Genomic DNA, 142,356 nt, shown 5'->3' with positions numbered 1-142,356 from the left:
TTTCTTTTCTCACTTTCTTTTCTCACTTCCTTTTCTGACTTTCTTTTCTCACTTTCTTTTCTCACTTTCTTTTCTCTCTTTTCTCACTTTCTTTTCACATTTTTTTTTCTCACTTTCTTTTCTCCTTTTCTTTTCTCACTTTTTTTTCTCACTTTCTTTTCTCCCTTTCTTTTCTCACTTTCTTTTCTCCCTTTTTCTCACTTTTCTCACTTTCTTTTCTCACTTTCTTTTCTCACTTTCTTTTCTCTCTTTTCTCATTTTTTCCTCCCTTTTTTCTCACTTTCTTTTCTCACTTTTTTTTTCTCACTTTCTTTTCTCCTTTTCTTTTCTCACTTTTTTTTCTCACTTTCTTTTCTCCCTTTCTTTTCTCACTTTCTTTTCTCCCTTTTTCTCACTTTTCTCACTTTCTTTTCTCACTTTCTTTTCTCACTTTCTTTTCTCTCTTTTCTCATTTTTTCCTCACTTTTTTCTCACTTTCTTTTCTCACTTTCTTTTCTCACTTTCTTTTCTCACTTTCTTTTCTCACTTTTTTTTTCTCACTTTCTTTTCTCCCTTTCTTTTCTCACTTTCTTTTCTCCCTTTTTTCTCACTTTTCTCACTTTCTTTTCTCACTTTCTTTTCTCACTTTCTTTTCTCTCTTTTCTCATTTTTTCCTCACTTTTTTCTCACTTTCTTTTCTCACTTTCTTTTCTCACTTTCTTTTCTCACTTTCTTTTCTCACTTTCTTTTCTCATTTTCTTTTATCACTTTCTATTCTCACTTTCTTTTCTCACTTTCTTTTCTCACTTTCTTTTCTCTCCTTTCTCACTTTCTTTTCACATTTTTTTTTCTCATTTTTTCCTCCCTTTTTTCTCACTTTCTTTTCTCACTTTCTATTCTCACTTTCTTTTCTCACTTTCTTTTCTCACTTTTTTTTCTCACTTTCTTTTCTCCCTTTCTTTTCTCACTTTCTTTTCTCCCTTTTTTCGCACTTTTCTCACTTTCTTTTCTCACTTTCTTTTCTTACTCACTTTTATCACTTTCTTTTCTCACTTTCTTTTCTCACTTTCTTTTCTCACTTTCTTTTCTCACTTTCTTTTCTCACTTTCTTTTCTCACTTTCTTTTCTCCCTTTTTTCTCACTTTTCTCACTTTCTTTTCTCACTTTCTTTTCTTACTCACTTTTATTACTTTCTTTTCTCACTTTCTTTTCTCACTTTCTTTTCTCACTTTCTTTTCTCACTTTCTTTTCTCACTTTCTTTTCTGACTTTCTTTTCTCACTTTTTTTTCTCACTTTCTTTTCTCACTTTCTTTTCTGTCTTTTCTCACTTTCTTTTCTCATTTTTTCCTCACTTTTTTCTCACTTTCTTTTCTCACTTTCTTTTCTCACTTTCTTTTCTCACTTTCTTTTCTCACTTTCTTTTCTCACTTCCTTTTCTGACTTTCTTTTCTCACTTTCTTTTCTCACTTTCTTTTCTCTCCTTTCTCACTTTCTTTTCACAATTTTTTCTCATTTTTTTCTCCCTTTTTTCTCACTTTCTTTTCTCACTTTTTTTTCTCACTTTCTTTTCTCCCTTTCTTTTCTCACTTTCTTTTCTCCCTTTTTTCTCACTTTTCTCACTTTCTTTTCTCCCTTTCTTTTCTCACTTTCTTTTCTCCCTTTTTTCTCACTTTTCTCACTTTCTTTTCTCACTTTCTTTTCTTACTCATTTTTATCACTTTCTTTTCTCACTTTCTTTTCTCACTTTCTTTTCTCACTTTCTCTTCTCACTTTCTTTTCTCACTTTCTTTTCTCACTTTCTTTTCTCCCTTTTTTCTCACTTTTCTCACTTTCTTTTCTCACTTTCTTTTCTTATTCACTTTTATTACTTTCTTTTCTCACTTTCTTTTCTCACTTTCTTTTCTCATTTTCTTTTCTCACTTTCTTTTCTCACTTTCTTTTCTAACTTTCTTTTCTCACTTTCTTTTCTCACTTTTTTTTCTCACTTTCTTTTCTGACTTTCTTTTCTCACTTTCTTTTCTCACTTTCTTTTCTCACTTTCTTTTCTGTCTTTTATCACTTTCTTTTCACATTTTTTTTTCTCATTTTTTTCTCCCTTTTTTCTCACTTTCTTTTCTCACTTTTTTTTCTCACTTTCTTTTCTCCTTTTCTTTTCTCACTTTTTTTTCTCACTTTCTTTTCTCCCTTTCTTTTCTCACTTTCTTTTCTCCCTTTTTTCTCACTTTCTTTTCTCACTTTCTTTTCTCACTTTCTTTTCTCACTTTCTTTTCTCACTTTCTTTTCTCACTTTCTTTTCTGACTTTCTTTTCTCACTTTCTTTTCTCACTTTCTTTTCTCACTTTCTTTTCTGTCTTTTCTCACTTTCTTTTCACATTTTTTTCTCACTTTTTTCTCACTTTCTTTTCTCACTTTCTTTTCTCACTTTCTTTTCTCACTTTCTTTTCTCACTTTTCTTTTCTCACTTCCTTTTCTGACTTTCTTTTCTCACTTTCTTTTCTCACTTTCTTTTCTCTCCTTTCTCACTTTCTTTTCACATTTTTTTTCTCATTTTTTTCTCCCTTTCATCTCACTTTCTTTTCTCACTTTTTTTCTCACTTTCTTTTCTCCTTTTCTTTTCTCACTTTTTTTTCTCACTTTCTTTTCTCCCTTTCTTTTCTCACTTTCTTTTCTCCCTTTTTTCTCACTTTTCTCACTTTCTTTTCTCCCTTTCTTTTCTCACTTTTTTTTCTCCCTTTTTTCTCACTTTTCTCACTTTCTTTTCTCACTTTCTTTTCTTACTCAATTTTATCACTTTCTTTTCTCACTTTCTTTTCTCACTTTCTTTTCTCACTTTCTTTTCTCACTTTCTTTTCTCACTTTCTTTTCTCACTTTCTTTTCTCCCTTTTTTCTCACTTTTCTCACTTTCTTTTCTCACTTTCTTTTCTTACTCACTTTTATTACTTTCTTTTCTCACTTTCTTTTCTCACTTTCTTTTCTCACTTTCTTTTCTTACTCACTTTTATTACTTTCTTTTCTCACTTTCTTTTCTCACTTTCTTTTCTCACTTTCTTTTCTCACTTTCTTTTCTCACTTTCTTTTCTGACTTTCTTTTCTCACTTTCTTTTCTCACTTTCTTTTCTCACTTTCTTTTCTGTCTTTTCTCACTTTCTGTTCTCATTTTTTCCTCACTTTTTTCTCACTTTCTTTTCTCACTTTCTTTTCTCACTTTCTTTTCTCACTTTCTTTTCTCACTTTCTTTTCTCACTTCCTTTTCTGACTTTCTTTTCTCACTTTCTTTTCTCACTTTCTTTTCTCTCCTTTCTCACATTCTTTTCACATTTTTTTTTCTCATTTTTTCCTCCCTTTTTCTCACTTTCTTTTCTCACTTTTTTTTCTCACTTTCTTTTCTCCTTTTCTTTTCTCACTTTTTTTTCTCACTTTCTTTTCTCCCGTTCTTTTCTCACTCTCTTTTCTCACTTTCTTTTCTCACTTTCTTTTCTGACTTTCTTTTCTCACTTTCTTTTCTCACTTTCTTTTCTCACTTTCTTTTCTCATTTTCTTTTATCACTTTCTTTTCTCACTTTCTTTTCTCACTTTCTTTTCTCTCCTTTCTCACTTTCTTTTCACATTTTCTTTTATCACTTTCTTTTCTCACTTTCTTTTCTCACTTTCTTTTCTCTCCTTTCTCACTTTCTTTTCTCACTTTCTTTTCTGACTTTCTTTTCTCACTTTCTTTTCTCTCCTTTCTCACTTTCTTTTCTCATTTTCTTTTATCACTTTCTTTTCTCACTTTCTTTTCTCACTTTCTTTTCTCTCCTTTCTCACTTTCTTTTCACATTTTCTTTTATCACTTTTTTTTCTCACTTTCTTTTCTCACTTTCTTTTCTCTCCTTTCTCACTTTCTTTTCTCACTTTCTTTTCTCACTTTCTTTTCTCACTTTCTTTTCTCTCCTTTCTCACTTTCTTTTCTCATTTTCTTTTATCACTTTCTTTTCTCACTTTCTTTTCTCACTTTCTTTTCTCTCCTTTCTCACTTTCTTTTCTCACTTTCTTTTCTGACTTTCTTTTCTCACTTTCTTTTCTCACTTTCTTTTCTCACTTTCTTTTCTCACTTTCTTTTCTCTCCTTTCTCACTTTCTTTTCACATTTTCTTTTATCACTTTCTTTTCTCACTTTCTTTTCTCACTTTCTTTTCTCTCCTTTCTCACTTTCTTTTCTCACTTTCTTTTCTCACTTTCTTTTCTCACTTTCTTTTCTCATTTTCTTTTATCACTTTCTTTTCTCACTTTCTTTTCTCACTTTCTTTTCTCTCCTTTCTCACTTTCTTTTCACATTTTCTTTTATCACTTTCTTTTCTCACTTTCTTTTCTCACTTTCTTTTCTCTCCTTTCTCACTTTCTTTTCTCACTTTCTTTTCTGACTTTCTTTTCTCACTTTCTTTTCTCACTTTCTTTTCTCACTTTCTTTTCTCACTTTCTTTTCTCTCCTTTCTCACTTTCTTTTCACATTTTCTTTTATCACTTTCTTTTCTCACTTTCTTTTCTCACTTTCTTTTCTCTCCTTTCTCACTTTCTTTTCTCACTTTCTTTTCTCACTTTCTTTTCTCTCCTTTCTCACTTTCTTTTCACATTTTCTTTTATCACTTTCTTTTCTCACTTTCTTTTCTCACTTTCTTTTCTCTCCTTTCTCACTTTCTTTTCTCACTTTCTTTTCTCACTTTCTTTTCTCACTTTCTTTTCTCACTTTCTTTTCTCCCTTTTTTCTCACTTTTCTCACTTTCTTTTCTCACTTTCTTTTCTTACTCACTTTTATTACTTTCTTTTCTCACTTTCTTTTCTCACTTTCTTTTCTCACTTTCTTTTCTTACTCACTTTTATTACTTTCTTTTCTCACTTTCTTTTCTCACTTTCTTTTCTCACTTTCTTTTCTCACTTTCTTTTCTCACTTTCTTTTCTGACTTTCTTTTCTCACTTTCTTTTCTCACTTTCTTTTCTCAATTTCTTTTCTGTCTTTTCTCACTTTCTGTTCTCATTTTTTCCTCACTTTTTTCTCACTTTCTTTTCTCACTTTCTTTTCTCACTTTCTTTTCTCACTTTCTTTTCTCACTTTCTTTTCTCACTTTCTTTTCTGTCTTTTCTCACTTTCTGTTCTCATTTTTTCCTCACTTTTTTCTCATTTTCTTTTATCACTTTCTTTTCTCACTTTCTTTTCTCACTTTCTTTTCTCTCCTTTCTCACTTTCTTTTCACATTTTCTTTTATCACTTTCTTTTCTCACTTTCTTTTCTCACTTTCTTTTCTCTCCTTTCTCACTTTCTTTTCTCACTTTCTTTTCTCACTTTCTTTTCTCACTTTCTTTTCTCACTTTCTTTTCTCCCTTTTTTCTCACTTTTCTCACTTTCTTTTCTCACTTTCTTTTCTTACTCACTTTTATTACTTTCTTTTCTCACTTTCTTTTCTCACTTTCTTTTCTCACTTTCTTTTCTTACTCACTTTTATTACTTTCTTTTCTCACTTTCTTTTCTCACTTTCTTTTCTCACTTTCTTTTCTCACTTTCTTTTCTCACTTTCTTTTCTGACTTTCTTTTCTCACTTTCTTTTCTCACTTTCTTTTCTCACTTTCTTTTCTGTCTTTTCTCACTTTCTGTTCTCATTTTTTCCTCACTTTTTTCTCACTTTCTTTTCTCACTTTCTTTTCTCACTTTCTTTTCTCACTTTCTTTTCTCACTTTCTTTTCTCACTTTCTTTTCTGTCTTTTCTCACTTTCTGTTCTCATTTTTTCCTCACTTTTTTCTCATTTTCTTTTATCACTTTCTTTTCTCACTTTCTTTTCTCACTTTCTTTTCTCTCCTTTCTCACTTTCTTTTCACATTTTCTTTTATCACTTTCTTTTCTCACTTTCTTTTCTCACTTTCTTTTCTCTCCTTTCTCACTTTCTTTTCTCACTTTCTTTTCTCACTTTCTTTTCTCTCCTTTCTCACTTTCTTTTCACATTTTCTTTTATCACTTTCTTTTCTCACTTTCTTTTCTCACTTTCTTTTCTCTCCTTTCTCACTTTCTTTTCTCACTTTCTTTTCTCACTTTCTTTTCTCACTTTCTTTTCTCACTTTCTTTTCTCCCTTTTTTCTCACTTTTCTCACTTTCTTTTCTCACTTTCTTTTCTTACTCACTTTTATTACTTTCTTTTCTCACTTTCTTTTCTCACTTTCTTTTCTCACTTTCTTTTCTTACTCACTTTTATTACTTTCTTTTCTCACTTTCTTTTCTCACTTTCTTTTCTCACTTTCTTTTCTCACTTTCTTTTCTCACTTTCTTTTCTCACTTTCTTTTCTCACTCACTTTTATTACTTTCTTTTCTCACTTTCTTTTCTCACTTTCTTTTCTCACTTTCTTTTCTCACTTTCTTTTCTCACTTTCTTTTCTCACTTTCTTTTCTCACTTTCTTTTCTCATTTTCTTTTATCACTTTCTTTTCTCACTTTCTTTTCTCACTTTCTTTTCTCTCCTTTCTCACTTTCTTTTCACATTTTCTTTTATCACTTTCTTTTCTCACTTTCTTTTCTCACTTTCTTTTCTCTCCTTTCTCACTTTCTTTTCTCACTTTCTTTTCTCACTTTCTTTTCTCACTTTCTTTTCTCACTTTCTTTTCTCCCTTTTTTCTCACTTTTCTCACTTTCTTTTCTCACTTTCTTTTCTTACTCACTTTTATTACTTTCTTTTCTCACTTTCTTTTCTCACTTTCTTTTCTCACTTTCTTTTCTTACTCACTTTTATTACTTTCTTTTCTCACTTTCTTTTCTCACTTTCTTTTCTCACTTTCTTTTCTCACTTTCTTTTCTCACTTTCTTTTCTGACTTTCTTTTCTCACTTTCTTTTCTCACTTTCTTTTCTCACTTTCTTTTCTGTCTTTTCTCACTTTCTGTTCTCATTTTTTCCTCACTTTTTTCTCACTTTCTTTTCTCACTTTCTTTTCTCACTTTCTTTTCTCACTTTCTTTTCTCACTTTCTTTTCTCACTTTCTTTTCTGTCTTTTCTCACTTTCTGTTCTCATTTTTTCCTCACTTTTTTCTCATTTTCTTTTATCACTTTCTTTTCTCACTTTCTTTTCTCACTTTCTTTTCTCTCCTTTCTCACTTTCTTTTCACATTTTCTTTTATCACTTTCTTTTCTCACTTTCTTTTCTCACTTTCTTTTCTCTCCTTTCTCACTTTCTTTTCTCACTTTCTTTTCTCACTTTCTTTTCTCTCCTTTCTCACTTTCTTTTCACATTTTCTTTTATCACTTTCTTTTCTCACTTTCTTTTCTCACTTTCTTTTCTCTCCTTTCTCACTTTCTTTTCTCACTTTCTTTTCTCACTTTCTTTTCTCACTTTCTTTTCTCACTTTCTTTTCTCCCTTTTTTCTCACTTTTCTCACTTTCTTTTCTCACTTTCTTTTCTTACTCACTTTTATTACTTTCTTTTCTCACTTTCTTTTCTCACTTTCTTTTCTCACTTTCTTTTCTTACTCACTTTTATTACTTTCTTTTCTCACTTTCTTTTCTCACTTTCTTTTCTCACTTTCTTTTCTCACTTTCTTTTCTCACTTTCTTTTCTGACTTTCTTTTCTCACTTTCTTTTCTCACTTTCTTTTCTCACTTTCTTTTCTGTCTTTTCTCACTTTCTGTTCTCATTTTTTCCTCACTTTTTTCTCACTTTCTTTTCTCACTTTCTTTTCTCACTTTCTTTTCTCACTTTCTTTTCTCACTTTCTTTTCTCACTTTCTTTTCTGTCTTTTCTCACTTTCTGTTCTCATTTTTTCCTCACTTTTTTCTCATTTTCTTTTATCACTTTCTTTTCTCACTTTCTTTTCTCACTTTCTTTTCTCTCCTTTCTCACTTTCTTTTCACATTTTCTTTTATCACTTTCTTTTCTCACTTTCTTTTCTCACTTTCTTTTCTCTCCTTTCTCACTTTCTTTTCTCACTTTCTTTTCTCACTTTCTTTTCTTACTCACTTTTATTACTTTCTTTTCTCACTTTCTTTTCTCACTTTCTTTTCTCACTTTCTTTTCTCACTTTCTTTTCTCACTTTCTTTTCTCACTTTCTTTTCTCACTCACTTTTATTACTTTCTTTTCTCACTTTCTTTTCTCACTTTCTTTTCTCACTTTCTTTTCTCACTTTCTTTTCTCACTTTCTTTTCTCACTTTCTTTTCTCACTTTCTTTTCTCATTTTCTTTTATCACTTTCTTTTCTCACTTTCTTTTCTCACTTTCTTTTCTCTCCTTTCTCACTTTCTTTTCACATTTTCTTTTATCACTTTCTTTTCTCACTTTCTTTTCTCACTTTCTTTTCTCTCCTTTCTCACTTTCTTTTCTCACTTTCTTTTCTCACTTTCTTTTCTCACTTTCTTTTCTCACTTTCTTTTCTCCCTTTTTTCTCACTTTTCTCACTTTCTTTTCTCACTTTCTTTTCTTACTCACTTTTATTACTTTCTTTTCTCACTTTCTTTTCTCACTTTCTTTTCTCACTTTCTTTTCTTACTCACTTTTATTACTTTCTTTTCTCACTTTCTTTTCTCACTTTCTTTTCTCACTTTCTTTTCTCACTTTCTTTTCTCACTTTCTTTTCTGACTTTCTTTTCTCACTTTCTTTTCTCACTTTCTTTTCTCACTTTCTTTTCTGTCTTTTCTCACTTTCTGTTCTCATTTTTTCCTCACTTTTTTCTCACTTTCTTTTCTCACTTTCTTTTCTCACTTTCTTTTCTCACTTTCTTTTCTCACTTTCTTTTCTCACTTTCTTTTCTGTCTTTTCTCACTTTCTGTTCTCATTTTTTCCTCACTTTTTTCTCATTTTCTTTTATCACTTTCTTTTCTCACTTTCTTTTCTCACTTTCTTTTCTCTCCTTTCTCACTTTCTTTTCACATTTTCTTTTATCACTTTCTTTTCTCACTTTCTTTTCTCACTTTCTATTCTCTCCTTTCTCACTTTCTTTTCTCACTTTCTTTTCTCACTTTCTTTTCTCTCCTTTCTCACTTTCTTTTCACATTTTCTTTTATCACTTTCTTTTCTCACTTTCTTTTCTCACTTTCTTTTCTCTCCTTTCTCACTTTCTTTTCTCACTTTCTTTTCTCACTTTCTTTTCTCACTTTCTTTTCTCACTTTCTTTTCTCCCTTTTTTCTCACTTTTCTCACTTTCTTTTCTCACTTTCTTTTCTTACTCACTTTTATTACTTTCTTTTCTCACTTTCTTTTCTCACTTTCTTTTCTCACTTTCTTTTCTTACTCACTTTTATTACTCTCTTTTCTCACTTTCTTTTCTCACTTTCTTTTCTCACTTTCTTTTCTCACTTTCTTTTCTCACTTTCTTTTCTCACTATCTTTTCTCACTTTCTTTTCTCATTTTCTTTTATCACTTTCTTTTCTCACTTTCTTTTCTCACTTTCTTTTCTCTCCTTTCTCACTTTCTTTTCACATTTTCTTTTATCACTTTCTTTTCTCACTTTCTTTTCTCACTTTCTTTTCTCTCCTTTCTCACTTTCTTTTCTCACTTTCTTTTCTCACTTTCTTTTCTCACTTTCTTTTCTCACTTTCTTTTCTCCCTTTTTTCTCACTTTTCTCACTTTCTTTTCTCACTTTCTTTTCTTACTCACTTTTATTACTTTCTTTTCTCACTTTCTTTTCTCACTTTCTTTTCTCACTTTCTTTTCTTACTCACTTTTATTACTTTCTTTTCTCACTTTCTTTTCTCACTTTCTTTTCTCACTTTCTTTTCTCACTTTCTTTTCTCACTTTCTTTTCTGACTTTCTTTTCTCACTTTCTTTTCTCACTTTCTTTTCTCACTTTCTTTTCTGTCTTTTCTCACTTTCTGTTCTCATTTTTTCCTCACTTTTTTCTCACTTTCTTTTCTCACTTTCTTTTCTCACTTTCTTTTCTCACTTTCTTTTCTCTCCTTTCTCACTTTCTTTTCACATTTTCTTTTATCACTTTCTTTTCTCACTTTCTTTTCTCACTTTCTTTTCTCTCCTTTCTCACTTTCTTTTCTCACTTTCTTTTCTCACTTTCTTTTCTCTCCTTTCTCACTTTCTTTTCACATTTTCTTTTATCACTTTCTTTTCTCACTTTCTTTTCTCACTTTCTTTTCTCTCCTTTCTCACTTTCTTTTCTCACTTTCTTTTCTCACTTTCTTTTCTCACTTTCTTTTCTCACTTTCTTTTCTCCCTTTTTTCTCACTTTTCTCACTTTCTTTTCTCACTTTCTTTTCTTACTCACTTTTATTACTTTCTTTTCTCACTTTCTTTTCTCACTTTCTTTTCTCACTTTCTTTTCTCACTTTCTTTTCTCACTTTCTTTTCTGTCTTTTCTCACTTTCTATTCTCATTTTTTCCTCACTTTTTTCTCATTTTCTTTTATCACTTTCTTTTCTCACTTTCTTTTCTCACTTTCTTTTCTCTCCTTTCTCACTTTCTTTTCACATTTTCTTTTATCACTTTCTTTTCTCACTTTCTTTTCTCACTTTCTTTTCTCTCCTTTCTCACTTTCTTTTCTCACTTTCTTTTCTCACTTTCTTTTCTCTCCTTTCTCACTTTCTTTTCACATTTTCTTTTATCACTTTCTTTTCTCACTTTCTTTTCTCACTTTCTTTTCTCTCCTTTCTCACTTTCTTTTCTCACTTTCTTTTCTCACTTTCTTTTCTCACTTTCTTTTCTCACTTTCTTTTCTCCCTTTTTTCTCACTTTTCTCACTTTCTTTTCTCACTTTCTTTTCTTACTCACTTTTATTACTTTCTTTTCTCACTTTCTTTTCTCACTTTCTTTTCTCACTTTCTTTTCTTACTCACTTTTATTACTTTCTTTTCTCACTTTCTTTTCTCACTTTCTTTTCTCACTTTCTTTTCTCACTTTCTTTTCTCACTTTCTTTTCTCACTTTCTTTTCTCACTTTCTTTTCTCATTTTCTTTTATCACTTTCTTTTCTCACTTTCTTTTCTCACTTTCTTTTCTCTCCTTTCTCACTTTCTTTTCACATTTTCTTTTATCACTTTCTTTTCTCACTTTCTTTTCTCACTTTCTTTTCTCTCCTTTCTCACTTTCTTTTCTCACTTTCTTTTCTCACTTTCTTTTCTCTCCTTTCTCACTTTCTTTTCACATTTTCTTTTATCAATTTCTTTTCTCACTTTCTTTTCTCACTTTCTTTTCTCTCCTTTCTCACTTTCTTTTCTCACTTTCTTTTCTCACTTTCTTTTCTCACTTTCTTTTCTCACTTTCTTTTCTCCCTTTTTTCTCACTTTTCTCACTTTCTTTTCTCACTTTCTTTTCTTACTCACTTTTATTACTTTCTTTTCTCACTTTCTTTTCTCACTTTCTTTTCTCACTTTCTTTTCTTACTCACTTTTATTACTTTCTTTTCTCACTTTCTTTTCTCACTTTCTTTTCTCACTTTCTTTTCTCACTTTCTTTTCTCACTTTCTTTTCTGACTTTCTTTTCTCACTTTCTTTTCTCACTTTCTTTTCTCACTTTCTTTTCTGTCTTTTCTCACTTTCTGTTCTCATTTTTTCCTCACTTTTTTCTCACTTTCTTTTCTCACTTCTTTTCTCACTTTCTTTTATCACTTTCTTTTCTCACTTTCTTTTCTCACTTTCTTTTCTCTCCTTTCTCACTTTCTTTTCACATTTTCTTTTATCACTTTCTTTTCTCACTTTCTTTTCTCACTTTCTTTTCTCTCCTTTCTCACTTTCTTTCCTCACTTTCTTTTCTCACTTTCTTTTCTCTCCTTTCTCACTTTCTTTTCACATTTTCTTTTATCACTTTCTTTTCTCACTTTCTTTTCTCACTTTCTTTTCTCTCCTTTCTCACTTCTTTTCTCACTTTCTTTTCTCACTTTCTTTTCTCACTTTCTTTTCTCACTTTCTTTTCTCCCTTTTTTCTCACTTTTCTCACTTTCTTTTCTCACTTTCTTTTCTTACTCACTTTTATTACTTTCTTTTCTCACTTTCTTTTCTCACTTTCTTTTCTCACTTTCTTTTCTCACTTTCTTTTCTCACTTTCTTTTCTGACTTTCTTTTCTCACTTTCTTTTCTCACTTTCTTTTCTCACTTTCTTTTCTGTCTTTTCTCACTTTCTGTTCTCATTTTTTCCTCACTTTTTTCTCACTTTCTTTTCTCACTTTCTTTTCTCACTTTCTTTTCTCACTTTCTTTTCTCACTTTCTTTTCTCACTTCCTTTTCTGACTTTCTTTCTCACTTTCTTTTCTCACTTTCTTTTCTCTCCTTTCTCACATTCTTTTCACATTTTTTTTTCTCATTTTTTCCTCCCTTTTTCTCACTTTCTTTTCTCACTTTTTTTTCTCACTTTCTTTTCTCCTTTTCTTTTCTCACTTTTTTTTCTCACTTTCTTTTCTCCCGTTCTTTTCTCACTCTCTTTTCTCACTTTCTTTTCTCACTTTCTTTTCTGACTTTCTTTTCTCACTTTCTTTTCTCACTTTCTTTTCTCACTTTCTTTTCTCATTTTCTTTTATCACTTTCTTTTCTCACTTTCTTTTCTCACTTTCTTTTCTCTCCTTTCTCACTTTCTTTTCACATTTTCTTTTATCACTTTCTTTTCTCACTTTCTTTTCTCACTTTCTTTTCTCTCCTTTCTCACTTTCTTTTCTCACTTTCTTTTCTGACTTTCTTTTCTCACTTTCTTTTCTCTCCTTTCTCACTTTCTTTTCTCATTTTCTTTTATCACTTTCTTTTCTCACTTTCTTTTCTCACTTTCTTTTCTCTCCTTTCTCACTTTCTTTTCACATTTTCTTTTATCACTTTCTTTTCTCACTTTCTTTTCTCACTTTCTTTTCTCTCCTTTCTCACTTTCTTTTCTCACTTTCTTTTCTCACTTTCTTTTCTCACTTTCTTTTCTCTCCTTTCTCACTTTCTTTTCTCATTTTCTTTTATCACTTTCTTTTCTCACTTTCTTTTCTCACTTTCTTTTCTCTCCTTTCTCACTTTCTTTTCTCACTTTCTTTTCTGACTTTCTTTTCTCACTTTCTTTTCTCACTTTCTTTTCTCACTTTCTTTTCTCACTTTCTTTTCTCTCCTTTCTCACTTTCTTTTCACATTTTCTTTTATCACTTTCTTTTCTCACTTTCTTTTCTCACTTTCTTTTCTCTCCTTTCTCACTTTCTTTTCTCACTTTCTTTTCTCACTTTCTTTTCTCACTTTCTTTTCTCATTTTCTTTTATCACTTTCTTTTCTCACTTTCTTTTCTCACTTTCTTTTCTCTCCTTTCTCACTTTCTTTTCACATTTTCTTTTATCACTTTCTTTTCTCACTTTCTTTTCTCACTTTCTTTTCTCTCCTTTCTCACTTTCTTTTCTCACTTTCTTTTCTGACTTTCTTTTCTCACTTTCTTTTCTCACTTTCTTTTCTCACTTTCTTTTCTCACTTTCTTTTCTCTCCTTTCTCACTTTCTTTTCACATTTTCTTTTATCACTTTCTTTTCTCACTTTCTTTTCTCACTTTCTTTTCTCTCCTTTCTCACTTTCTTTTCTCACTTTCTTTTCTCACTTTCTTTTCTCACTTTCTTTTCTCATTTTCTTTTATCACTTTCTTTTCTCACTTTCTTTTCTCACTTTCTTTTCTCTCCTTTCTCACTTTCTTTTCACATTTTCTTTTATCACTTTCTTTTCTCACTTTCTTTTCTCACTTTCTTTTCTCTCCTTTCTCACTTTCTTTTCTCACTTTCTTTTCTCACTTTCTTTTCTCTCCTTTCTCACTTTCTTTTCTCACTTTCTTTTCTGACTTTCTTTTCTCACTTTCTTTTCTCACTTTCTTTTCTCACTTTCTTTTCTCACTTTCTTTTCTCTCCTTTCTCACTTTCTTTTCACATTTTCTTTTATCACTTTCTTTTCTCACTTTCTTTTCTCACTTTCTTTTCTCTCCTTTCTCACTTTCTTTTCTCACTTTCTTTTCTCACTTTCTTTTCTCTCCTTTCTCACTTTCTTTTCTCACTTTCTTTTCTGACTTTCTTTTCTCACTTTCTTTTCTCACTTTCTTTTCTCACTTTCTTTTCTCACTTTCTTTTCTCTCCTTTCTCACTTTCTTTTCACATTTTCTTTTATCACTTTCTTTTCTCACTTTCTTTTCTCACTTTCTTTTCTCTCCTTTCTCACTTTCTTTTCTCACTTTCTTTTCTCACTTTCTTTTCTCACTTTCTTTTCTCATTTTCTTTTATCACTTTCTTTTCTCACTTTCTTTTCTCACTTTCTTTTCTCTCCTTTCTCACTTTCTTTTCACATTTTCTTTTATCACTTTCTTTTCTCACTTTCTTTTCTCACTTTCTTTTCTCTCCTTTCTCACTTTCTTTTCTCACTTTCTTTTCTGACTTTCTTTTCTCACTTTCTTTTCTCACTTTCTTTTCTCACTTTCTTTTCTCACTTTCTTTTCTCTCCTTTCTCACTTTCTTTTCACATTTTCTTTTATCACTTTCTTTTCTCACTTTCTTTTCTCACTTTCTTTTCTCTCCTTTCTCACTTTCTTTTCTCACTTTCTTTTCTCACTTTCTTTTCTCACTTTCTTTTCTCATTTTCTTTTATCACTTTCTTTTCTCACTTTCTTTTCTCACTTTCTTTTCTCTCCTTTCTCACTTTCTTTTCACATTTTCTTTTATCACTTTCTTTTCTCACTTTCTTTTCTCACTTTCTTTTCTCTCCTTTCTCACTTTCTTTTCTCACTTTCTTTTCTGACTTTCTTTTCTCACTTTCTTTTCTCTCCTTTCTCACTTTCTTTTCTCATTTTCTTTTATCACTTTCTTTTCTCACTTTCTTTTCTCACTTTCTTTTCTCTCCTTTCTCACTTTCTTTTCACATTTTCTTTTATCACTTTCTTTTCTCACTTTCTTTTCTCACTTTCTTTTCTCTCCTTTCTCACTTTCTTTTCTCACTTTCTTTTCTCACTTTCTTTTCTCACTTTCTTTTCTCTCCTTTCTCACTTTCTTTTCTCATTTTCTTTTATCACTTTCTTTTCTCACTTTCTTTTCTCACTTTCTTTTCTCTCCTTTCTCACTTTCTTTTCTCACTTTCTTTTCTGACTTTCTTTTCTCACTTTCTTTTCTCACTTTCTTTTCTCACTTTCTTTTCTGTCTTTTCTCACTTTCTGTTCTCATTTTTTCCTCACTTTTTTCTCACTTTCTTTTCTCACTTTCTTTTCTCACTTTCTTTTCTCACTTTCTTTTCTCACTTTCTTTTCTCACTTCCTTTTCTGACTTTCTTTTCTCACTTTCTTTTCTCACTTTCTTTTCTCTCCTTTCTCACATTCTTTTCACATTTTTTTTTCTCATTTTTTCCTCCCTTTTTCTCACTTTCTTTTCTCACTTTTTTTTCTCACTTTCTTTTCTCCTTTTCTTTTCTCACTTTTTTTTCTCACTTTCTTTTCTCCCGTTTTTTCTCACTCTCTTTTCTCACTTTCTTTTCTCACTTTCTTTTCTGACTTTCTTTTCTCACTTTCTTTTCTCACTTTCTTTTCTCACTTTCTTTTCTCATTTTCTTTTATCACTTTCTTTTCTCACTTTTTTTCTCACTTTCTTTTCTCCTTTTCTTTTCTCACTTTTTTTCTCACTTTCTTTTCTCCCTTTCTTTTCTCACTTTCTTTTCTCCCTTTTTTCTCACTTTTCTCACTTTCTTTTCTCCCTTTCTTTTCTCACTTTTTTTTCTCCCTTTTTTCTCACTTTTCTCACTTTCTTTTCTCACTTTCTTTTCTTACTCAATTTTATCACTTTCTTTTCTCACTTTCTTTTCTCACTTTCTTTTCTCACTTTCTTTTCTCACTTTCTTTTCTCACTTTCTTTTCTCACTTTCTTTTCTCCCTTTTTTCTCACTTTTCTCACTTTCTTTTCTCACTTTCTTTTCTTACTCACTTTTATTACTTTCTTTTCTCACTTTCTTTTCTCACTTTCTTTTCTCACTTTCTTTTCTTACTCACTTTTATTACTTTCTTTTCTCACTTTCTTTTCTCACTTTCTTTTCTCACTTTCTTTTCTCACTTTCTTTTCTCACTTTCTTTTCTGACTTTCTTTTCTCACTTTCTTTTCTCACTTTCTTTTCTCACTTTCTTTTCTGTCTTTTCTCACTTTCTGTTCTCATTTTTTCCTCACTTTTTTCTCACTTTCTTTTCTCACTTTCTTTTCTCACTTTCTTTTCTCACTTTCTTTTCTCACTTTCTTTTCTCACTTCCTTTTCTGACTTTCTTTTCTCACTTTCTTTTCTCACTTTCTTTTCTCTCCTTTCTCACATTCTTTTCACATTTTTTTTTCTCATTTTTTCCTCCCTTTTTCTCACTTTCTTTTCTCACTTTTTTTTCTCACTTTCTTTTCTCCTTTTCTTTTCTCACTTTTTTTTCTCACTTTCTTTTCTCCCGTTCTTTTCTCACTCTCTTTTCTCACTTTCTTTTCTCACTTTCTTTTCTGACTTTCTTTTCTCACTTTCTTTTCTCACTTTCTTTTCTCACTTTCTTTTCTCATTTTCTTTTATCACTTTCTTTTCTCACTTTCTTTTCTCACTTTCTTTTCTCTCCTTTCTCACTTTCTTTTCACATTTTTTTTCTCATTTTTTCCTCCCTTTTTTCTCACTTTCTTTTCTCACTTTCTATTCTCACTTTCTTTTCTCACTTTCTTTTCTCACTTTTTTTCTCACTTTCTTTTCTCCCTTTCTTTTCTCACTTTCTTTTCTCCCTTTTTTCTCACTTTTCTCACTTTCTTTTCTCACTTTCTTTTCTTACTCACTTTTATCACTTTCTTTTCTCACTTTCTTTTCTCACTTTCTTTTCTCACTTTCTTTTCTCACTTTCTTTTCTCACTTTCTTTTCTCACTTTCTTTTCTGACTTTCTGTTCTCACTTTCTTTTCTCACTTTCTTTTCTCTCTTTTCTCACTTTCTTTTCTCATTTTTTCCTGACTTTTTTCTTTCTCACTTTCTTTTCTCACTTACTTTTCTCACTTTCTTTTCTCACTTTCTTTTCTCACTTCCTTTTCTGACTTTCTTTTCTCACTTTCTTTTCTCACTTTTTTTCTGACTTTCTTTTCTCACTTTCTTTTCTCACTTTTTTCGCACTTTTCTCACTTTCTTCTCTCACTTTCTTTTCTCACTTTCTTTTCTCACTTTCTTTTCTCACTTTTTTCGCACTTTTCTCACTTTCTTCTCTCACTTTCTCTCTTTCTTTTCTCACTTTCTTTTCTCACTTACTTTTATCACTTTCTTTTCTCACTTTCTTTTCTCACTTTCTTTTCTCACTTTCTTTTCTCACTTTCTTTTCTCACTTTCTTTTCTCTCCTTTCTCACTTTCGTTTCACATTTTTTTTCTCATTTTTTCCTCCCTTTTTTCTCACTTTCTTTTCTCACTTTTTTTTCTCACTTTCTTTTCTCACTTTCTTTTCTCACTTTTTGTTCTCACTTTCTTTTCTCACTTTCTTTTCTCCCTTTTTTCTCACTTTTCTCACTTTCTTTTCTCACTTTCTTTTCTTACTCACTTTTATCACTTTCTTTTCTCACTTTCTTTTCTCACTTTCTTTTCTCACTTTCTTTTCTCACTTTCTTTTCTGACTTTCTTTTCTCACTTTCTTTTCTCACTTTCTTTTCTCACTTTCTTTTCTCTTTTTTCTCACTTTCTTTTCTCATTTTTTCCTCGCTTTTTTCACACTATCTTTTCTCACTTTCTTTTCTCACTTTCTTTTCCCACTTTTTTTTCTCACTTTCTTTTCTCACTTTCTTTTGTCACTTTCTTTTCTCACTTTCTTTTCTCACTTTCTTTTCTCACTTTCTTTTCTCACTTTCTTTTCTCACTTTCTTTTCTCACTTTCTTTTCTGACTTTCTTTTCTGACTTTCTTTCCTCACTTTCTTTTCTCACTTTCTTTTCTCTCTTTTCTCACTTTCTTTTCTCATTTTTTCCTGACTTTTTTCTCACTTTCTTTTCTCACTTACTTTTCTCACTTTCTTTTCTCACTTTCTTTTCTCACTTCCTTTTCTGACTTTCTTTTCTCACTTTCTTTTCTCACTTTTTTTCTGACTTTCTTTTCTCACTTTCTTTTCTCACTTTTTTCGCACTTTTCTCACTTTCTTCTCTCACTTTCTTTTCTCACTTTCTTTTCTCACTTTCTTTTCTCACTTTTTTCGCACTTTTCTCACTTTCTTCTCTCACTTTCTCTCTTTCTTTTCTCACTTTCTTTTCTCACTTACTTTTATCACTTTCTTTTCTCACTTTCTTTTCTCACTTTCTTTTCTCACTTTCTTTTCTCACTTTCTTTTCTCACTTTCTTTTCTCTCCTTTCTCACTTTCGTTTCACATTTTTTTTCTCATTTTTTCCTCCCTTTTTTCTCACTTTCTTTTCTCACTTTTTTTTCTCACTTTCTTTTCTCACTTTCTTTTCTCACTTTTTGTTCTCACTTTCTTTTCTCACTTTCTTTTCTCCCTTTTTTCTCACTTTTCTCACTTTCTTTTTTCACTTTCTTTTCTTACTCACTTTTATCACTTTCTTTTCTCACTTTCTTTTCTCACTTTCTTTTCTCACTTTCTTTTCTCACTTTCTTTTCTGACTTTCTTTTCTCACTTTCTTTTCTCACTTTCTTTTCTCACTTTCTTTTCTCTTTTTTCTCACTTTCTTTTCTCATTTTTTCCTCGCTTTTTTCTCACTATCTTTTCTCACTTTCTTTTCTCACTTTCTTTTCCCACTTTTTTTTCTCACTTTCTTTTCTCACTTTCTTTTCTCACTCACTTTTCTCACTTTCTTCTCTCACTTTCTTTTCTCACTTTCTTTTCTCACTTTCTTTTCTCACTTTCTTTTCTCTTTTTCTTTTCTCACTTTATTTTCTCACTTTCTTTTCTAACTTTCTTTTCTCACTTTGTTTTCTCACTGTCTTTTCTCACTCTCTTTTCTCACTTTCTTTTCTCACTTTCTTTTCTCACTTTCTTTTCTCACTTTCTTTTCTCACTTTATTTTCTCACTTTCTTTCTCACTTTCTTTTCTCACTTTCTTTTCTCACTCTCTTTTCTCACTTTCTTTTCTCACTTTTTTTCTCACTTTCTTTTCTCACTTTCTTTTCTCACTTTTTTCTCACTTTTTTTTCTCACTTACTTTTCTCACTTTTTTTCTCACTTTCTTTTCTCAATTTTTTTCTCAATTTTCTCACTTTCTTTGTCACTTTCTTTTCTCACTTTCTTTTCTCACTTGCTTTTCTCACTTTCTTTTCTCTTTTTTCTCACTTTCTTTTCTCATTTTTTACTCGCTTTTTTCTCACTATCTTTTCTCACTTTCTTTTCTCACTTTCTTTTCCCACTTTCTTTTCTCACTTTCTTTTCTCACTTCCTTTTCTGACTTTCTTTTCTCACTTTCTTCTCTCACTTTCTTTTCTCACTTTCTTTTCTCACTTTCTTTTCTCTTTTTCTTTTCTCACTTTCTTTTCTCACTTTCTTTTCTCACTATCTTTTCTCACTTTCTTTTCTCACTTTCTTTTCCCACTTTCTTTTCTCACTTTCTTTTCTCACTTCCTTTTCTGACTTTCTTTTCTCACTTTCTTCTCTCACTTTCTTTTCTCACTTTCTTTTCTCACTTTCTTTTCTCTTTTTCTTTTCTCACTTTCTTTTCTCACTTTCTTTTCTCACTGTCTTTTCTCACTTTCTTTTCTCACTTTCTTTTCTCACTTTCTTTTCTCACTTTCTTTTCTCACTTTCTTTTCTCTTTTTCTTTTCTCACTTTATTTTCTCACTTTCTTTTCTAACTTTCTTTTCTCACTTTGTTTTCTCACTGTCTTTTCTCACTCTCTTTTCTCACTTTCTTTTCTCACTTTCTTTTCTCACTTTCTTTTCTCACTTTCTTTTCTCACTTTATTTTCTCACTTTCTTTCTCACTTTCTTTTCTCACTTTCTTTTCTCACACTCTTTTCTCACTTTCTTTTCTCACTTTTTTTCTCACTTTCTTTTCTCACTTTCTTTTCTCACTTTTTTCTCACTTTTTTTTCTCACTTACTTTTCTTACTTTTTTTCTCACTTTCTTCTCTCAATTTTTTTCTCACTTTTCTCACTTTCTTTGTCACTTTCTTTTCTCACTTTCTTTTCTCACTTTCTTCTCTCACTTTCTCTCTTTCTTTTCTCACTTTCTTTTCTCACTTTCTTTCTCACTTACTTTTATCACTTTCTTTTCTCACTTTCTTTTCTCACTTTCTTTTCTCACTTTCTTTTCTGACTTTCTTTTCTCTCTTTCTGTTCTCACTTTCATTTCTCACTTTCTTTTCTCTCTTTTCTCACTTTCTTTTCTCATTTCTTCCTCACTTTTTTCTCACTTTCTTTTCTCAATTTCTCTTCTCACTTTCTTTTCTCACTTTCTTTTCTCACTTTCTTTTCTCACTTCCTTTTCTGACTTTCTTTTCTCACTTTCTTTTCTCACTTTTTTTCTGACAGTCTTTTCTCACTTTCTTTTCTCACTTTCTTTTCTCACTTTTTTTTCACACTTTTCTTTCTCACCTACTTTTCTCACTTTTTTTCTCACTTTCTTTTCTCACTTTCTTTTCTCACTTTTTTCGCACTTTTCTCACTTCCTTCTCTCACTTTCTCTCTTTCTTTTCTCACTTTCTTTTCTCACTTACTTTTATCACTTTCTTTTCTCACTTTCTTTTCTCACTTTCTTTTCTCACTTTCTTTTCTCACTTTCTTTTCTCACTTTCTTTTCTCACTTTCTTTTCTCTCCTTTCTCACTTTGTTTTCACATTTTTTTTCTCATTTTTTCCTCCTTTTTTCTCACTTTCTTTTCTCACTTTCTTTTCTCACTTTCTTTTCTCACTTTTTTTTCTCACTTTCTGTTCTCACTTTCTTTTCTCACTTTCTTTTCTCCCTTTTTTCTCACTTTTCTCACTTTCTTTTCTCACTTTCTTTTCTTACTCACTTTTATCACTTTCTTTTCTCACTTTCTTTTCTCACTTTCTTTTCTCACTTTCTTTTCTCACTTTCTTTTCTCACTTTCTTTTCTCACTTTCTTTTCTCACTTTCTTTTCTCTCTTTTCTCACTTTCTTTTCTCATTTTTTCCTCACTTTTTTCTCACTTTCTTTTCTCACTTTCTTTTCTCACTTTCTTTTCTCACTTTCTTTTCTCACTTTCTTTTCTCACTTCCTTTTCTGACTTTTTTTCTCACTTTCTTCTCTCACTTTCTTTTCTCACTTTCTTTTCTCACTTTCTTTTCTCTTTTTCTTTTCTCACTTTATTTTCTCACTTTCTTTTCTAACTTTCTTTTCTCACTTTCTTTTCTCACTGTTTTTTCTCACTTTCTTTTCTCACTTTCTTTTCTCACTTTCTTTTCTCACTTGCTTTTCTCACTTTCTTTCTCACTTTCTTTTCTCACCTTCTTTTCTCACTCTCTTTTCTCACTTTCTTTTCTCACTCTTTTCCTCACTTTCTTTTCTCACTTTTTTTTCTCACTTACTTTTCTCACTTTTTTCTCGCTTTCTTTTCTCACTTTCTTTTCTCATTTTCTTTTCTGACTTTCTTTTCTCACTTTTTTTCTCTTTTTCTTTTCTCAATTTCTTTTCTCACTTTCTTTTCTCTTTTTCTTTTCTCACTTTATTTTCTCACTTTATTTTCTAACTTTCTTTTCTCACTTTGTTTTCTCACGGTCTTTTCTCACTCTCTTTTCTCACTTTCTTTTCTCACTTTCTTTTCTCACTTTCTTTTGTCACTTTCTTTTCTCACTTTATTTTCTCACTTTCTTTCTCACTTTCTTTTCTCACTTTCTTTTCTCACTCTCTTTTCTCACTTTCTTTTCTCACTTTTTTCTCACATCCTTTTCTCACTTTCTTTTCTCACTTTTTTCTCACTTTTTTTCTCACTTACTTTTCTCACTTTTTTTCTCACTTTCTTTTCTCAATTTTTTTCTCACTTTTCTCACTTTCTTTGTCACTTTCTTTTCTCTCTTTCTTTTCTCACTTTCTTCTCTCACTTTCTCTCTTTCTTTTCTCACTTTCTTTTCTCACTTTCTTTTCTCACTTACTTTTATCACTTTCTTTTCTAACTTTCTTTTCTCACTTTCTCTTCTCACTTTCTTTTCGCACTTTCTTTTCTCACTTTCTTTTCTCGCTTTCTTTTCTCACTTTCTTTTCTCACTTTCTTTTCTTACTTTCTTTTCTCACTTTCTTTTCTCATTTTCTTTTCTCATTTTTTCCTCCCTTTTTTCTCACTTTCTTTTCTCACTTTCTTTTGTCACTTTCTTTTCTCACTTGCTTTTCTCACTTTCTTTTCTCATTTTCTTTTCTCACTTTCTTTTCTCATTTTCTTTTCTCACTTTCTTTTCTCACTTTCTTTTCTCACTTCCTTTTCTCACTTTCTTTTCTCACTTTCTTTTCTCTTTTTCTTTTCTCTTTTTCTTTTCTCACTTTCTTTTCTCGTTTTTTCTAACTTTCTTTTCTAATTTTCTTTTCTCCCTTTTTTTCTCACTTTCCTCACTTTCTTTTCTCACTCACTTTTATCACTTACTTTTCTCACTTTCTTTTCTCACTTTCTTTTCTCACTTTCTTTTCTCACTTTCTTTTCTCTCTTTCTTTTCTCACTTTCTTTTCTCACCTTCTTTTCTCACTTACTTTTATCACTTTCTTTTCTAACTTTCTTTTCTCACTTTCTCTTCTCACTTTCTTTTCGCACTTTCTTTTCTCACTTTCATTTCTCGCTTTCTTTTCTCACTTTCTTTTCTCACTTTCTTTTCTCACTTTCTTTTCTCAATTTCTTTTCTCTCTTTTCTCACTTTCTTTTCTCATTTTCTTTTCTCATTTTTTCCTCCCTTTTTTCTCACTTTCTTTGCTCACTTTCTTTTCTCACTTTCTTTTCTCACTTTCTTTTGTCACTTTCTTTTCTCACTTGCTTTTCTCACTTTCTTTTCTCATTTTCTTTTCTCACTTTCTTTTCTCACTTTCTTTTCTCACTTTCTTTTCTCACTTCCTTTTCTCACTTTCTTTTCTCACTTTCTTTTCTTTTTTTCTTTTCTCTTTTTCTTTTCTCACTTTCTTTTCTCGTTTTTTCTAACTTTCTTTTCTAATTTTCTTTTCTCCCTTTTTTTCTCACTTTCCTCACTTTCTTTTCTCACTCACTTTTATCACTTACTTTTCTCACTTTCTTTTCTCACTTTCTTTTCTCACTTTCTTTTCTCACTTTCTTTTCTCTCTTTCTTTTCTCACTTTCTTTTCTCACCTTCTTTTCTCACTTACTTTTATCACTTTCTTTTCTAACTTTCTTTTCTCACTTTCTCTTCTCACTTTCTTTTCGCACTTTCTTTTCTCACTTTCTTTTCTCGCTTTCTTTTCTCACTTTCTTTTCTCACTTTCTTTTCTCACTTTCTTTTCTCAATTTCTTTTCTCTCTTTTCTCACTTTCTTTTCTCATTTTCTTTTCTCATTTTTTCCTCCCTTTTTTCTCACTTTCTTTGCTCACTTTCTTTTCTCACTTTCTTTTCTCACTTTCTTTTGTCACTTTCTTTTCTCACTTGCTTTTCTCACTTTCTTTTCTCATTTTCTTTTCTCACTTTCTTTTCTCATTTTCTTTTCTCACTTTCTTTTCTCACTTTCTTTTCTCACTTCCTTTTCTCACTTTCTTTTCTCACTTTCTTTTCTCTTTTTCTTTTCTCTTTTTCTTTTCTCACTTTCTTTTCTCGTTTTTTCTAACTTTCTTTTCTAACTTTCTTTTCTCCCTTATTTTCTCACTTTCCTCACTTTCTTTTCTCACTCACTTTTATCACTTACTTTTCTCACTTTCTTTTCTCACTTTCTTTTCTCACTTTCTTTTCTCACTTTCTTTTCTCACTTTCTTTTCTCATTTTCTTTTCTCACTTTTTTTTCTCATTTTCTTTTCTCACTTTCTTTTCTCACTTTCTTTTCTCACTTCCTTTCCTCACTTTCTTTTCTCACTTTCTTTTCTCTTTTTCTTTTCTCTTTTTCTTTTCTCACTTTCTTTTCTCGTTTTTTCTAACTTTCTTTTCTAACTTTCTTTTCTCCCTTTTTTTCTCACTTTCCTCACTTTCTTTATTCACTCACTTTTATCACTTACTTTTCTCACTTTCTTTTCTCACTTTCTTTTCTCACTTTCTTTTCTCACTTTCTTTTCTCACTTTCTTTTCTCTTTTTCTTTTCTCACTTTCTTTTCTCACTTTCTTTTCTCACTTTCTTTTCTCACTTTCTTCTCTCACTTTCTTTTCTCACTTTCTTTTTTCACTTTCTTTTCTCACTTTCTTTTCTCACTTTCTTTTCTCACTTTCTTGCTCACTTTCTTTTCTCACTTTCTTTTCCCACTTTCCTTTCTCACTCTCTTTTCTCACTTGCTTTCTCACTTTCTTTTCTTACTTTTTTTCTCACTTTCTTTCTCACTTTCTTGCTCACTTTCTTTTCTCACTTTCTTTTCCCACTTTCCTTTCTCACTCTCTTTTCTCACTTTTTTTTCTCACTTTCTTTTCTCACTTTCTTTTCTCACTTTTTTTTCTCACTTTTTTTCTCACTTTCTTTTCTCTCTTTTCTCACCTTCTTTTCTCATTTTCTTTTCTCATTTTTTCCTCCCTTTTTTCTCACTTTCTTTTCTCACTTTCTTTTCTCACTTTCTTTTGTCACTTTCTTTTCTCACTTTCTTTCCTCACTTTCTTTTCTCACTTTCTTTTCTCACTTTCTTTTCTCACTTTATTTTCTCACCTTCCTCTCTCACTTTCTCTCTTTCTTTTCTCACTTTCTTTTCTCACTTTCTTTTCTCACTCACTTTAATCACTTTCTTTTCTAACTTTCTTTTCTCACTTTCTCTTCTCACTTTCTTTTCTCACTTGCTTTTCTCACTTTCTTTTCTCACTTTCTTTTCTCAATTTCTTTTCTCACTTTCTTTTCTCACTTTCTTTTCTCTCTTTTCTCTCTTTCTTTTCTCATTTTCATTTCTCATTTTTCCTCCCTTTTTTCTCACTTTCTTTTCTCACTTTCTTTTCTCACTTTCTTTTCTCACTTTCTTTTCTCACTTTCTTTTCTCACTTTCTTTTCTCACTTTCTTTTCTCACTTTTTTTCTCACTTTCTTTTCTAACTTTCTTTTCTCACTTTCTTTTCTCACTTTCTTTTCTCACTTTCTTTTCTCACTGTCTTTTCTCACTTCCTTTACTCACTTTCTTTTCTCTTTTTCTTTTCTCTTTTTCTTTTCTCACTTTCTTTTTTCACTTTCTTTTCTCGTTTTTTTCTAACTTTCTTTTCTCAGTTTCTTTTTTAAGTTTTCTTTTCTCCCTTTTTTCTCACTTTTCTCCTTTTCTTTTCTCACTCACTTTTATCACTTTCTTTTCTCACTTTCTTTTCTCAATTTCTTTTCTCACTTTCCTTTCTCTTTTTCTTTTCTCACTTTCTTTTCTCACTTTCTTTTCTAACATTCTTTTCTCACTTTCTTTTCTCACTGCCTTTTCTCACTTTCTTTTCTCACTTTCTTTTCTCACTTTATTTTCTCACTTTCTGTTCTCACTTTCTTTTCTCTCTTTTCTCACTTTCTTTTCTCATTTTCTTTTCTCATTTTTTCCTCCCTTTATTCTCACTTTCTTTTCTCACTTTCTTTTCTCACTTTCTTTTCTCACTTTGTTTTGTCACTTTCTTTTCTCACTTTCTTTTCTCACTTTCTTTTCTCATTTTCTTTTCTCATTTTCTTTTCTCACTTTCTTTTCTCACTTTCTTTTCTCACTTTCTTTTCTCACTTCCTTTTCTCACTTTTTTTTCTCACTTTCTTTTCTCACTCACTTTTATCACTTTCTTTTCTCACTTTCTTTCTCAATTTCTTTTCTCACTTTCCTTTCTCTTTTTCTTTTCTCACTTTCTTTTCTCACTTTCTTTTCTAACATTCTTTTCTCACTTTCTTTTCTCACTGCCTTTTCTCACTTTCTTTTCTCACTTTCTTTTCTCACTTTATTTTCTCACTTTCTGTTCTCACTTTCTTTTCTCTCTTTTCTCACTTTCTTTTCTCATTTTCTTTTCTCATTTTTTCCTCCCTTTTTTCTCACTTTCTTTTCTCACTTTCTTTTCTCACTTTCTTTTCTCACTTTCTTTTCTCACTTTCTTTTCTCACTTTCTTTTCTCACTTTCTTTTCTCACTTTGTTTTGTCACTTTCTTTTCTCACTTTCTTTTCTCACTTTCTTTTCTCATTTTCTTTTCTCACTTTCTTTTCTCACTTTCTTTTCTCACTTTCTTTTCTCACTTTCTTTTCTCACTTCCTTTTCTCACTTTTTTTTCACTTTCTTTTCTCTTTTTCTTTTCTCTTTTTCTTTTCTCAATTTCTTTTCTCACTTTCTTTTCTCGTTTTTTCTAACTTTCTTTTCTCAGTTTCTTTTCTCACTTTCTTTTCAAACTTTCTTTTCTCCCTTTTTTCTCACTGTCCTCACTTTCTTTTCTCACTCACTTTTATCACTTACTTTTCTCACTTTCTTTTCTCACTTTCTTTTCTCACTTTCTTTTCTCACTTTCTTTTCTCACTTTCATTTCTCTTTTTCTTTTCTCACTTTCTTTTCTCACTTTCTTTTCTCACTTTCTTTTCTCACTTTCTCTCACTTTCTTTTCTCACTTTCTTTTTTCACTTTCTTTTCTCACTTTCTTTTCTCACTTTCTTTTCTCACTTTCTTTCTCACTTTCTTTTCTCACTTTCTTTTCCCACTTTCTTTTCTCATTCTCTTTTCTCACTTTCTTTTCTCACTTTTTTTCTCACTTTCTTTTGTCACTTTCTTTCTCACTTTCTTTTCTCACTTTCTTTTCTCACTCTCTTTTCTCACTTTCTTTTCTCACTTGTCTTTCTCACTTTCTTTTCTCACTTTCTTTTCTCACTTTCTTTTCTCACTTTCTTTTCTCTCTTTTCTCACTTTCTTTTCTCATTTTCTTTTCTCATTTTTTCCTCCCTTTTTTCTCACTTTCTTTTCTCACTTTCTTTTCTCACTTTCTTTTCTCACTTTCTTTTGTTACTTTCTTTTCTCACTTTCTTTCCTCACTTTCTTTTCTCACTTTCTTTTCTCACTTTCTTTTCTCACTTTCTTTTCTCACCTTCCTCTCTCACTTTCTCTCTTTCTTTTCTCACTTTCTTTTCTCACTTTCTTTTCTCACTCACTTTTATCACTTTTTTTTCTAACTTTCTTTTTTCACTTGCTTTTCTCACTTTCTTTTCTCACTTTCTTTTCTCAATTTCTTTTCTCACTTTCTTTTCTCACTTTCTTTTCTCTCTTTTCTCTCTTTCTTTTCTCATTTTCATTTCTCATTTTTTACTCCCTTTTTTCTCACTTTCTTTTCTCACTTTCTTTTCTCACTTTCTTTTCTCACTTTCTTTTCTCTTTTTCTTTTCTCTTTTTCTTTTCCCACTTTCTTTTCTCACTCTCTTTTCTCACTTTCTTTTCTCACTTTCTTTTCTCACTTTCTTTTCTCAGTTTCTTTCTCACTTTCTTTTCTCACTTTCTTTTCTCACTCTCTTTTCTCACTTTCTTTTCTCACTTTTTTTTCTCACTTTCTTTTCTCACTTTCTTTTCTCACTTTTTTTCTCACTTTCTTTTCTCTCTTTTCTCACTTTCTTTTCTCATTTTCGTTTCTCATTTTTTCCTCTCTTTTTTCTCACTTTCTTTTCTCACTTTCTTTTCTCACTTTCTTTTCTCACTTTCTTTTGTCACTTTCTTTTCAAACTTTCTTTTCTCCCTTTTTTTCTCACTGTCCTCACTTTCTTTTCTCACTCACTTTTATCACTTACTTTTCTCACTTTCTTTTCTCACTTTCTTTTCTCACTTTCTTTTCTCACTTTCTTTTCTCACTTTCATTTCTCTTTTTCTTTTCTCACTTTCTTTTCTCACTTTCTTTTCTCACTTTCTTTTCTCACTTTCTTCTCTCACTTTCTTTTCTCACTTTCTTTTTTCACTTTCTTTTCTCACTTTCTTTTCTCACTTTCTTTTCTCACTTTCTTTCTCACTTTCTTTTCTCACTTTCTTTTCCCACTTTCTTTTCTCATTCTCTTTTCTCACTTTCTTTTCTCACTTTTTTTCTCACTTTCTTTTGTCACTTTCTTTCTCACTTTCTTTTCTCACTTTCTTTTCTCACTCTCTTTTCTCACTTTCTTTTCTCACTTGTCTTTCTCACTTTCTTTTCTCACTTTCTTTTCTCACTTTTTTTCTCACTTTCTTTTCTCACTTTCTTTTCTCTCTTTTCTCACTTTCTTTTCTCATTTTCGTTTCTCATTTTTTCCTCTCTTTTTTCTCACTTTCTTTTCTCACTTTCTTTTCTCACTTTCTTTTCTCACTTTCTTTTGTCACTTTCTTTTCAAACTTTCTTTTCTCCCTTTTTTTCTCACTGTCCTCACTTTCTTTTCTCACTCACTTTTATCACTTACTTTTCTCACTTTCTTTTCTCACTTTCTTTTCTCACTTTCTTTTCTCACTTTCTTTTCTCACTTTCATTTCTCTTTTTCTTTTCTCACTTTCTTTTCTCACTTTCTTTTCTCACTTTCTTTTCTCACTATCATTTCTCACTTTTTTTCTCATTTTCTTTTCTCACTTTCTTTTCTCACTTTCTTTCTCACTTTCTTTTCTCACTTTCTTTTCCCACTTTCTTTTCTCATTCTCTTTTCTCACTTTCTTTTCTCACTTTTTTTCTCACTTTCTTTTGTCACTTTCTTTCTCACTTTCTTTTCTCACTTTCTTTTCTCACTCTCTTTTCTCACTTTCTTTTCTCACTTGTCTTTCTCACTTTCTTTTCTCACTTTCTTTTCTCACTTTTTTTCTCACTTTCTTTTCTCACTTTCTTTTCTCTCTTTTCTCACTTTCTTTTCTCATTTTCGTTTCTCATTTTTTCCTCTCTTTTTTCTCACTTTCTTTTCTCACTTTCTTTTCTCACTTTCTTTTCTCACTTTCTTTTGTCACTTTCTTTTCAAACTTTCTTTTCTCCCTTTTTTTCTCACTGTCCTCACTTTCTTTTCTCACTCACTTTTATCACTTACTTTTCTCACTTTCTTTTCTCACTTTCTTTTCTCACTTTCTTTTCTCACTTTCTTTTCTCACTTTCATTTCTCTTTTTCTTTTCTCACTTTCTTTTCTCACTTTCTTTTCTCACTTTCTTTTCTCACTTTCTTCTCTCACTTTCTTTTCTCACTTTCTTTTTTCACTTTCTTTTCTCACTTTCTTTTCTCACTTTCTTTTCTCACTTTCTTTCTCACTTTCTTTTCTCACTTTCTTTTCCCACTTTCTTTTCTCATTCTCTTTTCTCACTTTCTTTTCTCACTTTTTTTCTCACTTTCTTTTGTCACTTTCTTTCTCACTTTCTTTTCTCACTTTCTTTTCTCACTCTCTTTTCTCACTTTCTTTTCTCACTTGTCTTTCTCACTTTCTTTTCTCACTTTCTTTTCTCACTTTTTTTCTCACTTTCTTTTCTCACTTTCTTTTCTCTCTTTTCTCACTTTCTTTTCTCATTTTCTTTTCTCATTTTTTCCTCCCTTTTTTCTCACTTTCTTTTCTCACTTTCTTTTCTCACTTTCTTTTCTCACTTTCTTTTGTTACTTTCTTTTCTCACTTTCTTTCCTCACTTTCTTTTCTCACTTTCTTTTCTCACTTTCTTTTCTCACTTTCTTTTCTCACCTTCCTCTCTCACTTTCTCTCTTTCTTTTCTCACTTTCTTTTCTCACTTTCTTTTCTCACTCACTTTTATCACTTTTTTTTCTAACTTTCTTTTTTCACTTGCTTTTCTCACTTTCTTTTCTCACTTTCTTTTCTCAATTTCTTTTCTCACTTTCTTTTCTCACTTTCTTTTCTCTCTTTTCTCTCTTTCTTTTCTCATTTTCATTTCTCATTTTTTACTCCCTTTTTTCTCACTTTCTTTTCTCACTTTCTTTTCTCACTTTCTTTTCTCACTTTCTTTTCTCTTTTTCTTTTCTCTTTTTCTTTTCCCACTTTCTTTTCTCACTCTCTTTTCTCACTTTCTTTTCTCACTTTCTTTTCTCACTTTCTTTTCTCAGTTTCTTTCTCACTTTCTTTTCTCACTTTCTTTTCTCACTCTCTTTTCTCACTTTCTTTTCTCACTTTTTTTTCTCACTTTCTTTTCTCACTTTCTTTTCTCACTTTTTTTCTCACTTTCTTTTCTCTCTTTTCTCACTTTCTTTTCTCATTTTCGTTTCTCATTTTTTCCTCTCTTTTTTCTCACTTTCTTTTCTCACTTTCTTTTCTCACTTTCTTTTCTCACTTTCTTTTGTCACTTTCTTTTCTCACATTCTTTCCTCACTTTCTTTTCTCACTTTCTTTTCTCACTTTCTTTTCTCACTTTCTTTTCTCACTTTCTTTTCTCACCTTCCTCTCTCACTTTCTCTCTTTCTTTTCTCACTTTCTTTTCTCACTTTCTTTTCTCACTCACTTTTATCACTTTCTTTTCTAACTTTCTTTTCTCACTTGCTTTTCTCACTTTCTTTTCTCACTTTCTTTTCTCAATTTCTTTTCTCACTTTCTTTTCTCACTTTCTTTTCTCTCTTTTCTCTCTTTCTTTTCTCATTTTCATTTCTCATTTTTTCCTCCCTTTTTTCTCACTTTCTTTTCTCACTTTCTTTTCTCACTTTCTTTTCTCACTTTCTTTTCTCACTTTCTTTTCTCACTTTCTTTTCTCACTTCCTTTTCTCACTTTCTTTTTTCACTTTCTTTTCTCACTTTCTTTTCTCACTTTCTTTTCTCACTTTCTTTTCTCACTTTCTTTTCTCACTTTCTTTTCTCAATTTCTTTTCTCACTTCCTTTACTCGCTTTCTTTTCTCGTTTTCTTTTCTCTTTTTCTGTTCTCACTTTCTTTTTTCACTTTCTTTTCTCGTTTTTTTCTAACTTTCTTTTCTCAGTTTCTTTTTCAAGTTTTCTTTTCTCCCTTGTTTCTCACTTTTCTCACTTTCTTTTCTCTCTCACTTTTATCACTTTCTTTTCTCACTTTCTTTTCTCACATTCTTTTCTCACTTTCTTTTCTCACTTTCCTTTCTCTTTTTCTTTTCTCACTTTCTTTTCTCACTTTCTTTTCTAAAATTCTTTTCTCACTTTCTTTTCTCACTGTTTTTTCTCACTTTCTTTTCTCACTTTCTTTTCTCACTTTAGTTTCTCACTTTCTTTTCTCACTTTCTTTTTTCACTTTCTTTTCTCACTTTCTTTTCTCACTTTCTTTTCTCACTTTCTTTTCTCACTTTCTTTTCTCACTTTCTTTTCTCACTTCCTTTACTCACTTTCTTTTCTCTTTTTCTTTTCTCTTTTTCTTTTCTCACTTTCTTTTTTCACTTTCTTTTCTCGTTTTTTTCTAACTTTCTTTTCTCAGTTTCTTTTTCAAGTTTTCTTTTCTCCCTTTTTTCTCACTTTTCTCACTTTCTTTTCTCACTTTCTTTTCTCACTTTCTTTTCTCACTTTCCTTTCTCTTTTTCTTTTCTCACTTTCTTTTCTCACTTTCTTTTCTAACATTCTTTTCTCACTTTCTTTTCTCACTGTCTTTTCTCACTTTCTTTTCTCACTTTCTTTTCTCACTTTATTTTCTCACTTTCTTTTCTCACTTACTTTTTTCACGTTCTTTTCTCACTTTCTTTTCTCACTTTCTTTTCTCACTTTCCTTTCTCTTTTTCTTTTCTCACTTTCTTTTCTCACTTTCTTTTCTAACATTCTTTTCTCACTTTCTTTTCTCACTGTCTTTTCTCACTTTCTTTTCTCACTTTCTTTTCTCACTTTATTTTCTCACTTTCTTTTCTCACTTACTTTTTTCACTTCCTTTACTCACTTTCTTTTCTCTTTTTCTTTTCTCTTTTTCTTTTCTCACTTTCTTTTTTCACTTTCTTTTCTCGTTTTTTTCTAACTTTCTTTTCTGAGTTTCTTTTTCAAGTTTTCTTTCCTCCCTTTTTTCTCACTTTCTTTTCTCACTTTCTTTTCTCACTTTCTTTTCTCACTTTCTTTTCTCACTTTCTTTTCTCACTTTCTTTTCTCACTTTCTTTTCTCACTTTCTTTTTTCACTTTCTTTTCTTACTTTCTTTTCTCACTTTCTTTTCTCACTTTCTTTTCTCACTTTCTTCTCTCACTTTCTTTTCTCACTTCCTTTACTCACTTTCTTTTCTCTTTTTCTTTTCTCTTTTTCTTTTCTCACTTTCTTTTTTCACTTTCTTTTCTCGTTTTTTTCTAATTTTCTTTTCTCAGTTTCTTTTTCAAGTTTTCTTTTCTCCCTTTTTTCTCACTTTTCTCACTTTCTTTTCTCACTTTCTTTTCTCACTTTCTTTTCTCACTTTCTTTTCTCACTTTCTTTTCTCACTTCCTTTACTCACTTTCTTATCTCTTTTTCTTTTCTCTTTTTCTTTTCTCACTTTCTTTTTTCACTTTCTTTTCTCGTTTTTTTCTAACTTTCTTTTCTCAGTTTCTTTTTCAAGTTTTCTTTTCTCCCTTTTTTCTCACTTTTCTCACTTTCTTTTCTCACTTTCTTTTCTCACTTTCTTTTTTCACTTTCCTTTCTCTTTTTCTTTTCTCACTTTCTTTTCTCACTTTCTTTTCTAACATTCTTTTCTCACTTTCTTTTCTCACTGTCTTTTCTCACTTTCTTTTCTCACTTTCTTTTCTCACTTTACTTTCTCACTTTCTTTTCTCACTTACTTTTTTCACTTTCTTTTCTCACTTTCTTTTCTCACTTTCTTTTCTCTTTTTATTTCCTCACTTTCTTTTCTCACTTTTTTTCCCACTTCCTTTCCTCACTTTCTTTTCTCTTTTTCTTTTCTCTTTTTCTTTTCTCACTTTCTTTTTTCACTTTCTTTTCTCGTTTTTTTCTAACTTTCTTTTCTCAGTTTCTTTTTCAAGTTTTCTTTCCTCCCTTTTTTCTCACTTTCTTTTCTCACTTTCTTTTCTCACTTTCTTTTCTCACTTTCTTTTCTCACTTTCTTTTCTCACTTTCTTTTCTCACTTTCTTTTCTCACTTTCTTTTCTCACTTTCTTTTCTCACTTTCTTTTCTCACTTTCTTTTCTCACTTTCTTCTCTCACTTTTTTTCTCACTTCCTTTACTCACTTTCTTTTCTCTTTTTCTTTTCTCTTTTTCTTTTCTCACTTTCTTTTTTCACTTTCTTTTCTCGCTTTTTTCTAATTTTCTTTTCTCAGTTTCTTTTTCAAGTTTTCTTTTCTCCCTTTTTTCTCACTTTTCTCACTTTCTTTTCTCACTCACTTTTATCACTTTCTTTTCTCACTTTCTTTTCTTACTTTCTTTTCTCACTTTCCTTTCTCTTTTTCTTTTCTCACTTTCTTTTCTCACTTTCTTTTCTAACATTCTTTTCTCACTTCCTTTTCTCACTGTCTTTTTTCACTTTCTTTTCTCACTTTCTTTTCTCACTTTATTTTCTCACTTTCTTTTCTCACTTTCTTTTCTCTTTTTCTTTTCTCACTTTCTTTTCTCACTTTCTTTTTTCAATTTTTTTTCTCACTTTCTTTTCTCACCTTCTTTTCTCACTTTCTTCTCTCACTTTCTCTCTTTGTTTTCTCACTTTCTTTTCTCACTTTCTTTTCTCACTTACTTTTATCACTTTCTTTTCTAACTTTCTTTTCTCACTTTCTCTTCTCACTTTCTTTTCGCATTTTCTTTTCTCACTTTCTTTTCTCGCTTTCTTTTCTCACTTTCTTTTCTCACTTTCTTTTCTCACTTTCTTTTCTCACTTTCTTTTCTCTCTTTTCTCACTTTCTTTTCTCATTTTCTTTTCTCATTTTTTCCTCCCTTTTTTCTCACTTTCTTTTCTCACTTCCTTTTCTCACTTTCTTTTCTCACTTTCTTTTGTCACCTTCTTTTCTCACTTTCTTTTCTCACTTTCTTTTCTCATTTTCTTTTCTCACTTTCTTTTCTCACTTTCTTTTCTCACTTTCTTTTCTCACTTTCTTTTCTCACTTCCTTTCCTCACTTTCTTTTCTCTTTCTCTTTTCTCTTTTCCTTTTCTCTTTTTCTTTTCTCACTTTCTTTTCTCACTTTCTTTTCTCGTTTTTTCTAACTTTCGTTTCTCAGTTTTTTTTCTCACTTTCTTTTCAAATTTTCTTTTCTCCCTTTTTTTCTCACTTTCCTCACTTTCTTTTCTCACTCACTTTTATCACTTACTTTTCTCACTTTCTTTTCTCACTTTCTTTTCTCACTTTATTTTCTCACTTTCTTTTCTCACTTTCTTTTCTCACTTTCTTTTCTCACTTTCTTTCTCACTTTCTTTTCTCACTTTCTTTTCTCACTTTCTTTTCCCACTTTCTTTTCTCACTCTCTTTTCTTACTTTCTTTTCTCACCTTCTTTTCTCACTTTCTTTTCTCACTTTCTTTTCTCACTTTCTTTCTCACTTTCTTTTCTCACTTTCTTTTCTCACTTTCTTTTCTCACTCACTTTCCTCACTTTCTTTTCTCACCTTCTTTTCTCACTTTCTTTTCTCACTTTCTTTTCTCACTTTCTTTCTCACTTTCTTTTCTCACTTTCTTTTCTCACTTTCTTTTCTCACTCACTTTCCTCACTTTCTTTTCTCACTCAGTTTTATCACTTACTTTTCTCACTTTCTTTTCTCACTTTCTTTTCTCTTTTTTTCTCACTTTCTTTTCAAATTTTCTTTTCTCCCTTTTTTTCTGACTTTCCTCACTTTCTTTTCTCACTCACTTTTATCACTTACTTTTCTCACTTTCTTTTCTCACTTTCTTTTCTCACTTTCTTTTCTCTTTTTTTCTCACTTTTTTTTCTCACTTTCTTTTCTCACTTTCTTTTCTCACTTTCTTTTCTCACTTTCTTTTCTCACTTTCTTTCTCACTTTCTTTTCTCAATTTCTTTTCTCACTTTCTTTTCCCACTTTCTTTTCTCACTCTCTGTTCTCACTTTCTTTTCTCACCTTCTTTTCTCACTTTCTTTTCTCACTTTCTTTTCTCACTTTCTTTTCTCACTTTCTTTCTCACTTTCTTTTCTCACTTTTTTTTCTCACTTTCTTTTCCCACTTTCTTTTCTCACTCTCTTTTCTCACTTTCTTTTCTCACCTTCTTTTCTCACTTTCTTTTCTCACTTTCTTTTCTCACTTTCTTTCTCACTTTCTTTTCTCACTTTCTTTCTCACTTTCTTTTCTCACTCACTTTCCTCACTTTCTTTTCTCACTCACTTTTTATCACTTACTTTTCTCACTTTCTTTTCTCACTTTCTTTTCTCTTTTTTTCTCACTTTCTTTTCAAATTTTCTTTTCTCCCTTTTTTTCTGACTTTCCTCACTTTCTTTTCTCACTCACTTTTATCACTTACTTTTCTCACTTTCTTTTCTCACTTTCTTTTCTCACTTTCTTTTCTCTTTTTTTCTCACTTTTTTTTCTCACTTTCTTTTCTCACTTTCTTTTCTCACTTTCTTTTCTCACTTTCTTTTCTCACTTTCTTTCTCACTTTCTTTTCTCAATTTCTTTTCTCACTTTCTTTTCCCACTTTCTTTTCTCACTCTCTTTTCTCACTTTCTTTTCTCACCTTCTTTTCTCACTTTCTTTTCTCACTTTCTTTTCTCACTTTCTTTTCTCACTTTCTTTCTCACTTTCTTTTCTCACTTTTTTTTCTCACTTTCTTTTCCCACTTTCTTTTCTCATTCTCTTTTCTCACTTTCTTTTCTCACCTTCTTTTCTCACTTTCTTTTCTCACTTTCTTTTCTCACTTTCTTTCTCACTTTCTTTTCTCACTTTCTTTTCTCACTTTCTTTTCTCACTCACTTTCCTCACCTTCTTTTCTCACTCACTTTTTATCACTTACTTTTCTCACTTTCTTTTCTCACTTTCTTTTCTCTTTTTTTTCTCACTTTCTTTTCTCACTTTCTTTTCTCACTTTCTTTTCTCACTTTCTTTTCTCACTTTCTTTTCTCACTTTCTTTCTCACTTTCTTTTCTCACTTTCTTTTCTCACTTTCTTTTCCCACTTTCTTTTCTCACTCTCTTTTCTCACTTTCTTTTCTCGCCTTCTTTTCTCACTTTCTTTTCTCATTTTCTTTCCTCACTTTCTTTCTCACTTTCTTTTCTCACTTTCTTTTCTCACTTTCTTTTCTCACTCTCTTTTCTCACTTTCTTTTCTCACTTTTTTTTCTCACTTTCTTTTTTCACTATTTTTTCTCACTTTCTTTTCTCACTTTCTTTTCTCTCTTCTCTCACTTTCTTTTCTCATTTTTTCCTCCCTTTTTTCTCACTTTTTTTTCTCAGTTTCTTTTCTCACTTTCTTTTCTCACTTTCTTTTGTCACTTTCTTTTGTCACTTTCTTTTCTCACTTTCTTTTCTCACTTTCTTTTCTCACTTTCTTTTCTCACTTTCTTTTCTCACTTTCTTTTCTCACTTTCTTTTCTAACTTTCCTCTCTCACTTTCTCTCTTTCTTTTCTCACTTTCTTTTCTCACTTTCTTTTCTCGCTCACTTTTATCACTTTCTTTTCTAACTTTCTTTTCTCACCTTCTCATCTCACTTTCTTTTCTCACTTGCTTTTCTCACTTTCTTTTCTCACTTTCTTTTCTCAATTTCTTTTCTCACTTTCTTTTCTCACTTTCTTTTCTCTCTTTTCTCACTTTCTTTTCTCATTTTCTTATCTCATTTTTTCCTCCCTTTTTTCTCCCTTTCTTTTCTCACTTTCTTTTCTCACTTTCTTTTGTCACTTTCTTTTCTCACTTTCTTTTCTCACTTTCTTTTCTCACTTTCTTTTCTCACTTTCTTTTCTCATTTTTTTTCTCACTTTCTTTTCTCACTTTCTTTTCTCACTTTCTTTTCTCATTTTCTTTTCTCACTTCCTTTACTCACTTTCTTTTCTCTTTTTCTTTTCTCACTTTCTTTTCTCACTTTCTTTTCTAACTTTCTTTTCTCACTTTCTTTTCTCACTGTCTTTTCTCACTTTCTTTTCTCACTTTCTTTTCTCACTTTATTTTCTCACTTTCTTTTGTCACTTTCTTTTCTCACTTTCTTTTCTCACTTTCTTTTCTCACTTTCTTTTCTCACTTTCTTTTCTCACTTTCCTCTCTCACTTTCCATTTTCTTTTCTCACTTTCTTTTCTCACTTTCCTCTCTCACTTTCTCTCTTTCTTTTCTCACTTTCTTTTCTCACTTTTTTTCTCACTTTCCTCTCTCACTTTCTCTCTTTCTTTTCTCACTTTCTTTTCTCACTTTTTTTTCTCATTTTCTTTTCTCACTTTCTTTTCTCACTTTCTTTTCTCACTTTCTTTTCTCACTTCCTTTCCTCACTTTCTTTTCTCACTTTCTTTTCTCTTTTTCTTTTCTCTTTTTCTTTTCTCACTTTCTTTTCTCACTTTCTTTTCTCGTTTTTTCTAACTTTCGTTTCTCAGTTTTTTTTTCACTTTCTTTTCAAATTTTATTTTCTCCCTTTTTTTCTCACTTTCCTCACTTTCTTTTCTCACTCACTTTTATCACTTACTTTTCTCACTTTCTTTTCTCAATTACTTTTCTCACTTTCTTTTCTCACTTTCTTTTCTCTTTTTTTTCTCACTTTCTTTTCTCACTTTCTTTTCTCACTTTCTTTTCTTACTTTCTTTTCTCACTTTCTTTTCTCACTTTCTTTCCTCACTTTCTTTCTCACTTTCTTTTCTCACTTTCTTTTCTCACTTTCTTTTCCCACTTTCTTTTCTCACTCTCTTTTCTCACTTTCTTTTCTCACCTTCTTTTCTCACTTTCTTTTCTCACCTTCTTTTCTCACTTTCTTTTCTCACTTTTTTTTCTCATTTTCTTTTCTCACTTTCTTTTCTCACTTTCTTTTCTCACTTTTTTTCTCACTTCCTTTCCTCACTTTCTTTTCTCACTTTCTTTTCTCTTTTTCTTTTCTCTTTTTCTTTTCTCACTTTCTTTTCTCACTTTCTTTTCTCGTTTTTTCTAACTTTCGTTTCTCAGTTTTTTTTTCACTTTCTTTTCAAATTTTCTTTTCTCCCTTTTTTTCTCACTTTCCTCACTTTCTTTTCTCACTCACTTTTATCACTTACTTTTCTCACTTTCTTTTCTCAATTACTTTTCTAACTTTCTTTTCTCACTTTCTTTTCTCTTTTTTTCTCACTTTCTTTTCTCACTTTTTTCTCACTTTTCTCACTTTCTTTTCTCACTTTCTTTTCTTACTCACTTTTATTACTTTCTTTTCTCACTTTCTCTTCTCACTTTCTTTTCTTACTCACTTTCATCACTTTCTTTTCTCATTTTCTTATCTCATTTTTTCCTCCCTTTTTTCTCCCTTTCTTTTCTCACTTTCTTTTCTCACTTTCTTTTGTCACTTTCTTTTCTCACTTTCTTTTCTCACTTTCTTTTCTCACTTTCTTTTCTCACTTTCTTTTCTCATTTTTTTTTCTCACTTTCTTTTCTCACTTTCTTTTCTCACTTTCTTTTCTCATTTTCTTTTCTCACTTCCTTTACTCACTTTCTTTTCTCTTTTTCTTTTCTCACTTTCTTTTCTCACTTTCTTTTCTAACTTTCTTTTCTCACTTTCTTTTCTCACTGTCTTTTCTCACTTTCTTTTCTCACTTTCTTTTCTCACTTTATTTTCTCACTTTTTTTTGTCACTTTCTTTTCTCACTTTCTTTTCTCACTTTCTTTTCTCACTTTCTTTTCTCACTTTCTTTTCTCACTTTCCTCTCTCACTTTCCATTTTCTTTTCTCACTTTCTTTTCTCACTTTCCTCTCTCACTTTCTCTCTTTCTTTTCTCACTTTCTTTTCTCACTTTTTTTTCTCACTTTCCTCTCTCACTTTCTCTCTTTCTTTTCTCACTTTCTTTTCTCACTTTTTTTCTCATTTTCTTTTCTCACTTTCTTTTCTCACTTTCTTTTCTCACTTTCTTTTCTCACTTTCTTTTCTCACTTTCTTTTCTCACTTTCCTCTCTCACTTTCCATTTTCTTTTCTCACTTTCTTTTCTCACTTTCCTCTCTCACTTTCTCTCTTTCTTTTCTCACTTTCTTTTCTCACTTTTTTTTTCTCACTTTCCTCTCTCACTTTCTCTCTTTCTTTTCTCACTTTCTTTTCTCACTTTTTTTCTCATTTTCTTTTCTCACTTTCTTTTCTCACTTTCTTTTCTCACTTTCTTTTCTCACTTCCTTTCCTCACTTTCTTTTCTCACTTTCTTTTCTCTTTTTCTTTTCTCTTTTTCTTTTCTCACTTTCTTTTCTCACTTTCTTTTCTCGTTTTTTCTAACTTTCGTTTCTCAGTTTTTTTTTCACTTTCTTTTCAAATTTTCTTTTCTCCCTTTTTTTCTCACTTTCCTCACTTTCTTTTCTCACTCACTTTTATCACTTACTTTTCTCACTTTCTTTTCTCAATTACTTTTCTCACTTTCTTTTCTCACTTTCTTTTCTCTTTTTTTTCTCACTTTCTTTTCTCACTTTCTTTTCTCACTTTCTTTTCTTACTTTCTTTTCTCACTTTCTTTTCTCACTTTCTTTCCTCACTTTCTTTCTCACTTTCTTTTCTCACTTTCTTTTCTCACTTTCTTTTCCCACTTTCTTTTCTCACTCTCTTTTCTCACTTTCTTTTCTCACCTTCTTTTCTCACTTTCTTTTCTCACTTTCTTTTCTCACTTTCTTTTCTCACTTTTTTTTCTCATTTTCTTTTCTCACTTTCTTTTCTCACTTTCTTTTCTCACTTTTTTTCTCACTTCCTTTCCTCACTTTCTTTTCTCACTTTCTTTTCTCTTTTTCTTTTCTCTTTTTCTTTTCTCACTTTCTTTTCTCACTTTCTTTTCTCGTTTTTTCTAACTTTCGTTTCTCAGTTTTTTTTCACTTTCTTTTCAAATTTTCTTTTCTCCCTTTTTTTCTCACTTTCCTCACTTTCTTTTCTCACTCACTTTTATCACTTACTTTTCTCACTTTCTTTTCTCAATTACTTTTCTCACTTTCTTTTCTCACTTTCTTTTCTCTTTTTTTTCTCACTTTCTTTTCTCACTTTCTTTTCTCACTTTCTTTTCTTACTTTCTTTTCTCACTTTCTTTTCTCACTTTCTTTTCTCACTTTCTTTCCTCACTTTCTTTCTCACTTTCTTTTCTCACTTTCTTTTCTCACTTTCTTTTCCCACTTTCTTTTCTCACTCTCTTTTCTCACTTTCTTTTCTCACCTTCTTTTCTCACTTTCTTTTCTCACTTTCTTTTCTCACTTTCTTTCTCACTTTCTTTTCTCACTTTCTTTTCTCACTTTCTTTTCTCACTCTCTTTTCTCACTTTCTTTTCTCACTTTTTTTCTCACTTTCTTTTCTCACTTTCTTTTTTCACTTTTTTTTCTCACTTTCTTTTCTCACTTTCTTTTCTCACTTTCTTTTCCCACTTTCTTTTCTCACTCTCTTTTCTCACTTTCTTTTCTCACCTTCTTTTCTCACTTTCTTTTCTCACTTTCTTTTCTCACTTTCTTTCTCACTTTCTTTTCTCACTTTCTTTTCTCACTTTCTTTTCTCACTCTCTTTTCTCACTTTCTTTTCTCACTTTTTTTCTCACTTTCTTTTCTCACTTTCTTTTCTCAATTACTTTTCTCACTTTCTTTTCTCACTTTCTTTTCTCTTTTTTTTCTCACTTTCTTTTCTCACTTTCTTTTCTCACTTTCTTTTCTTACTTTCTTTTCTCACTTTCTTTTCTCACTTTCTTTTCTCACTTTCTTTCCTCACTTTCTTTCTCACTTTCTTTTCTCACTTTCTTTTCTCACTTTCTTTTCCCACTTTCTTTTCTCACTCTCTTTTCTCACTTTCTTTTCTCACCTTCTTTTCTCACTTTCTTTTCTCACTTTCTTTTCTCACTTTCTTTCTCACTTTCTTTTCTCACTTTCTTTTCTCACTTTCTTTTCTCACTCTCTTTTCTCACTTTCTTTTCTCACTTTTTTTCTCACTTTCTTTTCTCACTTTCTTTTTTCACTTTTTTTTCTCACTTTCTTTTCTTACTTTCTTTTCTCACTTTCTTTTCTCACTTTCTTTCCTCACTTTCTTTCTCACTTTCTTTTCTCACTTTCTTTCTCACTTTCTTTTCTCACTTTCTTTTCTCACTTTCTTTTCCCAATTTCTTTTCTCACTCTCTTTTCTCACTTTCTTTTCTCACCTTCTTTTCTCACTTTCTTTTCTCACTTTCTTTTCTCACTTTCTTTCTCATTTTCTTTTCTCACTTTCTTTTCTCACTTTCTTTTCTCACTCTCTTTTCTCACTTTCTTTTCTCACTTTCTTTTCTCACTTTCTTTTCTCTTTTTTTTCTCACTTTCTTTTCTCACTTTCTTTTCTCACTTTCTTTTCTTACTTTCTTTTCTCACTTTCTTTTCTCACTTTCTTTCCTCACTTTCTTTCTCACTTTCTTTTCTCACTTTCTTTTCTCACTTTCTTTTCCCACTTTCTTTTCTCACTCTCTTTTCTCACTTTCTTTTCTCACCTTCTTTTCTCACTTTCTTTTCTCACTTTCTTTTCTCACTTTCTTTCTCACTTTCTTTTCTCACTTTCTTTTCTCACTTTCTTTTCTCACTCTCTTTTCTCACTTTTTTTTCTCACTTTCTTTTCTCACTTTCTTTTTTCACTTTTTTTCTCACTTTCTTTTCTCACTTTCTTTTCTCACTTTTTTTCTCACTTTCTTTTCTCACTTTCTTTTTTCACTTTTTTTCTCACTTTCTTTTCTCAGTTTCTTTTCTCACTTTCTTTTGTCACTTTCTTTTGTCACTTTCTTTTCTCACTTTCTTTTCTCACTTTCTTTTCTCACTTTCTTTTCTCACTTTCTTTTCTCACGTTCTTTTCTCACTTTCTTTTCTAACTTTCCTCTCTCACTTTCTCTCTTTCTTTTCTCACTTTCTTTTCTCACTTTCTTTTCTCGCTCACTTTTATCACTTTCTTTTCAAACTTTCTTTTCTCACTTTCTCATCTCACTTTCTTTTCTCACTTGCTTTTCTCACTTTCTTTTCTCACTTTCTTTTCTCAATTTCTTTTCTCACTTTCTTTTCTCACTTTTTTTTCTCTCTTTTCTCACTTTCTTTTCTCATTTTCTTATCTCATTTTTTCCTCCCTTTTTTCTCCCTTTTTTTATCACTTTCTTTTCTCACTTTCTTTTGTCACTTTCTTTTCTCACTTTCTTTTCTCACTTTCTTTTCTCACTTTCTTTTCTCACTTTCTTTTCTCGCTTTCTTTTCTCACTTTCTTTTCTCACTTTCTTTTCTCACTTCCTTTACTCACTTTCTTTTCTATTTTTCTTTTCTCACTTTCTTTTCTCACTTTCTTTTCTAACTTTCTTTTCTCACTTTCTTTTCTCACTGTCTTTTCTCACTTTCTTTTCTCACTTTCTTTTCTCACTTTATTTTCTCACTTTCTTTTGTCACTTTCTTTTCTCACTTTCTTTTCTCACTTTCTTTTCTCACTTTCTTTTCTCACTTTCTTTTCTCACTTTCCTCTCTCACTTTATCTCTTTTTTTTCTCACTTTCTTTTTTCACTTTCCTCTCTCACTTTCTCTCTTTCTTTTCTCACTTTCTTTTCTCACTTTCTTTTCTCACTCATTTTTATCAATTTCTTTTCTAACTTTCTTTTCTCACTTTCTCATCTCACTTTCTTTTCTCACTTGCTTTTCTCAATTTCTTTTCTCACTTTCTTTTTTCAATTTCTTTTCTCACTTTCTTTTCTCACTTTCTTTTCTCTCTTTTCTCACTTTCTTTTCTCATTTTCTTATCTCATTTTTTCCTCCCTTTTTTCTCCCTTTCTTTTCTCACTTTCTTTTCTCAGTTTCTTTTCTCACTTTCTTTTGTCACTTTCTTTTCTCACTTTCTTTTCTCACTTTCTTTTCTCACTTTCTTTTCTCACTTTCTTTTCTCACTTTCTTTTCTCACTTTCTTTTCTCACTTCCTTTACTCACTTTCTTTTCTCTTTTCTTTTTCTCTTTTTCTTTTCTCACTTTCTTTTTTCACTTTCTTTTCTCGTTTTTTTCTAACTTTCTTTTCTCAGTTTCTTTTTTCACTTTCTTTCAAGTTTTCTTTTCTCTCTTTTTTTCTCACTTTTCTCACTTTCTTTTCTCATTCACTTTTATAACTTTCTTTTCTCACTTTCTTTTCTCTTTTTTTTTCTCACTTTCTCTTCTGTATTTTCTCACTTTCTTTTCTCATTTTTTCCTCCCTTTTTTCTCACTTTCTTTTCTCAGTTTCTTTTCTCACTTTCTTTTCTCACTTTCTTTTGTCACTTTCTTTTGTCACTTTCTTTTCTCACTTTCTTTTCTCACTTTCTTTTCTCACTTTCTTTTCTCACGTTCTTTTCTAACTTTCCTCTCTCACTTTCTCTCTTTCTTTTCTCACTTTCTCATCTCACTTTCTTTTCTCACTTGCTTTTCTCACTTTCTTTTCTCACTTTCTTTTCTCAATTTCTTTTCTCACTTTCTTTTCTCACTTTCTTTTCTCTCTTTTCTCACTTTCTTTTCTCTTTTTCTTATCTCATTTTTTCCTCCCTTTTTTCTCCCTTTCTTTTCTCACTTTCTTTTCTCACTTTCTTTTGTCACTTTCTTTTCTCACTTTCTTTTCTCACTTTCTTTTCTCACTTTCTTTTCTCTCTTTCTTTTCTCAGTTTCTTTTCTCACTTTCTTTTCTCACTTCCTTTACTCACTTTCTTTTCTCTTTTCCTTTTCTCTTTTTCTTTTCTCACTTTCTTTTTTCACTTTCTTTTCTCGTTTTTTTCTAACTTTCTTTTCTCAGTTTCTTTTTTCACTTTCTTTCAAGTTTTCTTTTCTCTCTTTTTTTCTCACTTTTCTCACTTTCTTTTCTCATTCACTTTTATAACTTTCTTTTCTCACTTTCTTTTCTCTTTTTTTTCTCACTTTCTCTTCTGTATTTTCTCACTTTCTTTTCTCATTTTTTCCTCCCTTTTTTCTCACTTTCTTTTCTCAGTTTCTTTTCTCACTTTCTTTTCCCACTTTCTTTTGTCACTTTCTTTTGTCACTTTCTTTTCTCACTTTCTTTTCTCACTTTCTTTTCTCACTTTCTTTTCTCACTTTCTTTTCTAACTTTCCTCTCTCACTTTCTCTCTTTCTTTTCTCACTTTCTTTTCTCACTTTCTTTTCTCGCTCACTTTTACCACTTTCTTTTCTAACTTTCTTTTCTCACTTTCTCATCTCACTTTCTTTTCTCACTTGCTTTTCTCAATTTCTTTTCTCACTTTTTTTTCTCAATTTCTTTTCTCACTTTCTTTTCTCACTTTCTTTTCTCTCTTTTCTCACTTTCTTTTCTCATTTTCTTATCTCATTTTTTCCTCCCTTTTTTCTCCCTTTCTTTTCTCACTTTCTTTTCTCACTTTCTTTTGTCACTTTCTTTTCTCACTTTCTTTTCTCACTTTCTTTTCTCCCTTTCTTTTCTCACTTTCTTTTCTCACTTTCTTTTCTCACTTTCTTTTCTCACTTTCTTTTCTCACTTCTTTTACTCACTTTCTTTTCTCTTTTCCTTTTCTCTTTTTCTTTTCTCACTTTCTTTTTTCACTTTCTTTTCTCGTTTTTTTCTAACTTTCTTTTCTCAGTTTCTTTTTTCATTTTCTTTTCAAGTTTTCTTTTCTCTCTTTTTTTCTCACTTTTATCACTTTCTTTTCTGACTCACTTTTATAACTTTCTTTTCTCACTTTCTTTTCTCACTTTCCTTTCTGTTTTTCTTTTCTCACTTTCTTTTCTCACTGTCTTTTCTCACCTTCTTTTCTCACTTTCTTTTCTCACTTTATTTTCTCACTTTCTTTTCTCACTTTCTTTTCTCTTTTTCTTTTCTCACTTTCTTTTCTCACTTTCTTTTCTCACTTTCTTTTCTCACTTTCTTTTCTCACTTTCTTTTCTCACTTTCTTTTCTCTCTTTTCTCACTTTCTTTTCTCACTTTCTTATCTCATTTTTTCCTCCCTTTTTTCTCCCTTTCTTTTCTCACTTTCTTTTCTCACTTTCTTTTGTCACTTTCTTTTCTCACTTTCTTTTCTCACTTTCTTTTCTCACTTTCTTTTCTCACTTTCTTTTCTCACTTTCTTTTCTCACTTTCTTTTCTCACTTTCTTTTCTCACTTCTTTTACTCACTTTCTTTTCTCTTTTCCTTTTCTCTTTTTCTTTTCTCACTTTCTTTTTTCACTTTCTTTTCTCGTTTTTTTCTAACTTTCTTTTCTCAGTTTCTTTTTTCATTTTCTTTTCAAGTTTTCTTTTCTCTCTTTTTTTCTCACTTTTCTCACTTTCTTTTCTCACTCACTTTTATAACTTTCTTTTCTCACTTTCTTTTCTCACTTTCTTTTCTCACTTTCTTTTCTCACTTTCCTTTCTGTTTTTCTTTTCTCACTTTCTTTTCTCACTTTCTTTTCTAACTTTCTTTTCTCACTTTCTTTTCTCACTGTCTTTTCTCACCTTCTTTTCTCACTTTCTTTTCTCACTTTATTTTCTCACTTTCTTTTCTCACTTTCTTTTCTCTTTTTCTTTTCTCACTCTCTTTTCTCACTTTCTTTTCTCACTTTCTTTTCTCACTTTCTTTTCTCACTTTCTTTTCTCACTTTCTTTTCTCACTTTCTTTTCTCACTTCCTTTACTCACTTTCTTTTCTCTTTTTCTTTTCTCTTTTTCTTTTCTCACTTTCTTTTTTCACTTTCTTTTCTCGTTTTTTTCTAACTTTCTTTTCTCAGTTTCTTTTTTCATTTTCTTTTCAGCTTTTCTTTTCTCCCTTTTTTTCCGACTTTCCTCAATCTCTTTTCTCACTCACTTTTTTCACTTACTTTTCTCACTTTCTTTTCTCACTTTCTTTTCACACTTTCTTTTCTCACTTTCTTTTCTCACTTTCTTTTCTCACTTTCTTTTCTCACTTTCTTTTCTCTTTTTCTTTTCTCACTTTCTTTTCTCACTTTCTTTTCTCACTCTCTTTTCTCACTTTCTTTTCTCACTTTCTTTTCTCACCTTCTTTTCTCACTTTCTTTTCTCACTTTCTTTTCTCACTTTCTTTCTCAGTTTCTTTTCTCACTTTCTTATCTCACTTTATTTTCTCACTCTCTTTTCTCACTTTCTTTTCTCACTTTTTTTCTCACTTTCTTTTCTCACTTTCTTTTCTCACTTTTTTTCTTACTTTCTTTTCTCACTTCCTTTACTCACTTTCTTTTCTCTTTTTCTTTTCTCTTTTTCTTTTCTCACTTTCTTTTTTCACTTTCTTTTCTCGTTTTTTTCTAACTTTCTTTTCTCAGTTTCTTTTTTCATTTTCTTTTCAGCTTTTCTTTTCTCCCTTTTTTCCGACTTTCCTCAATCTCTTTTCTCACTCACTTTTATCACTTACTTTTCTCACTTTCTTTTCTCACTTTCTTTTCTCACTTCCTTTACTCACTTTCTTTTCTCTTTTTCTTTTCTCTTTTTCTTTTCTCACTTTCTTTTTTCACTTTCTTTTCTCGTTTTTTTCTAACTTTCTTTTCTCAGTTTCTTTTTTCATTTTCTTTTCAGCTTTTCTTTTCTCCCTTTTTTTCCGACTTTCCTCAATCTCTTTTCTCACTCACTTTTATCACTTACTTTTCTCACTTTCTTTTCTCACTTTCTTTTCACACTTTCTTTTCTCACTTTCTTTTCTCACTTTCTTTTCTCACTTTCTTTTCTCACTTTCTTTTCTCTTTTTCTTTTCTCACTTTCTTTTCTCACTTTCTTTTCTCACTCTCTTTTCTCACTTTCTTTTCTCACTTTCTTTTCTCACCTTCTTTTCTCACTTTCTTTTCTCACTTTCTTTTCTCACTTTCTTTCTCACTTTCTTTTCTCACTTTCTTATCTCACTTTATTTTCTCACTCTCTTTTCTCACTTTCTTTTCTCACTTTTTTTTCTCACTTTCTTTTCTCACTTTCTTTTCTCACTTTTTTCTTACTTTCTTTTCTCAGTTTCTTTTCTCACTTTCTTTTCTCATTTTCTTTTCTCATTTTTTCCTCCCTTTTTTCTCACTTTCTTTTCTCACTTTCTTTTCTCACTTTCTTTTCTCACTTTCTTTTCTCACTTTCTTTTCTCACTTCCCTCTCTAGCTTTCTCTCTTTCTTTTCTCACTTTCTTTTCTCACTTTCTTTTCTCACTTTCTTTTCTCACTCAATTTTATCACTTTCTTTTCTAACTATCCTTTCTCACTTTCTCTTCTCACTTTCTTTTCTCACTCGCTTTTCTCACTTTCTTTTCTCACTGTCTTTTCTCAATTTCTTTTCTCGTTTTCTTTTCTCACTTTCTTTTCTCTCTTTTCTCACTTTCTTTTCTCATTTTCTTTTCTCATTTTTTCCTCCCTTTTTTCTCACTTTCTTTTCTCACTTTCTTTTCTCACTTTTTTTCTCACTTTCTTTTCTCTCTTTTCTCACTTTCTTTTCTCATTTTCTTTTCTCATTTTTTCTTCCCTTTATTCTCACTTTCTTTTCTCATTTTCTTTTCTCACTTTCTTTTCTCACTTTCTTTCCTCACTTTCTTTTGTCACTTTCTTTTCTCACTCTCTTTTCTCACTTTCTTTTCTCACTTTCTTTTCTCACTTTCTTTTCTCACTTTCTTTTCTCACTTCCCTCTCTCACTTTTTCTCTTTCTTTTCTCACTTTCTTTTCCCACTTTCTTTTCTCACTCTCTTTTCTCACTTTCTTTTCTCACTTTCTTTTCTCCTTTTCTTTTCTCACTTTCTTTTCTCACTTTCTTTTCTCACTTTCTTTTCTCACTTTCTTTCTCACTTTCTTTTCTCACTTTCTTTTCTCACTTCCCTCTCTCACTTTTTCTCTTTATTTTCTCACTTTCTTTTCTCACTTTCTTTTCCCACTTTCTTTTCTCACTCTCTTTTCTCACTTTCTTTTCTCACTTTCTTTTCTCCTTTTCTTTTCTCACTTTCTTTTCTCACTTTCTTTTCTCACTTTCTTTTCTCACTTTTTTTCTTACTTTTTTTCTCACTTTCTTTTCTCACTTTCTTTTCTCTTTTTCTTTTCTCATTTTTTCCTCCCTTTTTTCTCACTTTCTTTTCTCACTTTCTTTTCTCACTTTCTTTTGTCACTTTCTTTTCTCACTTTTTTTTCTCACTTTCTTTTCTCACTTTCTTTTCTCACTTTCTTTTCTCACTTTCTTTTCTCACTTCCCTCTCTAGCTTTCTCTCTTTCTTTTCTCACTTTCTTTTCTCACTTTCTTTTCTCACTTTCTTTTCTCACTCACTTTTATCACTTTCTTTTCTAACTATCTTTTCTCACTTTCTCTTCTCACTTTCTTTTCTCACTCGCTTTTCTCACTTTCTTTTCTCACTGTCTTTTCTCAATTTCTTTTCTCGTTTTCTTTTCTCACTTTCTTTTCTCTCTTTTCTCACTTTCTTTTCTCATTTTCTTTTCTCATTTTTTCCTCCCTTTTTTCTCACTTTCTTTTCTCACTTTCTTTTCTCACTTTTTTTCTCACTTTCTGTTCTCTCTTTTCCCACTTTCTTTTCTCATTTTCTTTTCTCATTTTTTCCTCCCTTTTTTCTCACTTTCTTTTCTCATTTTCTTTTCTCACTTTCTTTTCTCACTTTCTTTTGTCACTTTCTATTCTCACTCTCTTTTCTCACTTTCTTTTCTCACTTTCTTTTCTCACTTTCTTTTCTCACTTTCTTTTCTCACTTTCTTTTCTCACTTCCCTCTCTCACTTTCTCTCTTTCTTTTCTCACTTTCTTTTCTCACTTTCTTTTCTCACTCACTTCTATCACTTTCTTTTCTAACTTTCTTTTCTCACTTTCTCTTCTCACTTTCTTTTCTCACCTGCTTTTTTCACTTTCTTTTCTCACTTTCTTTTCTCACTTTCTTTTCTCTCTTTTCTCACTTTCTTTTCTCATTTTCTTTTCTCATTTTTCCTCCTTTTTTTCTCACTTTCTTTTCTCACTTTCTTTTCTCACTTTCTTTTGTCACTTTCTTTTCTCACTTTCTTTTCTCACTTTCTTTTCTCACTTTTTTTTCTCACTTTCTTTTCTCACTTTCTTTTCTCACTTTCTTTTCTCACTTTCTTTTCTCACTTCCTTTACTCACTTTCTTTTCTCTTTTTCTTTTCTCTTTTTCTTTTCTCACTTTCTTTTTTCACTTTCTTTTCTCGTTTTTTTCTAACTTTCTTTTCTCAGTTTCTTTTTTCACTATTTTTTCAAGTTGTCTTTTCTCCCTTTTTTTCTCACTTTTCTCACTTTCTTTTCTCACTCACTTTTATCACTTTCTTTTCTCACTTTCTTTTCTCACTTTCTTTTCTCACTTTCTTTTCTCACTTTCCTTTCTCTTTTTGTTTTCTCACTTTCTTTTCTCACTTTCTTTTCTAACTTTCTTTTCTCACTTCCTTTACTCACTTTCTTTTCTCTTTTTCTTTTCTCACTTTCTTTTGTCACTTTCTTTTCTCACTTTCTTTTCTCATTTTCTTTTCTCACTTTCTTTTCTCACTTTCATTCCTCACTTTCTTTTCTCACTTTCTTTTCTCACTTTCTTTTCTCACTTCCTTTACTCACTTTCTTTTCTCTTTTTCTTTTTTCTTTTTCTTTTCTCACTTTCTTTTTTCACTTTCTTTTCTCGTTTTTTTCTAACTTTCTTTTCTCAGTTTCTTTTTTCACCATTTTTTCAAGTTTTTTTCTCCCTTTTTTTCTCACTTTTCTCACCTTCTTTTCTCACTCATTTTTATCACTTTCTTTTCTCACTTTCTTTTCTCACTTTCTTTTCTCACTTTCTTTTCTCACTTTCCTTTCTCTTTTTCTTTTCTCACTTTCTTTTCTCACTTTCTTTTCTAACTTTCTTTTCTCACTTCCTTTACTCACTTTCTTTTCTCACTTTCTTTTCTCACTTTCTTTTGTCACTTTCTTTTCTCACTTTCTTTTCTCACTTCCTTTTCTCACTTTCTTTTCTCACTTTCTTTTCTCACTTTCATTTCTCACTTCCTTTACTCAATTTCTTTTCTCTTTTTCTTTTCTCTTTTTCTTTTCTCACTTTCTTTTTTCGCTTTCTTTTCTCGTTTTTTCTAAATTTCTTTTCTCATTTTCTTTTTTCACTATTTTTTCAAGTTTTCTTTTCTCCCTTTTTTTCTCACTTTTCTCACTTTCTTTTCTCACTCACTTTTATCACTTTCTTTTCTCAATTTCTTTTCTCACTTTCTTTTCTCACTTTCCTTTCTCTTTTTCTTTTCTCACTTTCTTTTCTCACTTTCTTTTCTAACTTTCTTTTCTCACTTCCTTTACTCACTTTCTTTTCTCTTTTTCTTTTCTCACTTTTTTTTCTCACTTTCTTTTCTAACTTTCTTTTCTCACTTTCTTTTCTCACTGTCTTTTTCTCACTTTCTTTTCTCACTTTCTTTTCTCACTTTATTTTCTCACATTTTTTTTGTCACTTTCTTTTCTCACTTTCTTTTCTCACTTTCTTTTCTCACTTTCTTTTCTCACTTTCTTTTCTCACTTTCTTTTCTCACTTTCTTTTCTCACTTTCCTCTCTCACTTTCTCTCTTTCTTTTCTCACTTTCTTTTCTCACTTTCTTTTCTCACTTTTTTTCTCACTCACTTTTATCACTTTCTTTTCTAACTTTCTTTTCTCACTTTCTCATCTCACTTTCTTTTCTCACTTGCTTTTCTTACTTTCTTTTCCTACTTTCTTTTCTCAATTTCTTTTCTCACTTTCTTTTCTCACTTTCTTTTCTCTCTTTTCTCACTTTCTTTTCTCATTTTTTCCTCTCTTTTTTCTCCCTTTCTTTTCTCACTTTCTTTCGTCACTTTCTTTTCTCACTTTCTTTTCTCACTTTCTTTTCTCAATTTCTTTTCTCACTTTCTTTTCTCACTTTCTTTTCTCACTTTCTTTTCTCACTTCCTTTACTCACTTTCTTTTCTCTTTTCCTTTTCTCTTTTTCTTTTCTCACTTTCTTTTTTCACTTTCTTTTCTCGTTTTTTTCTAACTTTCTTTTCTCAGTTTCTTTTTTCACTTTCTTTTCAAGTTTTCTTTTCTCCCTTTTTTCTCACTTTTTTCACTTTCTTTTCTCACTCACTTTTATAACTTTCTTTTCTCACTTTCTTTTCTCACTTTCTTTTCTCGCTTTCCTTTCTCTTTTTCTTTTCTCACTTTCTTTTCTCACTTTCTTTTCTAACTTTCTTTTCTCACTTTCTTTTCTCACTGTCTTTTCTCACTTTCTTTTCTCACTTTTTTTTCTCACTTTATTTTCTCACTTTCTTTTCTCACTTTCTTTTCTCTATTTCTTTTCTCACTTTCTTTTCTCACTTTCTTTTCTCACTTTCTTTTCTCACTTTCTTTTTTCACTTTCTTTTCTCACTTTCTTTTCTCAATTCCTTTACTCACTTTCTTTTCTCTTTTTCTTTCCTCCTTTTCTTTTCTCACTTTCTTTTTTCACTTTCTTTTCTCGTTTTTTTCTAACTTTCTTCTCTCAGTTTTTTTTTTCACTTTCTTTTCAGGTTTTCTTTTCTCCCTTTTTTTCTGACTTTCCTCACTTTCTTGTCTCACTCACTTTTATCACTTACTTTTCTCACTTTCTTTTCTCACTTTCTTTTCTCACTTTCTTTTCTCAGTTTCTTTTCTCACTTTCTTTTCTCTTTTTCTTTTCTCACCTTCTTTTCTCACATTCTTTTCTCACTTTCTTTTCTCACTTTCTTTTCTCACTTTCTTTTCTCACTTTCTTTCTCACTTTCTTTTCTCACTTTCTTTTCTCACTCTCTTTTCTCACTTTCTTTTCTCACTTTCTTTTCTCACTTTCTTTTCTCACTTTCTTTTCTCACTTTCTTTTCTCACTTTCTTTCTCACTTTCTTTTCTCACTTTCTTTTCTCAATTTCTTTTCTCACTCTCTTTTCTCACTTTCTTTTCTCACTTTTTTTTCTCACTTTCTTTTCTCACTTTCTTTTCTCACTTTTTTTTTCTTACTTTCTTTTCTCACTTTCTTTTCTCACCTTCTTTTCTCATTTTTTTCTCATATTTTCCTCCCTTTTTTCTCACTTTCTTTTCTCACTTTCTTTTGTCACTTTCTTTTCTCACTTTCTTTTCTCACTTTCTTTTATCACTTTCTTTTCTCACTTTCTTTTCTCACTTTCTTTTCTCACTTCCCTCTCTCATTTTCTCTCTTTCTTTTCTCACTTTCTTTTCTCACTTTCTTTTCTCACTCACTTTTATCACTTTCTTTTCTAACTTTCTTTTCTCACTTTCTCTTCTCACTTTCTTTTCTCACTTGCTTTTTTCACTTTCTTTTCTCACTTTCTTTTCTCAATTTCTTTTTTAGTTTTCTTTTCTCACTTTCTTTTCTTTCTTTTCTCACTTTCTTTTCTCATTTTCTTTTCTCATTTTTTCCTCCCTTTTTTCTCACTTTCTTTTCTCACCTTCTTTTCTCACTTTTTTTCTCACTTTCTTTTCTCTCTTTTCTCACTTTCTTTTCTCATTTTCTTTTCTCATTTTTTCCTCCCGTTTTTCTCACTTTCTTTTCTCATTTTCTTTTCTCACTTTCTTTTCTCACTTTCTTTTGTCACTTTCTTTTCTCACTTTCTTTTCTCACTTTCTTTTCTCACTTTCTTTTCTCACTTTCTTTTCTCACTTTCTTTTCTCACTTCCCTCTCTCACTTTCTCTCTTTCTTTTCTCACTTTCTTTTCTCACTCACTTTTATCACTTTCTTTTCTAACTTTCTTTTCTCACTTTCTTTTCTCACTTGCTTTTCTCACTTTCTTTTCTCAATTTCTTTTCTCAATTTCTTTTCTCACTTTCTTTTCTCACTTTCTTTTCTCTCTTTTCTCACTTTCTTTTCTCATTTTCTTTTCTCATTTTTTCCTCCCTTTTTATCACTTTCTTTTCTCACTTTCTTTTCTCACTTTCTTTTGTCACTTTCTTTTCTCACTTTCTTTTCTCACTTTCTTTTCTCACTTTCTTTTCTCACTTTCTTTTCTCACTTTCTTTTCTCACTTTCTTTTCTCACTTTCTTTTCTCACTTTCTTTTCTCACTTTATTTTCTCACTTCCTTTACTCACTTTCTTTTCTCTTTTTCTTTTCTCTTTTTCTTTTCTCACTTTCTTTTTTCACTTTCTTTTCTCGTTTTTTTTCTAACTTTCTTTTCTCAGTTTCATTTCTAACTTTCTTTTCTCACTTTCTTTTCTCACTGTCTTTTCTCACTTTCTTTTCTCACTTCCTTTTCTCACTTCCTTTACCCACTTTCTTTTCTCTTTTTCTTTTCTCTTTTTCTTTTCTCACTTTCTTTTTTCACTTTCTTTTCTCGTTTTTTTCTAACTTTCTTTTCTCAGTTTCTTTTTTCACTTTCTTTTCTCACTTTCTTTTCTCACTTTCTTTTCTCACTTTCTTTTCTCACTTCCTTTACTCACTTTCTTTTCTCTTTTTCTTTTCCCTTTTTCTTTTCTCACTTTCTTTTTTCACTTTCTTTTCTCGTTTTTTTCTAACTTTCTTTTCTCAGTTTCTTTTTTCACTATTTTTTCAAATTTTCTTTTCTCCCTTTTTTTCTCACTTTTCTCACTTTCTTTTCTCACTCACTTTTATCACTTTCTTTTCTCACTTTCTTTTCTCACTTTCTTTTCTCACTTTCCTTTCTCTTTTTCTTTTCTCACTTTCTTTTCTCACTTTCTTTTCTAACTTTCTTTTCTCACTTTCTTTTCTCACTGTCTTTTCTCACTTTCTTTTCTCACTTCCTTTTCTCACTTCCTTTACTCACTTTCTTTTCTCTTTTTCTTTTCTCTTTTTCTTTTCTCACTTTCTTTTTTCACTTTCTTTTCTCGTTTTTTTCTAACTTTCTTTTCTCAGTTTCTTTTTTCACTTTCTTTTCAAGTTTTCTTTTCTCACTTTCTTTTCTCACTTTCCTTTCTCTTTTTCTTTTCTCACTTTCTTTTCTCACTTTCTTTTCTAACTTTCTTTTCTCACTTTCTTTTCTCACTGTCTTTTCTCACTTTCTTTTCTCACTTCCTTTTCTCACTTCCTTTACTCACTTTCTTTTCTCTTTTTCTTTTCTCTTTTTCTTTTCTCACTTTCTTTTTTCACTTTCTTTTCTCGTTTTTTTTCTAACTTTCTTTTCTCATTTTCATTTCTAACTTTCTTTTCTCACTTTCTTTTCTCACTGTCTTTTCTCACTTTCTTTTCTCACTTCCTTTTCTCACTTCCTTTACCCACTTTCTTTTCTCTTTTTCTTTTCTCTTTTTCTTTTCTCACTTTCTTTTTTCACTTTCTTTTCTCGTTTTTTTCTAACTTTCTTTTCTCAGTTTCTTTTTTCACTTTCTTTTCTCACTTTCTTTTCTCACTTTCTTTTCTCACTTTCTTTTCTCACTTCCTTTACTCACTTTCTTTTCTCTTTTTCTTTTCCCTTTTTCTTTTCTCACTTTCTTTTTTCACTTTCTTTTCTCGTTTTTTTCTAACTTTCTTTTCTCAGTTTCTTTTTTCACTATTTTTTCAAATTTTCTTTTCTCCCTTTTTTTCTCACTTTTCTCACTTTCTTTTCTCACTCACTTTTATCACTTTCTTTTCTCACTTTCTTTTCTCACTTTCTTTTCTCACTTTCCTTTCTCTTTTTCTTTTCTCACTTTCTTTTCTCACTTTCTTTTCTAACTTTCTTTTCTCACTTTCTTTTCTCACTGTCTTTTCTCACTTTCTTTTCTCACTTCCTTTTCTCACTTCCTTTACTCACTTTCTTTTCTCTTTTTCTTTTCTCTTTTTCTTTTCTCACTTTCTTTTTTCACTTTCTTTTCTCGTTTTTTTCTAACTTTCTTTTCTCAGTTTCTTTTTTCACTTTCTTTTCAAGTTTTCTTTTCTCCCTTTTTTTGTCACTTTTCTCACTTTCTTTTCTCACTCACTTTGATCATTTTTTTTCTCACTTTCTTTTCTCACTTTCTTTTCTCACTTTCTTTTCTTACTTTCTTTTCTCACTTTTTTTCTCACTGTCTTTTCTCACTTTCTTTTCTCACTTTCTTTTCTCACTTTATTTTCTCACTTTTTTTCTCACTTTCTTTTCTCACTTTCTTTTCTCACTTTCTTTCTCACTTTCTTTTCTCACTTTCTTTTCTCACTTTCTTTTCTCTCTGTTTTCTCACTTTCTTTTCTCACTTTTTTTCTCACTTTCTTTTCTCACTTTGTTTTCTCACTTTTTGTCTCACTTTTTTTCTCACTTACTTTTCTCACTTTTTTTCTCACTTTCTTTTCTCACTTCTTCTCACTTTTTTCACTTTCTTGTGTCACTTACTTTTCTCACTTTCTTCTCCCACTTTCTCTTTGTCTTTTCTCACTTTCTTTTCTCACGTTCTTTTCTGACTCACTTTTATCACTTTTTTTTCCAACTTTCTTCTCTCACTTTCTCTTCTCACTTTCTTTTCTCACTTTGTTTTCTCACTTTTTTTCTCACTTGCTCTTCTCACTTTCTTTTCTCACTTACTTTTCTCACTTTCTTTTCTCACTTTCTTTTCTCTCTTTTCTAACTTTCTTTTCTCATTTTTTCCTCCCTTTTTTCTCACTTTCTTTTCTCACTTTCTTTTTTCACTTTATTTTCTCACTTTCTTTTCTCACTTTCTTTTCTCACTTTCTTTTCTCACTTTCTTTTCTCACTTTCTTTTCTCACTTTCTTTTCTCACTTCCTTTTCTCACTTTCTTTTCTCACTTTCCTTTCTCGTTTTTTTCTAACTTTCTTTTCTCAGTTTCTTTTCTCACTTTCTTTTCAAACTTTCTTTTCTCCCTTTCTTTCTCACTTTTCTCACTTTCTTTTCACTCACTTTTATCACTTTCTTTTCCAACTTTCTTTTCTCACTTTCTTTTCGCACTTTCTTTTCTCATTTTCTTCTCTCATTTTCTCCTCCCTTTTTTCTCACTTTCTTTTCTCACTTGCTTTTCTCACTTTCTTTTCTCACTTTCTTTTCTCACTTTCTTTTCTCATTTTCTTTTCTCAGTTTCTTTTCTCACTTTCTTTCTCACTTCCTTTTCTCGCTTTCTTTTCTCATTTTTTCGTCCCTTTTTTCTAACTTTCTTTTCTTACTTTCTTTTCTTACTTTCTTTTCTTACTTTCTTTTCTCACTTTCTTTTCTCACTATCATTTCTCACTTTTTTCTCATTTTCTTTTCTCACTTTCTTTCTCGTTTCCTTTTCTCGCTTTCTTTTCTCATTTTTTCCTCCCTTTTTTCTAAGTTTCTTTTCTCACATTCTTTTCTCACTTTTTTTCTCACTTTCTTTTCACACTTTCTTTTCTCAATTTCTTTTCTCTTTTTCTTTTCTCTTTTTCTTTTCTCTTTTTCTTTTCTCACTTTCTTTTCTCGTTTTTTTCTCACTTTCTTTTCTCACTTTCTTTCTCACTTCCTTTTCTCGCTTTTTCTCATTTTTCCTCCTTTTTTTCTTACTTTCTTTTCTTACTTTCTTTTCTCACTTTCTTTTCTCACTATCATTTCTCACTTTTTTTCTCATTTTCTTTTCTCACTTTCTTTCTCGTTTCCTTTTCTCGCTTTCTTTTCTCATTTTTTTCCTCCCTTTTTTCTAAGTTTCTTTTCTCAATTTCTTTTCTCACTTTTTTTCTCACTTTCTTTTCTCACTTTCTTTTCTCTCTTTTCTCACTTTCTTTTCTCATTTTTTCCTCCCTTTTTTCTCACTTTCTTTTCTCACTTTCTTTTCTCACTGTCTTTTCTCACTTTCTTTTGTCACTTTCTTTTCTCACTTTATTTTCTCACTTTCTTTTCTCACTTTCTTTTCTCACTTTCTTTTCTCACTTTCTTTTCTCACTTTCTTTTCTCACTTCCTTTTCTCACCTTTTTTTCTCACTTTCGTTTCTCGTTTTTTTCTAACTTTCTTTTCTCAGTTTCTTTTCTCACTTTCTTTTCAAACTTTCTTTTCTACCTTTTTTTCTCACTTTTCTCACTTTCTTTTCTCACTTTCTTTTCTCACTCACTTTTATCACTTTCTTTTCTCACTTTCTTTTCTCACTTTCTTTTTTCACTTTCTTTTCTAACTTTCTTTTCTCACTTTCTTTTCGCACTTTCTTTTGTCATTTTCTTCTCTCATTTTCTCCTCCCTTTTTTCTCACTTTCTTTTCTCACTTGCTTTTCTCACTTTCTTTTCTCACTTTCTTTTCTCACTTTCTTTTCTCATTTTCTTTTCTCAGTTTCTTTTCTCACTTTCTTTCTCACTTCCTTTTCTCGCTTTCTTTTCTCATTTTTTCGTCCCTTTTTTCTAACTTTCTTTTCTTACTTTCTTTTCTTACTTTCTTTTCTTACTTTCTTTTCTCGCTTTCTTTTCTCACTATCATTTCTCACTTTTTTTCTCATTTTCTTATCTCACTTTCTTTCTCGTTTCCTTTTCTCGCTTTCTTTTCTCATTTTTTCCTCCCTTTTTTCTAAGTTTCTTTTCTCATATTCTTTTCTCACTTTTTTTCTCACTTTCTTTTCACACTTTCTTTTCTCACTTTCTTTTCTCTTTTTCTTTTCTGTTTTTCTTTTCTCTTTTCCTTTTCCCACTTTCTTTTCTCGTTTTTTTCTCACTTTCTTTTCTCACTTTCTTTCTCACTTCCTTTTCTGGCTTTTTCTCATTTTTCCTCCTTTTTTTCTTACTTTCTTTTCTTACATTCTTTTCTCACTTTCTTTTCTCACTATCAATTCTCACTTTTTTCCTCATTTTCTTTTCTCACTTTCTTTCTCGTTTCCTTTTCTCGCTTTCTTTTCTCATTTTTTTCCTCCCTTTTTTCTCACTTTCGTTTCTCACTTTCTTCTCTCACTTTCTTTTCTCATTTTCTTTTCTCATTTTTTCCTCCCTTTTTTCTCACTTTCTTTTCTCACTTTCTTTTCTCTCTTTCTTTTCTCAATTTCTTTTCTCACCCTCTTTTCTCACTTTCTTTTCTCACCTTCTTTTCTCACCTTCTTTCCTCTTTTTCTTTTCTCACTTTCTTTTCTCACTTTCTTTTCTTACTTTCTTTTCTCACTTTCTTTCTACACTATCTTTTCTCACTTTCTTATCTCACTTTCTTATCTCACTTTCTTATCTCACTTTCTTATCTCACTTTCTTTTCTCACACTCTTTTCTCACTTTTTTTCTCACTTTCTTTTCTCACTTTCTTTTCTCAGTTTCTTTTCTCACTTTCTTTTCTTACTTTCTTTTCTCACTTTCTTTCTACACTATCTTTTCTCACTTTCTTATCTCACTTTCTTATCTCACTTTCTTATCTCACTTTCTTATCTCACTTTCTTTTCTCACACTCTTTTCTCACTTTTTTTCTCACTTTCTTTTCTCACTTTCTTTTCTCACTATCATTTCTCACTTTCTTTTCTCACTTTCTTTTCTCACTTTCTTTTCTCACTTTCTTTTCTCACTTTCTTTTCTCAGTTTCTTTTCTCACTTTCTTTTCTTACTTTCTTTTCTCACTTTCTTTCTACACTATCTTTTCTCACTTTCTTATCTCACTTTCTTATCTCACTTTCTTATCTCACTTTCTTATCTCACTTTCTTTTCTCACACTCTTTTCTCACTTTTTTTCTCACTTTCTTTTCTCACTTTCTTTTCTCACTATCATTTCTCACTTTTTTTCTCATTTTCTTTTCTCACTTTCTTTCTCACTTCCTTTTCTCGCTTTTTTTTCTCATTTTTTTCCTCCCTTTTTTCTAAGTTTCTTTTCTCACTTTCTTTTCTCACTTTTTTTTCTCACTTTCTTTTCTCACTTTCTTTTCTCATTTTCTTTCCTCACTTAATTTTCTCGCTTTCTTTTCTCACTTTCGTTTTTCACTTTCTTTTCTCACTTTCTTTTCTCACTTTCTTTTCTCACTTTCTTTTCTCACTTTCTTTTCTCAGTTTCTTTTCTTACTTTCTTTTCTCACTTTCTTTCTACACTATCTTTTCTCACTTTCTTATCTCACTTTCTTATCTCACTTTCTTATCTCACTTTCTTTTCTCACACTCTTTTCTCACTTTTTTTCTCACTTTCTTTTCTCACTTTCTTTTCTCACTATCATTTCTCACTTTTTTTTTCATTTTCTTTTCTCACTTTCTTTCTCACTTCCTTTTCTCGCTTTCTTTTCTCATTTTTTTCCTCCCTTTTTTCTAAGTTTCTTTTCTCACTTTCTTTTCTCACTTTTTTTTCTCACTTTCTTTTCTCACTTTCTTTTCTCATTTTCTTTCCTCACTTAATTTTCTCGCTTTCTTTTCTCACTTTCGTTTTTCACTTTCTTTTCTCACTTTCTTTTCTCACTTAATTTTCTCGCTTTCTTTTCTCACTTTCGTTTTTCACTTTCTTTTCTCACTTTCTTTTCTCACTTTCTTTTCTCACTTTCTTTTCTCACTTTCTTTTCTCACTTTCTTTTCTCACTTTCTTTTCTCAGTTTCTTTTCTCACTTTCTTTTCTTACTTTCTTTTCTCACTTTCTTTCTACACTATCTTTTCTCACTTTCTTATCTCACTTTCTTATCTCACTTTCTTATCTCACTTTCTTATCTCACTTTCTTTTCTCACACTCTTTTCTCACTTTTTTTCTCACTTTCTTTTCTCACTTTCTTTTCTCACTATCATTTCTCACTTTTTTTCTCATTTTCTTTTCTCACTTTCTTTCTCACTTCCTTTTCTCGCTTTCTTTTCTCATTTTTTTCCTCCCTTTTTTCTAAGTTTCTTTTCTCACTTTCTTTTCTCACTTTTTTTTCTCACTTTCTTTTCTCACTTTCTTTTCTCATTTTCTTTCCTCACTTAATTTTCTCGCTTTCTTTTCTCACTTTCGTTTTTCACTTTCTTTTCTCACTTTCTTTTCTCACTTTCTTTTCTCACTTTCTTTTCTCACTTTCTTTTCTCACTTTCTTTTCTCAGTTTCTTTTCTTACTTTCTTTTCTCACTTTCTTTCTACACTATCTTTTCTCACTTTCTTATCTCACTTTCTTATCTCACTTTCTTATCTCACTTTCTTATCTCACTTTCTTTTCTCACACTCTTTTCTCACTTTTTTTCTCACTTTCTTTTCTCACTTTCTTTTCTCACTATCATTTCTCACTTTTTTTCTCATTTTCTTTTCTCACTTTCTTTCTCACTTCCTTTTCTCGCTTTCTTTTCTCATTTTTTTCCTCCCTTTTTTCTAAGTTTCTTTTCTCACTTTCTTTTCTCACTTTTTTTTCTCACTTTCTTTTCTCACTTTCTTTTCTCACTTTCTTTTCTCACTTTCTTTTCTCACTTTCTTTTCTCACTTTCTTTTCTCAGTTTCTTTTCTCACTTTCTTTTCTTACTTTCTTTTCTCACTTTCTTTCTACACTATCTTTTCTCACTTTTTTATCTCACTTTCTTATCTCACTTTCTTATCTCACTTTCTTATCTCACTTTCTTTTCTCACACTCTTTTCTCACTTTTTTTCTCACTTTCTTTTCTCACTTTCTTTTCTCACTATCATTTCTCACTTTTTTTCTCATTTTCTTTTCTCACTTTCTTTCTCACTTCCTTTTCTCGCTTTCTTTTCTCATTTTTTTCCTCCCTTTTTTCTAAGTTTCTTTTCTCACTTTCTTTTCTCACTTTTTTTTCTCACTTTCTTTTCTCACTTTCTTTTCTCATTTTCTTTCCTCACTTAATTTTCTCGCTTTCTTTTCTCATTTTTTTCCTCCCTTTTTTCTAAGTTTCTTTTCTCACTTTCTTTTCTCACTTTTTTTCTCACTTTCTTTTCTCACTTTCTTTTCTCACTTTCTTTTCTCAGTTTCTTTTCTTACTTTCTTTTCTCACTTTCTTTCTACACTATCTTTTCTCACTTTCTTATCTCACTTTCTTATCTCACTTTCTTATCTCACTTTCTTATCTCACTTTCTTTTCTCACACTCTTTTCTCACTTTTTTTCTCACTTTCTTTTCTCACTTTCTTTTCTCACTATCATTTCTCACTTTTTTTCTCATTTTCTTTTCTCACTTTCTTTCTCACTTCCTTTTCTCGCTTTCTTTTCTCATTTTTTTCCTCCCTTTTTTCTAAGTTTCTTTTCTCACTTTCTTTTCTCACTTTTTTTTCTCACTTTCTTTTCTCACTTTCTTTTCTCACTTTCTTTTCTCACTTTCTTTTCTCACTTTCTTTTCTCACTTTCTTTTCTCAGTTTCTTTTCTCACTTTCTTTTCTTACTTTCTTTTCTCACTTTCTTTCTACACTATCTTTTCTCACTTTCTTATCTCACTTTCTTATCTCACTTTCTTATCTCACTTTCTTATCTCACTTTCTTTTCTCACACTCTTTTCTCACTTTTTTTCTCACTTTCTTTTCTCACTTTCTTTTCTCACTATCATTTCTCACTTTTTTTCTCATTTTCTTTTCTCACTTTCTTTCTCACTTCCTTTTCTCGCTTTCTTTTCTCATTTTTTTCCTCCCTTTTTTCTAAGTTTCTTTTCTCACTTTCTTTTCTCACTTTTTTTTCTCACTTTCTTTTCTCACTTTCTTTTCTCATTTTCTTTCCTCACTTAATTTTCTCGCTTTCTTTCTCACTTTCGTTTTTCACTTTCTTTTCTCACTTTCTTTTCTCACTTTCTTTTCTCACTTTCTTTTCTCACTTTCTTTTCTCACTTTCTTTTCTCAGTTTCTTTTCTTACTTTCTTTTCTCACTTTCTTTCTACACTATCTTTTCTCACTTTCTTATCTCACTTTCTTATCTCACTTTCTTATCTCACTTTCTTATCTCACTTTCTTTTCTCACACTCTTTTCTCACTTTTTTTCTCACTTTCTTTTCTCACTTTCTTTTCTCACTATCATTTCTCACTTTTTTTCTCATTTTCTTTTCTCACTTTCTTTCTCACTTCCTTTTCTCGCTTTCTTTTCTCATTTTTTTCCTCCCTTTTTTCTAAGTTTCTTTTCTCACTTTCTTTTCTCACTTTTTTTTCTCACTTTCTTTTCTCACTTTCTTTTCTCATTTTCTTTTCTCACTTAATTTTCTCGCTTTCTTTTCTCACTTTCGTTTTTCACTTTCTTTTCTCACTTTCTTTTCTCACTTTCTTTTCTCACTTTCTTTTCTCACTTTCTTTTCTCAGTTTCTTTTCTCACTTTCTTTTCTTACTTTCTTTTCTCACTTTCTTTCTACACTATCTTTTCTCACTTTCTTATCTCACTTTCTTATCTCACTTTCTTATCTCACTTTCTTATCTCACTTTCTTTTCTCACACTCTTTTCTCACTTTTTTTCTCACTTTCTTTTCTCACTTTCTTTTCTCACTATCATTTCTCACTTTTTTTCTCATTTTCTTTTCTCACTTTCTTTCTCACTTCTTTTTCTCGCTTTCTTTTCTCATTTTTTTCCTCCCTTTTTTCTAAGTTTCTTTTCTCACTTTCTTTTCTCACTTTTTTCTCTCACTTTCTTTTCACACTTTCTTTTCTCACTTTCTTTTCTCTTTTTCTTTTCTCTTTTTCTTTTCTCTTTTTCTTTTCTCTTTTTCTTTTCTCACTTTCTTTTCTCGTTTTTTTCTCACTTTCTTTTCTCACTTTCTTTTCTCACTTTCTTTCTCACTTCCTTTTCTCGCTTTTTCTCATTTTTCCTCCCTTTTTTCTAACTTTCTTTTCTCACTTTCTTTTATCACTTTCTTTTCTCACTTTCTTTTCTCACTTTCTTTTTTCACTTTCTTTTCTCACTTTCTTTTCTCAATTTCGTTTCTCACTTTCTTCTCTCACTTTCTTTTCTCATTTTCTTTTCTCATTTTTTCCTCCCTTTTTTCTCACTTTCTTTTCTCACTTTCTTCTCTCTCTTTCTTTTCTCACTTTCTTTTCTCACTTTCTTTTCTCACTTTCCTTTCTCACCTTCTTTTCTCACCTTCTTTCCTCTTTTTCTTTTCTCTATTTCTTTTCTCACTTTCTTTTCTCACTTTCTTTTCTCATTTTCTTTTCTCACTTAATTTTCTCGCTTTCTTTTCTCACTTTCGTTTCTCACTTTCTTTTCTCACTTTCTTTTCTCACTTTTTTTTCTCACTTTCTTTTCTCACTTTCTTTTCTCACTTTCTTTTCTCAGTTTCTTTTCTCACTTTCTTTTCTTACTTTCTTTTCTCACTTTTTTTTCTCCACTTTCTTTTCTCACTTTCTTATCTCACTTTCTTATCTCACTTTCTTATCTCACTTTCTTATCTCACTTTCTTTTCTCACATTCTTTTCCCACTTTCTTTTCTCACTTTCTTTTCTCACTTTCTTTTCTCACTTTCTTTTCTCACATTCGTTTCTCTTTTTGTTTTCTCTTTTTTCTCTCACTCTCTTTTCTCGTTTTTTTCTCATGTTCTTTTCTCACTTTCTTCTCTCTCTTTCTTTTCTCATTTTCTTTTCTCACTTTCTTTTCTCACTTTCTTTTCTCACCTTCTTTTCTCACCTTCTTTCCTCTTTTTCTTTTCTCACTTTCTTTTCTCACTTTCTTTTCTCACTTTCTTTTCTCATTTTCTTTTCTCACTTAATTTTCTCGCTTTCTTTTCTCACTTTCGTTTCTCACTTTCTTTTCTCACTTTCTTTTCTCACTTTCTTTTCTCACTTTCTTTTCTCACTTTCTTTTCTCACATTCTTTTCTCAGTTTCTTTTCTCACTTTCTTTTCTTACTTTCTTTTCTCACTTTTTTTTCTACACTTTCTTTTCTCACTTTCTTATCTCACTTTCTTATCTCACTTTCTTATCTCACTTTCTTATCTCACTTTCTTTTCTCACATTCTTTTCTCACTTTCTTTTCTCACATTCTTTTCTCACTTTCTTTTCTCACTTTCTGTTCTCACTTTCTTTTCTCACTATCATTTCTCACTTTTTTCCTCATTTTCTTTTCTCACTTTCTTTCTCAATTCCTTTTCTCGCTTTCTTTTCTCATTTTTTTCCTCCCTTTTTTCTAAATTTCTTTTCTCACTTTCTTTTCTCACTTTTTTTTCTCACTTTCTTTTCACACTTTCTTTTCTCACTTTCTTTTCTCTTTTTCTTTTCTTTTTTTCTTTTCTCTTTTTCTTTTCTCACTTTCTTTTCTCGTTTTTTTCTCACTTTCTTTTCTCACTTTCTTTTCTCACTTTCTTTCTCACTTCCTTTTCTCGCTTTTTCTCGTTTTTCCTCCCTTTTTTCTAACTTTATTTTCTCACTTTCTTTTACCACTTTCTTTTCTCACTTTCTTTTCTCACTTTCTTTTTTCACTTTCTTTTCTCACTTTCTTTTCTCACTTACGTTTCTCACTTTCTTCTCTCACTTTCTTTTCTCATTTTCTTTTCTCATTTTTTCCTCCCTTTCTTCTCACTTTCTTTTCTCACTTTCTTCTCTCTCTTTCTTTTATCACTTTCTTTTCTCACTTTCTTTTCTCACTTTCTTTTCTCACCTTCTTTTTTCACCTTCTTTCCTCTTTTTCTTTTCTCACTTTCTTTTCTCACTTTCTTTTCTCACTTTCTTTTCTCATTTTCTTTTCCCACTAAATTTTCTCGCTTTCTTTTCTCACTTTCGTTTCTCACTTTCTTTTCTCACTTTCTTTTCTCACTTTCTTTTCTCACTTTCTTTTCTCACTTTCTTTTCTCACTTTCTTTTCTCAGTTTCTTTTCTCACTTTCTTTTCTTACTTTCTTTTCTTACTTTCTTTTCTCACTTTTTTCTACACTTTCTTTTCTCACTTTCTTATCTCAATTTCTTATCTCACTTTCTTATCTCACTTTCTTATCTCACTTTCTTTTCTCATATTCTTTTCTCACTTTCTTTTCTCACTTTCTTTTCTCACTTTCTTTTCTCACTTTCTTTTCTCTTTTTCTTTTCTCTTTTTTTTCTCACTCTCTTTTCTCGTTTTTTTCTCATGTTTTTTTCTCACTTTCATTTCTCAATTTCTTTTCCCACTTTTTTTTCTCACTTTCTTTTCTCACTTTCTTTCTCACTTTCTTTTCTCATTTTCTTTTCATACTTTCTTTTCGCACTTTATTTTTTCACTTTCCTTTCTCACTTTCTTTTCTCACTTTCTTTTCTCACTTTCTTTTCTCACTTTCTTTTCTCACTTTCTTTTCTCACTTTCTTTTCTCATTTTCTTTTCTCACTTTCTTTTCTCACTTTTTTTCCTCACTTTCTGCTCCCACTTTCTTCTCCCACTTTCTTCTCCCACTTTCTTTTCTCACTATCTTTTCTCACTTTTTCTCACTTTCTCTTTTCACTTTCTTTTCTCGCTTTCTTTTCTCACTTTCTTTTCTCACTTTCTTTTCTTCTTTTCTCGCTTTCTATAAGCAGGAATTTAAGATTGCGTCGTATCTGACGACCTCATCTACTGTAATAGATTGTTAATATTCACCTCCAATTATGTTGGAGGTAGATTGGCCAAGTCCTTCACTTGGACACGTTTGGACTTTTCATCTCCAGCTTTCGCGCTCCCAGTTGGTCGGGACTTGCAGCACATGTAATCCCTCGGGGCTTTCAGCTGTAAGTGCCGCAGCTCTTTTGAAACTTGGGATTTATAGGTAATTTGGGAGTATAAAATGTGATCTCGAAAGATGCGATTTTTTTCGAAAAATTGGGATTTAATTCTCGTTCCGCTCTTCGCCTGTTTTATCGCACCTTAAACCTGTAGATTAATGTTTTATATGAGTTGTGCTCTGCCAACATGTAGAAGTTCGTTATCTGTACAAGTCTTAGTGGTACTTAAATTTGCAAGATAGCTCAGCCAATTAAGTCTTTAATCAAAAAATTGGCGTTACTTGGCGTAATATACTAAACTAAACACATCGGTAACGTAACGTAATACCTCTGGCTGTTGAAGGATGGGCATGGCTTACAGCCCGAGCTGGTACGAAAAAATCTCAATTTTAAACCTATTCTTTTAAATTATTTTCTTGCGATGCTTTTGCGGGCCTGCTAGTAGGTTTTAAATTGCAAACAATTCAAGTGCATGATCAGTATTCTATTGATCCTATTAAAAACTCTCTGTTCACATACGGCCACCATCAAATCATGCATCAAAGTTCACGTTTGGCTAGCGTGCAAATCTTTAACGAGCGTGTCTTTTAGTGCATGTGGTATACCCGGCGAATGCAAAGTAAGCCGATAGGCAAGCAAGCCGACAGAAAAGCAAGCCGACTTTCTTTTCTCTTTTTCTTTTCTCTTTTTCTTTTCTCTTTTTCTTTTCTCACTTTCTTTTCTCGTTTTTTTCTCACTTTCTTTTCTCACTTTCTTTTCTCACTTTCTTTCTCACTTCCTTTTCTCGCTTTTTCTCGTTTTTCCTCCCTTTTTTCTAACTTTCTTTTCTCACTTTCTTTTACCACTTTCTTTTCTCACTTTCTTTTCTCACTTTCTTTTTTCACTTTCTTTTCTCACTTTCTTTTCTCACTTTCGTTTCTCACTTTCTTCTCTCACTTTCTTTTCTCATTTTCTTTTCTCATTTTTTCCTCCCTTTTTTCTCACTTTCTTTTCTCATTTTATTCTCTCTCTTTCTTTTCTCACTTTCTTTTCTCACTTTCTTTTCTCACTTTCTTTTCTCACCTACTTTTCTCACCTTCTTTCCTCTTTTTCTTTTCTCACTTTCTTTTCTCACTTTCTTTTCTCACTTTCTTTTCTCATTTTTTTCCCACTAAATTTTCTCGCTTCCTTTTCTCACTTTCGTTTCTCACTTTCTTTTCTCACTTTCTTTTCTCACTTTCTTTTCTCACTTTCTTTTCTCACTTTCTTTTCTCACTTTCTTTTCTCACTTTCTTTTCTCAGTTTCTTTTCTCACTTTCTTTTCTTACTTTCTTTTCTCACTTTTTTTTCTACACTTTCTTTTCTCACTTTCTTATCTCAATTTCTTATCTCACTTTCTTATCTCACTTTCTTATCTCACTTTCTTTTCTCATATCATTTCTCACTTTCTTTTCTAACATTCTTTTCTCATTTTCTTTTCTCACTTTCTTTTCTCACTTTCTTTTCTCTTTTTCTTTTCTCTTTTTTTTCTAACTCTCTTTTCTCGTTTTTTTCTCATGTTCTTTTCTCACTTTCATTTCTCAATTTCTTTTCCCACTTTCTTTTCTCACTTTCTTTTCTCACTTTCTTTCTCACTTTCTTTTCTCATTTTCTTTTCATACTTTCTTTTCGCACTTTATTTTTTCACTTTCCTTTCTCACTTTCTTTTCTCACTTTCTTTTCTCACTTTCTTTTCTCATTTTTTTTCTCACTTTCTTTTCTCACTTTATTTTCTCATTTTCTTTTCTCACTTTCTTTTCTCACTTTTTTTCCTCACTTTCTGCTCCCACTTTCTTCTCCCACTTTCTTCTCCCACTTTCTTTTCTCACTATCTTTTCTCACTTTTTCTCACTTTCTCTTTTCACTTTCTTTTCTCACTTTCTTTTCTCACTTTCTTTTCTCACTTTCTTTTCTTCTTTTCTCGCTTTCTTTAAGCAGGAATTTAAGATTGCGTCGTATCTGACGACCTCATCTACTGTAATAGATTGTTAATATTCACCTCCAATTATGTTGGAGGTAGATTGGCCAAGTCCTTCACTTGGACACGTTTGGACTTTTCATCTCCAGCTTTCGCGCTCCCAGTTGGCGGGACTTGCAGCACATGTAATCCCCTCGGGGCTTTCAGCTGTAAGTGCCGCAGCTCTTTTGAAACTTGGGATTTATAGGTAATTTGGGAGTATAAAATGTGATCTCGAAAGATGCGATTTTTTTTTCGAAAAATTGGGATTTAATTCTCATCCGCTCTTCGCCTGTTTTATCGCACCTTAAACATGTAGATTAATGTTTTATATGAGTTGTGCTCTGCCAACATGTAGAAGTTCGTTATCTGTACAAGTCTTAGTGGTACTTAAATTTGCAAGATAGCTCAGCCAATTAAGTCTTTAATCAAAAAATTGGTGTTACTTGGCGTAATATACTAAACCAAACACATCGGTAACGTAACGTAATACCTCTGGCTGTTGAAGGATGGGCATGGCTTACAGCCGAGCTGGTACGAAAAAATCTCAATTTTAAACCTATTCTTTTAAATTATTTTCTTGCGATGCTTTTGCGGGCCTGCTAGTAGGTTTTAAATTGCAAACAATTCAAGTGCATGATCAGTATTCTATGGATCCTATTAAAAACTCTCTGTTCACATACGGCCACCATCAAATCATGCATCAAAGTTCACGTTTGGCTAGCGTGCAAATCTTTAACGAGCGTGTCTTTTAGTGCATGTGGTATACCCGGCGAATGCAAAGTAAGCCGATAGGCAAGCAAGCCGACAGAAAAGCAAGTCGAAAGTTATGTAAAAGTTATGTAATCTATCAGAAATAATACATTGTCAGCCGTTACAATCAATACTGCGCGTAGTATTATAGTGCATAATGTATTCCAATGCACCAAAGAAACAAAAATGCGTCAATTTTTAGACATCTAGTGGGTACGGGCCTCAGCAGACCGCTGTCCATGGCCATGCCTCTCATCCGCTGTGGGATGTATACGGAAATAGCGGGCCGGTTATCGCGGCGAAGCCGCGACGCGCGCGAAGCGCGCCCACCGGCCCGCCAGGGGCAACTTAAAATACGGGTATCCGAAAATTTTTTGGCTTACTTGACCTCATTTTTAAAATTCGGCTTGCTTGCCTATCGGCTTGCTTGACCGCCACCGGTATACCCATTTCGTCATCCATGAACGACGGTACAAATTGAAGGTACCTGCAGGTCTCTCAAAAATGAATGGAGGTACGGTTTGATTAATGGGCGAGGTAGATGACAAAGTTGAGCTAGATTTGGGTTGAACTGGGTTAAATGCTCAACCAATCTCATGAATCAACGTCTCTTTTTCAAAGTTCCGGTCGGTAGAATTGATGAAGTTCTAGACATGAGAGGCCAAATAACCGTCTGTGCTGTTTTGTAGACCAGCCATTCTATTTCTGGTTTCGTATTATTAAACTTTGGTAAAAAAAATATGGGTGATGTGTCTGAATCTAATGTTTTGTGACAATCAAAAACAATTTTAAAGTGATCCTGTTCACTTTTGTACCATCAATTAAAATGTCATCAGCGAAACAATACGCAACTGTTAGTCCTGTAGGAATGGAAAGCTAAACTTAAGCGTTTTTTCGGAAAAGAACCAAATTAATACTGACCTTGAATTATTCCCAACACAAAAGCGAATTCTAAATTTGAAACTGTACAAATATAATAATGGTGAAATAATTTAAACTGATGAGAACGTTGAATAAGTAAATATGGACTCTGATAAAGATTATATCATAGACTGAACATCCAAACCCTCACCCACGTAATATTGGATTAGAAACCCAAATTAGGGGCCTAGGTTATCAAAGTCATGATTGACCTTCTGAAAACATTTCCCAAAAAGGCACTTTTCATACGAAGATTTGGAAAATTTGGTAAAAATAGGACTAATCTATCATAACCAAACATAGATAAGCAGTATATAAACGGCTCAATTTTAGCCAATTTTTTTCTAACCAAAAGCAGTCTGAAAATAATTATATTGTCGTGATAATACGAATTGCGGAGTAAATTTTATTAGACGAGTGAGTTAACAGATTTCTGTCGTGGTGCTGAAAATTGTAATAATTGTTTGAACTAGTATACTGTGGTAACTATACTTTTCGTTAAAACAACTTAGCAAATTTTCAATTACTTTCTCTTTTTAGAGCTTTTCTTATAACTTAGTAGAGCTTAAACTGTTATCTAGTAGGTATTTGCTAAACGCCTCGATAATTGGCTCTCATAGGCCTGGCATTTGTAACTAGTTGTTCTGAAGGAACCATAGCCTGTAATAATTAGGACTGGGTAAGACTTAATCGTTTCTTTCGTTTTTCTGTTAATCAACAGCGTAATTTTACAACTTTAGTAACTTCACAATACATCTCTAAGGATCTGAAATCAAACTCAATCTAGCTTCATTCTATTGGATTTAATTTAGTTTGGTGACTAGTAAAGTAGTGATCAACCAATCAATAATGAGGGTAAGTTAGTTAACGAACTGGAGGACAACAACGAATTCCGGACAACATCAAGACGATTGATTTCTGAGAGTATTAATCGGCCAAGCTCCTTCTAGTAGACCGCATAGTGAAGCCACTCTGAAGGTAGGCCTGCCTGCTCGTAGAGGACTTGGCAATTTAAGTTACCCCATGTAGTATGGAATGGTGAACCAAGTAGACAATTAAAAAGGTCTGCAGCAACCTGAAGTACCTGATGGACAATGTCTTGACGTTCTATCAAGTTGGTTAATACTCGTCTGGTTGGGTTGTGGAGTGAACACCGACGAGCTCTTCACGTCATCTACTATTTGTTTTAAGTATATTGGTTGATCGATTATTTAGAAACTGAATTGAGGACCTGGTAAAATTCTCAATCTTAGAGTCACCAATTTATTTCATTTGGTAAAACACTTCTTAGAAGCTAAAATATCATATAACATAGAGAAGCAATACAGACATATTCTAATATCATCAGTATTATTGGCAATTGACTACAGTTCTATAGCGCTTGAAAAGACTTTCTTTAGGACTTTAACGGAGGGCCTGGCATAACCCTTTAGTCTAGTTATGAGTAGAAGGTTTGTGAAGTTACTATCCAGTCCAGTAGTTTTCTCTAAAGATAGATTCTAGGAACAATTGTGGAATTGTGAATAGGGTAAAACCTCTACCCTAAATATTCAGATTCTATATTGGCAACCACAGAGGGACTCTTCTGATTAGAAGGCGGTTTTGGTTTTGCATTTTACAAAAAAACGAAAAGTTAGAATTTGAGAGAACCGATGAGTTAGATCTTTGGAATACGTTCCAAAGGTAAACCTCATCTGTATATTTTTTCCGTGTCATTTGGTTTTACATCGAAAATTACTTCAATTACCAAAAGTGAACAACGCACCAAACAACCAGCAACAGCAACAACAGAACCAGGCGAACAATCAGCAGCAAATAGCACCACCCCTTCTCAACCCCCTCCGATACCCTAGCCGCGACTTCAAGAGTTTCGAAAGATGGGTTCGACACTTTGAATCCATAAAAAATGCCAAAAATTGGGATGACCAGAGACAACGCGACCCACGTGTTTGAACAGTTATGCATTAGATGAGTATTACAATCTCCCCAATCATTACTTTCAACAAGTGCAAGGACAACCAGCCCCGACCATAGTGAGTTCTGAACGCTCTTAACAACAGAATCGGCGACTTTCCGAACGCAAGGAGTGCCCGCACCGATTTCAAACTTCTTCAGCAGTTGGAATCAGAGTCAATCCAAGAGTTCTCAAGGCGAGTTCATAAGTTAGGAGAGGCAGCCAATGCTCATTTTGATGTTGCGGGACGACAGGAAGCTAACAAAGATGCCTTTATGGACGAACTGTTGGACAGCGAAATCAGATATACAATCCTGAAGGAAGAACCGGGAAGCTTCAATGCAGTTACACAACGGGCTATTGCTCTAGACGCCATCAGTAAAGCGGAATTCAGTCAACTGCGGGGACGAAGAAATGGACATGTGAGATGGACAAAGGGTGAACAAGATCATGATAGGCAGTAACAGCTGACTTTAGAGCACTTAACACCAGTCTGTCATCGGGTGTCAATCAAAAGATCGAGTTTCAGACCAGAAGCTTCAATAGGATGCTAGAGCAGCAAGAGCGATATAAACAGATCATGGAGAAGATTCTTGAGAATCAAACAAAATTTCTATCCGAATCAAGTCAACCAAGATTTCAGAAAAGAAGTCCGGGAAGACCGGAAGGCTTTCGACCCAGAACGTCTGGGATGCAGTGCTATAATTGCCAGGATTTTGGGCACTTGTCAAATCAGTGTCCACAGAAAGGAACAATACCAACGGGTATATCCGCAAACTTGGACACCGATAGAAAACCGATCGTAAAATGCATTTTTACAGAGAGCGAACTCAGAGCAACTGAGCAGTATCAACCAAGTTCAAGCCGAAGCAGTCTTTGGACCTACAGTTTACCTGATGGTTGATCTTGACGGACGAAAACACAAAGCGTTAGTGGATACTGGGAGCAATGTAAACATTCTATCAGAAAAAACTTACTCACAGTACGAACAGCGTTCCAAACTCAGACCAATACGAGAACAAGTTCTTTCGGCCACCAATGATCCATTCCAAATACTTGGCGCTTTCACTGGCAAAATAACGTTCGACGGGTTAAAGTGAAAGCCGATCTCTTGGTGACCCCAAACACAGACATGCCTTTGATACTTGGAACCCAGGTGATGGAGGAGAATAAAGTATCAATCGACGTCCATTCTAAGGAGCTGATGATGGAGAAAGAAAACAATGTTGTAAATTTGCAATTTGGCTATAAACTTGAAGTCCCCAGGCACGTACATCTTTGTGAGACGGAAGCAGAATCCGGTCCTGATCAAATTGAAACAACAGAAGAAACACAGCACAGGGTAATTGCAGAAACAAACCTAACCTTATCATGCGATGAAGAGTTAGAACAGATTTGTTCTTTGGCAATTCCAGACATTAACCAACAAACAGACGACAGAAAAACACTGCTACGAGAGTTCAGAGATGTGTTTGCAATGAACGACAACGAACTTGGACAGACACACTTTCACGGAGCAAAGATTTTCTCAAGCCTCGATCTAGCCTCTGGATATTGGCAAGTCCCATTAGTTGAGAGCGCTATACCAAAAACTGCGTTCGTCACTCCCGATGGTGGACACTACGATTACCTCAGACTTCCATTTGGACTTTGCAATGCACCGGGAACCTTCAGCGTCTTATGACAAGCATATTTAATGAATATCTCTTCTCGTTTGTCCTCATCTTCTTGGACGACGTTCTGGTGTTTAGTAGGAAAGTGGAGGAACACGAAAAACACATGCGTCTCGTTTTTCACGCTCTTCGCTAGGCCAATCTTAAACTCAAACCCAAGAAATGTCGCCTCTTTCAAAAATCCGTAACCTATCTAGGATACAAACTGAGCCCAGAGGGAATTGCACCAGATGGAAACAAACTCATTGCAGTACGGGACTAGAAACGACCAGAAAACGTTACCGAAGTGAGGTCTTTTATTGGATTTTGCAGTTACTACAGACGTTTCATCAAAGACTTTGCTGGGATAGCGAAACCTCTTCACCAGATAACAAAAAGGAGCAGCCGTTTCACTTGGAACCCTGAATGCCATAATGCGTTCGAGAAACTGAAGAAGGCTTTGATTGATAGCTGAGTACTCAAGCATCCGGACTACAACTCTCCTTTTATCGTGGACACGGATGCAAGTGACAACAGTCTAGGGGCAGTACTCTAGAATATTGTCGATGGAGTAGAATACCCAGTGGCTTTCGCTAGCAGAGTTTTGACGCCAGCAGAATGTCGTTACTCAACAACAAAAAGAGAAGCATTAGCAGTCATTCAGGCGATGAAATGGTTTAAGCCTTACATTTGGGGAACTTAATTTGTGCTCAGAACAGATCATGCATCGCTACAGTGGTTTTTTAGACAAAACAATGACGGGATTATATTCAGGATGCTTCAAAGACTGCAAGAATTCGATTTTCAAGTAGTCCATAGACCAGGAGACAAGCACGGGAATGCAGATGGACTGTCAAGACAGTGTAGCATCACACCTGAGCTAACTGAAGCTGAAAGACAGGTTATGTTTGGAAGTTGCCCATCAGCTAACTCTTTCGAAGACGCCCTCGGAAGAATAAACTTAGTTACAGCCGAGGACGCGAACGAACCAATGAGTATCCAGTTTCAAGAAGACGTAAATTCACTTAGGCTGGCTCAAAGAAACGATCCCTGCTTACGTCTCATCTTGCAATGGGCAAACGCTGAGAAACATCCAGACCAAAATCCGCCTAGATACTTAAAAATTAAGAAGGCAAACGCAATAGCACAATGAGAAGATGCAGTAGCGATTTGGGGTTTCTGGGACCAGATGGAACTGACTGATGGCGTGCTGTACTGGAAGTGGCATGTGGAAGGAAGCAATACAACCCAAAAACAACTTGTAGTACCGCAGGGACTCAGAGAGACAGTTTTGGAACAACTTCACGATTCAAAACTCTGTGGAGGCCATTTTTGATTTCAAAATACCTTGGACAGGGAAAGACAGAGGTTTTGGTGGCCAAATATGAGAAAAGACATTGAATTAAAATGTGAGTACTGCTACCTGAGTCAAGCACGAAGTACCGCTGGAAAGAAAAGAACAGCCCCTCTCCAGACAATCAACGTTGGGATCTGATTCAGCAAAGTGGCAGCAGATATCCTGGGACCTGTTAGCAGAGCAAAGACAAGCGGTGCAAAATACATACTCGTATTGACGGACTATTTCACGAAATACGTGGTTTGCGTCCCCTTAGAAAGAACTACGGCCGAAGATGTAGCTAGAGCAAGTGTAGAGAACTGGGTTTCGACGTTTGGAGCACCTGATTGCCTTCACACCGATCAAGGAGCAACCTTCTGCAGCGAACTACTACTAAAAGTGTGCAAAATTTTTGGAATAGAGAAGACAAGAACATCTCCATATCACCCGCAGGGAAATGGTATTGTAGAACGTCACAACAAAGTTTCCAAATATTCCGCAAACAATTCAAGTAGCTGGGGTCAAATGATTCCTTATCTCAACTTCGTCTATAATACGACCGTACCCAAAACAACAGAACAGACTACATTCTCACTTGTGTTTGGACAAGAATGCAATTACCCGGTTGACCTGCTACTCCCGAAAGCACCTGGTCACGAAAATGCCAACTACGAATTCACAAGATGGCTCAATGAACAGTTCAGGGAAGCACATATGAATGCCAGGGAGACACTTGGCTACAGACAAGGAAGGCAAAAAGATTTGTACCAGAAAAACGTCTTTGGAGAGGAAAGCCAGGAGAGAAAGTCTGGTTTTTTGCACCCCAAAAAGAAAAATCAGGGACGTTTTTTCTTCCCTGGATCGGACCATATAACATCATCGAAAGGACCTCAGAAGTCAACTATAAAATCTCAAAAGACACAACCTCCAAGAAATGGCAGATAGTCCACTACAATCGATTGAAGCCTGTGAAGGAGGAAGACGAGTTGCCCAGAATGGAAACAAGATCATCTCATCAGGAAAAATGGCCCATTCGCAAATATAGGTATGACCAGGAAGTTCACATTGAAGAAAACAATAAAATTTTCACCCCAGAAATTACATCAAGACGACCTAATCAAGAGAGTCCCTTCAAATGGATGGACGAGGATGAAGAATTTTTCTACGATCTCTTTGCAGAGCGAGAACATTCAACTAAAAGGCCCACTAAGACTAACATACCAGCAGAACCGATCACTCCGGAACAAGACAAAACCTAAGAGAACCAAACCCGTTTGTAACCCCAGCCAAACACATTGACTCCCGACCACTGCCCCAACGACAACACAAGCCAAAAAAAGTCTTGAGGGACCTCAGTGAAACACAGTCAACACCTGCAAGCGCCAAGAGGGAAATGTGCAAACAAAAAACATTTGCAGAACTTTTGGGAACCAAAACTGACGAAACAGTAAACTCCATCGCTAAAACACGAGAAAGCAGCGCTGTGAAGTACCCAAAACGATTCGGAATCGACGACGAATAAAAAAGAAGAATATATATATATATATATATATATATATATATATGTTTGAAAAATAAAAAAATTTGAAAAAAGGAACTTGATTAAGTTTCTCTATATAGCATTGCCTAAAAAAATTGTGAAGATCAAAAGATGAGCCAATTTTTTTTATTAAAGATTGGGACGATCGCAAAAAATATTTAAATAGCACCAAAAAAAACTATATTGCAAGTTAATATATCACCGGTATCATGAAAAGAGCTAATTAGCTCAAATAAATTTCAGCAAATTTGGGGGGGGGGGGAAATTGTTAGAGAATGTAGCACTCTTTCTAATACAGAAAAAATGCTCTCTAGATTTAGCGCAGTAATTAACCATAATAATGTTTAGATGTACAACTTTCTGATATTTATATTAATACTTGCGGTGCGACAGCAAACAGCGGAGAGTGCACGAACTACTGCGCATGTTCTCTTTCGACCTCAAATTCCAGTTTCAATGGCCGACTCATATCTGACTGTGGATATCGCAGTCCCACTTCCAAAGCTGTTGAACGTGGATCTCCGATCAATTTATAAATTCTCTTCAATACCTCAGCAATTGGAACAAAAAACGTGGAAAAGCACCCAAATTTGCAACAACCCAGAAATAAGCGCACTATTACAGCATCACTTTGACGGAATAATCTCATCTATTCAGATAGAATACGAAAGAGCAGAGAAAGAGAGGACAAAGCTTGTCAAAGAAGTAGCATCTTTTGTAAAACAGACTATCACTCAGCGACAGAGACGATCACCACTGCTGTTTGCAATGGGAGCACCGACGGCGATAACTTTAGAACCCTTACTGGAAAAAGCAGGCTGTAGACCACTCTCATATTTTGGTCTGTGCGAAAGTTCTAAGCGAAAGATGGAACAATTGGATTTACCATTGCAATATTTGGAATCAAGAATGATTCACCTGGACAACGAAGAAAGAGAGTCTATTCAGGTCATAGTTTGAAGCTTCATGAAGACACACGAAAAGTGCTAAACTACTCAGAGGATAACTTTGAGATTCTGCAAACAAACCTGGAGGTGCTTCAAAAAACAATGGAAGAAATAGAACAAGCCAAAGCTTGTGATCATCGAAGGTCTGATGTTTTTATGTATACCTTTCGCGCCCAAAGTGCAATTAACAACGTATCATGGACTCTCAATGCTATGCACAGCGAGTTACAAGTACAAACGTTATATTTGACGGAACAGAGAAACATATTCATTACAAGCATTGGAGTGCTATCCAAGGGAATACTGCCAGCCGCACTAGTACCCTACGAGGATTTATGGAAAATAATTACAACTCTGAAGCTGGGAGATAAAAAGTGTTCTATACCATACGACCACTCAAGTTTACTTTACAGCCTGCCTTTAGTGAGAAATGTTTTTTCCAATCCACACGGACTGCTAATCACAATGGAGGTGCCAGTATACAGTGTTGAACCAATTCACGATGCCTACAATTCCTCTGCCACAATCAATTAAAAACACAACGACTGCCGCAACTCTAATTTTAGAAAGGAACTATTTGATCATATCAAGGCGAGAAGAAAGATATGCCGAAATGAAGAGTGAGGAATATCTCTCTTGTATGGGGACACAATTGCTGATCCTTTGCATCAAGCCAGTAGCGTTGGTGAGCGCGCAAGATCAACTCTGCTTGACTTCACTCCTATACAATCACGAGGTAGCTGCTTTGAAGACTTACACACGAGAAGTAACCGAATTGCCAATTTTACTGACAGCAATCTACCTTGGGAACTCTATGTACCTCCTCAAAGCGGCAGAAGATCAACAATTTCTTTATAACATAACGTACAGTTGGGACAGAAAGTTTTCAAACCGTGTACTAGCCTGTAAAAGTTGCCTAGTACACCCCCCTGCGAAGGAAAACTGCTTCACCCGAAGAATAAACTGGTCATGTTGCCCGATCCAGCATATTGTCTTCAACACAGTGGACTAATAACAACAATCACAACTCCCGAACTACTGGATACCGCTTTCAACATCCCGAGCATTCCAGCGGTCACTCCTACAGAAGAGAGTCGGAATTTGATTTTGCATAAGGTCAGATCGGCACTCAAGGATGTCCCTACGCTTGATGTCACGCCTGAATTAGTCAGTGAGATGGTAGACAAAATCCATCAACAACTCTTTGAGGAAAACAACTTCAAATTCTTTAGCCATGGGTCAACACTGCATACATTTAAAGAGCTGGCTGGTCTGCTTGGTTTCTATTTATGGTGTCTTGCATTTGTCCTTTTGGCTGTCTGGGCAGCGAAGAAGTGTTACAAGTCCAAAAACACTACAAAACGTATTCACAATTTGTCCAACGATGATCAAGAGATATAGGAACTGACATGCAGTTTGAAGAGAGACTGAACTTAGTTGAAAGAATGCGAAATGAGGAGACAAACGCTGATTAAAAAGAAACTGTCGTACCAAAATATGGCGATGGTGCTTTTATAAACTTTTACTTGTTACTAATTTCACTGTATTGTACTATTCAGGAGAATAGTTCAGTCCGGATGGGTGGGATGTAGGAATGGAAAGCTAAACATAAGCGTTTTTCGGAAAAGAACCAAATTAATACTGACCTTGAATTTTTCCCAACACAAAAGCGAGTTCTAAATTTGATACTGTACAAAGATAATAATGGTGAAATAATTTAAACTGATGAGAACGTTGAATAAGTAAATATGGACTCTGATAAAGATTATATCATAGATTGAACATCGAAATTCTCACCCACGTAATATTGGATTAGAAACCCAAATTAGGGGCCTAGGTTATCAAAGTCATGATTGACCTTCTGGAAACTTTTCCCAAAAAGGCATTTTTCACACAAAGATTCGGAACTTTTGGTAAATATAGGACTAAACTATCATAACCAAACATAGATACACAGTATATATACGGCTCAATTTTAGCCAATTTTTGTAACCAAAAGCAGTCTGAAAATAAATATATTGTCGTGATAATCCGAACTGGGGAGTAAATTTTATTAGACGTGTGAGTTAACAGATCTCTGTCGTGGTACTGAAAATTGTATTAATTGTTTGAACTATTATACTGTGGTAACTATTCTTTTCGTTAAATTAATTTAGCAAATTTTCAACTACTTTCTCTTTTTAGACTTTTTCTTATAACTTAGTAGAGCTTAAACTGTTATCTAGTAGGTATTTGCTAAACGCTTCGATAATTGGCACTCATAAGCTTTTGTAACTAGTTGCTCTGAGGGATCCATAGCCTGTAATAATTAGGACTGGGTAAGACTTAATCGTTTCTTTCGGTTTTCTGTTAATCAACAGCGTAAGTGTACAACTTTAGTAACTTCACAATACATCTCTAAGGATCTGAAATCATACTCAATCTAGCTTCAATTTATTGGATTTAAATTAGTTTGGTGACTAGCAAAATATTGATCAACCAATCAATATTTAGGTTAAATTATGTTAACGAACTGGAAGACAGCATCGAATCCCGGACAACATCAAGACGATTGATTTCTGAGAGTATTAATCGGCCAAGCTCCTTCTAGGAGACCGCATAGTGAAGCCACTCTGAAGGTAGGCCTGCCTGCTTGTAGAGGACTTGGCAAGTTAAGTTAACCCATGTAGTATGGAATGGTGAACCAAGTAGACAATTAAAGGTCTGCAGCAACCTGAAGTACCTGATGGACAATGTCTTGACGTTCTACCAAGTTGGTTAATACTCGTCTGGTTGGGTTGTGGAGTGAACACCGACGAGCTCTTCACGTCATCTACTATTTGTTTTAAGTATATTGGTTGATCGATTATTTAGAAACTGAATTGAGGACCTGGTAAAATTCTCAATCTTAGAGTCACCAATTTATTTCATTTGGTAAAACACTTCTTAGAAGCTAAAATATCATATAACATAGAGAAGCAATACAGACATATTCTAATATCATCAGTATTATTGGCAATTGACTACAGTTCTATAGCGCTTGAAAAGACTTTCTTTAGGACTTTAACGGAGGGCCTGGCATAACCCTTTAGTCTAGTTATGAGTAGAAGGTTTGTGAAGTTACTATCCAGTCCAGTAGTTTTCTCTAAAGATAGATTCTAGGAACAATTGTGGAATTGTGAATAGGGTAAAATCGCCACCCTAAATATTCAGATTCTATATTAGAGCTAGATTTGGGTTGAACTGGGTTAAATGCTCAACCAATCTCATGAATCAACGTCTCTTTTTCAAAGTTCCGGTCGGTAGAATTGATGAAGTTCTAGACATATAAGCCAAATAACCGTCTTTGCTGTTTTGTAGACCAGCCATTCTATTTCTGGTTTCGTATTATTAAACTTTGGTAAAAAAAATATGGGTGATGTGTCTGAATTGTTTGATTGTGACAATCAAAAACAATTTTAAAGTGATCCTGTTCACTTTTGTACCATCAATCAAAATGTCATCAGCGAAACAATATGCAACTGTTAGTCCGATAAGAGTACAGTCCATAGCTTCTTGAAATTCCCCGGGCATGTCTGTGAGCCCAGAAAAGTTTACCGAACAAGAGTTCATTTAATTTGATCTTCAATAGTATTTTTCAAGAATAACATATCTATCAAAAGTGTTAAAAGTAATTTCATTAGACGGAAAAGTTCGGTTGTTTTGATGATGTCCACATGAGGTGTGGGTATCGACTACCTACAATCTGACGTCAATCAGTCCAAATTCTAAGATATACTGTAGAAATAGTACGATGGTCTGATTGAGTCCACGGTTTATCAACGGACATTATTCCCACTTCCATCTAACTTTGACATCTGTTTTGCCAGTTTACCTTTAATGGCGCGTTGGAAACCTTTGTGGCGTTCTGGTTTTGCAGATTGCTCAACAATTATTTCTTCGTAGATGAGCTCTAGATTGGCATGTGACATAATCACGTTGTGATTCGAGAAATTTTTTGATTGAGATTTTTTTTTTCGCTAGCACTGCCGAGTTTGAATTCTCCATTTTGCCCATTGCAAAGATAAATCGGGTGTTAGTTTTTTTCAAAAAGGTTTGAAAAAGAAGAACGTTAGTGAGCTGTTGAATGCACCATTTCGTACAATAATACAATGGTGGAGAGCTTAGGAATGGGAAGTCTACTTTACACTTAATTGACTGGAACTTCGCCACGCGAGTGCGCTAAACAACTTACTTGCTCACGATTCGCACAGTTAATTCCCGGGTTGACCACCATACATCGATCTTAGATACCATATCAAAGTCATATATGGAGTGTATGGCTTCTTAGATACCATATCCAAGACCATGCAAAAATTTAAAAGTACTCTAAAACGAAGTGTTTTGGCTTGCTTTACAAAGCTCTTAAGGCAATATTGCATTTGGATACGGCATTAAATTTTTTTCAATGGTTTCTTAGATAACATATCCAAGACCATAGACTTTTATGGCCCATCCAAGATCATAAACCTTTTTTCGTGGAACCTCAATTTTTTTACTCAAAGACTCTTTTCCCAAAATCTCATGGGAGTTGCCGACAAAAAAATGGAGACCAAAAACTTACTCATGAAAAAAAATTATGGTATCTTGGATACCATATTCAAGACCATAGACTTTTATGGCCCATCCAAGATCATAAACGTTTTTTCCTGGAACCTTATTTTTTTTAACTCAAAGAACCATAGAGGAACCTAGTAAATTTTAACTTAGAAATCATAGCAAGATCAGGCAAGAAATTTTGCTTAGACTTGGATGGAACCATATATGGTCTTTGATATGGTATTTAAGAAGAGCTATCCCGGGTTAATTTGAAGTCTTAAGAGACAAACAGGCAAGCAAGATTGTAAACTAACTGCGCTGCTACTTAATTCTGAAGCGTACAACAATCGAATGAAACAAACATAATTTATTCGCATGAGAAACATAACATTTTTTAGCGCGGGAGAATGGGCACTAGACGGTTAAGTAAAGTTCTAGGCAGATTTAAAGACAAGATTTAACTGTAATGAATTATGCTGCAAGAGAATTCAATCAAAAAATATAAAAGGTAGGTAATTCTATTACATTAATTAATAACAAGAACAACATGGTGGGATCCAACCACGTATCACAAAGTCAAGCGTAAAAAAGTAATTTCAGAATTTGAATGTTATAGATCAAATGTGCAAAAACTGCCCAGCAAAAAATTTGCATAAAATAAAACGTAGCTGCCATAGATTGCCAGAAAATAGCAGTTAAAGCGTAGATCTGAAATGTTAAAGAGAATGAAAAAACAACAACAAAAAATTCTTTTCTATCAATTGCTGAGATGTTGTTTTGGTTACTCTCTTCACTAAGAGTGAAAAATGATCTCGCGCGTTTAATTCACTCAGTAGTGCAGGACTGAATGTTAAAAAACAGATGAGAAGTGAGCGTGACATTAGATGTGAAAGCCGATAATAAGTCACTATCGCAGGCATTAAAGGCACCCGTTTACAATAATTAGTTTAAACTTTGTGCGAGACACATCTCTGTAACGTAGCATGGAGTGCTCGCAACCAACTTCCGAAGGGTTGGCTTTATCCTATTTTAATTGAGAGGGGCTAGCTTCAATTTTTTGTATGAAATAAACCGTCTCAACAGGGGGGTTTGAATCCACAACCGAACGGATTTCATTCTGAGGCCTTAACCACTAACTAATACCGGCTTTGCCACATAGTCCTTCAATTTCACCTTTAAGCTAGCAGCAGACTTACCGGAATTAGAGCAAATCGGAATTAGAGCAAATCAGATCACACTAAAATTAAGAAGGCAAACTTGAAAAAGAACAATCGAGAGAAAAGTATGTTTTAGAAGAAAAACTCAAACGGTCGAGCGCAAAACATTCGGATAACAAAGACATAGAACTCTACTATAATTGATTAATGCTTCGTACGAGAGCAACAAAAAACTGATTTTCAGATGGTAAACACCAAAATAATTTTTTTGGTAAACACCAATAATTTAAAATGCCAACCATTTTTTGTTTAAATTGCCTTTAAGAAAAATTTTGTATTGAATTTCATATGCAAGTAAAACAAAGATTAATTATAAATTTTAGTATTGTTTCTGTGTATATTATATATAATAATTAAGAACATAATCTCTCATTAAAAATTGAGAAATGCAATAACTGATTGAACAAAAATAAGTTACATTACAATCATAACTAAAAAGTCCATTCCATTATCCAAAAAATAAATTATAATTTTAAAAAATTAACTAAAAAACTGAGAAATTTGAGCACTAAAAAATTCTTTGAAGCACCCTAAACGGTATTATTTAGCTCTCAAAAACTGACAGGGGTTAGTTATTACCACATCTTATGTAAAAACTTATATGACCAATCTAAAAGTATAAGTAATGTGAAAACAGACAAAAAAGGGTTATTAACTGTTAGCTTTTTTTGATCATTCTTGCTTCAAAACGTTTTCGAAGTAAGAAAATCCTTATTTCTTTCTTTCAACGCAGCGGCTGAACAAATTTTGCTGACTCAGAAGAAAGTAATTTCACAGAGCAATTTAAAGCACCCTTATTTTCATTTTGAAATGCTGCCTGAACACCTAGTACTTCTGGTAAAAAAACAGCCGACTATCGTCAGAATAATTGCTCTCGAACGAATCGAGGGGAACTCTGATCTCTTGCAAGCGCTTCAGTTCGGGAGTGAGAGGGGTAAGTAAAGTCACTAAGGTGCGCCAATTGACATCACTGGAATTAATTATATTCCACTGTAACCACTAAAAACTTAGTGGAAAATTACACCAATTTCGTCGCTTTCTCCAATTTACCTCTAATTTTAGTAGTGAACTGCCACCACTTGTGACTAAGAGAGAAAATTAGATCAATCAAATCTGGGAGGTCTGTAGTTTAGATAAGAAGGAGCTGGTTGAACTCTTCACCTTGAATACTTCCAGCAGTTCTTAATTACCATACATTACAAACTAAGCTACTGCTAAAGTCCACGGTTCGACAACATAAGCCAAAACTCAAAACTGGAGGTGAATGAATAGAAAGAGGTCAAAATTTAAGTCATGAACGAACTTGCTTCAGCCAAAAAAACAGCCGGTAGAATACCAGAAACGACTGAAAGATTCGTGAAATATACTCTCTAAATCAGAAAATATCAAAGAGAGAGAGAGAGAGATAGAGAAAGACAGCCGGTGTACTACCTATATAGGAAACATAAAAAAACATTGAATACCTAATGAAACGATAGTGTTTAGAGAAAAGCAGAGGCCCTTTTAGTTTTAGGGGATTAGTTGTTGGCGGGGATACATAGGTAGGGGGTAGGTAGGTTGGGGAAGGGCATGAAAGGCAGGTCAAGAGGTATTAGGTATATAGGGGGGAAGGTAGGCAGATGGGGGTACGTAGGTAGGGGGCGGGGTAGGTGGCCGTTAGTAGATAGGTGGGAGAGGGGGTAGATAGGCTTGGGGTGTAGGTAGGTGGCGGAGTTCTGTTTGAATAGGGGGATTGTTATGGGAAGAAAACTTGACCTTTCGAAATGACGACCTTTTGACCTTGAACAGTACCAGTAGTTCCTAATCACTATGTATATATAAGTAACTAAACAACTGTTTAAGTTCATCGTTCGAAAACAGAAGTCAACGTTCTAAAACAGAGTCAATGTTCAAAAACAAAAGTCAAAAGTGCAAGTGATGAACTAACTCGCCTCAGTGCGGGGATAGGTTGGTGGTGGGTGTATAGAGGTTAGTTGGGGTAGATATTTTTTGGGCCTGGGGGTGGTAAGGTAGGTGGGAGGTGGGGTGTAGGAAGGGGTGGATAGGTTCCCAGTTGGTTATGTAGGTAGGGGTTGTGTAGATGGGTGGAGGGGTTGGGTAGGTATAGGGTGTTGGTGGGGAGTGGGGGAGAGTATGGGGATAGGCATGTGTACGTGTGGGGGATGGGGTAGGTGGGTGGGAATGGGGTAGGTTAGTTAGGTAGGAGTGACTTATATGTAACCAAAATTTTTTTTCACTTTGAATATCACCAGCAGTTCTTAATTGCTATATAGTACAAACTACGTACAATGTTTGCAAACAAGTCAATGTTCAAAACGGAGGTAAATGTTCGAAAAAAAGTCAAAATTCAAGTTATGAGCAAACTTGCGTCAGCTTAAAAAAACCTGTATACTACGAGTCGTAAAAACATGTAGAATACCAACACTCCTTTTTGTCTTAAACACCTGTAGAATACAAATACTCCTTCACGAGTAGTAAAAAGACCGTCACGTTTACAAAAATTGCTTCAAACTTCGTTCGAGCGCAATTAAAAAGCTCGGGGGGTTGGGGACAAAATTAATTGGTCAAGCGCTAAAAATAACTAGACGAGAAGTCGGCAGTACGCAAATTTGCATTTAAGACTAAACTGTTGCGAGCAACTTTTCGGGTTTGCTTTTGATTTTGATTTTTGTTTGCAAAAGACTGTCTGTAGCGGCTCTTTTGTGATTTGGATGAGATGCTTGCGTTGTTGTTACTTCCTGGTTCATATTGCTGTTTGACAGGTTGATTTCTTTGGTTGGTAACATTTGATCCTGTGGAATTGCTGGTGGCAAAAACAGCTGGCGGACGCTTGATAATTTTGTCAGGGTCATGCAGTGTTGTGTGGTGGTATCCGCTGCATGTTTGGCAGCGTTTTGTTGATGGGCAGTTTTGCTTCTTGTGTTTATTGCTCAAACAGTTCGAGCAAAGATTTCTCTTGCTTACAGTGCCAAATCGTTGGCTTGGGCTACATTTTTGGTAATCGGGACAGGTGGCTAAAATATGTTTTCCACAATATTTCTCGCAAAAACGCTTTCGTTGATTTACGTTGTTTAGGAGTGGAAATGGCGGAGCTCTAGGTGGTTTTATAGCATCGCTACTGCTTATTGTTGTTGACTGATTTCGGTTAGTCGGCTGTGCTGGAGAGCCTGAAATTTGGGTACTTAATTTTCTTGCGTGATTATCGCTGACGTTCGAGTTCCAAGAATTATTAAAATTGTTTCTACGAAGGTTATTTTGCTTGAAATTTTCGCGGTTTATCTTATCGTACACATGAGCCTGAACTTCTAACCATTTCTGAAATTCAACTAAAGTAGTTGGTGTTTCGATTGATGTAACAGTGTGCTCTGTCCATTTGAGGAGGATGTTATGCGGGACTTTTTCTTTAGCTTTCTTCGTAAGTGTTGAGCTCTGTAGGTCCGCTGTGTATCCCAAGTACTGGAAAGCTTGCACTAAACGTTTGAAGAACGAAGCAAAGGCTACAAAGTTTTATTTGTTATAGTCATTAGTTGATTTCCAGTTTTTCCAATTGATTTATGACGTTCACCACTATTGTAGGATCACCAAAACATGACATGAGTTCGTTTAAAGCTGTGCTATAATAAGCAGGATCACATGAATACGCTTGGATAACATCTTTTGCTTTGCCAGTAACTGCATTTGGCAAGTATGTGATACGATGTGTGTCTTTAATACTGGTGTTGTTATGTACGAGGCAAAAAAAATTGTTTATCCATTCGTGGTACTTCAATGGGTTGCCATTAAAGGTTTGAATCGTAAGAGGTGGTAACTTGATTGAGTGTTTAATTATTGGATTCTGCCAATATGGAGCTGTGTTTGAGGTCCATGGTAAAGAATTGATCTCAAATGAAGGGTTTTTGGAACTTTCAATTGATACTGGATGTAATAAGCTGGAAATCTGATGTGAATGTGGAAACTGTTGTTCGGGTTTTCGCTCTGCTGAAGGCAGTCCTTGTGGGGGAAACGTTGAGATTGACGGAGCAATGGGAATACTATCAGTTAATGGTTTTGAACAGGTGGTTTGTTGAACACCAAATGGGTTGAGAGGCTCAATGCCAACGGTTTCGACGTGTGACTGCGGCTGGAATTGAGTAAAGCTTCCAGGCAAAATTTTATTCTCTGTGTTTTTCAATTCCAGTCCATTATGCAATGGTAAAGAAGTTATGTTAGACGTTTTAAATTTGTTCGCGTTTGGGCAGGAACTTTCATAGAACTGATTAAAATTTGTCATTGTGTTACTCAGTTCAAATGTTTGTTTTGTCCGGGGCAGATCAAAATCTAGGTTCTGTGGGTTTAGTTGACTGTAATATTTGACAGAATTGGGATTTATCAGGCGCGGATTATGTGTTCTTTGGTATTTGGAACAACCTTTGCTCTTTGGTTCAAAAGTTTGTGTCTGAAAACGTTCCTCGGCGATATCTCGAGAAAATTCAGATATTTTGTTTTTCGACCGAAATTGATTATTAAGGTTTTCCTGAGGGCAATGGTTTTGAAACTTACTTTGCGTTCTTAAAAAACTAAATGGCTGGATTGAATCATTGTCTGATTTAAGCTGCTGCTGGTTGACTGTAAAATTATCAACAGCAGATAATGTTGTATCACTGAGAGCAAAACGATCGGGAGTTTTTGCGACGGTCGTCTCAGGTTTCGTAAAATTTTTATCCAAGTGTTTTACTTCTGTTTTGGATTCAACTGTGTTATCGACGTTAATTGGTCTGAATGAACTAGATGTACTCATTCCAATAGAAAGGGGATTCTCGTTGTTGCCATATAAAAACTTTGACAACATTGGTTTGGTCCTGTGGCGTTCGGACAAAAACAGTGATGGTTTCTCCAGTCTCAGTGGTTGGTAAATATGGTGTTTTGTTGGAGAATAATGAACGTTCTGGGTTGCTTGCTTCTGGAATCTCGTTCATTGAAGGTGAGCATCTCCGTGGGGTTGGATATCTGGCAGTCGAATGATTTGTTTCATTGACATCATCGCGTATCCTAGTTGAAGATTGGCTGAGTGGTCCATCGTCATCTAAACTGTCAAATTCGTGTTCAAATTTCTGTAGTTGTGACAGAAGGTTTGAATATCGTTCCGTGACAGATGAAGTGCTGCTGGAATTCGGACTTTCTTTTAACACGGCATCATGTGTTGTTTTCAGCTCGTCAACATTTGCTTTGGCTTTATTGATGAGCAGGGTGAGTGATCTGAAATTCTTTCACTGATCGATAGCAGATTGTAAGAGGTCCAGCTTGTTTTTCAAACTGAGCTCTGCGATTTTGAAATTGTTTAACGCGTACTTACAACTTTGATTGTTCTTCTTTGTCATCTTGCTCTTGTTGGCATTTTTCGTATTAACAGGTAAAAAACGGCTTCGAAACCGGAGCGACCCAAATTTCAATGTTGATAAACAATGTTAATGGCACTGTGAGGATAATCAGCCCCAGGTTTTTTGTTGTTGAAAATACGACGCAACTTTTCTGAAAAAATAAAATCCTTGTGTTTTTGTTGTGCTTAATCTAGATAGTTTTATCTCTAAAAAAGAGAAAAAAACCTTTTGCGCGCGCTTGTTTCGTTATTACAAAAAACACGACCAAATAATTGCTAAACTCAAGAAAATCAAAATTTTCTCTGCAGTAGAATAAGTGTATGGCTTTTGAATGGTTTTTATTACAAACTTATACAAGGACAAAATCTTTTTTTGAAAGGGAATAAAAATTGCTTAGAGATTGCTGCTGCTTAAACCCTGTGTTGAGAAGATCAAAGCGTTTTTTTATGCGGTGCGAATAGGCAACGTGAGCTACAGACAAGCAGACCAGACAACTCGATTTGTGCTGAAGCTCATTTGAAATTCCTTCTCTTTAAGTTGAACTGCTTTCTTCCTGTTTTCTTTCAAAATTTTTGAAATCTTCACTTTGAAAATTCTTCCCGCTTTCATAAGTGCTGACACTAAGTTTTAAAGATCATCTACAATGGTAACTACTGACACCAAAAAAGCTCTCTTCTATCTGGTGACTACTGAGACCGAAAATGGGCTAGGGGACTTCTTTCGGCAACTTCTGAGACCACGGACAGAAAGGAGGAGACGTTTAAGTTTTCAACTCAAAGGGATTATTTAGGTGAGCAAATTTGATTGGGGAAATGTTTCGAGCATTTGATTTTCTGGCTTTTCAGCTAAAGAAAAGAGAGTTCTTAAGTTTTCCTCTTTTTTTTTGAAGTTTTCAGTGCATACTACCCCATTAACTAGACGCGCGGCTAGTAGTATGCACAACTTGAAAACAAAAAATTTGATTGTCTCGTTTTCTTAAGAATACATACTACCCCATTAACCAGGCTCGCGGCTAGTACTATGCAGTTAAGATCAAAGAAAACACAAATTCCTTTATAAGTTATTTTGAAGAAGCGTTTTAGGAAATTTTCTCTGCGTTCCTCACGATTTTGCCAATTAGTTTAAAAAATAAAATTTCTTAGCTTGTTTTGTAATGAAGTGAGGAGGCTGATTGAATAAGTTTATTAAACTCGGTTGATATTTTTAAATAAACGTTAGAAAAAAATGTGTTTTGGTTTCTATAAGTCAGAGAAGCAATTTTGCCACTTTTCTGTTGCGTCTTTGCAGTTTTGCGAATATGATTTAAAAACCAGCTTCTTTTGAAATAAAATGAACTGGTGCGATCAATGGGTTCTCTTGGATCTAATAAATGTTTATGTCAAAACGTTAAGAAAACGTTTTTTGAATTTTAAAAGTCAAAGAGATTTTTGCCAAATTCTAATTGTCTCTTTGCTAAAAGGCAAAGTCCATAAACTAACATGAAAACTTGTATTATAGCAAATTAAGAGGGCCCAATCAATAGGTTTTCTTGGATCTACTAATTGTTTATATCATAACGTCAAGAAAACGTTTTTTGAATTTTTAAAGTCAAAGATGCAATTTTTGCCAAATTCTAGTCGTCTCTTTGCTAAAAAAAAATTTCCAGAACCTAACTATTGAACATGTTTTATAGCAGACTGAGGGGACCCGATCAATAGGTTTTCTTGGATCTACTAAATGTTTATTTCATAGCGTCAAGAAAACGTTTTTGAATTTTTAAAGTCAAAGATGCGATTTTTGCCAAATTCTAAGTGTCTCTTTGCTAAAAGGCAAAGTCCATAAACTAACTTGAAAACTTGTATTATAGCAAACTAAGGGGGCCCAATCAATAACTTTTCTTGGATCTACTAATTCTTTATATCATAACGTCAAGATAACGTTTTTTGAATTTTTAAAGTCAAAGATGCAATTTTTGCCAAACTCTAGTTGTCTCTTTGCTAAAAAGCAAAGTCCATAAACTAACTATTAAACTTGTATTATAGCAAACTGAGGGGGCCCAATCAATAGGTTTTCTAGGATCTACTAATTGTTTATATCATAACGTCAAGAAAACGATTTTTTGAGTTTTTAAAGTCAAAGGTGAAATTTTTGCCAAATTCTAGTTGTCTCTTTGCTAAAAAGCAAAGTCCATAAACTAACTATTAAACTTGTATAATAGCAATCTATAGGGGCCCAATCAATAGGTTTTCTTGGATTTATTAAAAAGTTTTCTTTAAAAGGTTGGAATAACGTTTTTTGATTTTTGACGCTCAAAAAGCACTTTGTCGAATTTTTCGTTTCCTGAGCAAAAATTTAACATACACAACTCAACAAAGAAGAGTCAATTTAAGGTCCAACTGAAGTGTTCTATTAAACTAGTAACTTTACTGTCATGTAGATTTTTTGCGACAAATCCAAAAACTGTTTTTGAATTTTTCCGATGCAAAAACGCTATATCGTTTTTTCGTGCAATTTGTGTGTTTTTCTTTTGCTAAGTGCGACATGTAGTTTCTCATGGCTTTTTCTTTCATAAATCATCCACAAAAGCTCGTTGGGGGACAATTTTCTGTTTTTTTTTTAGATTTTTTGTCGCAAAAAACTTCCAGTTTTTTGGATACGTCTAACCGGGGATAGGACTTCTGAGGTGACGTCTGGAACCTCGGGCAATCATCTCTTGGTGACGTCTGCGACCAAAAAAAAATCAGGCCCTCTGAATCGGGTGACGTCTGGAACCCTTGAAAAAAAGATCTCCTCGTCTTTGGGGACGTCTGAGACCAAAAAAATCTTCTTGGGGGGCTTTTCTTGCTGATTGACTTCGCACAAAATTGTCTTGTTGCTCTACTATCGATCTAAGGAACTGTGATTGTGCTCAACGCAAACCGCCCATCACAGATTGAATTCTCATCAACAGAAGGTGTTGTGTAACTGGTGGTCAGACGATCTTGGTACTGTTATTTTTTGTCTTTGGTTGTGGGGGGAGGGGGGGTTGATGTAACCCTCTTTGTTAAAAAAAATTCCGTTTCTTCATCACGGAGGTAGGTCTCCAATATATGTCATGAAACATATCTTCTAGACTTTTGGTTGCTCATATTTGGTTGCGACTTCTTGTCAGATGTTTTCGGGAAAGAGTAACTCTCAGGTTTTTGGCGGTTGTTTTAATCATCAGCAAAATGTCATGCTTTTCTTGAGTTTCCAAGGTCATTGGGAACATGATTGATTCGGAGCGACAAGAGGACACTCTTAATCATTCGAGGATCTAAGCGTCTCTCCTTCGACATCTTTGAGACAATAATGGTTGAAGTCGAAGCAATCCTGAATTCCAGACCCTTGACAAACGTTGCTGATCAGCCTGAAAACGAAGAACCACTCACTCCTAACCATTTCCTCATTCAACGCCCGTACAGTTCCCTGCCACCCGGAAATTTTGGAGATCAACAGCCAGTTAGTTTCAAGAACTGGAAGCACGTGCAGTAGTTGATGAACCACGTGTGGCGGCGCTTGATTAAGGAATACCTGCCGACATTACTCAAGAGACGTAAATGGACAGACAACAACCAGCCTCCTCTGAAAGTTGGAGATGTTGTGTGGGTACTCAAAGACTTGACGCCGCGAGGAATCTGGCCCCTTGGAAGAGTTGTGGAAACATCACCTGGGCGAGACGGTGAAGTACAAGTTGCCAAAGTAAAAACGGCTTACGGCTCGTTCGTGCGTCCGGTCGCCGGCCTCGCACGGGTTTTTTCTCCGTAGTTTTTTAATTCAAATTTTTCGCTCCGGCCTCGGGCAACATGAGCTACATCCACCCTTTGATGTTATTACCCTTACAGTATTTACATTTCCAATTATATAGGTTCAGGATATCGGATCAAACGACAATCAAGATGATCTTCAACCCCTGCCCTCCTTCTTGGAGCATGTTCCCAATGACCTTGGAAACTCAAGAAATGCATGACATTTTGCTGATGATTAAAACTACCGCCAAAAACCTGAGAGTTACTCTTTCCCGAAACCATCTGACAAGAAGTCGCAACCAAATATCAGCAACCAAAAGTCTAGAATATATGTTTCATTGCACACCTGTAGAATACCAATACTCCTTCCCGAGTAGTAAAAAGACCGTCACGTTTACAATAATTGCTTCAAACTGCGTTCGAGCGCAATTAAAAAGCTCAGGGGGTTGAGGACAAAATTAAATGGTCAGGCGCTAAAAATAACTAGACGAGAAGTCGGCAGTATGCAAATTTGCATTTAAGACTGAACCGATGCGAGCAACTTTTCGGGTTTATTTTTGAGTACGCAAAAAGGCAAAGGAAGCTCAATTACCTAATTTATAGGCACAGGAAAAAGGTGCTGAGTTATGATCCAAATTAGAAGTCTGCAGTTCTATTAGCCATTTAACCATTGGGTTAAGAATTCTATGCATGCAATGCAATCATAACATCGCTAAAAGTGCAAATGAGCATTACTGCAGCTTTGGTCATCCGAACTACGCCACTTTTGTTTTCATATTAGGCGCTTTCTGGAAGCGTGCCATTTGACATTCACAAAATACCTTTTCCCAAACTTCACCTTGCACCTAGTTTCGTAAAAACTTCTGCTCGTACAACCAACGAAAAAACCAATAACAGCTTCACTAATCTTTAGTTGGTGAATAATGAACTTCAATACAACCATTAGAGGTTACTCTATACCAACAAGTGAAATGACACTAGTTTCGGTGCACTGTTCAAGTGACGCTTGGTGAACTACCGCCAAAGAGTTCAGCTGCTTTAAATTGAGCAGGAGAAATTTCGTTTTAGTTTTGTCAAGGTCGTAAAAGCCACTCTATAGGACAAAACGGTCAAACAAAATTTTGCATAAATTAGATACGTTGCAAACAATAGCTTCAAACTTCGATCTTGAGCTATTAAAAAACTTACTACCTATCGTTTTCTATCCAGAGAAAATGTGCTACCACTAAGTGTGCAAACCACGGTTAAAGCAATTATTGAAAATAACCGACCTCCGTCGAGCGCAATTCATGACTGATGGGGGTGACGAGGGGGGATTGACAAACCATCAAATCACCTTGACATTTGCTTCTCGAACACTTTCGTCGAGACTAGTTAGGGCGTCTCCTCTGTTTTTCATGACGAAAAGTTTAAAGGGTCAGACGAGAAACTCTTAGCGAAAAAGTACATTAAAAAATCACAGCACCAATATAATTGCTAACCTTCGTTTGAGAGCAAACAGCTCTTGAATATGTAGATTGTCGACCAAATGACTAACTTACTTAAGAGTAGTTTACATGAAGCTGTCCTCTTAGATGAATCGCCAAAAGCTAACGGCAGTTACATTGCTTGCTTACCTGTTTCAATTGTGTAGACAGCGTGTGTGACATTCAGTCTTGATTTGCAACGATTGACGGCTTTAACGGGATAATTTTTCTACTTGCACATTCAAAACAGACTTTTCTCGGCGACTAACATTAAAAACGCTAATAAGTCAAATTAACTTTTCAAGGCCAGTTTTAAATTTTCACTTTACGCTCTGCTTTAGACAATGCAAGCTTCTGAACATCTTGTGCTGAGAATAGCTGTGAAACTCATGTGATAACGACTCAATTTAAATGCAAAGAGCAGCTGAGTTCTTTAAAATTCAATTCACATTTTGACTACTTATTGACTAGTTATGGAGCGCTGATAGAGGTCAGTTGATTTTTCTGTGTAAAAACAGTGAAAAATGAATTTTACATAAATAAATTGAAATCATGAGCGAAAGATGTTAAATATCAAAACAACAAGTCGCAAAGAAAAGCATTCCTTGAAATCGTCAGTATTTCACAATTATCTAGGATCAGCAGTAAAAACTCAACACAATCATGAAATACTGTCTGCTCAAATTAAGCATAAACGGCTCAGAGAAATCAGCGAAATATTAAATTGATGAATTCGATCAAAAACTACACACAAATACCAAAACACTTTTATAGAGTATTTTCAGCTCATTCTATCTCACAAAATAAGCAGATCAACGTATTTCTGGACATGACTCGAATGCTTTTGCTTTCCAATGCGCGATGAAATAAAATGCGCTGAATGAATTTTACAATTACTTCATTAAAATGGGAAGAACCAATGCTGGTTAACATTAGAAGGAAGCTGTCCTTCGATTGTGCAATTGTTCAATCCGAAATTAATAGAATCCAATCTCAGTTCCTCTTATGCCGGTCATTGTACATGTTCAGTTTGTTCTGTTTAATCTGGTTTGGTTTGATTCAGCTAGTTGATGAGATTCAGAGTAGAAAGCACTTTCTCTTCTTATTCTTTTTCTTGGTTTGAAGAGCGGCCCTGGTTGCAGTTTCAAAGACTTCGCGCACGCCATCTTTAGTCTTCGCCGAGCATTCCAGAAAGGCATAAGCACCAATCTTTTCAGACATTTGACGTCCCTCTTCGGCTTTAACGGGTTCCTGCTTCAGCTTAGCCAACTCGCGCTTCGTGTTCTCACACGTCCTCAAATCTTTCTTATTTCCAACAAGTATGATTGGAATTTGAGGGCAGAAATGACGTACCTACATTAAACAAGGAACACAAGTTGCTACTCAAATTCAACTTCTATGTTTATGAGAATTAAACCGTGGTCTGTGTTAAAGCATCTCGCACTTCCTGGATCTGGATTTTTAGAACTATTATGTACCACTTCCAAACATTTCAGCAAAATTTAGCTTCAAACTTATTGAACATTCAAGATTCGTCAAAATTAGCTAAAGATAAAAAATTACGGAGCTTAAAGCTGCGAAATGTATGAACCATAGGCGAAAAAACTCTGGAGCAGCTCAAGCTATCAAAATTATGCCTTCATAGATAAAACTCAGTAGAGAAAGGTACAGCTATAGACCCGTGAAAGTAAAGCAGTGGACGTCATCGACTAACCCTCGGCTTTTTCCTGTATGACGAAAAGTCACAAATTTGACAATTTTTTAAAGCAAAAAGTAGCATTCAAAAAAGCAACAGGACTGGAATAATTGCTAAGCACTTCTTCCGAGAGCAATTAGTTACCAAATGAAATTAACATTATTGATGACGTATTTATCACGAGGACTGCAATGGCACGAGAACTACTTACTTCAGAAAATAAGGTATAAAAGAAGGCTCGCATGATTCTGTGCGTGGAAGAACACTTCCAATGTCATATTTGATAGCCAGCAAGCAATACATTGCTGCATTCGTGCAGTATGTTTTGTTTAAGAGGGATGCAAGAAACCCCAAGATAGTTCTGGCCTCACTATGGAAAGGACTAGATAGAAATAGAATTTCCAAACATACTAGTGCTTCATTCTACGTTTTTAGAACCAGTGTAATAAGAATAAAATATTACCAAAGTCATTCAACACGCTTATTATCATACAGTATGAACTGTCGCCAAATTAGTTTAGATGCTTCAAATTTTAAATGTAACAATTTTTAATGTAACAAATTTTAAATGAGTACAGTTTAGAACATAGCCGGCAGGCTTCCCGAAAAAACGTCGCCATTGATATTCCCATTACCCCGATCAGGATTAAAAGAAAATTTAATTTTTGCACAAAACTATTTCTTGTACGAATTATTTTGATGTCAAAAGGATAACAGATGGTATCTAAGGGATAGGAACAATCAAGTAGTCGGCATCTAAAATGCGCTTTATGGGTTTATCCCGTTTCTTGATATTCTTCTTAGAACTCCATTCAATTTAGATTGCTTTGCCGAGCAACTGCTGTTTAAAAACAGTTGACCGAAGAATAAAACTATCCTAAAGTCTAGAATTCACGCAAGATGTGACTTACGGAAAAGCGAGAAAATTTCATTTGATAAAAAAACATAGCAGGACAAGTCCTGACACAATTCAAAGAATTTTGTTTAAACAAAAAACCAGACCGAGAATGGACAATGAATGGATTTGGAAAATCAGAAAAATCCAAACAACTGACTAACGTCGGGTAAATTGCTCTCACGTTTTCAAAAATTTATCACATTGAATTAATTTCATCGTTCGAGAGCAATTAAAAAGCGAAATGTGGGCAAAAATGAGATTCGAGCCGATTTTGCTCTCGAATTTGCGATTCAATCAGGGAATTTGAATAATTGATTGCAATTTTTACCGACAAACACAAGTTATCAATTAATTGAAATTGGGATTCGAGATTCGAAGCAATTATCTGCTTAATATGATTCAGGCATGATACGTGCGACTCAATTTACTGATGTTTACGGAAAGTGTTACGACTTCTAGCTGATTTTTTTTATCTTTTCCGTTTGTGCCCCCCGATAACTAACGTTGAAAAATTGTTCTCGAACGACATTCGGGTCACTTTACTTCAAAGCGGGCTTTAGCTATACATAATTTTTTATGAGACTTTGTTATTGAATCGGATCTTTGCGTTTGTACCCCCCAGTTAAAGAGCACGTGCCATTACCTAGTAAATCACAAGGTGACGTTCAACTATGCCGACGTAATACTATGCCGATTATAAGAGTGCCGAAAATTTATTCAATTGTTCACCCGATAACTTCTAAACCAATCAGATCACTTTAACTGAAATGAGCGCGAAATTTCTGAACCAATCACCATGAAGTTGTGAGATTTTGGATTTTATTATTTATCAGGACAAGATAATTGGAGGGAGAAATATTTAAAATAAACAATGATAATTGCGGACCACGGCCATGCCTCAGCGACCCGTGGGACTTGATATGAATCTATCACAACCGAATACTGACCAGCGTGCCCTGGTTGCGTTGAAAACATTATTCGGTTAGCATTTAATTGATAATTAATTGGTAATAGCAGTTTCGGGAATTTTATCAATTCCAGTTTCGGCACTCTTAAACGTCGGCATAGTATTACGTCGGCATAGTTGTACGTAATCAAATCACAAAGTAAAAATATTGCACGTGCCTCTGAGAGGGATGCAAATAATATGCGCCACTAAGCTGGGGTGTGTGTGTGTGTGTGGGGGGGGGGTGCACAAACGGAAAAGATCTATTGAGTCTGCAGTAAATGAGCGTATATAAAGTACAGGGGTCACAAGAAAAAAACCAATTTACCTCTGGTGTCCACTTTTCTGGGATATTTTCCAAACTGTCGGGACTGTCAATACTGAAGCACATAAGGATCACATCTGTGTCTGGATAAGAAAGAGGTCTCAGTCTGTCGTAATCTTCCTGGCCTGCCGTATCCCATAAGGCTAGTTCAACCTGAGAAAATAGCAATTCATGGCATAAGCAGTTAGAACCTAGTTCTATAAATTAAATTTATTGTTTATTTCTGATAACTGTAAATAATTTCGACAACTTTTCAGTGTGATCTGATGGTTAATTCAATCTTCTTCTATACCATAATCAGTCTCAACCAAAAAGTAGCAACCGATTTAGATAATGTCTTACGGCTCTTCTATTGTTAATTAGATTAACATTTCAATTAGATCTTGTTCAATTTCACATTTCCATTGAATTCCATAAACATTATCTTGATTTCGAAAAACCCCGAAGCTTCAGTTAGAACCTAGAGCTCTTTAATTTAAACTATTTAATTATTCGAGGTAAGTCATAATTTATACCTGTTTCTGGTCAACTTCTATGTCAGCAACGTAGTTCTCAAATACAGTCGGGACGTAAACCTGAGGGAACTGATCTTTGCTGAAAACAATAAGCAAACAAGTTTTTCCGCAAGCCCCATCTCCAACGATAACCAATTTCTTCCTGATTGCAGACATTACCTAACTCTGAAATTTTATTTTCTATTGTAACAAACTAACTTCAATTGCAATAACTCACAAAATAATTTCTTCGCTAAAAATTTAGCTGTGGCTCAGCTTAATACTATTTCTGACGTCTCAATCTATTACCAGCTGTCTAATTTAATATAATACCTATTATTGTACTTATAGTAGCAATCCCGCTAGAGTTAAGTTTATTTTGTTAACCATTTTAAATTTGCCAGTAACGTGTCGTTAACGACAGACAAAATCTAATGTCTCATTTGCCTCAATTATCCAATCCACTTCCTCTGTCATCTCTATATATAGTTTTAAACACTTTTTTCGCAGATGAAAGCAAAAGAACCATAACTGGAGAATGTAGGTACTTTGATCGCTTCGACGAGTTTTAAAGCTTAGGAGCAGCGATCGTTGATACAGAAAAATAGAAGGCTACGCATTTTGCATTTTTCGTTTGATTTAACTAATTGTAAATAAAGGTGCATGTCAACATATTGGAAAAAAGGACCTAAATATCTGTTTTTTTCTAGCTTACCTGCTTAAATCTTTTTTTTAATCAATCCTACAGTTTAATGACAAAGGAAATGCACATTAATGAAATTGAGGATTTTATAATTTCCCTAGAGAACAGCGAGGTAAGTGTTAACAAGGGTTTTCTGCAAAGTTGTAACTCAGGAAACTCAATATAATTTCGTTTTGATCTTTTAGATCTTCAAGGGAGATGAACTTTTCCGGGAAATGGTGGACGATTGTCGGTCTTTTGTCATGGGAGTGCGTTTCACTCGTGTATTGAACCAGCCCAATGCCGTCAAGTAAAGTTTGGAATGCTGAATATCTTTCAATACCCTTTGCAAGTTCATAAGAATGAAATTGTTCAATCTTAGGGAACGCGAGAAACACGATGCTACGTTTTACGAGACGTTGGCACCTCTGCTACTTCAAATTACCCGGTAGGTTTTGATAGATTTGGTTTGAGTTTTTAAGTTTGACGTGCATTCAGTGACGTAAGATTGTTGATTTCTTTGACTGCTTGGCCTTGTAGGTTACCAGCTCAACGTCATAAGGGACATTGTAATACTTAGTACGCAGTGATTCATTTGTGAAGAAAGTAAATTAAATTTATGACCAATTGGTTTTCGCAGTTGCAATGAAAATAAAAATGCTTGTAAAATTAATTGTAATGAAATTTAACTTATCAAAATTTTTTTTTTGGCACTGTTTCCTTCCTACAACTTTTGAAATAAATATACAAATTTTACGTTTCTCTCTAGTTGTTAAGTTATGCAGGTCATCAGATGCCTGGCGCACTGCGCAACGAGTGAAGCAGAATTCAAAATGGCTTTAGTTTCAAAATAAACGTTTAATATATGAAGTGCCACGTCATTAGCCCTTTATTTGGTAAAAAAAAGGATAAACTAAGTGAGGAATAGAAAAGGACTAAAGGATTTGAGGAAAATGATATTTGATAGGTCACCTTCTCACGAAAAGCTGCGCAAAAGCAATTACAGCAACATCAATTTTCGTTAATTTTTGCACAATTTTTTTTTTACTAATTTCAATATTTCCGTTTTTTAGTAGCATCGAATTGATAACCAGGCTGTTATCTGGTCGCATGGTGAGTTTTTTGAATAAACATATTTGCGGCCCTGGGATCTCTCCTGTTTGTGCCCCCAGTACGTTTGCACCCCTCAATAATAGAGCAGGTGTCCTAACATAGTAACTCATTATACTACCTTCCTACCTCACGACCTTTTATATCGATTTCCAGAAGGCATTCGACAAAGTCTCTCACGATCTACTTTTAGACAAACTATCGGCGCTTGGCATCGGAGGAAACTGCATAAGTCTGCTTGGAAGCTATCTGTCAAATCGGAAACAGACAGTGCGAATAAATAGTACAACCTCAAAAGAACTTGATGTCTTTAGCGGCGTCCCCCAAGGTGCCATTCTAGGCCCGCTGCTCTTCCTAGTCTTCATAAACGATTTGCCGTCCTGTGTTATGTCAAAGGCTTTTGGCTATGCGGATGATTACAAAATTGTAGGGACCAATCCTGTGACGCTCAACATAGACGTCAGAAAACTGTGGAGGTGGTGCGAGGATAATCTGATGTCAATGAACCTGATGAAAAGCAAGCTGCTGTGTATTAAAGGCTCTGCCCAAATATCTCTGCCCAAGTATACCTTCGAAGCCACTCAATCGATTAAAGATTTGGGCCTCTTTGTTAATGACTCTTCAGACTGGACACTACACGCAAAGAAAAGAACCGAAAAAGCCTTGAATGCATTCTTCCTGCTGAAACGAAACCTTTGCAAGGCAAATTTTGCAACCAGGAAAAATCCATATGTTTGCTACGTCGTGCCAATTGTCAACTATGGCGCGGCCTTGTGGAAACCATCAAATTGCGATTTAACTTTACTTGAAAGTGTTCAACTTAAAGCAATGTCCTGGGTATTCAAGACCAGCAACAGCGTCTTCTCATACAAGGAAAAACTTCAGAAAATCAACATCTTGCTACTGTCTCTATATCAAGAACTTCATGTCGTGTTATTATTTGCAAAAATGTTATCGGGAAAAGTTGATATAGACTGGCAAAGCCATGTCACTCTCGCTGAGGTGGGAACCCTGAGAGCCCAAGTCACTAGAAATTTTATCTGTAAGCAAATGCGGTTGCAGAAGAGTGAGTCAGATTTTTGGTACCGAGCCTGTCACCTTGCAAATCTGTTCAATGATTTTCAAATATGATATCCTCCTTGATCGAGAGCACAAAAGCAAACTCCTGGAACTCTACAATCGGTTCTTCATATCCCGCTACAACGAATCAGACCCTTGCTCTTGGCGTCTCTTGTGTGGCTACAATAACTGTAGAGACTTGAAGAAACTCATCTTTACGTAAATAACAATAAATTTTGAACAACTCAATAACCGGCTTTTTTGCGAACCCGCGGATTACTTTATCCTAAATCCTTTGTCATTATTATTATTATTATTATTATTTTTATTATTATTATTATTATTATTATTATTATTATTATTATTATGTAAAAATTTGGTACGTGCTTGTGGGGGTGCAAATGATCTGTGGGGGGGGGGGGGGCACAAACGGAAATGATCCTACTTTAGTTTTCACTTTTTCTGGTGACTTTCCACAAAGTACACTAAAGGTGATGTGCGTGCTTTAATAGTACATTGATATTGTTGCCTAGGTCGATCTCTGGGCAACTGATGATTTCTGGAATTTGTCATTATGTGCTGTCAATAAAGTTCTGTCGATTATGCCCGTTTTTTTGTTCTTTGTTTTGATATTGAGTACCAATAATGATAGGTCCCATTTAAACTCCAAGGAGTCCTAAAATGAAATTATACAGTTTTCAGTTAATAGTTTAATTATGTTTATGATTAATTTGAATAAGTTTATTTTCGTAAAAGTTTACTGACAATACTTGTTGTCTTTTTTCTGCAGTTTTTTATCTTGAGTATATAAAGGTATCATTGATTGCTCTAGTGTTTTAAACGATACTATTATTTGTTTGAGTTCTGTTCTAATAGTTTTTTGTCAAAAATTATACGTGAACTTTGAGTTCTGACGGTTTTTGTTGTTAATTTTGTTGTCTTTTTTGCTCTTTAATCTCTTTATTTAAGGTTTTCAGATTTAAATAATGAATACTGGTTAAATCTAAATTTTGTTTTTCAGATAATAGTATCATTTTAGGCTGGGCTGGGTTATGTTTCTGTTAAACTTTTTGAAAGTACTCAATTTTCAGTATAAACTTGATAAGAATTGGACAAAAATTTGCCAAGATAGGTATTGAAGGGATGAAATCTGACTAAAATCTAGCTAAATAGTGTGAAAATACAAAATTGGATATAAATTACACTGAAAATGCTTTGGGGGAATGGAATTTGGCTAAATTGTTTAAATGGTATGAGAATAGTGAATTTTGGACAAAATTCAGTGAAAATTAATTGTCTACAAAATCAGGAAGAGACAGAAAAACTTTCAAAAATTCCAACGTACAAATTAATTTAAAAATTTTCATTATAGGGTCACTAATGCTGCCGAAAAGGAGAGTAAGAGACAAGACAAACAACAAAATCAGATAAAAATAACAAGCATTTCTGACGACCAAAAGTTATTTGCCTATCTATTTTTAAAAAACTTAACAGAGAAGTAAAAAAAGCATCAAATAAAAACTAAACTAAACCAACTGATTTGCATTTCACTAGATAAGATGCGGGACCTGTCTTGATAGAATAATTAACAATCAGACAAAAACAAAAGTGGCAAAGTTAAAAAATACGTTTATACTTTCAAAGAAAATTAATTTCAAAGTCATGAAAACCATAACTTATTAACCAAAATCAGTGAATGGCTTCATTTATACCTCTTAATATGAAGCCGCTGAGACATGATTTCATTATCCAAATTGTCATACGACAACAAAAAGAACTAATACAGGCAAAAATCGAAAAGTGAACTAAATTGTCCAAAGGAAGGGTTTCGAAGCCTATAAAGTAATAATCTATTTACTTAAAATTTTAAATATAAAATATTGCGCCTTCACTCAGCGTCATTAATTTGATATCTGACTTGTGAACAATATGCTATTAGTGCCATAATCGGACAACACAGCAAAAGTGGACCTCAAAAATTAATGTGTCCAAAAATAAAAAAAAGTTATGAAAACTCGTTGTGTCAACGCAAAAAAATCATTGTTTAAGCGATAAAAGTCACCATAATTTAATTTTTCACAGAGAACGCGATGTCTCTCTTTTCTTAGAATACGCTAAAAGGTGGCAGAAATAAGATTGAAAGTGGCAATTCACACAAAACTAATTCTTTTAAAACAAATTTTTTAAAACAAAAAGTCATAAAGACCATAAAAACTCAACTGTAAAATTGTAAAAAGCTTGATATTGTTGATTAGGTAGGGAGACTAAGTTAAAAGACTACGAAATAACAACGAATACAAACAACACTCAAAATTTGAAACAATTTAACGCAAGATGTTGAAGCCAGAAATACTATTAGTTTTTCTCCGAATTTATCATGTATGCTCATTGGTCTTCATTTGCACGTAAAATTGACATGTCAATAGTTGATCGTTGATTTGAAATTATTCTGATCTGTAATTTCCTCAAAAACAGGCAGAATTATTTTAAAAACAGTACAGCGCCCCATTACAATCCGAATAATTTTTGAATCGTAAAATTTCACACCTAGATCAGATCTAGCTTTTCAGCGCTGTTGGTCCGTTAAAACAAACAACTGTGCCAAATCCTAACGAAATATCTAATTTTTCCAAAAAGTCAATATAGCATAATTAAGTGATGAATTTTGGATACTTATCTAGTTATATTAGCAAAGAAGCTTTTTATATCAACTGAAAGCACTCAATAACTTCTTTGATAGCTATTTAGAGACTGAATTAGTTACTTGATTAACTATATTTGGCCATAAGACTACAAAAAGAACATCAAACGCTGGAAAAACTCAAGAATTAATTAAAATCTACGAAAATATAAATCTATAAAAGTCTAAAAAAATTATGATCTTTAGTCAGAACAGCGAACCTGTATTTTTTTGGCATTACTTGAACATGAATGGCAACTTCTTTTAATTTAACTTTTAAATGAAAACAGTTGAGTAATTCGGATGAAAAAAAAATGCAAAAATTGTTTTTTAAAAAGGGCCGACGCAAAGTACAATCCGAATCCTTTTTCATTGCAAAAATCAACGATGAGACCAAAACTGGCAATGATGTCGCTGCGCCTCTGTTAACGAACGCAGTTGCTTCAAATAAATGCTTTTTAATTTTTGGCAAACGAAAATCTTGATATATCAAATATAAATAATGCACTTTTTTAATAAAAATCAATTTAAATTAGCAAAAGAACGCTAAAATGGTAGATCTAGAACACTTTCGTTGTAACCGGAGGTCAAAAAATCCTTTTCTGAATGAACAAAGGTTTTATAAGTGGGTTTAATGTCTGCAGTACAGGTCAAGGTAATAATCTTATTTGATGCTATTTTTATAAGAAAATGCTGAATTTTCAAAAATTGAGCCGAATTTTTAGCCAAAACAGTTGATTCAAGAAATTCAACAACTCTCTTTTATCTTCAAACGTGAAACCAATGAGACTAATGTTAACAATTTTATCAAAATTTAAGGAAATTTTGATCACAATTTAAAGAATTACAAAAATGTGAGCAAAATAACGGTTATTAGGCTAACGTTCACAAACCTCGGTAAAAATCAAAATTCAAAAACATCTGTTTGATTTGAAATTCTACGCTTGACAAACTTTCTAATGTTACCAGTAGCAACTGTGTACAATGAATATATCGATCGGCGAAAATTGGCTGAACAAAAAAAACCAGTTGAGCATATAAATCCTCCCCCACTAAAGTGGATGGGAACAATAAAGTTAAGGTAATTTAACTTTAACAGAGTAAACTTTGTTTTGGTAATTTTAAGGTGAGTTGCGTTGAAGTTACAGTTTTTGTAATGCAGTGAGGACACTTAACTTTTATGGTGAAATTAACATATTGTTAGGTTAAGTTAAGTCAATGAAGGAAAAACAGATTTCCCCTAACAGTTGAGGTAAGCTAATAAATCCTCCCCCACTAAAGTGGATGGGAACAATAAAGTTAAGGTAATTTAACTTTAACAGAGTAAACTTTGTTTTGGTAATTTTAAGGTGAGTTGCGTTGAAGTTACAGTTTTTGTAATGCAGTGAGGATACTTAACTTTTATGGTGAAATTAACATATTGTTAGGTTAAGTTAAGTCAATGAAGGAAAAACAGATTTCCCCTAACAGTTGAGGTAAGCTAATTTTTGAGGTAAAGTTTCCTTAACTTTCTTTACTGTACAGGAACAAAAGTTTTTTTGGAAAAATGTTTGTAGTTCATTTTTTGTTTTTTTTTATTTTACGTGGCTAAAGCATTTTTCATTCTTTTATTGAGTTTCAAAAACATTTGTAACTTTCATAACTTTGTTTTTGTACAAACATTTCAAAAACATGGGCTTGGATAAGGTCAAATTTTTAAATTTTAGGTTTTAAAGAACTGATATTTCAAAGACTGGCTCAGTTTTTTTTTCAGCTGAAAATTCTTTAGCTATTAAAATTTCCAGTCATTAGCAATAAGCGTTTTTCTCGTTTTAACAGTTTATTCTCGCTACAGCCTAACAAGTTTATTATCCTAATGTTGAATTAAACAGTTTTCGGTTTCTGTGTTTCTGTAGGAGCGATTTCGTGAAGTAACTTAACTTGTAGCGGGAGAGGCAATGGGGTGTGGTTGAAAACGAACAAAATATTGTAACTTTGTATGTATACTATTGTTCTTCACACAGCATTGTCAAGTTGTGACTTCCATAAAAAATCACAAGGTGTTCAGCAATTATTGGCAATCACTCTCAAATCAGTGTTTGTGTGTTTATTCACAAAAACAGGAGCATGAAAATAGATAAAAAGAACGAGAAGACGACCTAATGAGATTTTATTGATGTTTCAGCCTCAAAAACAAGTCGGAGAGGAACAGAAAAAGTCACGTGAGGATGGTTTACAAATGGTGGAAAGAAAACAAGAGCATTCTCCATCGGAACCTCAGCGTAAGTTTTTTTAAATAGTTGGATAATTGCTAGCAAATCAATAGCCATTAAAATTATATATTTTTGCGTAGTTTGTTTTTCAATTCGAAGAGCTCGAATTGTATTTCAGTGCTCTGTTCACTTTTTTTTTCTGCCTTTTAGTTATTTTTGTGATCTGTTAACAGAATCGAGCATAATTGAGTGATGAGAAAATGCATCTCAATAAGACCCATGGATTCCCTCGAAATAAACTGTTTACGCACGAGAAGTATAAAATGTGTACTGTTGGTCAAAAATCATTGGACATGCAAAGCCGTTACAAAGCAAAGTACAAGTTTTGAGGCTTTTGATCACATTTGCAATTTATGGTTTATCGGCGTTTTCAACAGTTTTTTAGAATTTGTTTTTAGACGGCAAATAGGTTTTGATTGCTGCCTTCTTATTTAACCCTTCTAGTTTTTAGAACCTGTCCCTTTTAGAAATGAAATCTTATTTTAGTCTGTTCAATTAACTGCATATTTAATTTTTTTAGACATAAAAGAGTTTGCTTCTTCATCCCTCAGTTTGCTTTTTCATCCTTTAATTAACTGCATATTTAGTTTATTAGGCATAAAAGAGTTTGCTTTTTCATCCCCCAAAGTTAATCAACTTTAAATTAAAAATGTAAGTATAGAATTATAAAATTGAAATTGGCGTCCATTAAAAAATGGGGCAATGAGTGTTGGCAGTCGACAAAAGCCAGTCACTGATTCTTCATTATTACGTGCGTGCACTTGTGATGAAAACATAATTATCTGCTTGTATTTTTTACAGAATGATGTGATTTCTGATATTACATAGTTTTGAGAAAAAAAAGAACTTTTTGTAGTTAAGGGTAACGAGTTCTAGGTTAAACGCATCATGGTGTTCTCTGGTTGAAATTGCTCAAAAAAACAAATTGATTTGGGGCCCACGCTACAGATTTTACTCAATGTGGCTAACTGATACTCATTAATGGGCAACACAAACATAATTTACCAATTGGAAAGCCAACGTCATAAAAAGCTAATTGTGGTTCCTATTTTATGTTGACTTTCGAGCCTGAAACTTGATCCAGCATTGTGATGGTCGTTACTTCACTGTTTTCTTTGCTGACATCTCACAGAATTTCATGTTAGTTCGAATTCTGCGCGCTGTTTCAGATATCATTTTTTTGTTTCATAGGTGATATTTGTTACTAAAGCTATAATGAACTGCAGAAGTAAGTTAGCACCCCTAGCTTTGCGAAGTAAAAATTCGGTTTTTGAGGCAATTTTACTCCAATTTAAAATCAATTATCGAAAAGATTTTTTACACCATTGATACCATACACTAGTCATCTCGTCTACCTATGAATTTCAGAAAAAGGCAGCGTTAACTTACCCGATATCGCAATGTAAAGTTGATGAACTCCATCCCAGTTTCACAGGAAAAAGAAAGTTGTCGCAAGATCTGGTTTGTTTTCAGGTTTGTTCAACTATGGTTAAGTTTGGACTTGTGCTAAGCATTAAAGAGAAGAAAGATTTGAATAAATTGTGATCTTGTGACTTTCGTTTTACTGTGAAACTTGGATGGATTTCAGCCACTTTACATTGGGATTTCTGGTAAGTGAACGTTGCGTTTTATTTAAAATTTATAGGTAGACGAGAGCACTAATGTAGAATATCAATGGTGTAAAAGTTCTTTTCGATGATTGATTTTAAATTGGAGCAATAGTTCCTCAAAAATTGAATTTTTACTTGGTAAAACTTCGGGGTGCTAACTTACTTTTGCCGTTAAGTGTACTTTTGGGGACACTTTTTAATCTTTCTGATGTTTTCTCAGTTTGAGCAGCTGATAGATACACTATAGTAATTTCTCGTTATCAGAGAACTGATTTGAACTCAAAATGTATTATTTGATGTTTGCGCGGCTTTTTAAAAATTTTCTTGGTGTACGTAGCTTTTTGGTACTATAATGTAGCAGTTTCCTTCATGACTTAAACAATTACTTCTGTACTCCTTATTCAAATTTATTGAAGACTCAAGCTCTTATTGGAGGTCAAATGAACGAGCTAAGAATTTAAAAGCTGAGTGGGTTTATTTTGCTTAGAACTCTATTGATTGATTTGATCATAGAATTAAATTTAAAGTTAAGATCCAAACTTAAGTCAGACGAATTTCTTTTTTTTCAATGTCTATTTCCTGTTGTACTTTGACAAGTCTGCGCTGCATCTATCGGGTATGTGATTTGCTTATCTTCTGCATAATTTGGGTTCTTTTTCATTCAAGCTACTGTTATGAAAGTCAATGCGTGTATAGATCGCACGTTATTAACAAGCTTATTATTGAACTCTAACCCTACCCTAGTTGATCAAATCAATTTATCAGTGCTGTTGTTTATTTTTATTTTTAAAAACTTGCCTTTTTAGTACATATTGAAAAATTCTTTTTAGCAACTGGAAACAATGATGAATAGCAGAGAAGGCAGTGGAGGTGGCGGTGTTTCGAAACTGAGAGTCTCCAAAGATGTCATCAAGCGGTCTCAAGACTTGGAAGATGGATTGTTCTTGCCCTCTTTGGGGTTATCTCAGGTTAGATCTTTCGAAATAATGTGTTGCTTATTAATTGCTCTCAAGTAATGTTTGTAGCAATTATATTAGTCCTGTGGTATTTTTTTAATGCAGTTTTTGCTCAACCAATTTTTCGTCTGATCTTTTTTTTTTAACTTTTCATCCTTAAAAACGGGATAAACAGTTAAGCTTGGAGGGCATTAGGTGACTGAGCAGCTAGCTCTCTTAGAGCCTAACGCCTTACTAATATCAAAATATCGCATTCAACAAAAATAATTTGGGGAGACAACTTCATGGTTTGAATAGCGGTTCTTAATCCCCCTCAGTCGCCACCATCAGTCACCTCCCATCCAACACCCCCCCCCCCCCCTCCAGTCCACCTTCCTCCACCTGGCGATTTTCACCTCTTCCCGTCCAGCCCTCTCAAAGCTACCCCCATCCTTGCTCGCAGTTTCTGTAAGTAATATTTACTGCCTAATTATTTTATTTATTTTGTATTCTAAATATTCCTAGTCCTTCATTTTATCTTAAACCTTCATGATATTATTTTCCCCATGTGTTAAGAAAGGGTGCAGATAATTTTTTACAATTGAGAGCAAGTTGTCCGTTTGTAATTCGGTACCGGCTCTGCGGACTTATGATGTGTGCCAGGTGTGGGGATAATCTCTTTCGAAATCAGAATTAGGGATTTTCAAGCTTTTTGTAGAAAATTATTTATACAAATATTATTTTACAGGATGTTGTTTTTGACGATTCTGACACCGAAAATGACAAACCATCTCAGCCAGAAATTGACGACCGTATCTCACGTTTCTCATCGGATATCCTGAAACAGTCCAGTCTTCTGGAAATGCCGCCTGGTTTGGACGATGATCCAGATGGTCAGAGGAACATTGATGAGGATGGGGATGTCTCACTGGGTGGGAGTCCTGGTGATAGCGCAGAGCTGTCCAGATCTTACAGAGACGACAAGGAAATTTTGATTCCAGGTATGTCATAATGCTGTTGTGTAATGCTACGTAACAAAGAAACGCAAAAAATTGGAACTGAGCTGTGCTTTTATACTCTATTCTTTTACTTTACCTTTGTTAATTTTTCAGGAATGTTGATTTTTGATTGTTGATTTTTTGCATTTTGGAAAATAATGCTAATGCAATTTAAATGAAACAATAAAACCACATTGAGTTCAACGGAATGGGATACTTCACAATTCGTTGTTTACTATTTGATTTTATATCTTAATTGTGCATTACTGTAACCTAGGAATTTAGTTCAACTGAGAATTCAACCTGCTAATCTGAACTCGCTGCTTGAAATAAGGATAATGTCGTCCCTATTTTAGAAATTCGAAAAAAAATTACCAAATTTTTGGTTCTAAATTTTGTAACTGAGTGTGTTGCTTTTGACAACAATTTATTCAAAGTTTTTCAAATTACTTCTAGATGATAAAATAAATTTAGACGAACTTTTTCTCTCAGACTAATCAAAGATATTCGACAAACTTGAGACGTTCGTTAGAGTTATGTAGTATTCAAGTTTTTGTGAACAGTTGACGTATTTTTTTTACATTTTTAGTAACTTCTGCTCAAATTTTCACCCAATTTGCAAAAGAAATCAAAATTTGTTAACGGTAGTGTTATTGTTTTGACGTTTAGGGCTAGAAGATGGTTGTTCAATTTTAAAATATTCGGCCTTTTTTCATGAAAATAGGCACCAAATATGCTTCATTAACCCACTTTCTCCATGATTGCAAGAAGTACAGATCTAAAACTGCTGAAACAATTTGTAGCTCGGATAAGGGCTGTTTGTACTCCTCTTTTCTATAAAAGTGTTCAGGAATTAACCTTTTGCCGCTTTATTTCTAATTTAGTTCGATATTTATTCAAGATGTATCCTCCATTTTTGATATTTTAAGAATTGTTTGTTTTAAGCTAAGATTCGGTACGATTACCTTTTTTGTTAGACGCGCAGTGATAGAACGGCTAGTTATTGTCTGATTGTTATTTTCACAATCAGAAAAGATTCGTGTTTTAATGGGGCGCTTTGTTTGTTAAACTCTTCTTTTTTTTCGTTTTTTATGTAAGTATAAGACAAGTTTGTTGTCATATCCAGGTTCAATTAATCTTAGATCCCATTTGCGTTTATGATTTCGATGGCCTCAATACAGTGTTTATAATTTTTCTAAGGATTTCGTGAGTTTTACCACCATAGGTTGTTCTTTTGGAAGGCCCATGACATAATCTCAGGATTCGATAGTTCCTCTGGTTCCCTGTCGATGTATATGTGAAGTTATTTAATGTTATCAGTTTGTATTTAATGGCTCCTAAGACATTTAACATTTTTTTGAAAAATTTTTAGGGCGTTGTTCAAATTTTTAATCTGATTTCTTTCAGCCTCTAGCTTAGCGTCCTTAATGAAAAGTCTCGTCTTCTTTCATGGGAGGCAATAATCAATTATGTTTTCAGTGATTTTACGTTATTCGTTAATTGTTTTACGACTATGATACTACGAGTTCTCGGACATATTTTGTTACTTTTGGATTTTTGCTCATATATGTAGTTCTTATTTCGTTTCCTGTCATAGTATCGAATTTTTGATGGATATTATGGGCCTTTGGGAAATGAAGCTTACATGAACTTGTAAAAAGTTCTTAGTGAAAAGCTTATGGTATTATGGCTTAGACATTGACACTGTTTTCTTTCGCCCAATTGATCTGAAATTTTTAATCTTTGCCTGTATTTATTGTTCGTTTTTTCTAGTCGCATAACATAATCTTTATAATGATCTTTATGGGTATCAATGAATCTATTTGATGTCTTCAATTGATAGCTAATGATTTTTAATGACTTTGATTTTATTTGTTTTCAATGTCAATATATTTTTGAACTCCTTTTTTGTTGTTCGTTTTCTCAGCTTGCAGCTAGTTCTCAGTATCGACAGGGCGCACTCTTCGGTTTTTTATTTTGACTGATCGTTTCATGACTTTGACATTGTGTTGGTTTGACAATGGCAGGTTGCATGGGCTTTTAATGAAGCATTGTTTAATTCAGCTTTGGGTTTGAGTTCGCCAATTTTTTCGAACGATCTGTGATTTATTGGTACGTTTTCTATCCCTTCCTCGTTTGGTAGACACTTAAGTCAAATTGTGGTTTTTTGAGACCGGAACATTTTGTGCGAACGTACATTACAACCGAGCCCACTTGTTTTAACATAGTATTTATTTACTGTCCTAAATAGAAGACGTACTTTTTGTAGTTCACCTGAAAAGATGAATTTGTCAATAGATAAACCTTGAATCTTTCTTCCGAGAAGTATCGCTGCTTCTTTAGTACGCTCTAGGCAGATAATACAAATGAACTGTTTTTGACTCGTATTTTTGTGATCTGCTGGCTAAAATATATGCGATATCGCTTGAACGTTTTAAATTATACACTCCCGAAGACATCTTTTCAATTGCCTTTCAGATGCCTTTTCAGATTTCAGAGGTCTTAATCTTTGAATTTTTTAAAATAAGGCTTTAGTTAGAGAGTTGTTAATTTGTCGATTTCCTGTTTTGACAGGTGCCTCGAAGTCGTTCATGCTGACGATGCCTTCTGCCACCCCTCTGGAGCAATCGCCCCTCAAAAACATGAAGAGTAAGTTAAACTATTATAATTTATTACTTATAATTACATTAACTCTGAAGAGATGGTGGCAACTAGTTGTGCAAAAATACAATTGCGCGAGTCTCGGTGTTTCGTTCTAAATTATTTGCATTCAAACGGGAGTATTCTAGGTCTGCAATTTTTGATACGCAGTTTTTTTTTGTTCACGGTTCTAAATGTTTTCAGGTTCATTCAGCTGGCATGGTAACTTGAAGGGATTCGGAAATGCACCCAATCGAAAGAATGTCCGCAAGAAGTTAGAGCAAATGAATTCCGCGGAAGTTTGGGAAGAATTTCTACAAAGGCAAAGGTAATTTAATATCATCTTGGAATCGTTTGTTAATAGCCGCCCTCATCTTCTCAGCCGGCTATTATAGCGCTCCTATTTTTTTTTTTTTACTTCGTCGAATAAAAAAATGTTTCGCTTTACCTCATTTTGCCGCCTTTTCAACATTTTGCGTGAAATATTTTTGACTTCTCTAGGCTAGTTTCTCTCTTCTCTCATTCTGCTAAAAGTGATTTTGAACATCAGTTGCTCAGCAAAGCAATTCAAAATGAACAGACAGTATAAAAAATTGAAGTCAGAAATAGAAACGGGATAAACCCATAAAGCCCAATTTTAGATGCCCGCTATTTGAACGTCGGTCCTATAAGTATTAGTTACCTCTCTCTAATGCTGATTGTTATTGATAGTAGCCCCTGTAGCCTCTCTCTAAGAAACAGAAGTATGTTCAACTACGAAATGCCATCAAAATAAATCGGACTTAAAAAAATGTTTTTGTACGAAAATCTTTTTTTTTCAATATCTTCTGTTATTTCAATCCCAGTCATGCTTATTGGAATCAACGGCGGCTATTTTCCGGCAATCTGCCGGGTATGTTTAATAGCCGCCCTCATCTTCTCAGCCGGCTATTATAGCGCTCCTATTTTTTTTTTTTTTACTTCGTCGAATAAAAAAATGTTTCGCTTTACCTCATTTTGCCGCCTTTTCAACATTTTGCGTGAAATCTTTTTGACTTCTCTAGGCTAGTTTCTCTCTTCTCTCATTCTGCTAAAAGTGATTTTGAACATCAGTTGCTCAGCAAAGCAATTCAAAATGAACAGACAGTATAAAAAATTGAAGTCAGAAATAGAAACGGGATAAACCCATAAAGCCCAATTTTAGATGCCCGCTATTTGAACGTCGGTCCTATAAGTATTAGTTACCTCTCTCTAATGCTGATTGTTATTGATAGTAGCCCCTGTAGCCTCTCTCTAAGAAACAGAAGTATGTTCAACTACGAAATGCCATCAAAATAAATCGGACTTAAAAAAATGTTTTTGTACGAAAATCTTTTTTTTTCAATATCTTCTGTTATTTCAATCCCAGTCATGCTTATTGGAATCAACGGCGGCTATTTTCCGGCAATCTGCCGGGTATGTTTTTTTTTGTACTACTGAGCAGACAATATGGATTCATTGATTGCTTGACAATTTATGCTCTGCCAAAATACTCACATTATTCGCTTTGATCTTTTGGTTCAATAAACCGATTTCAAATTGGCGGTTGGTTTTACAGCTAGCTATTCTCTTTCATAAGAGGTTCATTTAAACCCTTGTTTGGTTGAGATAGTTTCATATTCTACGGGCCGCTGAGGCACGGCGAAGTGAATCAGCCTTAAGTTGTATTAAAAATTTTGTAGATATTCTTTATTACATTATAAATGATCTTAGCCATTATTTTACGTACGCATAGTTTTTAATAGCCAATCTTAATAACACGGTAAAATATTGGGTATAATTTGGTTGTTTTGACAATGCGATTGTGTACTCCCAGTAAAATGAAACTTGATAACCTTGCATCATGGAAAATCTTGCCAAGATCTTGCCATGTTACATGGCAAGATAATATCAAGGTATGTACGAACTTGCAAGATCTTTGCATGGGTGTCAAGAAACAAGATCTTTGCAAGATTTCCAAGAAAGATTAACCATGACTTGGCAAGACGTACCAAGTATTAAAAATTCAATAGCACCCAAAATTATGAATAAGAACGAAATCATAAGAGTAAGTAAGAATTATCAAGAAATTATCAAGATTTATCAAAAATGTCGGAAAATTCAGCGCCTGTTAGTTTAGTAACCAACAAATGAGCCGCTTTTTCCAATATATTGAAATTTTTGGATGCTAGCTCGGTATGTACATAGTACATACCTTATACAGGACCACCACCGACAAGGCCCCCACTAATGTCCCATGTGAAATAATCTAAAAACAAAAATTTTTAACGTGTCTTATAACAACATCAAATAAAATGAACGAAGACTCAGAAAAACTTCAGTAAAATGATTAATAACTAAGCACCTACAGTACTTAAAACGTCTAAACTCAAAAAAATGACCACAAAAAACATTTAAAAAAACGTTTGTATTTTTCCCAAAATCAGCAAAGTATGGGGTTTTAGGCACCCCAAATAAATACTAACAATGAGTTGAAAGGAAACGAAAACCGTTATTTGTGGGTTTGAAAGCTATTTTTGTTGATTTGTGACCAACAGAAACGGATTCAAGACCCCGAGGACAAAAACGTTTGTTTAAATGCGAAAATTCTTGAAGAGAGCAATTTAAAAATACAATGATGAGGATCAGAGTAATCATTACATTCTAATTTCTTATTACTCCTCTCAAATTCAGTCAAATTTTTATTGCCATGTTTTACCATGATCTAGTTTAATCAAGAAATTTTCTTGATACACCTTGATAAGGTCATGGCAAAATCGTATTAAGATGTACCAAGAATTTTTGTCCTATCAAGATCTTGGTAAGATAATCCATGTTTTGTCAAGACTGTCAAGATCTTGCATGTCTTGGCAAGGAGTATCAAGTTTCGTTTCACTGACACCCGATTTCTTTTACTCTCGGTCCTAAGCTAGTTATCTAACTGCAATACAAAGGTGCAATTTGCTAATTTTGGGGTTGTTTTGGTCTTCCGTGGACAACAATACTAAAACGAAAAACAGGACAAAGGTACTATCAACGAAATCAAACTGATCTGTATTTTTTTGTTTTTGTTTTTTGAAGAATACGACAGTTTTCAGAACCTAAAAATTCAGGATATTTTTCAGGACTTAAAATTTTTGGTTACCACACATTAGACAACTACTTTCTGCTAAATGATTATATGACCTGTCTAATGTACAATATAGCATGATTTTTTTCTATTTGTTTTCTGAATTTTAATTAAGAACACCTAATCGGAATAATTGCCTTTAAGGAAACAAGCTAATAATGTCTCTCCTCTATAACAAGAGGTACTTGGAACTGTTCAGTTGGCCTTATAATGGTTTCGCTGTTTGTACATTTCGTCTTCAACTGTAATACCAGGAAATAATATATTTTTTAATATGATTATTGTTCCACGCCTGCATGCGTTTGAACTGTGCTGTCATCGTCATATCTTTCGAAATGTATACAGCACCCATAAGTCTTAAAGAAGAGTCTTAGCACAGATTTCGCACATCACGTCAGTTGCTGAGTGGTATCAAAGAGCGCCAGTTTTAATATTGGCATGTGCTCTGAGTAGTTGGAAAGCAAACTCTTGGCGTCACTTCTAAACAACAGCAAGAACCGTCAAACAGCGATAAATTACTTTAAAACTCAAAAATCGGAGAATTTGTCAGAACTCAAGAAAATGACGAAAACTGAAATATTTTAGTAATCGGGAGCGAAAAATTATTGTCCTCGCCTTCGATTTTGGAAAGGAAAACACTGAGCATCTAAAAGTATTAGCACTACATAACCTCTAAGCCGTCCATGAACCCAACGAACAGTATTACATCAAAACCACAAGTGGGTTTGATGCAATACACTTATTTGGTTCAAAAGTTAACACTATTAACACTTATTTGTTGCAAAAGTTTTTTTTTCATATTTTGTCCATTTATAGTAATTTTTCTATTTAATGTTGCTTTAGTTTTTATTCATGGTCAAATGCCATATTTTCAGAGCATTTAGTACTAAGTAATAACCGTCCGTGCTTATGTCAAAAAGCAAATAGTGCAATAATTTGACGTTTGCTTTGTGAACATTGATTTAACTGACTTTATTCGATTAACCAACAAGAAACGAGTAACAATGATGTTAAAAATGATATTTTATTGATTATTTACTTTAACCGAATTGTTTGAGTAGCGCAACCTAATTGTCTTTAGAGCCATCAGACACTGTTACAAAGAGCAGTTATCTCTCAGATTTTCTAGGATTTGAGTTTTGGTCAAATTTAGTCCGTTTCTCGTTAAGTTTACTGGATCGTAGAATCGGCAAAGTTTGCTACGTTAGTTGAGTTTTCTTGCAAGAAGTCAGCATTATTACTATCACTTACTGAAGCCTTACAAATTTAATTTCGAGATTGAAGATATTTCATCACTAAGGATATTCTTAACTTCAATCAAAATCAAATTTGCGTTCCTTTAAACGATCAAGCAACTAATAGTTTCGACAATATTATTAGTCAGTTGTGGAGATCCATGACCGCGTAAAACTCGAGAACCTCGCTGTAAAGATTAGGTGTCCATTGAGACTCTTGAGTAGCTGCAACACAAACTGAGAAGCACGCTGACTCATATATAGCTAAAAAAAAAGAAGCTGGCGAGAGAGAAAGAAAAACCTCCCGTTTTGACGATGCTTGGGATGTGATTAAAAATGAAACAAGCTGGAGTTTAAGCAGATAATCAGTCCATTGATATCTGTGGATAGCGGTTGCCAGAGGAATGAGTAACCTGATTGTGTTGGTGATAACGGTGATCATTTTACAGCTGGCATTGTTGCCTCAAGGTGGAAAGTTGGCTTGCAAGACGAATGCAACTTCTACGGTCGCTTGCGATTCTATCGTGGTCATATGAAAAATATTTTACCCTAAGGACTCACCTGTATAATAATTGCATTTTTGTGAAAATCTGGGTATGTTTTTGTTTATGCCCTCTGGATTTCATCTTGATCCTTATTGCTTCAAAGAGAAAAAAATCCTAAATGAACGCTTTTGATTATTTTGATGAGCTTAATAGATTTCTCTATTCTGTAAAATGAGAAATGATTGGCTACCTGTTTCTAGTTCTTCAGTAGGATGCTACTGTTAATTTGGAATATCACTGAAAATGAAAGCAAGAGCAATGACTAAGATTACGCCTCCGATGTTTGTTCGCAAAAGTTAGAGTGGTCAATCGTAAAATAGTCCTAATTTGAATGAAAGGTTACACAGTACAAAATTTTGATAAATGATCATATGCTCCTAAGTTTGTAAACAGACAGGGCGATTACACTTCATTTTGCAAGTTATACACGACAGTACATGTCTGTCTGATTTTTAGTTGCAGTGATTTTTTTTGCAACCGCTAGAGGTTCAAAATTTGGTTTTCATTCATAAATTTACTCAAGGAAAGCCAAAAGTAGTTTTTCGAGTTTTGTAACTTTAGTGAGATCCAGTAAAGCAATCAACCCGAGCTTGAGTGAGCTATACATTTTTATGTGAATAAAGGTGTTTTACTTCGCAAATAGTCGGCTAAAATTAAGTTGCCAATAAATTGTATTTTTGGCAATTACTGTCGATCAACAGTTGAGCTGTTCAACAACACTTAGAACAAATCGACAACTCAATAACTGTTGTAAACTTGTTTAACTGGTCGTTAGTCTTTGTTGTTCAAGCCGACAAAATTGTTCACTTTTCATGGTTTGCGGTTATATACAATATCACACCGTTTACTGTCGAATTTAACACATTTTTTGAATAGTTTAAACACGTCATTATAAACACCGGCGTTGGCTCAATGTTTTAAATCATGCATGGCCTCTTTGCATTTTTCATGAGTGCCTTGATGCGAAAATTTTTCGGATGGGCGGGAGTTATTTATTACCCAAATTGAAAAAAGTTGGCTCGATTATGCATGTAACAATCAGCAATATTTCTTAAACGGTTCCCAGATAAATGAACAAAAAACCAACTTAGAGATCTGTACGATCGTGTAAAATTGGCAAATAATTGGTGCCAATAAATTGAAATTTAATGCAGAATTGAGTTCCCAGGCGTTTTCTCTCAGAGATGAGTAGATCGGATCTCTTCAACAATTGCACCTCTTTCGCAAAGGGGGGCTATTCTTGAATAGAATTTAACTGAGTGATTTATTAACCAATCAGAGACGACCAATAACTTTCCACGCATGCACATACTATGTTACATTAAATAGAATAAGATAAAGCATGCTATCGCAGTTAGCCGAATTCAAAAACAAAGCGAAAAGAATTTCTAACTGGCGGGTCGGTGGGCGCCGTTTGCGCGCGTCGCGGCTTCGCCGCGATAACTGACCCGCGATTTCCGGATTACATCCCACAGCGCATGACCGTGGCATGGCCGTGAACAGAGGTCCGGAATTGCGCTTCCCCCCAGGCCAGGTAATATTTTTGTAAAGTATAGCACAGAAAGGAGGCGATTCTCTACTAGGTACCAAAGGGGAGGGGCAATTGTTGAAAAGATCCAATAGATCTAATCCAAAGAGTTTTCGAGGCATTAAATGATTGCGAAACTATTGAAGATCTTGCCGACTTACTTTTTTCTTTCATTTCGTGAAGGCCTTGTAAAGGAATTAAGTCTATTTTCAAAAATAAAATTATAACAAAATTTTCAGAAATAGAAGTCTGACCAACCGGAAATCGTACATTGTTTTTTGATTAACAATGTACGTTATCTTAGGCTTTAACAATGAACGACCAAGAATATGATATTTGTTCCCCAAAAGTTTATCAGAAATAGCAGCTTCTATAAAATTTTACTACGAGTCGACAAGGTTATTTGAGTATATTGTTTTAATGCAATCCAATAAGATTAACAGGTAAATTCCCTGTAGTTGCTTAACACACAATCGTAAGTTTAATTTAGCATATTAGAGTAAGCAAGCATCTTATCTTCGTTAACGTCAAGGCAAAAAAGCGCACATCATAAGAGCGGCAAATCTAACTTGATCTTAGTCTTAGTCGAGGTGGCAGGTCTAAGCCTAAGTCTTAAAAACGGTCACCGATTCAATCTACTTCACTCCAGAAACCGAAAATTAATAGGCTAAGCGAACGATTTTGAGACATATTTGAGATTTTGTTTCGTGGGAAACCGGTTTTGGTCTTTCTCCGAAACAATGCATATAATGCATTTATAGCGGAAAAGCTCAACAAATTTTTCATATAATGGGAAGAAAATTTCGCTGTTGAATTGTATAATTTAGTCATTTGAATTTAATTTTTAACATTCTGAGAGCAAAAATATCAAAATCTAATTTTGCAATTTTTTTAACTTCTTTCCAAATGAAATATCTTGTGATTTTTGAAAGCACTTATTGAAGTTGTCATTTATAACAATTAGCCGTCTAACACAAAATACAAATGAAAATAATCTAGACAAATTTACGCAGATATAGAGGTGGCAGTTCTCTAAAAATTTTGTGCGGAATTTTCAAATGTGACCAGAAGAAAACAGGCAAACCATGTTTTTTCAAGATTTAAATGTAATGCAAAATAGGAACAACCAGAAAACTGTTTTACTTCTATTGAAAATTGTTTTAATTCTATCATCAAGTTGCACACAAACTTGGAGTTATATGGCCACAATTGGTACGTTTGTAACACTGATAGAAAGGAAGAAGATTAACACAATTTACCTTGTTTTGCTTGACCAAGCACAATGAAAAAGCACAGATGAGGCTTGCAATTTTAATTGTACTTGATACACAAGGTACCCAAGTTTAGTTAGGTGTAGGTGGCCCCAGACACATGTGCTATATTACCGCATGACGATTAGCTGTAAAGGGATAAGATTTACGACTAGGGGTTGCTTCATGGCAGGGGCAATAAAGTAAAAGATCACCGTTGCTGGCTTTTGATTTGATTGATTTAGCTGGTCTTCTGTATCGTTATTTAAGTTTAATTGCCCTGGAGTCGATTTTGTGTCAAAAAATAACTGCTTTATGATAGCTGAGCTAAAATGAAGGACTTCTGATATTATGATAGGAGCATTCAGAACAATTTCAATGATGCAAGAAAAAGAAAATTTGGCAATGTAAGAAAAAATTTAATATAACAATTACTCGAGGAAATAGCTGGACGCCTAAAAAGTTTTGAAATACACTCCAACACTTCCACCGATTGACTATCAAGCTCGATTTTATAACATTTTTTCAGTTTCGACGGTAACCTGGGTGTGAACAGGGAAGTAAATAAAAAAGGTCTTTTTTTCAAGTGATCGCAATGCCTTCTTCATCAAGTGTTGCTGGTGAAATCTGCAGGTTTTGAAAAGGTTGAAGTTTCTTTCAGTTTAGAGAGTAAACCACAAAATTTTAAGCAAAACGTTATCAAATCTCACGACAACGTCTAACGTTTTGGTTACTTTTCTGCAATTAAATCTATAAATAAAAAAGGCATTCTATTTACAAAGAACATTTGTTTCAGAAAACCTGTGCAAACTTAGCATTTACCAATACTAATGGGGAAAAATAAAAATGACTTTATCAAGGTTTCTGAAACTGGTAAAGGAGGCTAGGGTCTTTTTAAGTTTTTTTTCTTGTCTCTAAATCATTAATGTGAATAACTATACGTCCAAGTTGCATCTTCATTAGAGATAATACTGTCCATTAACCTCATGAGTTGTCGAAAGTATAGAAGCATCAAAATGAGCAAATTTCTGTTAAATTGTCTTAATTCATGTAAAATAAGAAAAAACAGTACGAAGTACGGGCGAAACTATTTTGATAGAAAATGACGTTCAGGTTATCTTTGGATGGTTACAAATTAACGGCTTCAAATGGCTGCATGATTATCTGTCGATGTTATTGAGAAAATGCAAATAATAACCGGTCAGACAGTTGCTTTTAATATCTGAACGATTGTAAGCGATATGAAGGCATAAAAATTTGAGAATTGTGAAAGGTCTGGAAAAATTTAAATCGCAATTTTTCCTAGAGAATTGAAAAATCGCAATTTTTCCTAGAAAAGTATGGAGGTGTCTTTTTAGCAATCGATTCAGTGTTTAACAGTTTTCTTAAAACTAAAACTCCTTTTGTTTAACGGCGCCGAAAAAGATAGAAAGAAAGAAAGAATCAAATTCTCCGATAAACTATGTTACAAAAGTATTCTTTAATTATAATTGTTTTAAAATCACACAATCGTGGCATGAATGATCATCAGAGAGGACAGTAAGCAAGGTCCTAGGACCCAATTAACACTGCCCTGACTAAATAACAAATAGGTTATTGAGAACTGATGAATAAGCAAATTCGAGTAATAGGAAAAACAGAAAAGAATTATTTTTTTTGAGACTAAATGGGTTTTCCTGGTAAGTTTCCAGCTATTTTCCCACTTCCCTGCCAGGAAACATGTGTTCCCGAAAACCTTCCCAGAAATGCGGGATTCTACTCAATCTTGGCATATCTTACGAACACTGGAAAGTTTCCCGGTAAGTTTCCCGGGTCTTTCCCCTATTTTTCCTGGATCTTGCTGGGAAATTTTTCCTGGAAGTTATTGAGATTACGGGGAATCGGTGCACTGGGAGTATATTTAAGAGTTTGAGTATATTTAAGAATTTGCGTTGAACGTTGATGAGTCAATTTCAAGAGTAGTAGAACATTTTAGAAAGAGGTATTGATTGGCTAAAATTGACCTCACGAAAACATCTGGCGCTGGCATGATATTTCTCACCCCCAATTCATAGAGTGTTGGAGTAATTGTGTCAAAAAAGTTGAGTTATAATCAAACTAATATTCTGTTGAGACTTCGTTTGTTTTTTTTCTAAATCTGAAGTTAGATGTCAACTATATCAGCAGATATGAAATCCGTGATATAAAAGTTGGCTCGTGTTTTTTCAGAACGGAAGAAGAATTCGCGACGCTTTCCGAGTTTTACGGTCGGCATGGAACAGCCTACACAAAGAGGTACTCTTCTCATGCAAGGTCATGGGGTCCAGAACAGCACAGCACCAGAGGGGTGGTGGACTGTTATGCTGCATGCAGCAGACCACAAATTTTACATCACAAAGCTAAAGATAGGTATAGTTGAGGCGTTTGTTGTTCTTAAAATGAGTTTTAAGTTGTCTAAATTGTGTTTGAGGCTGCTATTTTTGTTCCGACCCCTCTTGAGGGGGGAGGAACTATATACTCAAATGGGTTTTTTTTCTGTCAATTTTCGCCGATCGATATGTTCATCGTAGAGAGTTGAGACTGGTATCATTAGAAAGCTCGTCCAGCGTAGAATATGGAATTAAAAGGATTTTTGTTAATTTTCGTTTTCTACAGGGAGTTATCGAGGTTTAAACTTCTGAGAAAAGTAGAGTGAAGTTTTTGTTCACATTTTCCGAAATTTTTGCCTAAATTTTCGTCAATTTTGCTAAAATTTGTTAAAATGTTTAAGAATAGTGTCGTTGATTTTATTTTTAAAGACAAACAAGCATTGTTGATTATTTTTATTTAATTTTTTTGGTCAAAAATTCTGGCTAAATATTTATTTTGGCTAGCCTTTTTCATCAAAAACATCACGAAATAAGCTACTTTAGTCCACTTTGATTAAATTTGCCGGCAGTACACCCAAAACAACACTAATATAATCTTTGTAGACTTAGAAGGGGGCTATTCCTACTTCAACTTCCTCTTAGAGTGCTCTGTAATTAAAACTTTGCTGTTTTTTGCTAAATTTACCCGTTGATTATCAAAAAAGCAGAATTTATTTTTGAGTTTTCAACTAACAAATTATCTATATCTACAACATTCGAGAAATCAATTGTTCCTAACGGACAATAAGCATTAGCAGGGCTAGTTTTGGGCCAACCTTGGACTGTTACAATCCAAAAAGAATTCGGATTGTAATCAGTCGGTCTTTTTTTTGAAAAAAAGACCTTTTTTTAATTAATAAAGAACAGAACATATCAAATCAAAGCTCAGGAGTGATAGGTTCAATTGGATTCCTAAGCAGCTCCATGCTAATGCATTTAGTTTTTTACATGAAAGTTTATGGTCGTTTCGACTTTTAAAAATAATTGATTTTTAAATAAATAATGGCTTAATGAACTTTTCCTCTATTTTTTTTCTTAATTTGGTCAACTTGTACCTTAGTGTCAGCAAAGAAAGAATGCTTCTTCATTCTACTGATTTAAAATTTAGTCTCGATAGCAGTTTTAAGCCTGAAGTTATTGTTTTCTGGCTTCGATACTACTAGATTTCAGATTTTTTTATCGCTTTTAGATATTTGCCAGTTTTTCACGTTTTCTAGTTTTGTCACATTATCACATTATTGAATGTTCTCATATCACATTATTAGCGTTCAAAATAAGACACAATCGAACATATTAAAATCCTGAAAGAAGTAGATTATCGTTTTAACGGCCTCGACACTTCTTTCTCGAAGAAATTAATTGATTTTTTAAATTTTGTCTTTAACTGTCATTTTTACTTTGTCGTTTCGGTCGTATGAAATCTCCTGTATAGTGATAGGTTTCATTGGCTTTTCATGGAAGAATAGATGAGCCGATTTTTTTGATATTAGTAGATAGCTGATTACTTACATGACTTTGAAAACAATCGTTTTCCAAAACTTAAAAAAAACTTTTCAATTTAGCGGTTTTGTTCTTTTTATTTTTATTTTGTTACCTAATCTCGTTAATTACAGGTCAAATAGGGCATTATGGGTGTCAAGGGAAGGTGTCAAAAGGGATTGGTGTCCCAAAATCTATTTTTTAAAGAAAGAATTCGTTATGACCCTACTGGCTTCGAAACCGGTTTTTCACAAAAAAAGTAAATAAATTTGATTTTTGTCATATTTGACGTTCTTTTTGTAGACGCAAGAAGACATATTCTGGATAATTGCAGGTCTCATGGGCTTCCTTAGGATGAATAAAGGACCCTATTTAAATATTTTATTTTGTAATTAATGTCTTTCATGACTTAGGATGTAATTTTTTTTCGAAAAAAAATCAAAAGTAATACATTCTTTTGCCCTTTTCTCTTTTTTGTCTTTTTGTTACCTATTCTCACTAATGAATGGCGACATACTACATTGTCGGTATTTGACGAAGGCGCAATTGAATATATTTTGAGGGCCAAAATATGGCTTCACGGTTTTGACAGCGTTTTCTGGCAAGTTTCAATTGAATTTTTGTTATTTTTTGTTGTTCTTTTTAGCAGCTTAAAAAATTGAATAAGGACAGATCCTAATGCCCTTCTGTAGAAGCATTTGTAATTGTAAACTTTTGGGATATTTTACTTGATTTCTAATGGTTTTCATTACTTAAGTTAATTGTTTAAAAAAATAAGCGAATTTTTTAACTTTACAGTATTTGTTCTTTTTTGTCTAATTGTTACCAAACCTTTTTATGGACTGGTCCCATGTGTTTTCTGGTGATTTATAAGTTGTTTAGTTTTAGGTTTATCTGACGGTATGTTGACTTTGTTATTAAATTTTTAAAACAGACATAAAGTTTTTGATGTAATTAATGTTTGTTGTTGTTGTTGTTGTTTGATTTTGCTGTTCGTCCTGACTCGCTTTCTTAATATTGGCATATCACAGCAATCTAATGCATCATTTTTTACTCCACTGAGTTATTTGCTTTGGAGGCTATCTTATCGTTCATACACAATTTTTTTGAAAAAAAATTATGCCAAAATTATGCTAAAACTGTGGATGAGCGGGGTCGGAACCTTATGTGCCATCGCAAATTATCGAGCCTCCTTGTTTATTTTTATGTTCGTTTATGTATATGTGACTTCATGTTTGTGTCTGGATGCCTGCGTGCGTCGTGAATTTTGTATTCATATCTGCAAGTGATTTTGCCAATTTTTCATGATCCACTTTTTTATATCATCAAAAATTTTAGTTTTATTGCCAATAGCCTTATCCTATTTGATAAACACCGAGTGTTCTCTTTTTGGTAGTCGAATCGTGTTGATTTGATGAGGCCTTTTTCAGAGTTGTCTATCAGAACCTGGAAGATTTCCAGCGATTTGAGAACCAGATGGCTGATAACAGGCGGAAATCGAAATCGGCCACTGTTTTGGGCACTAGAAAGCGACTGGATGTTTCACCAGAAACGGAGCGCAATATTCGCTCAAGGGAGATCAGATCGGGCAAATTCAGTTCTGTGCCCAGCAAACAGAGGGTGGCTTTGAGAAGTGGAAAATCGGAGATTTCCAGGTTGGTTGTAAATTCTGAAGTAATCATGAAGAGTAAAAATTTTTTCAATGCTGAGACAAAGCTTGAATTGTTTTCGAAAAAATCCTTATGATACTCTTGGAAAGAAACATGGATCTCTATTAACTTGCACGTTGTTTGTGAGAACTACAAATTATATATGTTGTCATATATGTTCTTTAAGTCATGATTTATTGAGCACAATCCTTCGAACTAACAAAAATGTTGTAAGGTAATTCAAGTTTTGTCAACAAAATCAAATCTTACATATCTTAGCAAGCTTTTTCAATGTTCGGTTCAATGGCTATAATTATAGTCCGGCCCAAAATTCCTTGTTATAAGACTTTTTTTCTTTCCGTTTCAGCCTATTTTGTTCAGTTATTTTCCTAATCGTAGCTTTCCCAGCAGGTAAAATTTGTCTAATGATTTTTCCTGACACCAAGCAAGTGATTGATGTAGATGCGTTTTCCTTAATTTTTCTGCCGGTCTTTTAATGAAAAGCTAAAACTTTTTGCTAAAGCCGAAACTTTATTTTTGTTTTTCGCAATTAATTACTTCACTTTGGTTTAATGCGCAATATGCTTTGACCTTGCACTTTTTAGAGGCCAGGTTCAGATGCTTTCCAATGTTTGTTCTAGACCGTCTGACACAAATGGAGACACGGCATCAGCTGCGATATCTGTTGGTCAATTTGAAATAGGAGATGCGATCGATGGAGCCTGTAATGAACTTATCATCAACAAAGAACAAGTGGTATATTTTAAAACATTTTTTCTTTAAGATTCAGTTCAACTTCGTTAAATTTTTTGCCCTTTGAAGTTTAAGCTTCTGAAATATCAAACTGTTTTGCTGGTATTTAGGGCCCTGAGCCATCAAGAGGATTTCGGCAACCTTTCAGACCTATCAACCCATTCAAAACCATTGCCAGTCAAACTATTACACTCACAAAAAATAGGTAATTTTTGCTCTGCTGTTGTAAATGTGTTTGCAAATGTAGCTGGTCTTACATTCTTATTGCTCTAAAGAGATTTTCATGTTTTAAAGGGTGTACTTCAAGGTTTGAAAATTATTAATATAGAAATTTTCTCTATAATCACAGCTCTAGTCGGAATAGTTACTTTCAGCGCTCATTTTATCACATTTTATCTTTTATCGTTTTTCTCATTTAGTGAAATAAATTTATCATCTTAACTATACCAAACAGCTTTAAACAGTGATTTTTAGGCCTGAAACAGACGTGGTCTTTGAGCCTCCGATTGTTTTGATCCCAGGAATATCCAACCAATCAAAACGCAAGGATCCGGACGAATTCAGGGAGACCAATGATCCAATGTCACCTCGACTTCTGTGAGTTAGAAGCCGTACTTTAAAATAAGCACTTGATTTGTCTACTAAAAAGAATACTTAAACCATTTTGTTGGGAAGCTTAGTAAAATTATTGTCGTAGAGTTTGCAGTTTTATTTTAAAAAAGCAATCATATCAATAAGTTGAGTGGCCCTTAAATGTTACAGAACTATTTGTAAATAATTTTGAGTGCTGCTCTGCGTGTAAACGTTTGGTGGATAGCAGTTCCAAACTAGCTTCGAAACTCTTACTATCGCTGATGCAATGTTCCAGTCCTGGCCAGCGACAGATGTTAAAGAGTGGTGGGGGTGGCAGCACATCCCGTGGAAACAGACCCTACACTACCATACCTAAGACCTCTACCAAGGACAAATGGAACAGTCATAAGGTACTATTTATTTATTGAAAAACTTAGACATCTGCGATAAATTCGCAAAGTACGGATCAGTAGAGCTGTGCGTTACAAAACTTCTCATTTTTGTCGCACCAAAATTAAAGATAAATTTAGCCTAATTGATATCTTAGAATAAAATAAATACTAGTTGTTTTATTGTGCATTTTGACGTGATCGGTCAGCTGTTATACCTAGGTTCATATTCCCTTGTAATTTTACATGAACCGAATATGACGTCATAAAAATCATTACCATTTCTTGGTGTGATCCTTGTATTATTACTAGGAGATCGTCAACATGAATACTGGACGTAATTTGTTGATATAACCAAGATATCATAAAAGGAAAGAAAATTATGGCCTTTTTATGAATTCTAGTAAAGCATTTATAACCAATTTATGATTTCAGGAAATCCTATTTATCAAATTTTGATAGCAGTTATTATTATTGTACAAAAACCAGGTGATCTATAAGGAAAAAATCATTTATGAAACAATGTGCTAAAATGTAAGAACATCTACTGATCTCACAACCATTCTAAAAGCAAAGTTCATAAGCAATGTCAGGTTTTCAGTTGTATTCTACTTGGTTCTTAAAAATAGCGCGAACCAAACTTGAGGAATTGAGAGGAATTTTTGATGAAAACATAACAAAAATTTTGTTTCTTAATGAAAAATTACGCTTTGAAACGATTAGGCTTTATTCTTTTGCCATTAATCCACATAAAATTCCTGAAGCAAAGGTATTCTGAAATTCGGATTGGCTGAGTTAATGGTTGTAGATATCACTTATCTCAAGTAAAGGAGAGTACCATTATTCCTAATTAATTTACAAAAAAATGAAAGTCACACTTTTGGACAATACCTGCGGTATTCCCTCTATAATCTTGCCAATTTTGCGAACATTCATGGCATCTTGTTCTGTGTTTCAGCCGAGTGACGAGAACGATAGAGTAAAGGGAGCTGCCAATCATCCCTTCTACTCTTTGAACCAGAATGTTCTAGAAAAAATGGTCATGGTAAACCATTTGGGTCGCAAACGATCTACGCCCTGGTGAGTTTTCTATTCCATAGTTTGGACAAACACTTTCTATTTTCTATCTTTGGAACAAATAGATTATTTTGTTCAAAAAAGTGACTCTAAATTGCCTCCTCTCGCTACCGGTTCCTATCTGCATTTTTTTTCGTAGAAGAACTTGAAATTGGTACGAGAACGCTTTCGGTTAATAAACTGAATCTACATTTCAGTAATTCAGTTTGTGTTGCACTTTTCAGGTGGCGAGACGCTTATGGTGTGTCATCAAAGGAAATTTCTCAATATCTCCAACCGAGTGGACAAGTAAAGACTGATTTGTGTTATAATCTTAATCTCATTTTTATCATACTTAATTTTAACGCATGTTAGTACTTTGCCCAAATTAATTTTTAAAACTGCAAAATAGCTCTCATAACGATTTCTATAACAAACATTATTCACAGAACTTCAAGCTCGTTGCGTATTTTAAAAAAAATTATTCAAAATATTGTCAAGGAATCGTTGCTTTATTTTGCCATCCCCGTAAGCAGACTTACAGTTTTTGACGGAAAAGTTTGAATCAGCTCTATGAAAGTGATTTTTTGTACAATTTTTTCTATCAGTGATTCCGTATCTGACCTTATATGGGCATGAAATGATAGATCTGATCTTTGGAACCACAGTTTCAATGTTTTAGATGAGAGGACCACCACCAACAGCCGAAGATATCGGACCCCAGGCTGATTTATGGGGAGGCGAAGCGACAGAGTTAGAACCCTCAATCGAGTACATGCCAAATATTGCCTCAAAGAAGAACATATTCACGTGGGGTGACATTCTGTCCGCAACATCATAGAAGATTTTATCATTCTGTGTCCACATCAAACAATGATTTTAGCGTATTTCTACATCAACCGAGAAAAACTATTCAGTAATACTTAAAAATGCTTGTTTAGAAGATTTTGATTATACAAGAGTTAATATACTTTTATGATCCTTGTTGGTGTTTCCTAAGAAAAAAATACCCATTTTTGAGTAGGATTAGCTTTTGTGTCTTAGCTTTTGTGCTGGGGTAGCTTAGCGCCACCTTTAGGCACATTATTGTGCTTTGTTTACAGAATAAGAGCAGATCAGAAATGGAAGACCCATGTAAACGGTCCGTAACCGTTTAGCCCCCCAATTCTTCCCCTTATTATTTAGTTCAAATTTTTTGAGTTCATATTCATAATCGCTGTAAAAGTCATATCTTTAACTTTGATTTTTCATGACTTTCAATACCAAACCTTTTTATTCATTATCATACATGAGTTTCATCGTGCCACACTTAATTTTGATAGTAAATGCGGGTATAAACCACACCTTTAAGCTATTATTTAACAAGCATACAAGCTTATAGAAGAACACACAGCAAAATAAACTCTTGAAAACCAGTCGTTGTCTCTGAAAGCGTATCAGACTAAAGAAAAGATAACAAATTTTGGCGCATCCTCGATTTTAAAACCGAACCATCGACTCACAATACAAAGACAACATAAAATTTCTGACGTGTAGTTTTTAACTAAAACTTTAAAAAATCCCACCACCTAGCTGAATTAAACGTGCTATAGATTTTTTCCATCTGATATTTTAGCACTTCAAATTTCTAGGCTGTCAGGCTTTCTAAGTAAGTTGCAGTTCGATGACCTTCCCCCTGCATCGTTCATTGCACTCCGAACATTATGATGCAATCCGCTCAATGCAGTTCTCTAGTCCATGCGGCTAGAGGTCCCACATTTGCTAATAAGATTGACTGGGGCCTGAGCGGGCGAGGCTGCGGGTTCTCTTTTGAACCAACGCATAGGCTGACGACGGGGAGATTTGGTAAAACATAAGACAACCAAACCATTAATAGCTGTCCACAACAGCAGTATAAATAGCATTCAAGTTATTTTCAGATACAAAAAAAAACAATTAATAAGCGTTCAAACAACATTTTAAGTGCTAACTAAAAGTGCAGTGACTCATAACACTCATAGTGCAATAATTTTTTTGTGAATGTCATCGTGCAACCATAAACAAAGTAACCATTAACCAATGAGAAAAGCCAGAACCATGTCAAGCAAAACCAAAACAAAGTCAACCTCCAAGGCTCAACTCATGCAACTCTTGAAGTTCAAAGTCATTGAATGGGAAGCAGCACAAGACCTACTCGACGAACAAATGCAACAAACAGAAGCAGCAACAGACCTCCAAGAGCTCGTTGACGAACTTCGACAGCAAAAAGCGGAGCTTGATCGCATGTGTAACGAACTCATAGAACAGCAGTTGACACAAGAAGAGTTCGACACTGTTGCTGCAGAGTCTGCACGGAGAAATTGCAGATGGCTGAGAACCAAACAAAAAGTCAGATTGCTTCATGGGTCAAACCATCAAAAGTTCAGCTCTTCCGACACCTCCTCGGAAGAACCCAACAGAATGCGCAGCAAGGTGGTTGTTTCAGGAAGCAGACGTAAACAACCAAGTGGAATGAGACGTAAAACGCCAATGCAAAATGCAGGTGGAAACGCTGAGAGCTGGGATGAGGTGTTCAGTTCTGATGACCATGATGGTGTACCGTTCAAAAACAGTCATCGTGATCTTCAAAAAGAAAGAACAAGTATAGAAAAATACAATGCTCAGCAACAGAAACCAAAAGAGAACAGTGAGATACAGGAGCATCGCAGCTTCAGTGAAGATGCGAAACAGGTTCAGAGTTGCCCGATTGTTGATGTGAACGTTCCAAATCAAGGTTTTGCTACCCTCAATATTTCTAGACATCAACCATCAGACACTGTGTACTGGAATTCAGGTACAGCAACCGGATTTCAACATCAGGCAATGCCTGACAATTTCACTCAAACTTTGGCAGACAATCACTATCCGCGGGATCAGCAGCAGTCACGTCATTTGCTCATTAGTCAAATGGATCACTCATTCCCAGAGACAAACAAAATGATGAACGCTCCCAACGGAGAGACCAACCGTCACCTATATTTCATGCCCCTACAGTTTTCTGAGCAACAGTTCCAACAACGACCCCGCAGTTCTGAATGGACCAACCATCAAGTGATGATGAATGCTTTCAGTCTACCAAAGATTAGTCTTGACCATTTCTCAGGCGATCCTTTGATGTGGCATCAATGGTACAGTTTTTTCAAGTCAACCATTCACGACAATCCAGCTCTTTCAACTGTTCGGAAAATGACATACTTGCAAAACTCGGTAACTCACAAAGCAAAAGACTTCATCTGTGGTTACTCTTACAACGGAGACTTCTATGAGGAGGCACTTCAGGAACTTATCAGAAAGTTTGGAAAGCCGCAGCATGTTGTGAGTGCCTACCTCACACAACTTGAACAATGGCCTAGGACCAGAATGGATGATCCCAGCAGCTTTGTAAGTTTTGCGTCCTTCCTCAGACGTTTGGTACAGACCTTTCGACTTCACCATTTTGAATCGGACCTGAAGGCTTCTGCGGTAGTTAAAGTTGCCAAGGAGAAGTTGACAACACCAATGACGATTCGCTGGAATCAACATGTAAGGAGCATGAGAATAGAGCAGCCAAATCTGGCTGACTTTGCAGAATGGATAAGCACATATGCAGAGGCTTGCGAGGATGTCTCTCCACAAAGACAACAAAGGACAGACCGGGTTGAACGGCCTTCCCAAGGCCAGAAACACATAGTTCTTCAAGCCAGCTCAAATTGTCAACTCTGCTCTGGGGATCACAACCTTGGTCGCTGCAAAGAATACCTGAGCAAGTCTGTAGCTGACCGTCAGCAATTGGTGAGGCATCACAACTTGTGTGTCAATTGCTTGAAGAGACATGAGAGTAGATTTTGTATTTCAAAGATTCGATGTCTTGTAGACAGATGCAATGGGTTTCATCATTCAACTCTCCATCGAGACGACTTCAGGACTTTGCAGAGAAGTGATTTCCAAGCAACGAGTAAAGGGTGATTTCAATCCAGGAACAACCCGGTGCAGTCAAACTACGGTAGAAACTTCAACCATACAACGTCTCAGCTGTCATCAGCAACCATTAACACGCCAAATAACAACAACAGAAGGGGATACAATCAAAACACTTTCAACCCCCGTAATCCAAGCTATGGAAACAACAACTCGCATCAAACTGCCAATCAGCAGCACATCAATCCCCAGCAAACTAATGACAGAAGTAACACTCACTTTCAATCAGTGACTAGCAACGAACTGAATGATGATTCATCAAAACTTCCACGGGTGCAAAACCACACTTGTAGCAGAAATCGGGAACCCACATGGGTCAGAGCTTTTATTCAACTACAGGCAATACCGTTCACGCTCTTCTACAAAGACTTCAACATAGACACCTATGCACTTTTGGACAGTGGAAGTGATAAAACACAGATCACACAAAACATTGCTGATGCTCTTCGGATTAGAGTCCCCAAAGATATAGAACTTCCTCTAGCTTCGCTACATGGGGAGCACAAAGTGACAACAGCTGATGTCATGATTGGAATTGGTTCACTTCACAGCTCAAAACCGGTGACAAGTCTTCCTGTGTACGCAACCTCCATTGAGCAGTTCCAGATGCCAATTGTCCCCGCAGAAATGTTGAATAGACTTTGTAGAGACCATGATCATTTGGCAGAAATCAACTGCCCACAAATTTGTGACAACAAAATTGGAATACTCATAGGGGCAGATGCTTTTCTGGCTACTGTTCCAAGACATTTCACTACCGGCAAACCAGGAACACCATACGGAGTCAACACACTGTTAGGATGGACTTTGACAAGCCCTGTGCCACAAGAGTACTTTCAACCAAACAATAAAGGAAGCAGCAACCACAACAATCCTCTTTTCAACTATCTCAAGCGAGGTAGTGACGACCCGGACGAAAATCTCTAGATCTTTTTTTGGACCTTTGAAGGTGTCAACTTTAGTCAGGTTTCTACGAAGGGACACAATGAAGAAGACCAGAAGGCAATAAAGACTTTGGCAGAGACCACACATCACAACGGGGAAAGATATGAGATTGGATTCCCTTGGCGAGAAAACGTCACGCTACCCAACAACTACTTCATGGCAAGGGTTCAGTGGCACGCTCTGCAGAAGCGATTAGAGAAAGACAACCAACTGAAACAGAGATATATGATCACTATCTTTGATGATATGGATAAGGGATACATAGCAGCTGTTACGAACCAGGATGCAAAGAACATTTGGTACCTACCGCATCATCCCGTCATCAACAAGCAAAAACCAGACAAGATAAGACGAGTGACAAATGCAGCCTCAAAATACAAAGGGGTTTCTTTGAACGATGCACTGCTAACGGGACCGGACCTTTTGTGCACTCTACATGGACTTCTTCTACAGTTTCGTCAGTACAAGGTTGCAGTAACAGCAGACATAGAGGCTATGTTCATGCAAGTTGGAATCAGAGAAGAAGACCAAGATGCTCTCCGTTTTTTGTGGAGCGACAATGATCAGGAGAGGACATCCAAATACCAACGACTCATTTTTGGAGCAACATGTTCTCCTGCCTGCGCAATTTTTGTTCTGCAAAAGTGCGCCAACGATAACAGACAAGAACATCCAAAAATCTTTGACTCAATCACAAAACAATTTTACATGGATGACTTCATTCAAACATTCTCAACAGAGGAAGAGGCAGCAAATACAGCGACTGAGCTGAAACATGTTCTCAAAACAGGGGGTTTCAACCTCACCAAGTTTCTCAGCAATAACCCTGCTGTGCTGGAAAAGATTCCAGAGGAAGACAGAATTTGAGTTCTAAAGTTACAAAGGATACTTGGTCAAACATGGAACCCTGAGTCCGATCAACTTCTTTTTGCGAAACCCGAACTGAGCTATGAAAGAGAGAATATCACACAGAGAAAGCTTCTCTCAATGGCTGCTTCTTTGTTTGATCCCATTGGAATAATCTCGCCTTTTGCAATTCGACCGAGATGCATCTTGCAAAAAGTCGTCAAACAAGGACACAATTGGGACCAGCTACTATCAAAGGAACATTACGACGAAATTCAGCAATGGATGGAAGACTTCCAGAATATGCCTTCAATTTAAATCCCCAGATGTCTAGTTCCCAACGTCGATGGAACTCACGAGTTGCACACCTTCACAGACGCTTCACTTTCAGCAGTATCAGCAGTGGTGTACCTGAGGACAATCTCCGCTGACGGCTCAATAGCTACCCAATACGTCATCAGCAAGTCCAAGTTGGCACCAATCAAACAGATGAGCATTCCCAAATTCGAGCTCGAAGCAGCTACACTGGGAGCAGAACTAGCAGGCTTCTGTGAGACCGAGATGACAATAGATGTGAAGAGCAAAAAATTTTGGACCGATAGCACAGCAGTACTAAGCTGGATCAAATCAAAGGATCGACAGAATATGTACATCGCAAATAGGCTCAACAAAATTGCTGAGAACTCAAACAAAGACGACTGGCGACACGTACCAGGAAAAATGAACCCGGCTGATCATGGTACCAGACGTCTAGCTCCATGCGATCTTCAAAAATTGTGCATAACAGCACCTTCTTTCCTGATCAAACTTGAGAGCGAGTGGACATTCTCCGGTGGCAAAACAGCTCAAACATACGCCAATCAAGTTGATGTCAAGACCAGTGAAAAACCGTTGGTAGATCCAAACGGATTTTCAAATTGGCTTAGACTCCTTGGCACCATTAGAACAGTGTTTCGAGCAGAGCGCGTACTGAAGAGGTTGATCAAACGCGACGTACCTTGCGACTTGGACGACTTCGCGGCTGACGAAAACACGGCTCGGAGCTTTCTCTTGAGGATATCTCAGTCCACACACTTCAAGGACACAGTTTCTCGACTTCAAAGTGGACTTACCCTAGACAAGAAAGACAAACTATTACCATATACACCCTTTCTGGATAATGACGGACTACTTAGGGTTGAGGGACGAATTCAGAAATCTGGATTGCCTTTTCAGAGCAAACATCCGGTGATACTCCACAGCAAGTGCAGAGTTGCCAAACTGCTTATTGAGAAAGCACATCACGATTGCGGGCATCATGGAATGGAACATGTTCGTGCACATATCCAAGCAACGTTCATGATAGTTGGAATCCGCAGAGCTCTAAGAACTCTAGGGAAGTACTGCTTCATCTGCAGACGCTGGCGAGCAGACAATGTCAGACCGCAGATGGCTCCTCTACCAAAATTTTGCTTTCCGGAGCACTCCAAACTCTACCGATTTGTGAATACTGGAATGGACATGTTCGGTCCCTTTCACATTGAAAAATCCAGAACCCAGACAGAACTCAATTATGTCTGCATGTTTACATGCTTGGTCACACGAGAGGTACACTTGGAAGTTTGTGAGGACCTCTCTACTGACTGTCTACTAATGACTATTCGACGTTTTGTATCCAGACGAGGATACCCTGATGTCATTGTTTCGGACAACGGGAAAAATTTTTTGGAGCTAACCAGGCAATGAAACTCAATTTTCAGGAAAACTACAAACCAGACAACAATTACATACGTCTCCAGCTGACCCAACAGAACATCCAGTGGACGTTCAACCCACCTCTGACACCGCACTTCGGAGGGGTTTGGGAACGACTTATCCAGTTGGCTAAATGAACCCTACTTGTTGTCCTCGGAAGCCGCCGACTAAACTTTTCAGTCTTCCATACAGTCGTAGCGGAGGCAGAAGGAATTCTTTATTCACGCCCGCTGACGCATGTTGGGAGCACTTTGACCGACGAGGAACCATTAACACCGAATCATTTCCTGATGGGAAGACGCCACTTCTGCCTAAAACCTCTGGCAAACAACAGAACCCGGTTTTCAATTAAAGACTTCAAGGAGTCACAGACCCTTTTGGACCACTATTGGTCTCGTCTTCTCAAAGAATTTGTACCGGAACTTAACAGACGGACAAAATGGCAGCAAGCCAACGCTGAGCTCAAGAAAGACGATGTTGTTTGGCTCTACAAAGATTTTACACCCCGAGGAATTTGGCCCATTGGTCGGATCGTCAAAGCACATGTGAGTAGAGATGGAGTGGCAAGAAGCTTCGACATCAAGACCAGTACTGGCATGGTGCAACGTCCCGCAGTGAGATTCGGCAAAGTGTTTGAAACTGACAATGATTCTTCTTCTTCGTTGGCCGCGGAGGGTGAATGAATCTATATATTAATCGCGTGAACACATAGGGCGGCATGTTTTAGAGGCATCACTTATGAGCATGTTTTAACAGTACTGCCGAAGGGCACGGTTAAGCAGTTGCCTAATTGGGGTTAATGACCGAAAAAGTGTGCTTTAAGGTCATTAACCGATTAATGTTTCTAAAAGGTCATTGACCCAAAAATGTTGCAAAAAGGTCATTGACCGAAAAGTTTTGCCAAAAAGTCATTGACCCAAAATGTTGCTAAGAGGTCGTGTCATCTACCGAAAAAAGCTTTGCGAAAAAGCGTGTTATCAGAATTTATGAAAAAGACAGTAATCCGTGTTGCAATTAACCAGGATAATAGTGTCGAAAAAATCATTGGCCAATTAGTTGTTCAATAAAGGGTTTGAGACCAGAAACTTCTTCAGAAAACGATCTTTGACCGAAAAGCTTTTGATACTGAAAAGGTAAATGATGGAAATTGTTTCAAGACAGAGAGGGTTCTATGACCGAAGAAAAGACATTGTTTTTCGTAATTCATTGTCAAAAATTGTTATTGACGAAAAGGGTGGTGTTGAAAACTTGTGAAGGAAAAGTCACTCACCAAAAACGTCATGGATTGCAATTTGGATGATGGAAATTTGTTTTTTCAGAGCTTCACTGTACGAAAGTTTTTTAATACAGATCAAAATAAGCAAACAAAGTGTAAATGACACAAAAGCTGCCTATGCAAAAACTAAAGTTGATTGCCAAAAAATATGTATGACAAAACTGAGGTCTTGAATAATTACAAATTTTTTTGCACCCAGTAGAAGACTTGTTTACATTAAGGGTTTAATAAATTATTGCATACAAAACATGATAAAATTATAATCTAGCTTCTTTAATTTTTTCGAAGAAAATTTTGTTGGTGGCATTAGCAGGCACTTTAACTTTAAAAGCATTCGCAAAGGCTTGCCAACGAATACTTTGAGCACATTTATTGTCTTGGGAACATCCACCGTGTTGTCACTAGCACATTCATCCTTTTTATGAGAACCAGAACTCATTGTCTCACCCAGGATCATCTGTTTTCTCTTCTTTTGAACTGTAGTGTCTCTCCATCTCTTCAGTTCCTTCCTCTATCTTTTTTCTGTTGTTGGATCTTCTGTTTTTTGCTCTTCAAATGTTCTCTAACTGTAATATTTTTGAACTCAAATTTTTGCTTTTGTTTTTTGCGCCTGCTCACTATCTCGCTGATCTTGTACTTTCTCTCTCTCATGATTGAGGCTTCTTTCTTTTTTCTGTCCCATTTCCCTTCATTCTATCGGTTTCGGTTTTTTTGAGTTCTTTCTCTCGATCACTTTCCTTTTTCCTCCTTTCTCTGTCTTTTTCTTTTCTGGGCTTTTTGCTAACTTCTTTTTTAATTTGTCTGGTTTTGATTCAGGTTTTTATGTCCTATTGTTTTTTTTGGGGTGGGTTCCTGATGTTATTATGGTTTCTGTTGCATTGTATTCTTTCTGTTCTTTCCTCTTTCGCCAATTTCGATTTTTTGTTCTTTTTTTCTCGTTAATTCCCTTTTGGCTCCCGTTTGCTTTCTCCCAGACTCTTGTTTTTTTCTGAGTTCCTTCACTGCTTTCAACCTTCTTTTGTTCTGTCTTTTTGGTTTTTCCGTACTTTTAATCCTATTTGCTCTCCACTCATTATATATTTCTGCTGATATCGATATCTCTCTTTCTCTCCCTCTTTATACCTCATTTTATCTGTTTTGATTTTTAATGCTCTGTGAGAACGTCTATTACTCTTAACTCGCATAAAACTTTTCTTTTACAAATTTGGATCTCCATTTTTTTTAGTGTGTCCAATGTAGTTTTGCAAAAAAATTCATCGAAACTTTTGCATGTACACCAGTTATCACGAATAAGTTTTCAATGGAATATCAATAGTTAAAGTTTCAAGTTAAGATGCATTCAGTTAGCCTTTACGAACCTGCTAGTACTCCTTCAATCATGTCAAATTGATGCATAAAACGCACTTAAGCGGAAACTTTTGAGGCAGTAAATTTGAATTTCTAATGTCAATTATTTTGTTCTTTTCTGATAAATTTAATTGCTAAGTTTTGTTGTTGCTTGCCGGAGTGTAAACGGTCCGTAACCGTTTAGCCCCCCAATCCTTCCCCTTGTTATTTAGTTCAAATTTTTTGAGTTCATTTTCATAATCGCTGTAAAAGCCATATCTTTAACTTTGATTTTTCATGACTTTCAATACCAAACCTTTTTATTCATTATCATACATGAGTTTCATCGTGCCACACTTAACTTTGATAGTAAATGCGGGTATAAACCACACCTTTGTAAGCTATTTTTTAACAAGCATACAAGCTTATAGAAGAACACACAGCAAAATAAACTCTTGAAAACCAGTCGTTGTCTCTGAAAGCGGATCAGACTAAAGAAAAGATAACAACCTAAGCATGCTTTTTCTCAATATTCCGATTAGGACTATGTTGCTTTAAATCATAAACAGTTTGACAATGGTCATGAAAAGAATTGTTTCTTTTAAATAGCGGAATTAATTTTTCAAGTGATTGATAGTCGCTCCAGCTGCTCATATTATTCAGCCCTATTTTTGCAGCCTAAGAGAGGTGTTGCAAAAATAGGGTGGAATTTTTAGAAGTCTGCTAATCTAAGAAATGCATCAGGCAATTTATCAGATGCGCTGTCAAAAATTTTCAATGTGTTAGCGGATTTGCGATACGGATCAACGACGTATCTACTGTTTTGGTTTCGTTTATCGATTTCTGATTTATTTTGAGTCAATATAAATCACTTTCTTGAGTCAAAAGTATCACTTTCTGTAGACTGTTTTTAGCTGCAATTAGAAGTGAAATGTAAGAATACTTGATTAACAACGCGAATACTTGAATACTTTTTATTTAAATAGGGACTATTGTGTTACAATTTATCGGCTGTTTTTGCTCCGCGAATTCCAGAGCAAATGGCAGCGGATTAAGCTACTCGCTTAGATTGTTCTATGTGGTTTAAGAAATGAAGAGTGCAACTGATATTTGAAATAAATTGAAAAGAAGAAAAGTTTAGTTGAAAACAGAAATTTGAACAAAAATTTCAATCATGATCATTTCACTTAGTCGGCTAAACAAGATTGTAATGACTGTAAATTTATAATTTTGTAAACATTTGAAGAACTGAATTTCAGTTCCTCAAAAGTAGTTGATAAAAAGTGCTTTTCAAACACTAAAAAATATTCAAAAACTTGCTCCTTTTAAGCCCCTTTGAAAAATAACTTCCAAAAACCGCCTATTTGGCTTTTTTTGGTATTAAATTTCTTATATCTGGCTTACAACAACAATTTCGAAATATCTTGTCAATTGAATAGAACTTTTAATCAACTTCTCTAACATTAAAAAATTAAGAATATACTAGCTGAAAACTCTAAAATCACACTTAATATCTAAATTGATATCCTTATGGTTAGCTAAAAATTAAATATGAAAAATTGGGGAATGTTGAAAGGCTGTGGCAAGGTGAAAATGTTGTGACCTTTAACTTAAAGAAATTCAAAGACTATGTTATTGAAAATCAAAGGGAGCATCAGGCCGCAAGTTAAGCGCAAACCTGAAAGATTCTGAGCGTTTGTTGATTTTTAACAAAAAATTTAAGACGAGAACCTTGTAGAAAGACTGTACAAATCCTCGGAGAACCTTGGAGAAAGACTGTGGTTTTTTGGCTATAATTTGAAAGAAAAGCAAAAAAAATACTTACAAAGCAATATGTAATAGGACAAACAGCCGAATCAGGAATCAGTTCTCTTGAAAACCATAATATTGTTATTTGATGCAATTTCAGGTATCATCTTGACTTAAGTAGCCCATTTCTCGGTGGCAGCCGCTAAAACTTCAAGTATCAAATCAGCATCTGCTCGATCACCGTAACGTCAAAAAGTGTTCTTTTCATAGAGATTCGAGTCATTTCCATTATAGCTCACCCAGCTTAGTGGTCATATGAACGATAGCCCATCTCTCATGGCAATTATACATTAATGGGGGCCATAATAAGTTAAGTATAGTTTAAGTATAAGAATTCTGATTGACAGGCTCGTATCTTTGTTGAACAGTTCTTCGGTGTTGTCCACTTTACTCATATGAACTCGAAGGTTTCCTGTTAAGAAGCCCAGTGTTACTCGATTCCAGCTTTGAAACGGTACTTGTGATGAACTTGGCACCACTTCACTTGGTAGCTAATTCCACTCATTTGGTGCCTTAACTCTAAAGTTACTCTTCCGCAATTCAGTTCAATGCTTCTTGGTAAAGCGGGAACAAAACCTGAATTAAGAAATGCACCTGCTCAAGATTACGTGAATATTCGGCTGATCCGAGGCCCTCCCAGCACCATCTTTTCATAAAGCATTTTTTTTCGTTCAAATATATCACTAATATTATACAATTTTACACAAACTTCAGCTGAACAAAATGTTCGGGCAAAGCTATTTAAGTTGTTTTTGGTCATCAACAGTTAAAGACATGAGATTTACAGACATGATAAATCTTGTGGGAGCTAGCTGACTGTCACATTTGATTAAAATTTTGAAGCACTGCAAGGAGAAATAGAGCATCAAGAAAATATTCCTGGCGAACCCCTTAACACGCACAAAACGACCCAGGCCTAATCAAGAAAAAATTATCACCACAATACCGCAGCAGACTCTTCATCTGACACGACGTCATCAAAAATAGCATCACTCTACACAAAAGCAACTGAACCGTCCAAAAAGCGCAATCTCATCCTAACTCCGAGAATCTTGTTAAAACTTTAAAGATCATAAACAAGTCGAATTAAGTCGAAGCTATTGTCGATACCAGAATCAAGGAAAGAATTATCTCTCCTTAACGCTCCAAAAAACAGGTATCCCTATACTCGAGGCCACCGAGAAAACTCTTACCCTGAGGAAAACAGAAGGACGTCCGATTTCTCTACGAGATATCACAAATTCATCTCGAGTCATCAACTGACCAACGTCTTGTCCAAACTTATGATGAACTGCAAGAACCCGAGAATACTCATTAAGAGCAGGCGATGATCAAAGAAAAGGAAACCAAAAGACAAACAGATTGCATCAAGAAGAGGCGGCTAGCTGAGGCTGCAGAGCAGAAAGCAGAATCGCAGTTGTCAGAAAGTGAGATTCAAATTCAGTTGAGCATCGGAAGCAGAATCGTGGTTGTCTTAAAGTAAGTTCCATAATCAGTTTAGAATCGGAAGCAGATTTGCAGTTTTCAACAGGTAAGTTCTATATTCAATTCTCTGAAAAACCTCCTAGCATTTGAATCCAGTGGCATTTAGTGACGTGGAATTGTGGAATGGGACAGTTGCTTAATGAGGCTTGTTTTTAATTTTTTTGTATACTCTATCTCTCAATGTCGCTCTCTCTTTCTTGCTCTTTCCTTCTGCTACTCCCGCCCCCTCTCCAACCTGCTTGCTTGGTCAGTAAACCCGTTGGCACTTGGTGACTCACAATTTTGAATCAGTCGAATAGATTGGTGAATCAAGTGTTGAGACCATAAATAGGCCCTGCAGCCGAGAATGTACCAGGAAAATTGGTTCTGCTAAATTCAGCAAGAGACAGGCAATTTTTACCTGTATTCGACGTTTTGGCACTATGCACATGAAAAAAGAATGTGACGGGATCTCAGAGAAAGTAGTTTTGGGATTATGTGAAATCAATCATTACACATTGACTTTTCGCCTTGAATGTATGCAAAGAAAACCAAAACCAAGGTAATTTTCACAATTACAAGTTCAAAGAATGACCCCTATAATAGTCAAAACTACTGTGAAAAACTTGGAAACGGATTAAAAGCCTTGAAGAAAAACTTAACAACTTTCACTCAGAAATAAAGAATTCAAAACCTACGCCAAAGACTATTCCCAACACCAAAGCAAAGTCGAACTACACTAAAGAAGCATTGGATAGAATAGACTTCAAGACATCCAGTAGTCAAACGCTGACAGTACCAGAAAACTTACACAACAAGTAAGAAATGAAAGAACAGTTTGTTTTCCTCGTTTCCTACTGTCCTCAACCTGATCTCAGATAGAGTGGAAATCACAGCGAGGACAAAGCGCGCACTCTTGTTGTGAAATTTGCTAACGAGCACCAAAAACTACTGATACTGCTCTCAGCGCGTAAACAGCAAATTGCAAAGAAAATACTGCCTCATTAAAGAACTCAATCCTGAGGATCAAATAACGGAGAACACTGCATTGAAAACTATTTTACAATTCACGGAAACAATCGAGTGACTGGTAACAACAACAAACACTGTCGAGTAATGGTGACAATACTTGATTTTGAATACAACCGATTTTTACGGACAGCAGCATAGGAAGTGTCGCAGCCTAAATAGTCATGAACTTGGGAAGCGTTGTAATCTGTTGACTGTACAACCCACCTGAAAATAGTGAAAACAGGGTAGCCCTAGTTTCCAATCTGTTCTGCAACAACTAAAATCGCTAGCTTCGAAAGACAAGTGTACAGATCTAAATTTCACAGGGAATATGATTTTCAATCATAACAACTGGGCCAAAAAATTTTCTGAGGATGACTAAGAGGCTGCCATTTCATAATAATTTGAATCACACTAAACTTGAAAAAAATACTATCATGTACAACTCACACACGATTGAATATTTTTCTCACTCTAAACCCCGACTACGTAGACAATTGTTTGTCTGTTATCTTTTTTGAAAATGCTTAGTACCTAAATGGTAACATTCCGATCATCATGCATATCAACACGCCATCTCTACCAGCATATCCAAAAATATTCTATCATCCCAAGTTCTCTAAGCGTACAACAGAACGCACTGGGTTGCACCCAACAAATACGTCAATGAAAATCAATTCAAACCATTTTGAGTCACCAGGCATAGCTCGACAATGCCACCTTGGATAAGTTTACCGACTTTTTCTACTAGCTTAAAAAACTGGCCACTTGAAACAACCTAAAGAAATCGGCAACTTAAAACTGGGAGTTTGCGAAAAGCAACTTATTCAACAAAATTTTTGCCAGCATCTTCAACAACAAAGATACATCAGAACAGCACAGAGAGTGCACAACGTCAGTTATTAAAAACATTCATCTAACCAAAGAGGAAATCAAGCTTGCCCTTTCAAAACTTGGTATCATGAAGTCATGTGGTCCGGAAATTTTGGTAAAATTCTCCCTAAAAAGTTCACATCTTATCCCAATTTTTTTTTACGTTTCATGTTCCAAACATGCATCATTAAAGGATTTTACCCAGGGCACTGGGAAATCAGTAAAGTTATCACTATTTACAAAGAAAATGACAAAGCAGACATCACTCAATATTAGGCAATCATCCTCCTTGCTAATGCTTCA

The 142,356-nt window shown here is 34.0% G+C and overlaps 4 protein-coding genes across 5 annotated transcripts; 3 read left to right on the top strand and 1 right to left on the bottom strand.

Annotated features, from left to right (window-relative positions):
- The first annotated feature begins 73,107 nt into the window (after nt 1–73,107).
- On the top strand, nt 73,108–74,927 carry LOC142350397 (uncharacterized). The gene is made up of 3 exons (XM_075402244.1): nt 73,108–73,361; nt 73,833–74,474; nt 74,555–74,927. The coding sequence occupies exons 1-3, from the start codon at nt 73,108–73,110 to the stop codon at nt 74,925–74,927; spliced, it is 1,269 nt and encodes a 422-aa protein (XP_075258359.1).
- Nucleotides 74,928–92,923: 17,996 nt separating this feature from the next.
- On the bottom strand, nt 92,924–97,246 carry LOC142350803 (rho-related GTP-binding protein RhoA-C). The gene is made up of 3 exons (XM_075402759.1): nt 96,879–97,246; nt 96,367–96,516; nt 92,924–93,851 (listed from the first exon to the last, which is right to left on the bottom strand). Exons 1-3 carry the CDS (start codon nt 97,032–97,034, stop codon nt 93,576–93,578), a joined length of 582 nt encoding a protein of 193 aa, XP_075258874.1. The 5' UTR covers nt 97,035–97,246; the 3' UTR covers nt 92,924–93,575.
- Nucleotides 97,247–97,416: 170 nt separating this feature from the next.
- LOC142350802 (uncharacterized) lies at nt 97,417–127,779 on the top strand. Of its 2 annotated transcripts, none has more exons than XM_075402757.1 (17): nt 97,417–97,672; nt 97,746–97,849; nt 97,922–97,987; nt 104,553–104,649; nt 107,081–107,218; nt 107,934–108,186; nt 110,758–110,832; nt 111,028–111,151; nt 120,717–120,896; nt 123,805–124,029; nt 124,665–124,779; nt 124,887–124,981; nt 125,251–125,373; nt 125,645–125,759; nt 126,697–126,818; nt 127,040–127,103; nt 127,477–127,779. In XM_075402757.1, the coding sequence occupies exons 1-17, from the start codon at nt 97,610–97,612 to the stop codon at nt 127,633–127,635; spliced, it is 2,118 nt and encodes a 705-aa protein (XP_075258872.1). In that variant the 5' UTR covers nt 97,417–97,609; the 3' UTR covers nt 127,636–127,779. The 2 variants fall into 2 exon arrangements, with proteins under 2 accessions (XP_075258872.1, XP_075258873.1); XM_075402758.1 differs by having other exon boundaries at nt 97,418–97,672; nt 97,746–97,854.
- A 1,091-nt stretch (nt 127,780–128,870) lies between these two features.
- On the top strand, nt 128,871–134,285 carry LOC142350396 (uncharacterized). Its single transcript, XM_075402243.1, has 4 exons — nt 128,871–130,558; nt 130,769–131,667; nt 131,719–132,523; nt 132,887–134,285. Exons 1-4 carry the CDS (start codon nt 128,871–128,873, stop codon nt 134,283–134,285), a joined length of 4,791 nt encoding a protein of 1,596 aa, XP_075258358.1.
- The last annotated feature ends 8,071 nt before the right edge of the window (nt 134,286–142,356 follow it).

The sequence above is a fragment of the Convolutriloba macropyga genome, chromosome 12 (assembly GCF_964194025.1).
Source record: "Convolutriloba macropyga chromosome 12, txConMacr16.3, whole genome shotgun sequence".
Taxonomy (NCBI): Eukaryota; Metazoa; Xenacoelomorpha; order Acoela; family Convolutidae; genus Convolutriloba; species Convolutriloba macropyga.
This window is presented reverse-complemented; position numbering and strand designations above follow the sequence as displayed.

Coding starts and splice junctions, on each gene's coding strand:
- LOC142350803 (XM_075402759.1), bottom strand. CDS start 97,034: ATGTCTGCAATCAGGAAGAAATTGGTTATCGTTGGAGATGGGGCTTGC. Junction 96,517..96,878: donor TAGAAGTTGACCAGAAACAG/GTATAAATTATG, acceptor CTATTTTCTCAG/GTTGAACTAGCCTTATGGGA. Junction 93,852..96,366: donor CAGAAAAGTGGACACCAGAG/GTAAATTGGTTT, acceptor TGTTTAATGTAG/GTACGTCATTTCTGCCCTCA.
- LOC142350802 (XM_075402757.1), top strand. CDS start 97,610: ATGACAAAGGAAATGCACATTAATGAAATTGAGGATTTTATAATTTCC. Junction 108,187..110,757: donor CAAGGAAATTTTGATTCCAG/GTATGTCATAAT, acceptor CTGTTTTGACAG/GTGCCTCGAAGTCGTTCATG. Junction 125,760..126,696: donor ACAAATGGAACAGTCATAAG/GTACTATTTATT, acceptor TCTGTGTTTCAG/CCGAGTGACGAGAACGATAG.
- LOC142350396 (XM_075402243.1), top strand. CDS start 128,871: ATGTCAAGCAAAACCAAAACAAAGTCAACCTCCAAGGCTCAACTCATG. Junction 130,559..130,768: donor TGCAAAGAATACCTGAGCAA/GTCTGTAGCTGA, acceptor ATTTCAATCCAG/GAACAACCCGGTGCAGTCAA. Junction 132,524..132,886: donor GGGGGTTTCAACCTCACCAA/GTTTCTCAGCAA, acceptor TTAAATCCCCAG/ATGTCTAGTTCCCAACGTCG.
- LOC142350397 (XM_075402244.1), top strand. CDS start 73,108: ATGCTTCAAAGACTGCAAGAATTCGATTTTCAAGTAGTCCATAGACCA. Junction 73,362..73,832: donor GAAGACGTAAATTCACTTAG/GCTGGCTCAAAG, acceptor GATCTGATTCAG/CAAAGTGGCAGCAGATATCC. Junction 74,475..74,554: donor GAGGAAAGCCAGGAGAGAAA/GTCTGGTTTTTT, acceptor CATCATCGAAAG/GACCTCAGAAGTCAACTATA.